This window comes from Emydura macquarii, unplaced genomic scaffold (assembly GCF_026122565.2).
Source record: "Emydura macquarii macquarii isolate MOO-44397 ecotype Brisbane River unplaced genomic scaffold, CSIRO-AGI_Emac_v2 contig_3220, whole genome shotgun sequence".
NCBI classification, from domain to species: Eukaryota; Metazoa; Chordata; order Testudines; family Chelidae; genus Emydura; species Emydura macquarii.
This window is the reverse complement of record NW_027133357.1, coordinates 8,326,589-8,469,556: the sequence shown is the minus strand read 5'-3', so window position 1 is coordinate 8,469,556 and position 142,968 is coordinate 8,326,589. Positions and strand designations below refer to the sequence as shown.

General features: G+C 49.5%; 3 protein-coding genes across 3 annotated transcripts; 1 reads left to right on the top strand and 2 right to left on the bottom strand.

Moving 5' to 3' along the window:
* Positions 1-25,514: 25,514 nt before the first annotated feature.
* On the bottom strand, positions 25,515-38,384 carry OPTC (opticin). The gene is made up of 7 exons (XM_067531745.1): positions 38,325-38,384; positions 35,114-35,351; positions 33,219-33,372; positions 31,255-31,413; positions 29,371-29,573; positions 28,328-28,423; positions 25,515-27,680 (listed from the first exon to the last, which is right to left on the bottom strand). Exons 2-7 carry the CDS (start codon positions 35,342-35,344, stop codon positions 27,510-27,512), a joined length of 1,014 nt encoding a protein of 337 aa, XP_067387846.1. The 5' UTR covers positions 35,345-35,351; positions 38,325-38,384; the 3' UTR covers positions 25,515-27,509.
* Positions 38,385-45,440: 7,056 nt separating this feature from the next.
* On the bottom strand, positions 45,441-66,307 carry PRELP (proline and arginine rich end leucine rich repeat protein). Its single transcript, XM_067531672.1, has 3 exons — positions 66,181-66,307; positions 52,818-53,811; positions 45,441-49,188 (listed from the first exon to the last, which is right to left on the bottom strand). Exons 2-3 carry the CDS (start codon positions 53,794-53,796, stop codon positions 49,013-49,015), a joined length of 1,155 nt encoding a protein of 384 aa, XP_067387773.1. The 5' UTR covers positions 53,797-53,811; positions 66,181-66,307; the 3' UTR covers positions 45,441-49,012.
* Positions 66,308-127,480: 61,173 nt separating this feature from the next.
* On the top strand, positions 127,481-137,828 carry FMOD (fibromodulin). Its single transcript, XM_067531677.1, has 3 exons — positions 127,481-127,564; positions 129,597-130,565; positions 137,677-137,828. Exons 2-3 carry the CDS (start codon positions 129,617-129,619, stop codon positions 137,826-137,828), a joined length of 1,101 nt encoding a protein of 366 aa, XP_067387778.1. The 5' UTR covers positions 127,481-127,564; positions 129,597-129,616.
* Positions 137,829-142,968: the final 5,140 nt, after the last annotated feature.

Below are 142,968 nucleotides of genomic sequence, written 5' to 3'. Positions count from 1 at the left end.
AACCCATGTTTTTCAATAAGGTTCGGGTTGGACAGTGAATATTTGAAAGGTGAGAACTGGCCAAGAAGGTGATGTGCAGGAGGTGGGAATGAACGTTGGTCTGGGGCTCAACAGGTCTGGATTTTGGATCCCAGCTCTGTCCATCGCTTGCGGCTGACCCGTGACTGTTCCCCATCTGTAAAATGAGGGGGGAGGTACATTGGGTGGTCGGGTAACGTCTGTACCGGAATTTGAACACAGGAAGCACTGTATTAAGTGCTAAAAGCATTTGTTAACCTCTCTGGCCATGTGTCGACTCCTGAAACTTGATGGAAAATACTTGGTTTCCTTTGCAAAATACTAAATGGTGCTGAGCAGATACAAAGCTCCTGCTGCTCAGATTCCAGTTCAGCTACAAACCACCTGCGGTGCCCTGTCCAGCCCTGGTCCAGTTTCAGAATTCAGTGAGGCAGGTGCTCCCCAAAACCACTTTACTCCTGAGTGGATCGACCATTGGGCTGGGAGTCCTAAATTCTACCTCCAGCGCTGTCACTTACTAGGTGCTCAGATGGGGATGGGCACCAGTGTAAAACCCTAAGGATGTGTCTACACGGCTCTGTAAACCTGGGACTGTTGGCCCTGGGCTTGTGGATTCTGTGTTTCCAAGCTTGTGCTTAAGCATCCACACTGCACTGTAAACTTGGGTTTGCAGCTGCTGCACCCCTCGGGGTGTCTCAGCCGTGCTACCACGTCCATATGGCGCCACACAGACCACCTGACTCAGAGCTGCAGCTTGACCTGTGTCTGCACTGCCAAATGACCAGGCTTGGACCAGAGTCTCAGTGGGACATGGGCTCTGATCACACCCTAGCTGAGTCCTAGGATCTGGGCCCTGAATGCTTGCTGATGTGAATGAGATTGATTTGTGTGCAAACAGAGGTGGGGCTTGGGCTCAAACCGGAGTCAGCAGTGCCTGGGCTTAGTGTGCAGCATAGACACACCTGAAGATAGCTGTGTCATCACGCCCAATGTGTGACCTTGGGTGAGCCTCTTGACTTCTCTGACACATGGTCCCCATCTGTAAAATGGAGGTAGTACCCCTTAGGATGCTTGCCTGTGTGTGTTAACGCATGCACGGTGCCTCTGCTGAGTAAAGCTCTGTATGTGTGTGAAGGATTTTCATGATTGCTGTGTGACAACCTTGCATTTCGTAAGAGGGGCTGTGGATCGTCTGAGTGCAAGCTACTCCCACACCCTTCAATGGATGCATGGCACCTAGTGGGATGTGAACCCCCTCATCTAATTTATTCTTCAATCAAAATAGTGCCTTCTGTAATAATAATATCGAGCTCTTCTATTGAGCTTTACAAAGGAGGTCAGTATTACTAGGAGGTGCAGCACATTTAAAAAAAAAAGTTTTAGATCTTTTACCAAAACATTTCAGCTTCTAAGTCATCCTCAGGGTCTTCTGCCATAATTCTCATGAGAACAAAGGCTTAAAGATCCTTCCCTGTATGAGCTGATAGGGGCAAGTCTTGTTTGTTTTTGTGCTTCTAGGTGGATTCTTCTTCTTCACTGAGCCTTGGCTATCGCTCCAAGACGCTCTGGGACGGGGCAGTACTGGAGAACGTCACCACCCCCAGGATGGGTCAAAGATAATTGTTCCAGGGTGATAAACATGAAACCGGAAGGAACTCTCTTCTTTCGTGCTCGTCGTCTTGTCTCATTCCTTATCTCTCATACCCAGGATTGTATTTTAACTGGAGACATAGGTGAAATTCACCAGGCTATGCTTTGTATGGGTGCATGAAAACCATTTCCCTTTGCACCTTCTTTGTTTTTGACTTGCGTGGTTGTGAAACCCACTCCTCCCCTCCCCCCCTCCTCCCACACACACACTAGAAACGAAGCTTACTTGAGACCTATCCACTTTCACTTGGTTGGTTTCATATTGACAGGATAAACTGGTTCTGGATTCACCGGTTCACAAGAGTAGGTCTGCACACGAAGGTGACAAACCCGTGCTAATATGTGAGTTTGCATCAAGGTATTTAACCAGGTGGGTTTCAGGCTTTATTGCAAACTTTTTTGCATTGCCCTAAAGTTTAGGGCCTGATGCAAAATCCAATGAAGCAATAGAAGTCTTCCCATTGATTTCAGTGGTCTTGGCATCAATTTACTGAGTAGAACCCCTAAGGTCCTTCTAGTTCTTCTGAGACAAGCCTTGATTGTGAACCTTACAGAGCGGCTCGCAGCTGAAAGCAGCTCTGAATCTTGATCCCATTTCTACTTGTTTCAATGTTTTCATCCCCTCAGGTGGTGACTTGTTGTTGTAGGGTTGCTCTCACAAATGATGGGCTGCTGGCTGTGATTTTTAAAAAAAATTATTTTTAATGGAAAAACCATATCTGAACACCTCCGGAATAGGAAATAGTTTTTGATGCAGAATAAATGGCTCGAGGCCCATATAACTCTTTTTTGATATTACAGGGGCACTGAAGCGTTTGACCAAAGAACTACATGGGATTTGCAAGTGGCTTAAAATAGAGAGAGAAGTGCATCAGATTTTGGCCTCTTTCCTACTCTGCCACCATCCCTGCTGGTTAAGTTGAGCCATTTGTCTATCTATTAAAGGGAATGGGCAAAGTTGGTAGGTTCAAAATTCAATGTACTTCCTCCACCCCCGCCCCCATAGCTTCAAATCCAAATACTACTTGTGTGTGAAAAGGAGCAGGAGGGCTGGGTTTGGAAGAGGGCTAAGTCCCAGCACAGATGTATAAATGTTCTTATTTAAAAAAATAAATAAATCCATGCCCAGTGGCCTTGCTCTTCGGAGCAGCCCTGCAGTAGCTGTACGTGCAAGGTGGGAGAAAAAATGTTGGTAGGGAAATAAAGTTCCGTTTCAGGCTTCAAGTGGCTACTATAAACAACGGGGAAGGTTTTTAATAACGTTGTATGCCATGGCGGAGTTACTCTGCGTGTCAAACCAGATTTCTCCATTTCAGCATCCATGCTCTTACAGAGCATTTGTGTGGGGGTTTTTGTGGTTGTGCCTTTCCACCTCCTTAGGGTCTATTTTAGAGCTGTTACTCATGGCTCACTATCAATTGTGAGAAAAAACAAATTCCATTTTCTTCCACCCATAGGAAGAAAAGGCAACAGAAAACTCTGCTTGGAGAGCTACAGATGAAAAGCACTAGACCTAGATTTGTCTAGATATACGTGTGTATATAAAGAACTAGTTACTTTTATTAAATAAGCCCAATATGATTCTCTCATTGATAGCACCTGTACCCTAGAGCATATAAACACAAGAGACTCAGGCATTGTCATCTACCACTGGAAAGTACAGTAGTTTTCTCTGGCATAGAACATGGTAGCAGTTTGGGGCAGGAAGTGCAGAATAATTCAATATCCTGTGGAAATTGCTGAAGGAATCTACCCAAACCAGAAACTTGACCGAGACCCAGGGGTTAAACCCTCTCCTCATGTGGAAAGGGTTAAAGGATCTTTAAGAACCACGAGTGCACAGGGCCTCAGTTTTGTCTTAGCTGGAAGACAGCACCTCCAGCAGCGCCTTGGTCCGCATCGGAGAAGATTGTGCCTCTGATGTGAATCACTGCTGCTTCTTGAAGAACCTAGGTTTTCCTTGAAGGCTTCCCCAGCTGGTTAGGGTATGTCTGTGCTGCAATAAAACACCTAGGGCTGGCCCATGTCAGCGGACTCACTCAGGCTGCAGCCAGCCCAGGTCCAGATGACTACTCTGCAATTTTATAGCCCCAGCCTGAATCAGCTAAAACAGGCCAGCCGCAGGTGTTGAACAGCAGTGTAGACGTATCTTGAGTGAGCTGGCCAGGCCTGGCTTAGTGTGCGTGGGGACAAGATCACAAGCAAAGGGGGCTAGACTGCAGCAATGATACTCTCCTTCATGACGTGTCTTCTGCCAGTGAAGACTTCCAGCAGTGGGGAAAAAAGAATGGGAGACAGGGCGGTCACTGACTGACTTCTCATTCTGTTCTCCATAATCTTAGTCTGAAAAATCTACATACATATGTAAGCTATATTATAATCAACAAGAGAGAACACTGGAATGATTCACTCTATGCCTGTAATTTACACCAGCTTCCCCAGTGGCCCATGAAATCAATAAGCACCCTACGTAAATTAGTCTGGAATTACTCTTTGCCCATCTATCCTATCCATGCTATATCGCAGAGCTTGTTTGGCTCCAGCACGGGGGAGCAGACATTTTATCACTGGTACCATTAAAACGCAGGATGGACTTATTAAATTTTGTGTGTGCAAAATCCACAGAGAAGTCTGTTAAATAGAATAAAGCTAGTAGTTGTGTTTTTTATTCTGTCGTGTACACTGACTAGCTCTTACAACTTCTGTTGTAACCGAAGGGAGTTAGTCTGTAGAACATTTCTCCTGCCTGCAGTAATGCACTGAAAGAAAATTACGTGGGCATGAATGCTTTCTGGTGCTGAAGTTATAAATGAGGCGGGCTGCCCCACTGGTTAGCGTGCTAGCCTGGGACGTGGGTATGATTCCCTGCCGTACCACAGGCTGTCTCTCTGATACTACACTAGTGGGGGCTGGATAACTACTTTAGAGAGAGGCCCTGTCCTTCAATTCATTTTTCTATTTGTCCATCTTAAGTATTTCATTGGAGGCTGGATACCCAGTTTGGCTGAATCAGCGTGAGCAAAGTTTCCATTAATCTGCCCAGCCAATGTTTCTCAGTTCTGATCTCTAAGAGGAGAATTATCTGACCAGACCAGACCCTTGCTCTGTCTAGCCCAGTATCATGTCTCTGACAGCAGGCAGCACCAAATGCCTCAGAGGAAAGCGTGAGTACGCCACAGAGGCAGATAGGGGATCATCTACCCATCACAGGCAGACCCCCTCATAAGCCCCAAGAGTTAGTGGCAAAAGCTGGGTTGGAACCAGCTTCCCCTTCCTGTGGGAATTTCAGAGATTTTGAAAAATGTTCCCCACCCAAATCAGGGAGAAAAGTCAAAAACCTTTGGAAGCTGGAAATCTGGAGGGGGAGATTTCAAATCAGTTCCATCGAAATGTTTGTTCTGATCATTTCAGAACAGCTTGTTTCAATTGCAACTTTTTTTTACCGTAAATTAACTTAAAATTTCCATTGTTTTGAAATTTTCATTTAAAATGGTCAGAAAGGGATGTTCTGACAATTTCCAAACTTTTTTCTCCCAACTTTTTTTGAAATGGGAAATTGTTCAAAACTGACCCTTTCCTGTGAACAGTTTTGGTTTTGACAAACCGGCATTTTCTGATGAAAAAATCTTTTAAAGGAAAAATTCCCAACTAGCTGCATTAAAGTAATAGTCTTAAGCGCTGACGCGTCAGGTTTTATATCCCTTCTAAGTTTTTAATATTTACTATTATAAACTCTGGATATTCTTGTTATCCATCTAAACATCTATGCCCTCTGTGAATCTTTCTAAATTCTTGGCCTCAACATCCTGTGGCAATGAGTTCCACAGTCTGTGTCCATTGTATGAAAATGTTTCCTTGGATCAATTTTGAATTTTTCCACATTGAATGTTCTTGTGTTATGAAACTTGGGCAATAATTATAACAAGTGACAGACTCTGATATAGCTTATTCCAGTCCCTTTATCCATACAATCAGTGCTTGATTTGTGTCCGGGCTTGCCAGTCCATAGCCCCAGCACCTCTGGTCTTGCTGCTTCCATTATAAAAGTAAAAAGAATTGCTGGAGCCCCAGCACTTCTCTCATTACAAATTAAGCATTGCATACAACCCCCTGGATTTTGTTAGGCAATAAATCTGTTAACATTGAACCATAGAGCTATTTTATTCCATGAGGAAGGAGTCAAAACAGCATACCTGGGTGAGCCTGTACCATCAGCCTTTTGCATGACACACTAGACCAGTAGGAATTTTGCCAAGTCAAACTTTCAGCTGAAGGGGAAGAAAGTGGCAATGATAGGGGAATGAGCTTTACGTGCCTATAGGAAATCCCATTAGATAGGCGCTAACATGCTACCTGCTCATAGTCTGTTCAATCCTGTGGCTGAGCCATTTCCTCCCCCCAGGTCCATTTTCTTTTATTTAAGGAAAAGTCCTGTATTTTTTCACCTTAAATGCATGTGGTGTCATTCGATATCTATCCTCTGCTGCACACAGCCAGAATTCTCCAATCTGTGACCATGGAATCTGATCAGAACAAAGCGAATAGCTGGAGAGTCAGAATCACAAATCAATCTGGCCAGAATTAAATATCGATTTTTTTTTTGTTTGATTTTTTTTTTCCTGGGCAGCTACTTTACTGTAATTGGCATTCTCCTCCTCCCCCCTGCATCCTTGAAACACTCTCTAAGACTAATCGACAGGGCAGGCCTGTCACCTCAGAAATTCCACCTTCACTCCTGCCTCTCCTCTCTGTCTTTAAACTTCCTTTATTAAATGTTAACCTGAGAGAAAGGAAAAGGGGGTTACCCACCCTGCCCGACCCTGAGTCACGGCTGGACGCTGAGATATTGAACAACACATTTCTGGACCCTGCTAAATCATGTTTTAGGTCAAATTTCCAAAGCAGGGGACAAGAAGCCAGTCAATGGCAGTGGAGTCCAGACACCACACCCAGTGCTGGGAGGCAGGAGCATCTGAGCTCTGATGCTGACTTGGCAGGTCACTTCACCTCTGTTATTGTTAGCACAGATTATTTGCATTAGGGCAGCGTGAGGACGGCCCCACTGTGCTAGGCATTGCACACACCTAGAGACAGTCCCTGCCCTAAAGAGTTTACAAGTTAAATAAACAAGACAGACAAAGGATGGGACAGAGGAGTGTTATTCTGCCCATTTTACAGATGTGGGAACAGAGGCCCATGGTCACACATGGACCACACAGCAGAGCTGGGAATTGATGCCAGCTCTCCTGAGTCTCAGTCCTATGCTTTAGCCACCAGGCCAGTCTTCCTCTCTCTCTGCCTCAATTTCCCTATCTATAGGACAGGAATAATGATTCTCTCACCAGAGGGTTGTGGCATGCCCTGAATTGACCTGTGAATAGCCAGTGCTTTGAACATGTAAAGTACGGTGTAGTGCATCTGCTAAGTGCTGTTATTAACGAGAGGGCCCGTGGCCCTAATGTGTTTGCAGTTGTGTGTGCAAACGAGCACCCAGAATGCATTGTTATGGGTATAAAAGGGTCCCACAAATACAGGTTTTTCAGAATGGAATGGGGGCCGGAAAGAGGAAGGTTAAAGCACCAGATGGGGCTCTGGAGACTTGGCTTCGACTCCCAGTTCTGCCACAGGCTTCTGCTGGTGGCAAAGGTTTTAGACCAAACAGCCCTAATGCAGACAGAATTCCCCTGCCTGGCAGTGGGGAGCCTGGCTTGGGTAAACAGTGATTCCAGGGCAGCTTTCCACAGAGCAAACGAGGCAGGGTGAAGGTGGCCGAGACTCACTCTTTATTTGGAGTTATGGAGCAGAATGAAATGGCGGAAAGAAAAGAAAGTTGAAAGGGGGCCTCTGAGTTCGGGGGGGGGGGGGGGTGAGGTTTGAGGGGGAGCTTGCTGGTGTGTGGTGTCTTGTGTAGAGGGGGTAGGTGTATGTGTGTCACGTGCCTGAGGGGGTGCATCAGCTGTCTGCGCACACTCCTAGATGCGTGAGCGACGGTAGGAAATTGTGTAGGAGAGAAACCTGTTTCTTTCAACTCGGGGACCATGCGTCTTCCATTCCTGCAGAGAGAGGAGGGGGCTGACGCTGTGATGCTGAAGCTCCAGCTGATGGAAGCAGATTCATATAATTACAATATTAGCAGCCCCGCTCTCTCTTCCCCCACTCGTTACCCTAATGGCAATTATTATCCTTATTACAGCCTCAGCCGCCAATGCTTATTGATTCTGCCACTGCAATGTTTTTAATAACGGATCTGAAACATGTTATTATTGGTTCCATGGGGGTCACCATTGTTCACACAAGGGCAGAAAGACAAAGGAACAATAAAAAGAACGAAAATAAAAATGCAGGCGGGGGGGAACCCAAATACAAAGGGAACCTGTTTGCAGCACAGCCTGGTGACAAGGAGCAAGGCGCTAACTTCACTGGGAGGATCCAAGCCCCAGACTTAGTTTTCTGAGTCTCAGAAAAGTTCAATCAGCTGGTCTCACCTGATTTGGTTTTATCTGTGAGCCTCTGTGCTGCCTGGTTTCAAACTGAGACAGATCTGAGCTGCAAGTCAGGAGACTTGGGTTCTATTCCCAGTTCTGCCACTGATGAGTGGTGGGACTTTGGGTGAGGCCCCGTGCCTCAGTTTCCCCTCCCTTTGTCTTGTCTATTTCGTTTGCAAGCTATTCGGTACAGCGGGCATATGTACAGCACCTAGCACAAAACGGCCTGATCTCAGGTGGGGCTAGTAGGTACTGCACATAATTAACAACAACAACAGCCTTTGGAGGGGACAAACTTCTGATAGTACAGACCTGCAGTGTTTCATCAGACACAAAGAGTGTTTTCTGTCCTTCTGGGATGAACTGTAGGTGCCTCCACGGCTGGGGAGGAGCAGGAGCCAGCGTTGGGGTGGAAGTTACTTTTCTGTCTTTAGCAAATCCCCTTGTGCACTTGGCCCCTTCTGCCCGAGAGCACGGGGGAAAGGGACAGGGAACAGGGGTGCCAGTGCTGTGGTCTTGCGCAGGAGCCTTGTGACGCTTTCAAGGCTCAGAGCTCTGTGTGCCCCCCTCAGCCTTCGCTAGTGCTACAAGGCAGTAAGGCGGCGGCATCTCGCTGATGCAGGATGAAGGGCCATTTTACCTTCCACTGATGCGCCCGGCTGGATTTGAACGAGCAGTTTAGGAGAGAAAGGGCCTCTAAGGCAATCCCCCTCCACTGCGCAGGGACTTCCCCCTGTGTTTGAGTCCAGTCAGACTCAATTACGCGCCTCTACCCCTGAGATCCCGGTTCTCGTTTTCACTGTAAGTGCAGACGAAGGTTAGATCCAAATCCCACTGAAGTCAGTGGCGTCGGGGAGCTTTGGAAACAGTCCTTAATGGGTCCGACTTCAGCGAAGCTGCTGCAGAGTGACAGTACAGTGGAATCTGGCAGGGAGCAGTTCAAAAACACAAAGCACCTGTTAAGTAGCCTGGGAGATGAATATTGGCACACATCTCCGCCTCCGATACGCAGTAGTTTCCCACTTAGTTGACTTGTCTTTTCTCTTTCTCTTGCTCTCCCAGTTACTGGTGAGTCACCGAGAGGCTATTATGCAATTGTGGGGAAATGTTATAAGTGCGGCGATAGCGCTGAGTGAATGACACATGCTACGCCAAAAGCTGTAGCGTTCGCTTGGAATTAGCCCCAGACATATTTATAGCCTGGGCCTCTGAATGAAAACCCTTCCAGCAGGGATGCGCATGGCACGCAGAGAACAATCGGGGCCTGCTAACGAACACCTTGTTCAAAGAAAAAGCAACCTCACCACTAGCACATGCCCAATTTTGTCTAGTTCATAGAAACCACCTGATCTCCCTAAAGCAGTGCAGATTGCAAAAGAAAAAAAAGAGCCAGAGCTGTATATTGGTTGCAGAAATAAATAGCTGGCCCGCGCTCCCACTGCTCATGTTCATTATAAGTACAGCACGCGCGGGGCTTGGTGGGGATTGAGCCACCGAGCAAGCATTAATTCATATGCACAACAACTGATTTTTGCACAGGTGCTCATGAATGTTTTATCGACGGAGCCGCGTAACTGGCTGGCAGTCCCGGGCTGCGCCTTTCGGTGCTCTTTTACTATCTGCCCTGGGACCCCAACCCAGCTGTCTGCTCATTCAGTGTTCCCCTCGGTGGATCATCTTTGTTCTGCCTCCCCCTCTTCTGCTGTTGCTCGCCAGGGGTCCGCCCATCATCCCGTCTGCTTTTCTCTCTGCACTCACCCCATGGGTTGCTTCCTCCGCTCCCGCGGTCTTTGCGCTGCCTTTCTACACTTGACCACTGCCCCAGCAATTTCTTCCTGGTGGATGTTCTGCCGCACCCCTCAGCTAAACATGGCCAAGGCTGATCTTCACACTGCTCACCTCTACCCCAGCTGTCTCCCCCTTGCCACTCAAGCTCATCATCTTTGGCTCTTCCCTTTCCTTCTCGCCCCTCCCCGTCCTCCACCAATCGCTTCTTCGCCTGCCTCTCTGCCCCCACAGCCAAACCTCTGCTTCATGCCAAGGTGCCCTGTGGCTTGGATCCATGTAACCCCCTCCTCTCCACCCTCCTTGACCGTGAGTTACCCAGCTCAAAGAATCTCACTCTGCCCCCTCTGCGAGCTGCGTTTGAGTCATGGGGAAGTCCTTTGGCCAGCGCTGGCGTGGAACAGCCGAGCCCTGTGCCATACGTGCGGCAAGCTGCAGTATGTGTGTAGTGGGGGAATGGGAGGGTGGAGCAGGAGAGGGATGTAACATCAAGGGCATCCAAGCTCCAGCTGTGTTCTCTCTCCAAGTTCCCCGCAGGGTGCGGGTGCGCTGATGTGTGTGCGAGATGGACAGCAGACTGACACCCAGCGAGACGGACACTTTGGCTGGTGACGGCGGAGCGATGCTGACTCAGGTCAGAAATCTACACCGTGATGCAAAAGGGTTATGAAGCGAGCAGGGGGCCAGATCCTCTTCTGAGTCGCCATCCCCCTGCAGTCCTATTCCCTTCAGTGGGATTTCGCAGGCCGCTGAGGTTTTCCCCGGCTTGCCAGCCTTCACTCTACTGCCATCTTTGCCTTCTGCTTTGGAATCCATCACATTCCTTCTCTCCCACGTGGGCTCACCCCCTCTCTCCTTCCACGGTGACTCAGTGTGAGAGATTTCCCTCCCTATGGGCTGATAACACGTCAGTTCAGCGTCTGTTCCCAGAAGGTTAATGACAGCCAGCGAGCAAGCTGCCAGCCTCTGTCTGTTTCCTGATACCTCAGCGCAGTGACAGTGCAAAGGGTCCAGGGTGCTTGTGGTAACCCCGGTAATGGCCAATGACAGCAAGAGGCAGGGAGCTACGTCTTTATAACTGCTCTAATTACAGGTGCCGTCTCGGAGTCTCTTGCTGCTGGGTGTTAATTATATCTTGGGAGGCTTAGCTGCACTCCCAGGGCACTGGCATGGGAGTTAAGGGGCCAGTGGCTGGCTGTGTTGGTGATTCTGTGAAAACCCTTCCCCTCTCTGTGACTCAGTTTCCCCATCAACAAAAAGGGGATAATGATGCTTGCTCCCTCTGTATTAAGTATTTGTAGAGCTATTGATGAAAAGTGTAAGCAACATTGCTTGGCTGTGTATATGTCCACTCGACAGGCCAAGCACTTTTAGCAAGGGAGTCAGCCACTCATTGATGCTGGTGTAAATTAGGAATAACTCCTCTGATGTCAGTGAAGTTGCATTGGTGTAAAGCTGTTGTAACTGAGAGGAGAATCAGGCCTAGAGATGTTAATCTCACAGTCGTGGACACATTCCATTTTGCCTCACTAAATTTCCCCCTGCAGCTCCAAAGGGGTCCTGTCTTCTTACTTGCTTCCTAGCCCCATATTGCGGTGTGCAGTTAATCATCAGCTGCATCCTACCCCAGAGGTTGCTGCATTTCAGCAATGGGTAAGAGATCCCAGCAGAACCAGCTGCTGCACTCCACCCCAGAGGTGGTTGCATTTCAGTGGTGGGCCAGGGATCCTTGAAGAACCAGCTGCTGTGCTCCACCCCAGAGGCGGCTGCAGGTGGAATGTGATTCCTGTGTATCCAGCCTTGCCATGGCAGGCCCTTCTTGCCTTTGCCAGTGATGTATTTGGAATGCGGCACCCACCCCTTCTCTCACGGGAAGGGGGGGTCATTTCTCTCCCAGCCTGGCTGGCCCATGTAAATGTTTATCAGTTTCTCCATCTGCAGCCCCAGTCTGTCACTCTGCTCCCCAGGTGCCTCAGAGAACGCTGAGCATGTCTCTGGATCCGGAATGAGCCGTTCACCAGGAGCGGACAATTCATCTCTTGGGAGGTGAGGGCGAAAGGGGGGAATGACCTGGCAGGTGAGGGATGGGGCCTGCTGCCATGGCTCCCCCAGGACTCTCTGCTCTAAATGATAAATACAGCCCTCTGGCACGGCCGTGCCTCCAGCGAGGCACTGCCATAAAACACAGAGCCCATCACAGAGCACTGCAGGCTGTTCACTTTGCCCTCTTTCTCTCCCGTGGTGAGGGGTCCGTTTCCTGTGGGGCAGGGCGAGCACACAGAGAGAGAGAGACCCGCAAAACAGGCAGGGCAAGTGTAAAACTGTTTCCCATTCAGCTAGCATCTCAGAGCTTTGCAAGCGAAGAGAAAAACCCTTGGCTGCTGTATTAGCGAGACTAACCTCTGCTCTGTGCACCAGGCACCCCTGTCCTTGCTCTGAAAAGGCAGAGGGGGAGACTAGAAGAGGTGGAGGAGAAGAGGCGAGAGCAAGCCGTTTGCTATGTGCATTGATTACTAATGTGCAGGGCAGACTAGCTAGCTCTTTGGGGAGGCATTAGGAGATGATGTTTAGAAAAGCCGTCCACGGTCCACTGCAGTAAAACCCTCGATTACCTCAGCAGCTGGTGGGGGTGGGGGCGGGGGGCAGGGGAGACAGAGGGAGATGGATTCCTGACCGTCCTCTCTGCTACCTGGGCCATGGAGCAGTGCAAGGAGAGAACGGATGGAGGGCAGGGATGAAATGTGGTAGGAGCAGCTCAGTCCACTCAGTTTTCTGCCTCGCTCACTGCAACCCCTTGTGTTCATTCTCTGGGCATCCCCCCAGCCTATTGAGCAATGAATGCCTCATGGAGGCTAGATCCAGTGCTGGCCTCTCCTGCTCCATCAGCTACTCTTTGTGCCTCTTCCCCTGTGTTGTGGGGTGTTCCGTGAGCCCTGCTCACCCAGTCCAGACTCTAAGCTCAGCCCTTAAAGGCACAGTCCCCAATACCCAAACTGTTCCCCTTGTATTGCAGTAGCACCACGATCAGTGCCGCACTGTATCTTGTGCTCTCCCGACAAAGTGCTTACGGGCTAACTAGACGAGCCGGACAAAGCTTCGGAGAGGAAACCTACGGGAAGAGACTTGCCCAGGGGTACCCAGCAGGTCCGGGGCAGGGCTGAGAATGGAACTAAGTCCCCTGACTCCCAGTTGAGTGCCCTGCCCGCTGGACCAGCACTATCATTCCTCGCAAAGACCACTCTTCTTCCAGACCGACGACCTTGGCTGTGGAACGTTGTACCTGCCTCCCCACCAGTCTGCATGGGCCTGGAAGTTCTTGTGAGCTGTGACGTGACGGCCACAAAATGTGCAGCTGAATGTCCCCGGGTGCTGGGAATGTTTGGATCCAGGGCTTAGGTCTGGGTCCATTTCCACTGGGGTGAACGTGGACACCGTCCTGATACTTTCCCCATGGTTGTGACCGTACACTGCTATGGATACAGAACTGAGGATCAGGAAGCTCCCCGTGTTTCATATGCCTTGGGATGCAATCAGAACGATATTTCACCGTGCTGGCAGCTTGTCATCATGCACCCCACAGCCCTTTTGACAAGCTCTACATAGCTCACCACTGAAATGCAGCCAGCTCTGGGGTGGATTGTGGTAGCTGGTTAAACAGAGCACAACAAAGCTGCACAACAATTGGTTTTTTTGTTGTTTTTTTTTTTTAAAAGGAAGTGAGGAGCACTGCCTCCAACTGAAAGCACCCAGGGAATGTTAGGAAGGCAGAAGGTAATTACTCCAATTGGAATTATGGGTAATTATGTTCTGCTTTCCTACAGTTCTCTCTGAGGGGCAGCCTTTTCACAAAATCCCTATAAAATAGATTTATCTGCACAACACCGAGCCCTTCCCTGTAATCAGCAACCTCAAACATATTTCTCCAATCATAAATTAACTGACATACACTTTCTCTCAAAGCTTTTCTGCCCCCCCACCACCTCCTGGATTTTTCACATCCTACAGAAATGGGAGATCCAGACTCTGGGGGGTTATTTTAAAAGAATAAAATCAGTCAGGACTGCCAAACAGCACTCGTGGTGGAAGGTACTCAGGACTGTCTCTGCTGCCCCAGGTTAAATAAAATCCCACACAAACACACCAGCTGTCATGATGGAAGCTCCGCTGGGGGACCCTTATTCCAAAGTCTATGGATGGCAGCTTCTTTTTAGACTTAATAAATTTTTTAATGAGCTTAGATTTAAGGAGTCTGAGCTGGAGCGTCAATGTCTTTACAAGGGGAAGGCATGCGGGGAAGGTGGGTAGGAGAAATGGTGGATTATTATTTATAATTTGTAGGGCGGTAATGTCTAAAAGCTGTAATCACGGAGTAGGCTCCCAGCGTGCTAGGTGCTGCACAAACAGAAAACAAAGAGATGGTCCCTGACTTAAAGAGCTGACAATCTCGAGAAACACTTGTGTTCGTTCCCAGCTCAGCCACCAGGTATGAGTGTGGTTTGGGCAAGTCGCTGCCTTGCTCTGTGCCTCAGTTTCCCCTTCTGCAGAATGCAGGGGCGTGATCCTCACTGCCTCTCTCTCAAGCAATGGTGGTGGCAGAACTCTGACCCTCTTGCTCCACAAAATATAGGTCCTTGCCCCTTGAACTAAGAGAGAATCTGTATTAGCAGTGCATGGTCTAGGTGGACACACAGGGAAGCACACGCGCACAGGGTGAGCGTGAGCTCATTGACTACCTTGTGTTTGTAGTGGAGGTGTGGGCCCAAGCCAGCTCAATGAATCAAGCTGGGCTCCGGCCCAACTTTCATTCATATAGGGCCCAAAGGATCCCACATATAGCCAGCCTGCTCCAAAATATGACCCACTTCAGCCAGCTTTCAAAGAGGAAAGAAAAGGCCTCAGCTCGCTTCTTGCACAGCTCCCTTCCCACAGAGCCCCCAACTCCCACTGCCAGCTCCAGTCCCCCACTTCCCCCCAGCACATCTCTTTTATACTCTTCTCGGGGGTGCTGGCAATATACTGACTCCCAGTCGTTGCCCCAGCTCTGTGGCCCTGGAAATCTTGTCCTCAGCATAAGCCCCTGGGGCTCTTCCACTGGCCAGAACAATGTTAACCCTTTCCCTGCTAATGTCTGGGAAGGATCCGTGCTCCCTGTCGGAGCCACATGGCATTTTCTCTGCCGTGAATGTGATGCTGTAGGTTTCCGACAGTCCTAATGCGATGCTGCTAAGAATACCGTATCTGTCTATAGCATCTTCCATCCTGAAGCAATTTGTTGTATTGAATCAAAGAGTCATTTCACTTCTGGGGGTTGAAAGAGAGCTGCTGTTTAACAGAGCACAGTAACATTATACCACTGTTTAGGACAGGAAGCAAAGGGGAATAGTGTATCCTGCTGAATGTAATTATCTGAAGTGGAGTTTGCCCAGGAGGATAGTGGAGTGTTGCTCAAAAAATTGTAATTGTTCTTCACCTAATAAAAAATAAAATAAAATAAAATAAAAGATTTTTTAAAAAGCCATGATTTTATTTTATCAAAAATGAAATTCGTTTGTTTTCCCCTTTCTCTCCCTTTTTCTTTTTCTTTTTTTCCCTCCCTTTGAAGAGAAAGGGAAGAAAAGACCAAAAAATGTTTTAAATGTTTGGGTTTTTCATTGAAAAAAACCCAGAAAATGATAATGAAACAAAAAAATTTCTCTGAAAATGTCCTTTTAAATAAAAAAAGCCTATTCTTCGTTTAAAAACAAGCTTTCAAATGAAAAATTTTGGTCAGCTCCATACTAGAAATAATAATAACTAACAAGCATTTTTCATCTTCAAGATCCTTGCAAAGATTAAGTAATGAATGCCAGGCCAAAGCTCAGTATTTTGATTGTGCTTTTACAGATCAGGAAACAAGGCACCAAGAAAGGAAGTGACTTGCTCAAGATTATTAATTATTATTATTATTTATTTGCATTTCCCTAGAGCCCCAGTCATGGTCCAGGATCTCATGGTGATATAAACACAAAACAAAAAGATGCTCCCTGCCCAAACGGTCATAGCTGTCATAGATTCTAAGGCAAGAAAGGACTATTGTGATCATCTGTATAACCCAGGCCAGAGAACTTCTCTGAAATAATTCCTGTTTGAACAAGAGCAGATCATTCAGAAACTCATGCAATCTTGACTTAAAAATTGCCCTTTCTGGAGAATACACCACAACCCCTGGTAATTGTTCCAGTGATGAATGACCCTCACTCTTACAAATGTGCAGCTCCTTACCACTCTGAATTTATCTATTTCTAACTCCAGCCATTAGATCCTGTTATACCTTTGCCCACGAGAATGAAGAGCGCGTTATCAAATTTCTGTTCCCTAGAACAATGTCATGTGGGGATTAGAACCTGTAAATCCTGGCTCCTAGTTCAGGACTGGATGTCTCGCTCAGCCCCGGGCGCCTATGGAAAGAGCTATGGACTGTGAGTGGAAATATTTATAAACAGGGCAAAACCCTGCCCTGGCTGAAATCAATGGAAGTTAGCCAGTGGCTTCCAAGAGGATGGGTTTTGACTTTGTATGTGAAGTGTACTCTGGCTATTGGCAGCACTAGCAACCACTATAGACAATCGCACGCTAAACACAAACTGGTGCCGTGGGCCAGGAACCAGTTAAGTGCTATAAATAAAGCTGTTATCATCAATGGCCCACTCAGCACCCGGGCAGAGTCCTCTGTGGCAGCATTCAGAGGCAATTTCCTAACCCCAGGGGCTTTGCTCAGATGCCATCTAGCCCATCAGCCACAGCAACTCAGTCGTGATTCTCCCATTCAGCCATCGATTTTCATTTGACCAATATTTCCAGCTGATTACATCTGTGCTCAGGAAGGGGTGGGGGACTGCAGGGACAGGGTGCGGGCATCGGTATCTACTGATCAAGGAGCACCCTTTTTTTCTGCAGCATGATCTTAGCTTTGCAGGCTGGCCCTCCAGCTTCTCCAGTACCTGTCCCAGGATGCTTGTCAATCCAAACAGCCTCCGCTCTGCACCAGGCCAGGGCATTCTGTGAGCCCTGATCCAGGCCTGAACAAAGGGAATGCAGTTTGGCAATCCTGCTGCCACTCCTTCCTCTCTGCTGCTCCCCCTTTTCAGCTCCCACCATCCCATCAGTTTCTGGCCCCTTGCAGATGAGAAAAAAGTCGGAAAGGAAAATGATTATACAAACTTGCCAAGGGAGCGGCTGCAGGTTGGGAAGTGCTGGCAGAGCACTGCAAGGGAAGCCACTGCAGAGAAGACACAGGGAAGGACGTTTACAGCTTCCGTCTTGCTGGCTGGGAGATTGGGGGAGATAGAGGACTGATGTAAATGGGCACAGCTCCATTGACAGCAGGGGAAGAGCTGGCCCTGAGAGATACGCTAGCCGCAGCCACTTAGAGGAGGGGCAGATTCGGCTCTCATTTACATTGGGGTGTATCCAGGAGAATGCTGAAGTCACGCCAGATTTCTGCCAGTGTAACTGAGAGCAGAATTGGGCCCTCAGTTTGCACACTTGTTGAATCCCAAATGACCAGTCCTCCCTTCCTGGGCATTGAAGAGTGGGAGCGACTCTTGTCCTGCAAGAGTCCCCCACCTCTGCTGAGGCTGCTGTTCTATTGCATAGTGGCCCCGGGTGGACTCAGAGCAGGTGTCCCGGTCTGTAAGGCATTGCACTCACCCTGGTCTCATAAGGGCAATGATCTGCAGGACCTGCATCGCATACAGCAGTGGCTCGCAGCCTGGGGGTGTGTCACAGGGTAGCTGGTCCCTGGACTGGAGCAGGTGAATCCAATCCAGCCAATCAAAGAGGGCTGGGCTACAGCTGGACCTATAAAGGGCTGCGGGGGAGGGGAAGAAGCTCTGTGTGGAAGGGCTGAGCTTTGCTCAGGGGAAGTTGGGTGGGTGTGGCGCTAGTGCTGGGTCTCTGGTGCTGCTTCAGGATTTGGGAGCTGATCTGACTGGAGCTGGCGTGCCAGGGATCCCTGGGAGGGATGGTCCTGAAGCCAAGGACTGAGTTAAAGCTGTTTTCTGCTTGTTTGATAACCTCTGTTAAATAAATAAACAAACAAACCTGCTTGAGAGAGACTGGATGTGGCAGTGCTTGCTTTGGAGATGGGTGGCCTGGTGACAGGGAGTTATGAGCAGGTATTGTGGGGGGGAGGTTTGTGACTGCCTGGCTCTTGCCGTGTGGTGAGGTTGCTGCTGGGTAGTGGGGTTTGGTCTGGAGTTAAGTTAGAACCACGGCAGTAGGACCAGAGAAGAACACTATACCCTAATACACCTTTCCCCGGCAGCATGTTCCCTGGGCGTGGAGCAATGACCTGTAGTGATTGGCATCTGGGGCAGGGACTCCTGAGGCTGCCACTGACTTCCTGTGTGACCTTGGGTAAATCACTTCCCCTTTTGGTGCCTCAGTTTCCCTGCAATGGGGAGATTCCCCAGTGCTATTCCCCCTTCCTTCTACTACATAAAGTGTTGCAAGGCCTCTGGCTGGAAGGCAGTGTGAGAAAAGGACAAGCTCCAGTTTCCTCCTTGCCTTCTGGAAATCCCTCTAATTGCTTTGATGGCTCTGGAGTTCAGTGATGCATGGTGTGGGGGCAGGGAGGTAGAGAGGGGATGGTCAGGGGCCCATCTGGAGATGCTTCTCCCAGAGAGTAGCAGGATGTCGAGCTGGCATGAGACTGGAAGCTCACGGAGACATTGGCTGTTACAGCCAAGCAATCAATATGTGAAAATGCAGCCCAGGCAAGGAAGGTGACCTTGACAGACAGCGAGAGAGGGAGAGGAGAGCTGTGTGAAATGCAAAAGGAGATGGTTTATGGGGAAGGGGGGGAAGAGGTGGGAAGTGAGGGGGAGGGGACAGGCAGAGCCCCTTTCTTCTGCATGTCTGCCTCTCTGCCTGCTGCATACACATGAGTGAGCAAGGGGTGGGGGCCTGGGAGTCCTGGGGAGAGGGGAGAGCTAACAGGAGGAGAGATCAGAGCAGGGATGGGAGGGGGGAGATGGAATGCTAAGGCTGGGGGGTGCATATGTGGTAAATTTGGATCCATATGTATTTGCGTGTGTGCACAGTAGCTGCAGAGTGTGAATGCCCCATTCGTGTTTCCCTATGTCTGCACATACATCCACAGGCTTGCAGGCCTCTCTCTGCATCATAAAAGTGATGAATGGCCTATGCTTCCAGGTCCCGTCTAGCTTATCCCCTGCCAGTACAGCATTGCTCCCTGGAGTCTACTTTCTAGAGCTCTGTCTAGTTTAATTTCAAATGGCTGACGGGATGGGGCTCGTTTCCCATGGGGGAGGCTATTCTGCAGCCTAATAGCCCTAGCTCTTAGTTAGCAAAGGTTTCCTGAGAGCCAGGCTGCTATTTCTCTTGCTCAGGTCCATCCCTATTACTTCTAATCACGAGCCCCGTAAGCCTTCTCCTTCCTCGAGCCTCACATCCCTGCAGGGCTGGTCAGGTCTCAGCCTGAGCTGTTGGGCCGGCTGGACACCTGCAGTTCTTTCCATCTCATATCTAAGACAGCACTGAGGCCCAAGATGTGAGGTCATTTCGGGAGCAGCATGAGCCCTGGGACGGAGCGGTAGGACTGGGTCCCGTCAAGCCATGTACTCAGGGGGGTGTGGCCTCTCTAGGTAATGTGTTCCAGCGTTTAACTACCTTGACAGTTAGGAAGCTTTTCCTAATATCTAACCTAAATCCCCCTTGCTGCATTTGAACCCTTTACCTCTTTTCCTGTTCTCAGTGGTTAAGGAGAACAATTTATCACCCTCCTCTTTATAACAACCTCTTACGTACTTGAAGACTGTTATCGTGTCTCCCCTCAGTCTTCTTTTCTCCAGACTAAACAAACCCAATTTTTTCAGTCTTTTTTCATACATCGTGTTTTCTAGACCTTTCATTATTTTTGTTGCTTTCTCCAATTTGTCCACATTTTTACCCAAGCGTAGTGCCCAGAACTGGACACCAATACTCCTGTTCTTATCAATGCTAAATAGAGGTGAAGAATTATTTCTCATGTCTTGCTTACAAGGCTACTGCTTTTTTTCCTGCAACTGTATTATATTAGTGATTGATATTTAGTTTTTGATCTACTATAACCTCCAGCTCCTTTTCTACGGTACTCCTTCCTAGGCAGTCATTTCTCATTATGTATGTGTGCAATTGATTGTTCCTAAGAGTACTTTGCATTTGTCCTTATTGAATGTCATCCGATTAACTTCAGACCATTTCTGCAGTTTGTCAAATAATTTTGAATTCTTATCCTGTCCTCCAAAGTGATTGCAACCCCTCCCAGCTTGATATCATCTGCAAACTTTATAAGCATAGCCTCTATCATTATCTAAACAATTTATGAAGAATAGAACTTGACCCAGGACAGATCCCTGTGGGACGCGTCTTCATATGCCTTTCCAGCTTAACTGTGAACCATAGATAACTTTTCTCTATAGTATGTAACTTATTGCTTAAATCAGTCTCTGTATCAGATGACTGGCAGATAGGTAATGCAATGCAGATTTTGAAAAAAGGCTTCTGATCCTGCAATTACAGGCCAGTAAGCCTAACTTCAGTACCAGGCAAATTGTTTGAAATTATAGTGAAAACAAATTTATCAAACACATAAATAAACACAGTAGGTTGGGGAAGAGTCAAAGTGGCTTTTGTAAAGGGAAATCATGCCTCACCAATCTATGAGAATTCTTTGAAGGGGTCAACAAACATGTGCCAAGAGTGATCCAGTGGATATAATGTACTTGGACTTTCAGAAAGTCTTTGAGAAGTTTGACATTAGAGGCTCTTAAGCAAAGCAAGTGGTCATGAGATAAGAAAGGTCCTTTCATGGATCAGTAACTGGTTAAAAGGGTAGGAATAAATGATCATTATTCACAGTAGAAAGAGGTAAAATAATGAGGTCCTCCAAGGATCTGTACTGGGACCAGTGCTGGTCAACAGATTCATAAATGATCTGGGAAAAGGGGTAAACAGTGAGGTGGCAAAGTTTGCAGATGATACAAAATTACTCAGGATAGTTAAGTCCAAAGCAGAATGTGAAGAGTTACAAAGGGATCTCCCAAAATTGGATGACTGGGCAACAAAATGGCAGATGAAATTCAGTGGTGATAAATGCAAAGTTATGCACATTGGAAAATATAATCCCAACTATCCATACAAAATTATGGGGTCTAAATTAGCTATTAAGATTTAAGAAAGAGATCTTGGAGTCATGGTGGATAGTTCTCTGAAAACATCCACACAATGTGCAGCCGCAGTCAAAAAAGCAAAGAGAATTTTTGGGAACCATTAGGAAAGGGATAGATAAGACGACAAAATATCATAATGCTGCTCTAGAAAGCCACATATGCCCACACCTTGAATGCTGTGTACAGTTCTGGCCTTCGGTGTGAGGCAGGGGCCTGCATTGATGGTGTCTATTCTGCATTCCCTAGCCAGATCTCAGTGCTTGTGGCATTCACAAAGCACATCCATTCTCAGCATTCTGGGTCTCAGTGATGTGCCTGTGCTATGAACCCAGCATGCCTACTTTCAGAAATCCCTCTTCTCTAGATTCAGAGTTCATATGTCCAGGGTGTGCCTATTCTCAGCTCCCTGACAGTCACTGCGCTGTTTGCCTGTAATATGGACCAATTAGCCACAAAGGCCCAGATCCACAATTGGATTTGAATCGGCAGTTGCAGTATGCGTCATTGCCACCCCTAATGTTTAGATGCCCAGAAAATCATTTGAACAACAGCAGGATCCCCAAAGCCTGCGTTAGGTGTTTGGGTCCCTCTTGATTTAAAGGGAAGGATTTGAACAGGGATCTCCAGGCCCTCAGATGAGTGACTCATCACTGAGTAAAAGGATATGCTGATGTGGGTTGCTCTTCATCCCTTGTTGAAACTGTTCCACTTTGGACCATTTAATGGTTAATTAAAATGGAACAGCTTCAAGATGAGAGACCATTGCTGGTCAAATCCCACATTAACAGGGCAGGGGGGATTTGAGGTAGCATCACCAAGCTCTACAGGCACAGACTCTAACCTCTGGGCTATGCAGACCTGCTTATAGAGCAATCTTGATTTGGACCATTTCATAGTTAATTAAACTGGGCCAGCTTCAAGAAAAGACAAGTTTGCAATGCAAAGCCCATTTTCCTCAGTCAGCACACTGAACCAGCAGCAGCCCCATGCTAGGCCAGTACCTTAACCACCAGGCTATCTATGGCTTCTTGTAGTTACTTCTTTTTTTGGCTCAATTAATAGTTAGTTAAAGTGGACCATCTTCAAGAGGAAAGATAACTGTCGCTGCTCAAATCTCTTCTCAAGCAGCAGGGGGGATTAAACCAGCATTTCCCACTGTGCGGGACACATACTCTAACCACCAGACTATGCAGGATTGCCTGGAAAAGAGCCTTGCTTTGGCCCATTCCATGGTTACTTAGAGTGGAACAGCTCCAAGAGCAGCTAAGTTCACAGCTCAAATCCCTTCTTCTCCTCAACAAGCAAGAGGCCAATTGACTCAACACTGCAGTACCCCCTGAGAATACCCAACCCCCCTCGCTATAACAGCACTTCTCACAAAGTAACACTGCTTTGGCCTGATTAATAGTTAATTAAAGTGAACAAGCTTCAAAAGGAGAAAAGCTTGCTGTGCAAAGCCTTGCTCAAGAAGTGGACAGAACCAGCACTATTCGGGGAGAGCCTGCTAACCACTAGGCTATGCAGGGCTTCTTGCACATGAGCCTTGTTTTGGCCCAAGTAATAGTTAATTGAAGTGGATCAGCTCCAGGAGGAAAGACACTCCTTCTTCAAACCCATTCTTCACGGGCAGGGGGAGTTGAAGCAGCAGACTTGCCTACTTTTGTGGTTAGCAGCATCACCAGCAGACTACAGTGCAATTCTGAGTAGGGTGACTAGAGAGATAGCAAGTGTGAAAAGCCAGGACAGGGTGGGTGGCAATAAGCACCTATATAAAACAAAACCCCAATATCAGGACTATCCCTATAAAATCAGGACATCTGGTCACCCTAATTCTCAGCCTTTTACTGGCCCAATTCATAGTTAAATGAAGTGGAGCAGCTTGAAGAGAAACCCCTGAGGGAGCCCCACAGCAGAATAATGTATGAACCGGCTGTTAGGACAGTCACTTGGGAGGTAGGAGATCATTGTGCAAACCCCTTTCCATCAAGCAGGAGAAACAGATCAGACTCTCCAACAGCCTGGGGGAGTCCCCAAACCAATGGACTACAGGGTGAGTCTTATAGCCTCTGTGGTCCAATTAATGCTTAATTATTTAATTAAAGTGGAACAGCTTCAAAAAGAGAAACCCACCTCAGACTAGCCTTTAGTTCAGCAAGTAGGACACTCCCAGGAGAGATGCCAGCCCTTGTTTTACATTCCTTCTCCTTACCAACCAGATAGGGAACCCCAACCAGGGTCTGCTACAGTGCTAATCACTGGGATAAGGAGCAGCTAGTAGGGCTCTGCCCCTTTTCCCCTCAGCTGCTTTGTGGAGTATTGGGCTAGTTTCTGACCCACTCACAATATAGTCACCTGTAATAGTCACCTGATTGCAGCAGAGGGGTTCCTGGCTGTGGATCACAAGCAGAGATAGGCACCAAATTCTGTGACAGGCAGGGCTTAGCTTCCACCCCCATCATCTCCCGGCGTCTGGCTTAGGTATCTCCCCGCTGAGCATGCTGGCTTTTGTGAAGCCCCTTCTTAGGTGCCTAGCTCTGCCCGTTCATTGAGGAGGGAGCCTCAGTGCCCGGCTCAGGGGATCCCATTGTTGTTCCAATGACTTTCTAGGCAGCTAAAAGTGAGGGATGGCAAAGCTGAACATCGCCACAGTGCTGAGCCAGAGGGAGCTGGAACTACTTGGCCCATATTACAGCAAGCAGCACTGTTGGGAATGGGCATGCTCAGAAGCCCTAGCACAACAGGTGAAAGCCTCTATGTGTTTGTCTCTACTGTGGCTAGGAGCTGACCTCCCAGGCCAGGAAGAGATACACTCTAGCTCTTGGTGTCATTGTGGATAGTTTGCTGAAAATAGCCACTCAATGTGCAGCAGCACTCACAAAAGCTAACAGACTGTTAGGAACCTTTAGGAATGGGAGAGCTGAGATATATGAAGAGAGAAAATATCCTAATTCCTCTATATAAATCCATAACACCCCCACACCTTGAATTCTCCCTGCAGTTCAGGTCTTGGGCGCCAGGCAGGGGCTTGCACTGACAGTGTCTTTTTTGCATTCCCTACCCGGAGCTCAGTGCTTGTGGCAGTCAGCTCTCTGGGTCTCAGTGATGTGCCTGTGCTATGAACCATCCCTGCCCGCTTTCAGCAAGCCCCCTTCTCTGCTCTCAGGGCAATATGGCCATGGCATGCCCATTCTCAGCTTCCTTATAATTGCTGCACTGTTTGCCTGTAATATGGACCAAGTACACCTGGCCCAGCTCTAAAGGGGCTTTGGTGTGTCAATACTCAGCATTGCCATCCCTAAAAAAAATCATTGGAACAACACTGGGACCCCGAAGCCTGAGTTAGGAGCTTTGGGTCCCTCTTAAATTAATGGGAAGCATTTGGCCAGGGATCTACTGTCTCTCAAGTAAGCATGCTAATTACTGAACTAAGGCATGGTCTGATGTGGGCTGCTCTTCCTGGGAAAGGGCGGGGGCTTGAACAGGGATCTCCCTCTTAGGGGTGGGATGGAGGGAAGGGCTAGGTGGGCCTGGGATTGGGCAGGTGAGGAGTCCCTGGGATGTTGGAGATCCCTGTTCCAGCCCCTTCACAGAAGGGGGATTGGAGCTGGGATCTCCCATAGCCTGGGTGAGTATCTGAACGAGAGGGGACAAAAGAGTGATTCTGATTTTGCTGTGGCCCCAATTTAATTAAAAGTAGAACCTCGGGCCTCTTCAAATCCTTTCTCCTCCTCCAGTCACAGGGGAGAAGTGAACCAGCATCTCTAAGAGCCCAGCAGACTGTTCTCACCAGTAGGCTATAAAGGGCTTCTTGTGCTAAGCTCTTCCTTTGGCCCAGTTAATGTGCAATTGATGTGGTAATAGTTCAACATGAAAAAGCTCAAGAAGCACAGTCCTGAAATCCCCTATTCAGCAGCCAGAGAAGCGATACGAATCAGGGGCTCCACCACCCGACCCCCTAATTGGTGGGCTACAGAGCTTGCCTTTTCTTTTAGTCCAATTAATATTTATTTAAAGTGACACTGCTTCAACAGGAAAAGCTTCATGAGCTCCCTGCAAAAATCACCCCCCACCCCTTCCTCAGCTGGGGGAGGAATTGAACCAAGCATATCACCCTGCCAAAGAAGCAGCCAAACCACGGGACTATAGAGGACTTTTTGGGAAGAGAGCTTCCTTTGACCCAATTAATAATTAATTAAAGTTGAACTACTTTAACAGGCAAAACTGACTGAGCTCCCTGTGCAGAAGACACCAAATGGGGCTGGATGGCACATTGGTCTGACCAGTATGGCCGTTCTTACTCATCTCATCTCACCTAGCTGCAGGGCATTTGGTCTGCAGACTCAAAGGCTGCATAATGGGGAGGGCTTTGCCTGGATGATGGTGGCTGCCTAAATGCGTGAGAGCTGAGCTGGGACTAGTAAACTCCTGGCACTGCAGCTGTAACTGGCAGGATGGTGCTGTGCATGGAGGCATTCTCCTTGCGCTGTGGAGAACCAGCCTGTCACCCCTCTTAAGAAAATACAGGCAGTTTTCAGAGTCTTAGTGCTGTGTCTTCCCCGGTATCCTTTCATCAGACCCCTCCAGTCTTTCATGTGCAGCTTCCTCAGAGACTTAGCTCCACTTGCACTTGCCCAGCCAATGCTTTATTGCCCTCTGCTCGCCGCAAACACACCCCACCCAAAATACAGGTGCCGAACCAGACGTGACGCTCGGGCTAACGGGAGTCCAGAGTGGTGAAGGCAGGGAGCGTCACGCCCAAACGGATCAGTGCCCCTGTCTGCTAACGGGAGCCCTTCGAAAGGGACATGAGCATAGTCCCAATGGGCCAGGATGTAACCAGCCCACAACCAAGAAACCATCCTAGTCATTAGTAAAGTCGTTCAGTCTATTGCCAAGTAACCCCTGGGCCAAGGGGGCTGCTGCTATGGCCCACTGGTGTATGTTTTTGGAGTGGAAGGGTCTGGTTTCTAGACCTGGCTCCACTAATGCATATGAGGTTTATTTAGTGTTTGTATCAATTGCCTGCAGCACATGGATTGGCACCAATCCCAGGCCCCCAGTACCTCCCCCTCCAATCCCACTAGGCCATTCTGGGAAAGGCAGCCAGGCACTGGTTTGTATAAGTTGCACAGCTGTGATTGGGCAACTGAGAACTACTTTACTCCATGCGCCTCTTTGCCTTCAGCTCTCTCTCCTCCCGCACCGTTCCCATCCTCAGCCTCCCAGGACCCACAATCTATCAGAGCTGCCGGGTTTCCCAGCAACTGGCAGATAGGTAGGAATTTGTGGCTCAGTGCTATTAACTAAAGGACAGGCTCGTGGGCAGTAGCTCACCCATCTCATTTATTTAGACAATGTGTTTAAATGATAAGGCAAAGCAGAAGGGAGATAAGGAGCAGCGATTAGGCAAGCAAGGCACAGGGATGGGTGGGTTCTGACACATATTCTTGTGCACCCTCTAGTGGGGTGAAAGAGAAAGCTGGAAAAAAAAAGGGCTAGGAAAAATTGGATAATGCCATCTTTGGTGGATCTGGGCCTATCTAGTCACTGTATTGACCCCTTTGGCTATAAAGGCAAAGACGATATAAGATACTTAAGAACAGTGCTTATATATTATGGTGACAGATGCTACAGAAAACCCATAGATAGATGTTTTCAATGGTTTGCATGACAGCATAATGTGCCCATCTGCCTGGCATTTTAGAGAAAAAGAGAACAGTAGTCATTCCTCCAAGTTCCTCTTGGGGGGTCACAATAGGACTTAGATCTGAGTGGCCCTGATTTGCCTTTTGCATAATAAGAACTCAGCTGAAGAGAATTTGCACAACCAAAGTCAATCCCAGCCTTGCCTGCCTGTCATTTGTAAGTGCAAAATGACATTTCTGTCCAGGCATCGAATGGGCTAACTGGGCATCGAATGGGCAAGCTTTAAAAAGTCACAGCTGGATCGTGCATCAAAAGGGCGTTTTTGTGCATGCCTCAAGGAATGTCGCGTCTCGTGTACCTGTTCTGCACACACAAACGAGGAGGGTTTGAAGGGACAACATGAATGTTTGAATTTTGGAAAACCCGGACCATGCCGTAAGATTTTTACTGAGTAACTTCGCTTTAACACATGACGTGGCATCCTTAGCCCAGCCTAGACTTCTAACCCCATTCGCTCAGACGTGCTAACGTCGCACCTTAAATCCTAGTCTAGACAAGCCCGGTGGGGCTAAGATGAGCAAGGGAGAGGGCAATTACATGACAGTCAGGCACAGAGATCGTAACTTGGGAGGCCAGGGCAGCCTTCTCCCAAGAGCGGTTCCCACCACAGGTGCTCCCTAGGCAGTGGGGGTTCCACGGCTGTCTGGCAGGCTCAGTGGAAGTGGCCAGTGGGTAGCCGAGGCAAGCAGACATAGGCGTTGGGGAAGAGGCTGAGGTTGATGGGGTTGCCGTCCAGGCGGATGTCCTCTAGGGCCCGGCGGATGTGATGGGGGTCCTGGCTATCACAGAACGTGTCTTGGTGCATCGTTTGGATGTTGTTGTTCTAGCCGAGGAGACAAAGCACAAAGCCAAAATTAAACAGTGGGGGAAAGGTGGGACGGTGGGTTTGTGCACTAATTGCCCCCAGCTAGTATGAGCCTTTACCGCTGTTAGACTGGGGCTCAGACTAGACATGGGCCATATGTGCAATGAGCTGGTGAGGTCTCAAGCCAGGTCCTCATGGATCCATCCTTTAACCGCTGGCCAATTTGATACCACTGACAGGTGGCTCCCAACACCAGAAAGACAGTGGGCCCTGCAGGACTGAGATCTATCAGCAGAGGCAGGTATGGGCTGATGACTGGCATAGCAGAGGGGGCACCAGTCGGGACTGAGGGGCACTGGCAGAGCTGTGTGCACAGGGGGTCCAGCGATGGACTAGCGGTGGGGGTACGGGTGGAGAATGAGGCGCACTGCGGGATTTGTGCAGGGAACATGAGGACTGGAGCACTGTGAGAGACAGGCTCTCGCCCAACACCCACCTGCACGATTCCTGTGTCTCGCCAGAGCTCTCCATCCCTCAACTTCAAGGGCAGCAAAATTCAAAAGCAAATGCAAAAAAGTTGACGGGTGCAAATGCAAAAATCAAAGAGCGTCCCTTATCTTTAAGTAGCTGTGACCCAGCCTGGCTTGACTCAATCACTGCCTCACCTGCAGATGCAGGGATCGCAGGCCCTCAGGCAGGGGCACTGGGATATAGTCCAGCTTGTTATCAGACAGGTAGAGGAACTGCAGCTTCTTCAGCTCCTGCAGAAACACGAGCAAACGCATAAGCCCTCACCCTGCCCAGCCCCCTCGGTTGATGAGGCCAAGACTCTGGAATGAACACACCAAGGCTCAGCGCAGCAGGGCAGAACTAGCATCTTTGCTGAACAGAACCTGCTGCTCTCATGCTTGCGTGGGATTGTTCCACCCCGGCAAACACTGGAAAAGCTGGGGGTGGCACTTTGGGCCTTGGCTATTCCCAAGCCCCAGTCAGCTTCCTTTTACAGAACTTATTTCTGTGGTACAGCGGGATAGGAATCAGAGCCAGACAGGCCTAGAAGGGGTTTGGCTTGACCAAGGGTATGTCTACACATTATTAGACATTACTAGAATTCAAGTGAGCGGACCCTGAGTTTGTTAACCTAGGGCTTGAACATGTACATTCATTTGTAACCTCAGATTAGGAATTGCTGAACCCTGGGTCCCAACCTGGGGCTCGAGTGTCTATGCTGTATTTTGTGGGCCCAAATCCAACCATCTTTATCCCAGACTTCCTAGCCCTTTCCCAAAATGTGGCAAGTCTAGGCCCCTTTGTTCATAGTGCAGTATGGGAAAACTTGACTGTCCGTCAAACTTGATGGGTCATAGGATAAAGAAAGTCGGATTGTGGGATACTTCTGATGGACTCCCAGACCAGTGGGGCTGCTTCTACACTGCAAAGCAATAGGGTCTGGACCCTGCGTCCCGGCTTGACTCAGGCTCGGACCTTACTCCCTGTAGAGTCCTGGAACCCTGGGTTAGCGCGATTTGTGTGTAGATGGGAGGGAGGGTTAGGCTTGAGCCAGAGTTCAGCCCCTGCGGTTACCTTGCAATGTAAATGTGCCCCAAGAGACCCCCCAGCCCTCTCAGAGGGTGGAAAAGAAGCTGTGAAATTTGGTGATCCCTTTTACAGCCGTGGGGCAGCCACCAGCTGTTGGGCACAGACTCACCCTGAAGGCTTCAGGTCTGACACGGGAGGTCTGGATGCAGTTGAGCCGGGCGTCGAGCCGCACGATGCTGCTGGGCAAGGCGGGCAGGGCGGTCAGCCTGTTCTCGGCGAGGATGAGCTCTTGCAGGGTACTCAGCAGCCGGAAGGAGTCTTCGTCCACCCGGGAAAGGAAGTTGCTGGTCAGATCTATTCGCTTCAGCTTCTCTGATGGAGGAGAGGGGAGGGGAGAGACTCCACCTTCAGAAATCCTTGCTGTTGTTCACAACGGTGCTGAGCAATAATGAGGGGCTAGGCCTGGCCAGAGGCCAAGGGGAAAAAGCCAGCATTGCACCAAAGAGAACTAGACTGAGGTAGATCCTCAGCTGGTGTAAGTGATCACAGCTCCACTGAACTCAATGAAACGATGCCAGTTTACACCAGCTGAGCCTAATCTAGCACCTAACGCACCAGCCAAGATCCTGACTAGGGTGGCTGGTGCCACTACAATAGAAATGTGAAATACATTTATGGCTTTGTTATTCTTCTTCCAAGGGCCAGATTTTTCAAGATTTCAGCATCCCCTCTCAGGAGCAGGTTTTCAAATGTGCTCAGCACCCAACAGCTCCCATTTTAGCAGAGCCCAGCCCTCAACATGCACCCACTGTGCCGACACCCTCGGCAAACCCCAGCTCACAGTTTTCTAGCTAGTCCTGCAAGCTTAAGGCTCCATCTGCCTTGGCAGGGTGCAGTCCATTACCCCACACTGGGTTCAATTCCTTCCTGCAGGGGAGAGGGGCTACAGGGCTTGTATTCCAGCCAGCCAAGGCAGGATCCAGTGGCAGTGGCATACTGTGGGTCTCCGGCATCCAGGGTATCTGGAGAATCTGGAGAAGTTTTGTGCAACCCCACCATCCTGCTTCTAGAGGGATCTGTTGAGAGATCTCCAGCGCTGTGCAAAACCCAGCGAGTTTGCTTCACGGGTCATGAAGGGATGAATGTTTTCTCTGGGTTTTAACCATGTGTGCAAAACTGCTGCCCCCAAATGTTGAGTTCATCCTAGCATGGAAGGGATTCACACGCTTTACAAGCCGTGCTGTAAAGGGGGGGCACCTAGCTTGACACTCTGCATGGTCCTGCACTCACCCCGCCCCCAGGCAGATCAGCACGACAGGACCTAACTGGGCTTTTCCCATCTCCAACATCTATGAGTGCTGCGCAGTTATTACATGACAATCAGAGCTTGCCCGACCAGGAATTTAATGAAGGGCAACATGGCTTGAATGCAGTGTTACACGCTCACATTCACCCTCCTGGAAACAGGTTGCATTTGGCTCCCTGATTCTGCACCGGGCTGTGTGGGGTGGGATGGGTGGGGCCATGTGTGAGAGACGCAGCCTGGGTGACGCCCTTACCTGCCACTCAGCAGGAAGGCAGAAGCCCTAATCCAAATTGTACAGACAGGTGTGGCTGACCCGCTGACATGACGGGGGTTTGTCTGCCCAGGACTCAGGGATCCCTATGCCTGGCTCCAGTCAGTGCCATGGGGAATGGCGTCTGCTTACACCTGCAATTGGATCTGGTGCCCAAGGAGCAGGGCTGAGGGTTGTGGGGAGTCTGAACCTGCCTCGAGAGGACTCAGGGTCAGACTGGATCTGGACTCAGCCTAAACACGGTACAAATCTGGAACAGGATGCAGTGTGACAGCCAAACGGTGCTCTGGAGAGCACAGCAAGGGGCACCCTCTCCCCTCAGACAGCTCTGCAATGGGTCCACTTTCCACGGGCCCGGAGGCAGCTGGGGCAGGGACTAAGTTTCTCCCCCTCGTGTCCCCCAGAAAGACACACTGATGCACAGACACCATCCACCGTGGGGGTGGGGCAGCGGGCAGAGCCTTGGCTCCACATACTCAGCCTGGCGAAGTCGCCAGCTCGGATGTGGCGGATGCGGTTGAAGCGGGCGTAGAGGTACGTGGTCTCCAGCGGCAGAGGTGGGACCTGCTCCAGGTTGGCATCGTCGCAGTACACGGAGGTGCTGAGGCACACGCAGACCAGGCAGGTGGGCAGACCTGGGGCAGGGAGAGACAGACAGGTCAGCCAGCAGCAACAAGCAGGGATCGGGGCCGGGGGTAACCTCTTACAGGTACGCTCAGGGAGGATGGGGGCCAGATTCTTAGTTGGCCTAAGCTTCACTCGAGTCATTGGGACTCAGGCCAGATCCTCCACTGGGGGTAAGTCAGCTAACACCCCATGCTCTGGGTTAGGAGCCGAGCTCAAGGGAATGTTCTAGACAGAACCTGGAGCCTTTTACACGCCCCCTCCAGAAAAAAGCGTCCCGATTTTTCACACTTGCTATCTGGTCACCCTACGTGCAGCAGAAGATTAGTTTAGGCTCAGGAACCTTTCAGGCTGAGATGGACCCAAAGCCAAGCCATGGAACCAACCTCCCCTCCCCCCAGAATTTCAGGTGCCCCAAAACCAACCAGCATTGCACAGCTAGAGCCGGAGGGGACATGCCTTCCCGACTCCCGACCCCAACTTTGGAACAGTCAGAGAAGAGCCCAGCCCCGCAGGAAACCCAGGCTGGGACTGTGGGAGTTGAGGGGTGCTGTGCTGTTACCCACGCAGTGCTGCTGGCAGGTTGCCTAACGCTCAGCGTCTGGGACACAACCCTCTACTTTCAAGAAAACCGAGATGGCCTTGCATTGCAGGGGGGGTCAGAGCACACTGGAGGCGGGCAGCAGGCAGGGGCACTGCCCATCTCCCCTACCCGCACTGGACCAGCTGTGTAGATACACAGAAGGCTTTGGTCTCCAAGGCTGTCAGCTGCATTCAAAGGAAAACAAAACAAGCAAAATCGAATCAAGAGAAAGGCCAAGAACAACCAGCCAAAAAGCTGCTTAAAAACAAATCAACTGAGGCCAAATTCCTTCCTGGGGGTGCAGTTCCACCAAGCATAGCACGGTACATCAGGGATCCGTTTGGTCCTGCTGCACAGAAAGAAATGAAACAGTTTGCATCAGGCAAACATCCGACTCCCTTCTGTCTAGAGCTAGACCCTGCTCTGCCAGGCACAGTGGCGGTGGCAGTGCGACAAGATTTCTGGCACTAATTAAAACAGCGCTGGGTGGTTTTTTTGTTTTTCCTCTCGTTTCCCTCTTCTCCCCCCCAGAGCGTGCGAGAGACTCTGAATCTATTAGTTCGAAGCAGAAAGGCAACAATTTCCCTTAGCCGACTACGTAATTTGTCCCAGTTCAGAGTGACAGAAAATGAATAAAGATATTTATCCCTCGCTACAGGATTTTAATTGTCACTAATCTAATTGCTACTCTGTCCGACTGTCGCAACATCTCGGCTCATTACAGCGTTGCTGCTTTGCTGGCATGCTTGTTGCTGCAAACCGTTCCTTTCTGAAATCCTCCCACCCGCAGTTCGAATGGGAAACTCCCCCCCCACATGATCCTCAGGCAGGGCAAATACTTGGCTCTGGCTGTCTCCTGGACAGGGGACGGTCGCATCCTTCCTCCAGCTCCTCTCAGATCCCAGGCTCACTCATTGTTTCTTCTCTCTCTCTCCCTATCAGTCCCTCTGTTTCACGCAGGGTCTGTCTCTAAGCTAGAGGCCTCAGAGATTCCTGTTCCACCCCATGCTGGGAAGGGAGTTTCTCTCTCTCTCTCTCATTTCCAAAGCCCCCTCTGCCCCACACAGGGAGGGGCTTTCTCTGTACCCCCTCACCCGCATGCTGAGAGAATACTGCCCTCGTCGTTGTTCGTGGTATTTGGAGACCTATTCAGCTGCCTCCCCTGGGAGCAAAAACCCCATGTCGCACCATTAACCTGTAAAAACACACGATGAGGGCTGGTCTCTCACTCACCTTGCTTGGTTATGGATCCGAGCAGACCTGGGCCGACAGGCTTGGGCGTGGGGGCTTTCGGGGGTGGCCTTGGGGTTGCTTCGTTCGGCACGGTTCTCACGCTCAGGATGTCCGCTAGACTCTTAGTTGGAGGAGCCAATGTACCAACCTCAATCTGCAAACATGAGGGCAAGGGGCATCATGGCACCGAGCACAGGCTGTGTCGCTGTCCTCGTGTTAAAGCACTGAACATTCACTGACTCCTCCCTTCCCCCTCCAGCTCACACCTCCATGGGCAGGGGTGGAAGAAGGCACAGGGCAGGTTGGAGAGCTACAGAAGTGATGTACCAGAAATATCCAACTTCAGCATAAGCAGGCACCCAATCCCACTGAAAAGCACCTAACTCCCTTAGGCTCCTCTGAAGAGCCCCAGCTGCACTAGGTAACAGAGGGTTCTCTGGGATGACATGGAGAGGTCCATACAGCAGCAATATCCATCGTGGCTCACATTCACACGGCGCCTTTCCGCTCCCATGGCTGTCAAAGTGCTTGAAAGGCTGTGAGCCAAATTCAGCGGTGCTGGGTGAGGGCAAGATACAGCAGGTCAGTGGGGGTGTGTTAGGGAGGGTGACAACCTCGCACGGAGGCTCTTTGCTGGGTCCAAGCTGGTGTAACAACTTCCATGCTGCAGGGCCCTGGGTGAAGGTGCACGTTGCCTCAGGTTAGCCCCAGCCCTTATTTTGGCCCCGCTGATCAGATCAGTGACATCAGTGGGAGTTTTGCGGCTGGCTCCAGCGAGAGCAGGCTCAGCCCCTGTACGCGGGAACGACCGCACAGCTGCTGAAACGCAGCCACCGCCACGCCCTGGGCAAGGAGCAGCACGCCGTGGTCATCTGACACACCCCGCAACGCAACACAGCAGCACAGGGCAAGGAGTGAAGGCGAATGCCACGGGCTAGTGGAGGTGCGGGGACCAGGTCAGCCCCTGGCTGGTGTCAATCCGCGTAGCTCTGTTGATGGCAATGGGATGCCGCTGACTGACGCCAGCTGAGACTCTGGCTCAGGGATTTAGGGCAGCAGAGTAGAATTACCCAGCTGCTAGGTCAGCGCCTCTACCCCTGCTCGGCCTACCACGGGCCTGTCACAATACCACAGCCCCACTCTCCCCTGCCTCTCTAGGCCAAGCACATTTGATAATTAAGCCTCACAACCCCTCTGTGAGCATCACGAGTTCCAGGTTACGCGGGGGCAAACTGAAGCACGGAGAGGTTATGTGACATGCCCACGGCCATCACTGGCAGAGCTAGGAATTGGCAATAGGGTTACTCTGCCACGGATCAGGATCTCACTACCAGACAATGCTGTGTCTAATGACCACATGTGGTCAAGACCCCAGTGCTAAGTCTTATGGGAAAGCTGGTTCTCCCTCTTAACTCAAGACTTTAGAACAATCCCCTTCTATTTACCCAGCACGATTAGAGACAGCGTCATACCCCGCTTTCCTCTGGATCCTGCACTACTGCACGCCTCCCTCTACACCAGCTGACTAGGAAATCAGACTAGATGGTCATAATGGTCCCTTCTGACATTATAATCCTGTGAATCGATGAACGCTCTTCTCCATGGCTTGCAAACTCACAGGAACTCCTAAGCGGAGAACAGTGAGGTTGTATCACAGCTAAACTCTTGAATCCCAGATGAAAGCCTTTCCTTCCACCCACAGCAGTTGGTGGAAGAGTAGCCAGAATGCCCCAGCCCTGGTCAGTGCAGGGAGCAGGAGGGGCGCCCTGCTCAGCAAGGGTGGTAGCACAGAAGCTGCCCTGGGATCCTGGAGAAAGGAGATGCCCTAGGACTCCCCACTGGTGCATGGAGAAAATTTGGTCCATGTTTCTGATGCTCTGCTGCCTCCCTCTTACCTTTGGTTCCAGGTCGTCATAGTCATAAAGCTCCTCGTAGATGCTCAGGTCAATGATCTCCCCATAGTTGTCTAGGCTGAGGTCGTCGTAGTTGTGCAGGGCCAGGCTGTCATAGGTTGCAATGTCAGCTCTGGGCTTCTCTTTCCTCCTCACGCCTTCTTCTTGAGGTGGGGCAGCCCAGGCCTGCACCAGAGCCAGGGTGGCTACCCCCAGCAAGGCTATGCTCTGCATCCCGCGCCTGTGCAGACAAAGGGAAGCAACAAAGCATTTTTGTCACCTTTAAGCTGGTCAGCTCAGTTCTGCCGCTGACAGGGCTAAGTTCAGAGCAGGGGGGTCTGCTGGGCGTGTTCTGCATGTACAGCACAGGGGTGTGATCCCCCAGGAATACCTGCCCCAGGTGACTGAGGTGCACTTACCTGATTCAGACGCACTGGCGGGATGGTGCAGGGCACCCACCACCGGCACAGCAAAGGGGTGCTGCATTCAGGGAGTGCAGTGCACCGGCAGAGCCGGGTATAGGGAGCCCAGGCCTGGAACCGGAAGGAGTAGGCAGGCCAGGAGAGAAGGGCATTGGCAGAGCTGCTGAGGGCAGGGTGGCGGGGGCGAGGACTAGCACAGCAGAACTTGGACCAGATCAGAGTTGAGGTGAAGGGAGTTGCCAGGAGATGTCACCTCTCTGGATTGAGGTGCCTGGGGAGTCCAGGAATACCCCAGCACGGTATATTGCAGGCCAGGGTAGTGGAGCTCTGTCGGGGACGTGAGCGGAAGGAGCCCCGTGCCCGAGGCTCCCGTCTGGAAATGATAACATTTACCCCATTCATTGCAATATTTTGCAAACCAGCTTGTCTGGTGTGCCCTGGAGTGCAGCAGAGACAGGGGCAGGACAGCCACTAGCCCTGCTCACTCGTGCTCAGCTTTCCAAGTGCTCCGCTCCCACAGACTCTTTTCCAAGAGGGATCCTCTCCTCTGCAAGTACTTAAATGCGGGCTGGGTTTGCAAAAAGCACTCAGCAGCAATCCGAGTGACACAGAGGGGCCTGATCTTCAGATGGGCTGAGCACCCAAAAGATGAGCTCTCCTGGGCCTGAGCTCTTTGGGAAACTAGGCCCAGGAACCACTAGACGATGTCGCTGCCCCAGGATGTCTCCTCCACTTGCTGGCAGCTGGTTTTACCCCCCCTGCTCCTCAACCCTTCACTTTAGCGCCTCTACTGCACCTTCTGTCACTATCCCCAAGACTCCCCTACCTTGTCCTGCTGCACTTTAAGCCGGTTTCCTCTGCAGCTGCCTAAGCAAGCCTGGGCTTTCCTGCTGGAGAGAACAAATGGAGTCCTCGAGCCCCGGAGGGAATCATTATGCTCCTTTTCTTTCCAGGCTGTTTCATGCTTGAGCGCCCTGCTGCGCTGGGAGAGGCCCAGAGCTGCTGTAGAAGCGTCACCTCTCGCTCACACCCCAGCTTCAGCCGAACAGACGGCCTTCAAAGAACCTACAGGTTGCAGAGACGCTCCCCAATGTGTGGGGTTAAGGCTGTTTGCTCTGGCCTGAACTCCTCCTCGGCTGCAGGATGGCGCGGGTGTCGCTGTAGTGCGAACAACTGGAGGGATGATCATGATAATAACCCTCAGCTCTCACATGCTACTTTAGCCTGAGCTTCCAAAGTGCTTTACAGAGCTGGGTCAGTGATATTCATCCCATTGCACAGAGGGGGAAGCTGAAGCATGGAGGGGAGGAGGGAATTGACCTGCCCCAAGTCACAAAGCAGATCGGTGGCAGAGCTGGGCGCAGGATCCAGGAGTCCTGACTCTCAACCTCCCCTGCTCTAACCACTAGATCCCTGTTCCTTCTAAAGCAAGGATACAAACAGGACCTTTATGACCCTTCTGTAGTGATGCTCTTCTCAGATGGACTAATGAGCACTCATCCCTAGCCCAGTGGGCAGGGACAAAACTTGTCTCGGCTGGAATTCGCTCTTTGCATATCTTACAGCCACCAGCTCGAGTGATTCGGAGGCCTGAGTGTCAGAGTTCTCTCTTCCTCCTAGCAGCGTCCATTAGCCGAGATGCCGGCTCATTATTGGAGTGTACACGTTAGTGCATGTTTATGGGTGTGCACGCACTGCGATGTGTCGCCTCGCCGGCAAATCTGTGTGTAGCTACACCGTGATGTAGATCTGTGTGGACTGCAGGAGAGCGTGTGTCCAGGCATGTAGGGACGGGTAAAACAGCTTGCCCCTGGCTGTGAAGTATAGTCTGCCCTTCTCTCCCTTTCATATACACTCTGTGGGCTGCATTTTCAGTTAGGCGTACAGTTGCCATGGCAGCACACACAAACACCCATCTGCCTGCTCAGTTTGTACATGCAGTTGCAGTACTGAGGCGAGCAGTTAGGCACCTGGACTGAAACCCGTTTTAAGAGCCTGCTCGGGGAAGCGACAAAAATCAGTTGCCTAACGAAGGAAAACCTTCCGAGACCAGAGGAATGGAATTGCACTGTGCACTTTTGGTGACACGCTAGCGACTACATTGCCTACTGCAGGGATTTCCCGCGCAGGGCTCATTCTGCAAACTAAAGGCAGGATGCATGATGGCAGTGATGAAATCCAAACCTGATTAGCTCCCTCTGAAAGGGGACTGATTCCATTCAGAAGCTGCTAATGCTTGGATCGCAGCCATATTCCGACTATGAGTCAAAGCATTTGGCCCATCTGTGTGTACACACAAACATATGAGCACACATGCACAAACAAACACATCCCCATGCACACGCACTCACAAACACATCCATCCACACAAACGCTCATCCTCCCATCCACTCGCAAACAGATACATACCCATGCCATTCATGTCGACACGGCTACTCAGACACGCAGACAATCACCCTGTAAAAACGCACACGCGCACAGGCAGAGCCGCACACACTTATTTGGCACAGCTCTCTCCAGTCTATAAAAGACAGCCTTGAATTTTAAAGATGTCCTGAAGTGAGGATTCTGGTCCTTAATCTCAGCTAGCTTCCCATAGATCAAACCCAGAATTAAGAGAGTAATAAAAAGCCTTTGAAATGCACGCTGCAGGCAGCTCTCATGCATTCTCCATATGCACCAGTCCCCAGGTAGCCCCCACCCACATAATTCCTCTGAACTGAGCATAAAAGCCCCTGAACTCAGCTCTTTGAAGAGAGAAGGAGAAAGAGAGGCCCAAGTCGCAGACCTACCCCTGTTCTGTCCGTCTGCCCTGGAAGTGCACGAACCTCCCAACTCCAGCAAACCTGATGTGCCCTGGGCCCAGCACAGGGCGGGGAGGTTTTAATGAGGGTGAGGGAAGGGCAGCCCTGCCTGGGGGTGGGAGTGTGCAGGGGCTAAGCAGGAAGTCCAGCCAATCAGGGTGATGATTATTCCAGCAGTCACCTGCCCCCCCTCCCCTGCTCCCATGGAGTTCCTTGTTCAGTCCCCTCCCGGGCCAGCCATGCTCAATTATCGCTTTCCTCCAAGAGGCCGGGCTTGCTTTGGGGGCCTGCATGCTGGGATGGGGGAGGTGGGCCTGAGAGCACTTTGTGTGTTCCTGAACTGACTTTACAGCCGGCCAGCCCATAACCTTGCGGGGGAGGCAGAGGTGCCTGCAGGGTGACATGCAGCTGGTGCAGGGGGAGCCTGCTTCACAGCCCTGCTGCAGGCCAAACGCTGGTCCCACCCAAACCCGCCGGCATGTCGCCATAAACTCCAGTGGGAGTCGTGTACGGGTTGCACAGGGCCTCGGGCATCCCCGTTTGCCAGGGTGTGTTTCACCCCGAGCTAGGAAACATGCCTAAGGGCTGGATCTGCCCCTTAGGTCTCCCCTTGGCTTAGGGGGAACTTAATGCAGGGCTTGACGTTCACTGAGGATACCGTGGGAACAAACGGGACCGTGCGGTGCGATATCCACGCAGGCTGTGCTCAGCCTGTAAAAACCCTGGTGCTGAGGACAGACTTCACTGAGAAATACCGGGGTGGGAGCTCTCTTTCCAAAGGGCTGTAGCATCATCTGGCCTGTTTTATGCAGGAGAGGAGGCTAGATGCTCGGTGGCTCCCACACTCTGGCCTGTCGACCCCCAGGGCTGGGTGAAACGTGTGCTGGGGGTCTGCAGCGAGCGGGCACCGACTCCTCCTCCTTGTTCCCAGCTGCTGAATCCCATCAAAGACAGCTGCAGACGCACAGCGCTTGCTTTCTGGAGGCTGCTTTCCCCTGGAAGCCATTGCTGGGAGGTGCTGTGTCGCCCCGCAATGGCCAGCGGGAGGGGAAGCGTCCACAAGCCGCTCTCTCTGTCGGGATAGGGTCCACACGCTGGGAAAGACTGAGCTTTCCGCTGGGCTGGATGCATTTGGGAAGTGTGGCAATCTAGTATTTCATGTGCCTTGAGCACTGGGGCGGGGAAGGGGCAGAAATCTGCCCTAGGAAGATAGGATCTCCGTGGGTTGGGGTCACCGCATGATCTTAGCGGGCTCCTTGCTGGTTGGCGCCGCCCGCCGTCGCTGGCGTTGTTCTGTTTGCCATGACGGCCAGGATGGGCCCACGTCCCAGCAGCCGGATGGCTGTTTGAATTCAACGCCTCATCAAAACTCTGCCTTTGTAGGCAAAGCTGTGGCTGGAAGCAGCCACCCTCGTTCACCACCCACCCCCGCGCCAGAGATTATTGCCGGCTCGCACCTCTGCAGTGCTGTTGCTTTGGAAACCTGGCGGGGGGCAGGGAGGGGGCACGTTGATGGTTGATGCTGGGCATACTGAGCTGACATCACGGCTGCTCCCCTCTGGGTGGGACGGCAGCTCCTCTGCGTCTGGATGATGGGAACGGATAACCTGACTGTGGCCATAATCAACATCCCCCCTCATGTCCCCTCCCCGCCTTCCCCAGGGCGGAGGAGTGGCAGCGTGTCCACCAGGCAGGTGGTCCCCGCTGCATTGGAGCCCCTTGCTGTAGCAGTCACATTCGAGCTGCTGCAGCAGACAAAGGACCTGGGGCGCTCCACCATCGCTCCTGTGTGGGGCGTTGCAGGGCTGGCCAGCCGGTGTCTGCTTGGACCCAGCAGCTAACGCGGGAACTGGCAAACCCAGAATAGCCCCCGAGGGTGGCAGAACCCCCTTGTGCCACGTGCTAAACGGGGAGGCCATCCTGAGCTGCCCCCATGACCCCATGGCAGGAGAGGTGGCAAGGGGCATCCTCTGGAAACCTGGCTTCTTGGGAAGCAGAGGAGGAGCTGATGGCTAGGCTGTAACCCAGGGTCCTAGGGCTGGGTCGAACCCACGGCCAGGGAATTCTGCGTTCCCTTTCCTGTTACAAACATTGCCCTGTGAGGAAGCCGTCCTGCTTCCCCCACCGCCTGTGCAATGAGTGAATACAGGCGGCACAGAACGCTGACACCGTGTGCTGCTGCCAGGCACGTCGGCGTGGTCCATTCCCCCCTCCGTCGCCGCTTCCTCTGGATCCCTGGCAAAACCCCCACCATCCTTCCAGAGGAGGGCCTGCCGGCGAGGACTTCCTGAGCCCATCAGTGCTGTTCAGACTGTCCAGAGGGATCACTATTAAGCAGTGCCGGGATACTAATCCTCACCCCCCTAGGGCTGACTGTGCGGGTTCCTAACCCCTCCCAACCACTGACCCCACGACTAGGACTCAAACCCACCTGGGCGCTGGGCCGACTTGGTACAAAGCTCTTTGCATGGATCACGGCAGCCCATCCTTCGAGCAGATCCGCACGCCCGTACTATCCCTGAATCCCTGTCAGCCTGTGAGCCCCCTGAACCAACTTCCTGGGGCCTGGAGCCAGCGCTGCATGGCCTCCACGCAGGAGGGGTCCTGACCCCCAGGCTCTGGCTGATGGCCTCTCGCTCCCCAACTTGGCAGCGGCCGGAAGCATTGGAGGGACAGCAAGCGGAGCCCGCGGGTAGCGGGCGACCCTGCCAGCTGAGCAGGGAGCGACACTGACAGGTTGTGAAAGGAGTCCCACTGATCCTTCCCTCCCAGCTAGAAGACGCACCTTAGCTGCATCTGACGAGCAGAGTCTGTCGCAGTGCAGAGGAGGGAGAGCTCTGCTGGGAGGCGGGATGCAAGTTGGAAAAGCCCCCTCTCTGATGCCTTGCCATGTTTGTAGTGCAGCCCGTCTGGTAGCTCTGGTGGGTGAGCACCTCAGGGAATGCTTTTATCCCCCTCCAGCATGCAAGTCTGGAAAGTAAGCTAGCATGTCAGAACTCTGGATAACCTCCTGTGTGCTCAGAAACCAGGCTGACTGAAAGGGACCACATAGGATACACACACATGGTTACTGAGTGGCAGTGTGGCCTAGTGGCCACAGTGGACAAAGTATTGAACTGGGACTTGGGAGTCAATTCCCAGCCTAGCTCTGTCACTACTTCGCTGGGTGAGCTTAAGCAAGTCATGTCACTGCTCTGTGCCTCAGTTTCCCCATCTGTAGAATGGGGATAATGTACTGATCAGTGTAGACAGCACCTCCACCAACAGATCTTTACCTTAGTGTTAAGCCGGTGTCTTGTACTTTGTTATGTTATGTCGTATGTTAAGCTGTTGTGTTGTTATGGGGGAGTGGGGGTTAGAAGGAACTTAAGTCCTGCCCGTGGTTCTGGAGTTGTTACTTGCAGTATTCCCATAAATCCCTAGAGCGAGTTTTACAATAATTACATTGGCCTCCTTTGTAAAGCGCTTTGAGATCTTTGGATGAAAAGCACTGGACAAGACTAGGCACCATTATTGCAGGTACAGGGGAGCTCTGTACTGCTATGGAACTGGACAGCCTGGGAGACGTGCGTCCTAACCTCCCTTAGCAGGGCTCTGAGGAGATGGGGAGAAGGGCGAGCTGTGATTTTCAAAGAACTGCTGATTTTTAAATGTAAATATTTGCTGGGGACCATCTGGTTTGACACTTTCTGCTTCCTCTGTCATTGCACCGAGTGCTACATGGCAGGCGCGGGCTAGCAGAGTGTGTGTGAGAGAGCGAGAATGTGTGTGTGTGTGTTAGAGGAGCAGAGCTTTCTGTGCCAGGCTGCACCCACAGCTGGAGGTGGGTGGCTGCAAATTACTCTCCTCTCTCATCCTCTCATTAGTTTAATGAAAACAAGGGGCTGGGAAGCACGGTCTACAACCAGGCACAGCCCAGGAAAGCTTCCCCTCCACCCCCGCCCGCCCCAGCAAATGCTCCTCAGCCCTGAGCTCCAGCCTCCACAGCTTCTCCAGCCCTGAGCGTCCCACAGCTCCGCCAGCGCCCCTCAATCCTGACCTGCAGCAGCACTGCTCCCTGGTCCAGCCCTCTCCATTGCAGATGGCCGGAGAGTGAGTTTTGTGCTGTGTGACACGCACCGTTGCCCTCCAGGGGTTACTTCCTAGTTTGATGCTTTTGGTTCCCTTCAGCCTCCGAGCATCAAGTGCCTGTCGGAGGGACTGAACATCACCAGCTCTTGGAGGACATGTATCCGGATTACGCACATCCCGGCAGTGAATGGGCTACCTGCCCTGGAAACGGGCCTTGGAACCAGAATCTGAGTCAGAGAGAGGGTCCACCCGGCACACCCACGCGCACTTCACATCTGCAAGGCCCGGTGTCCGCTGCCCACGCCTATACAAACCTCACGTGCCCCCCTCTACACACATATGCTCGTTGCACATGTGCACCCCTCTTCAGAGATCCGCCCTTACAACCACACAATCTCATCACACACACGCACACAGAGCTACTCCCTCACACCCCCGGTCTCCTCCCATGCACGCACCCACCTACAGAGATTCTAGCACGCCGGTGCTTGCTGTGCACCACAGGCCACACACACACACACACATACACACACACAATCTCAACAGCTGCGCCTTGGCTGATTATTATGGAAATCAGGGCTGGGGCAGAGTGATGGGGAGCTGCTAAGAATCCTGGGAAAATCCAAGCTGTGCTCTCTCTTGAAGGGCAGCTATGCCCTGCAGCCCCATCCCCGCTAGGCACAGAAAAGCACGAAGGGCCTGCAGCAATCCTTTAAAAGCTTCTCATTAGAAGGCGCGCCAGCCATTGTGCTGGGGGACGTCGTGGCCAGCCTGGAGAGGCATGTGCCAGCCGACGTGGCGTCTGCACCTTTGAAGAGCCCAGCAGCACTCGGCTGCTTTTCAGGGGTCGCCAGGGTGGCTGGGCGAGCTGGGCCGGCCCGCCCGCCCGCTGGATGAAACCGACCCGGTTCACGGCGCAGTCAGGAGCGAGGCGCCGGTCAGCGGAGTCGGGCCGGAGGGCTGGGCATTTTGGAGATCGCTACTGTAGCCAGCCAAAGCTAAGTGGGGCTGGGAGCTACTGTGGGGAGGCTTAAAGGAAGATGGCTGGGCATACTCCCTCTTCTTTCTCTGTCCCCTTCCAGCCCAGGTACAATTCATTTCCTGTAGATTGGAAGATTTTAAACCATTGCCAGACAAAGGGCTAGTGGTGGGCTGAAACCTACAGCCCTCGCCACGGGAGGGGGAAACCGGGCAAGAGCTCCCAGGAGGAATTCTAGCTGAATTCAAATCCATGACAGCTCTGCCATGCCCTGCAGCACTTTCCAAAAGAGCCGAGGTTTGCCCATGCCCATTTCTCTTCCCCTTTCCCCCCGCTGCTGCTTGACTGCCCCCAGCCACCCCAGAGATGGCTGCATCACAGTGGTGGGAGATAATGTAGATAAGGCTCCGATCCTGCAGAATGAATGGGACACTGCAGGGTAAGATCACTTCATGCTTGTGCATCCACTGGTAGGATGGGGGCCGCATTTTGCAATTAGTCTTATTATACACCTTGCACCAGGCCCCATATTTTAGCCCCTCTCTCTCTCCTCCTCTCTGTGTGTTTGATGATTCCCCGCTCGGATGACATCCCTCACCTCTCTTCACTGTCTATCAAACACCCTGGCATCCATGGGAGCTCCTTTGATGTTCCCACCCCTGTCATGCCCACATCCCCAGGAGGATCATCAGCAATCCACGAAGGCTAATTAGCATATTCCCAGCATGCCCTTTGGTGTCCGCTAACACTGCGCCACCCCAAAAGTTGGAGAGCTCACAAGTTACCACCCCAATTTCTGATTCCTGAGTCCTGAAGTCTGCTGCTGTTTTTGCTGTGTTGATATCCTGCAGGAGCCTGGGCTGTCCTGTCTGGAGGGGCGGCAAGGTAATCCTCTCGCGCTCTCTCTCTCCCACACACACAAACACAGAGTTTATGATTCATGTGTTGCTCACAATATAAAACACCATGATTTTATTCTACAGCGATAAGCATGAGGCGAGCTTTCGGCCCGCGCCCACTCTGCACACACATGGACACAACTCCCTGCCAATACCCACGTGGACAGAGAGCCCCACCTAGGCACATGCGTTCACACACACTCACCCACGGTCCCCCCTCCCTCCCGCCCACCCCCTTGTGAGTCATGCATGCAGGAACATCTCTGATGAGATTTGAGTCTATAGCGGTGGGCATAAAGATAAACTGCTGCCCACACCCATTCTGTTCCCATGCACATCCCCCCCCCCCCCCACACACGCACAGCCACTCACAACCACTCCCCCCCCCCCTGCACATATCCATACTCATCCCTGAACACACACACACACTCACCCCAGACTGCACCTTCCCTCCCCGTCCTGTTTGCCCGGCTTCCTTGAGGATGTGACCATGAATTGAGAGCAGCTCAGCCCCTGACTGTCACGACCGCCCGTGCATTTGCACTCTGCCCGGCAAGCGCGGAAAGTGCACGCCTTATCTGCCGCCAGCACATGGTCTTGCGGAGAGGGTAACAGACCTACTGTTCCTGTTCCAGTTCCAGTGGCAGAAGTCTTTGCTTTGGTGCTGAAGGTCTCTGCTGATGACTCCTGCACTGTCTGTGGTAATTGCATGTGCAAATGGGCCAGATAGAGAGAGTATTTCTAAATGGTGAGGCCCAGATTCTCTGCTGTGAGTCAGTGCTGGGCACAGCAGAGAAGAAGGGCCCGTCAGGGAGCTGGCTACAACTCACTGATTCTCTGCCGAGCCATGGCACAGCTGAGAACAGCCTGGGGGGATGCTGTAATTTGCACATCTGGCTGTGGCCCCGAGGACCCATCTGCCAGCTAGGGATCGCTTGAGCAAATCATGCTCTGGCCATGCCCCTGCCTGCCCTGTAGAGATGATTGCTTAGGCTATGCCAACTCCTGTTCCTGCTGGGGATTCCCTTATCCTGGGGCTATCCCCAGCTGGGGGTCAGGGTTAGATTTCTCTTGCTTCCCTCTGGCAGCCTGGCCCAAAAGGAGCAGAGTTGGGCAGGGCAGAGAATCTGACCCTGAACTTCATAGTGGTGCCCAGATACCAGTGTGATGGGCACCATCCCAAAGACCCCTTTGAGTGAATAAATAATCAGTACGTAAGTTGCTAACAGGTCCCCAGGCAGCATTGTCTGACCGCACTTCCAGGTTTCTTTTTGAATCTTTTTATTTTCACTGCCATGGAAGAAGAGAAGAATCAGTTGAGAGCTACTGTATGTGTATAGATATACACGTACAGTGTACCAGTTTATATACACATATAGATATATAAATATATACATAGGGTTTCCGGGTTTAAGGTTGAAACTAGTCAAACCCAATAGATCCCATTGAGAAGAAGAGGGTTTTATCAAAAATAGCAACCTGAAATTTGCCATTTTCACAGTGTTTGCAGAGGGAATAAGTAGATCTTAGCAGTCTCTCTAATGCTTATTGGGAGCTCATCCCCGGAGGACAGCGGGTAGATTTCGAAAAGCACAAAGGGGAGTTAAGGCATCTAGTTCCCACTGATTTTCATTGATTGTGCCCACCGATTTGCAATGGAAGTTGGACATCCAACTCCAGTTTGTACCTTTAAAAATCTCCTCCTCTCCCAGAGGGTATTTTTTTGTTCAGGGGGATTCAAGGGAGACAATTGCTGTTGGGTTTATTTGTTTTCAAACACCACTTTAAAACTGATTTTTTTTTTCTTTAAAAACTGAGCCTCATTTGGCTCACAACATAACCACGGAAAATCAGCAAAGAATAAATACCTGAACGCAGAACCCTATGTGTGCAGTGGGTAGTTATCGAGGCAGGGGGAGCAGTACATATAAAAACTGGGGGGGGTAGAATAAAAAATAAGCTCCTCAATTTTTTTTTTCTTTTCAAAATGAAAAAGTTACAAACAGGCAGCGGTGTTTGGTTCTGTGAAGCGACCGAGAACGAAACATACACAAGGTAGAACAGGAGAGAGACCAGGAGACCACGTTCTACAGGTCACAGGTGTCAATTCAAAGCAATTCAACTGAGATCAATGGGGTTCCTGTGGAACTACCCCAGCATCACTGAGATCTGAATCTGGCCCCACAGATATAAGTAGGAGAGCGAGTTTCACGCCAGCATTGCTGTTAAAATAATTGACTCCAAGCATGCACCTCCAACAGGAGCTCCAGTGGGACAGCCAGTCCCCTTATCTAAAGGATGTGTCTGGATAACGGGGTTGTCTGGTCACTAAGGGCCTGATCAAAGCCCACTGATGTCAATGGGAGTCCATTAGCTTTGCGTCAGGCCTTAAATGAGGGCTGAAGTGGGGTGTTTTGGATGGAAGAGGGGGTTGCAAGTATACCATTGGCTACTGAGTTCAATCTGTGCATCTCCCCAGTGACATAGTGGCTTACAGAGAAAGCAAGAGGACAAGCAGACAGAGAGAGCTGGGCGGGATAGGAAGGGGGAGAGGGCGGGACAGGTAGTGTAATAGGCACGTCTTGCCCTGCGATGCCAAAGCTGGAGACCTGGTAGGAAGTAAAGGAAAGGGGTGTGTGTGTGTGTGTGTGTGTGTGGCAGGCTGGAGGAGTATTGGAGAGAGAGGAGGGGCAGAGACTCTTCTTGGGCACTATATTAAGGTGTTGTGTTGCTAGGTGCAGTACAGAAAGACATGCAGTCACCCCACACCACCACCCCGTCTCAGGAGACTGGTGGCACATGATACCCTAGCTCCTTCCAGCTGCTAAGATGGAGGCAAGGCAGCTGTAAATCAAGGGCAACCCCAGTGTGAAGGGGGAAAGAGAAATGAGTTAGAACTTCAGCTAACCCAGGGGCACTAAAGTCCATGGAGCTGTGCCACTTCACACTCCCCAGACAAGGAGCCAAAATGGATCCATGGGCAGGGATGGCCAGGCTTTCGGGAAGTCTCTTACAGATACCAAGCCCGATTATGTGCTCAGTTAACCCCTACAGAATCCTGCTGAGATCAAAGTGAGCTCCACAGGGGTAAGGGAGAGAAGAACCGGACCTGTTTTGCTGTGCACTGTTAGAAAGATGATCTCAGACCCCGCTAAAACCGGAGGCAGAGCAAATCATGGGCATCCGGAGGGATTTAAGTCTCTGGGGCGAGCAGGCCAAGGAGCTGGCAAACGCGCGTCATTGCTGAGATGTGTCAAGTGATTCGTCTGAGGGAGAAAGGAACCAGGCCATGAGAGCCGAGCTGAGCACGTGTCACCCAGCAGCACGCTGGTGGAGGAAGAGTCCGGGGGGCGGGAGGAGAGGACGAATCATGGAAAAGCTAAGCCCCGTGCAGAGCAGAACAGCAAAATCGCGCAGGACACAGTAATGCCTCATTCTGCCGCATGGATGGCAACATTTGGCACTCGGTTGAGGCAATACTGCTCCTGGGCCCGAAACATGTGAGCCCCCTTTTGAGTTACAGCACGCCCCACGTCGCCTCGGAGAAGATGCTACCAAACCAATACTGAGCGATCAAAGCAGACCCAACCTCACAAACTACCCTACGCGCCTGGGCTGGAGGAGTCAGTCTTCATCTCACAGCCACAGTTTGGAATCAAAGTAGCCCCCTGTGTTAGAAAGGATCCAGTGGCAGGCAACATGGTTGAGGAAGTCGCTTGTTTACATGAATTTTCTCCCCCGTGCATGTGAATATCTTCAACCCATCAAAAGGCTCTGCGTGCCTGCCGCACGCTTATACGGTGTCTGCACCCAAAATCTTCTGCTCACTGGGGAATCTCTGAGGTTTCATCAGCTTTCACTGGCATGAAGTAGGTGGGTGAATGCAGGGCCATCATGGCCCGAAGACACAACGGCTGAGCAAACCCACCGGGTTTCCCTAGCATTTTCCAAAGTGAAGTGCTAGCTGCACCCGTTTTGGTCACGGAGAGGACTTGGAAAGAAGCAGAAGGCTGATTTGGGATTCCTGTGCCCACCCTGAATGAATTCTGCATCCTTGGAAGAGAAGGGCCTCAACTGGATCTCGATGCCCAAGACAACTGGGGTTATGTTGCCAGATATTGCAGCTTTGGGGATGAAATTGCCTTGTCTCATAAAGCAGCTATAATTGCCTCAAATCACTCTCCAGCCCTGGGCCCCCTGCCCTTCCCCTCCCTCACTGGGTGCTCCCAAAACAAAGCTTACGAACCACAACCACAGTCAGCTGGAGTTGGGAGGAGATGCTGATAGACCTACAAAGACCAGGTCAGGACCACCTGGGGATGGTTCCTATGGCTGGAAGATGGGTGTCTCTGTACAGACCTGGGAGGGAAAGGCATGCTCGGTATAACTGGGTGACATTTGACCTAAAGGGTAGAAGTGAAAGGGCAAAATGTACACTAAGGCCTGGGATGCTTATTGTGGCATACTGTCATCATGTGGACGCTACAGGTGTCCAACAGGAAGTGCACCCCTTTAAGATACTTGCAGCATCCACAGTGCGGTCCTGTACTGCACCTAACGGTGGGGTTCGTTGCAGCTAAGGATGGAGGAAAGGGCAGGGGAGGAAGAGGAGACAGAGTGTTGAGGGGTGAATGGGGGAACAAGATATTTTCCAAGTGTCTGACATAGACTGGAGTCAATTCTCTGTGCAAAGCCAAAGTCCCGGGAGAGTAGCGCTGCTGGGAGACTTAAAACACGACTGACTGTAGGAGCCGGAAGCACATCATCAGGTCCAAGGGGATGGGTGGTTTCAGGCGGTTGCCATCCAGGCGCAGGTAGCGGAGCCGTGGCACATTTTCTAGATCTGAGGAGTAGTCTTGGAAGGTGACCAGGGAGGTCGGGCAAATCTGGGTCCCGTTGATTCCTGCAAGGGAAGAGAGAGCATGGAATGGGTTGGAAGAGCCCATCTGGTTCCAGGTGGGCGATGTTGAGAGTTTATTCTACTCTATATCTACCCATCCATCCACCCATCTATGATGTTGTGTGATCACTTAGTGCTTAAGGGGCTTTCAAGAGATCTGCTTTATTGTCTCTGGTTCCGAGTGGCTGTGCATACCACACCATCCAGTAATTAAAGTAGATTGAACAGAAGGGGGAGTCCCCACTGCACCAATGGAAGACGAGGGCTCCACTGCCCCTTACTTTAAATTGGTATCTCTTTGGGTATCTCTGTTCTCCTGGGACGAGCTAGCTATGCATCTGTTTTACTGACAAAGCACATCACTAGGTGCTGATGCTACAGTGCATACATACACAGTGGAAATATGTACAGGTTTAGGTGCAAATGGACACACTTTCTCCGTTTTGTGGGTGCATTTTTGCACCTATAGCATTGCATCCATTGATGGATTTTGGGTGCAACTCTAAGTCCTTGTTCTAGCTAGCTGACTCTGGAGGCAAATCAGGCGGCAGAGGCGCAATGGAATTCAATGCAATGTTATATGCAATGCAATGGTGTACCTGGAATTCATTCTGTGCCCTGGACTAGGAGGCAAGACCTCAGCCTCTGAAAATATACATCTCTGGAGATGGAGAGCAAGAGCATTGAGTTGCACGTCACCCTAACTCGAGCAAAGTGGATATCCCAACTCACTTTTTGTCTGCCAGATCGTAAGGATCCCAGAGCCACCCGTGTTGAATTCAGTGCCTGAGGTGGTGGATCACCTCACCAAGTTCCATGTGTCAAACCATCTAACAGGCTCCCCTAGTCTGTTATCTCCTGCATGTCATGGCTTCCCTTCTACGGTATCTCCTCCCCCTACAGACCTAGCAGGATTCATCGGGCCAGTGTGCTTGGATTTACTAAAGTGAATGAGGCACAGATAAATTTCACCTCTCCTGGCTATCCAGATGCAAACTTCAGTCCTCCTGCCACGTCTGCCCTTCGTCTCCCGCGGCTTTAACGATTCCACCAGAGGAATCTTATATCAGCCTTTGGTATCACCAAATCATCTGAGTGCAGACAGCCCAATGGAACTCCATAGCCCGCTTTCAAAACATGGGCCATGCACTGGTGATTCCACCCCCTCATTAACTCCAGCAAACAATGCGAAGTTCTTGAAACAAGTGAGAAATCCAGCGGGCCACTGAGAAGCTGTGGTCACCACCCCTCATGTTAATTGGCTACTGAGGCTATGGACTCATTCACATCAGCGTAAGAATATTCTCCACAGGGTGATTTTCCAGGGAACAGCAAGCTATAATTCCCCCTGTCCCTGTAGGTAGCTATAAAAATAGCTCAAAGTATTGCTAATCATGGCTGCCATTATGAAGCCACCACAAGAGGCAGGAAACCCCCAGAGCTAGAGAGAGCATTAGCCGTGAGTAGTTATTCTGGGGCTTATTTTCATGTCTCTTTTTCTTATATTGTTTGTCCCGTGCTCCCAGGGCTGTGCTGAGATTGCAGGGTGTCTGGGGTGCTCTCAGATTGCACCTGCACTTCCTAATGTGTTCCGTAGCCTCTCTGTCAGTGGTGTGGGACAGACAGAGGGGCACAGTTGGGGTGGCCTTGGAGGCAGAGGTGAATGAGTCCTGCCAGGAGGCTCACTGAGTAATCTGTGCTTAACAAAGGTAAGGTAAGAAATACCATAGTGCGTTAATCAAGGGAGAAAAGAAATAGTTGAAAATGGGAAATCGTCATTGCCGACTCCCAGCTTTCAAAAATCATGATCCAGTCCCCCCTCAAATCATAAGACTGGCTGAAAAACCATGACACTAAAAATGTGCTGGGTTCTTTCTCTTTCCCTTGTTCTCAAGCCTTGAGGGGAGTCGCCGTGTCAAGCTTTTCTCTGCCACCATGAGCACAAGAAACTTGCTTTTAAACAACATCAAAGCTGAGATGCCCACTTAATAACATGACGCCAGGAGCTGAGGACTTTAAAAAGCCACCAAATGTCACAAGGCTCAGGATAAAATGCCAAGAGCTGGTGGCACAAGGGAATGGAATGTTCGTCTCTCTCTCACCGGCAGCGTACACCTGCTTAACCAATATATCGTAGCTGTGCTACATAGCTACATCACAGAGCAGTCAGCAGCTTGATCCCAAGTTCTCCCCTAGTTAAAACTTGGCCCAGATTGGCCCTTATTTGGCCTTTTTGTGCTTCTGTCTGTTGCTGCTAATTCTTTAGTCCCCTGTGGGCCAGGTCCAGCTACTTAAGATTGGGCCCTTCTGTCTCCTTGTCCTTTTCTCCTGGCACTGCTGACCTTCAGTGATGACAACTTAGTTTCATGAGGATTCTCCACCTTGAAACTGTTTGTGTCTCTCTCCGTTTTTTTGGATCAAAGCCCAGGATCACACACAAGTGTACTCTACTGGATGCCTGTACTCTACTGAAGCCTCCATTGACAGCCACAGTTGCCATGTTCCACCTCAGAGGTGGCTGCTCTTCAGTGGTGGACTATTTTGGCATGAAAAGGCTCAATCTAGAAGTCCTTCCTCAGTAAAATCTCCCCCATAACTTCTATGAGAGTTTTGTCTAAGTAAGGACTTAGGGGTTACACCTTTCATTGCTATTATCAATAGGTTACCCCCCTTTCACTGATGTGGCAGTCTGTGGGAATAGTTGTCATAACCTGCCAGCTATAAGGGTATTTAGATTTTAACTACGGTTTTAGGACTTCTGTTTTACGGGTGTATAATGACCTATACTGCTCTGCTACCAAAGCTCCCTCATCCCACTCTGCAGCCTGAAATACTAGGAGCTGGGCTGGTTTCCTTCTTTGCAGGCAGAGAATTTCTGGAAGGAGCTCTGCATTCTTGCTCCCCTGCAGATGTTTTCAACCAGGGCAGCAGGGGGTGGGAGCTCCGATAGCACAAACATCTGGGGCTCCTGGGAACAGGTCTTTGTTATTCCCACATTTGCTATGTTTATGCATTTCACAGGCTGGCAGCTGTCCCATGAAAGTGCTGTTCTTCGCCTAAATCTGTGTGAAACTGGCCCGGATGGATTTGCAGAGGTGATCACCAGCACAGCCCTGTTCTCCCTTCGTCCCCTCTGCATCCCTTAGCTCTGCTAGCTTCAACACACAGAGAGTTAAGCTGTATTATTTCCATCTATTTTAGGTACATATGTGTGCCCTCCCCCCATCACTGTAGTACCTGAGCACCTCACAGTCTTTAATGCATTTAGCCCTTTGAGGTAGGGAAGTATTATCCCCATTTTACAGATGGCAAGACTAAGTAAATTGTCCAAGGTCACATGGGAAAATCTGTGCCAGAGCAGGAAATTTAATGCAGGTCTTCTGAGTAGTGCTATGGACTACCCTTCTCTTAAGCCCAGGCCCTTCCACCACCAGGCCCAATGCACCCATATAAGGGCCACCAAGCCATTCTAGCATCAAGTCCCATTTTGAAGGGAGCAGAACCCTGTGGGTGGGTTTCACCCCAAAATAAACCATCTCCCAGTGAAAAGAATTCTGTCCCCAGGGGACATCTGCTTCCTCTAGGCCCAGCCACAGCCACTACAGGCTGCCGACCTGCTACCCCCAACTCACGTTCAATGGAATTGTCGTTTAGGTAGAGATGCTCCAGTTTGGGGTTGATGAAAGGTATGTTGGTGAGGTTGTTGTGCGCCAGCTGCAGCACCAGCAGGTTAGTGAGGTTGAAGGAGTCCCTGGGCAGCCCTTTGTCAGAAATCTGGTTATAGTTGAGCCTGAGGAAGGCCAGATTGGAGAATTCTTTGAAGTAGTCATTGGGGATGTCCTCAATCATGTTCCTATCTAGGAAGAGCTGGTGGATAGCACTGGGCAGCCCAGGGGGCAGCTTCCGCAGGCTGTTGTGGGCTAGGTTGAGCTGCAAGAGGTTCTTGAGCCCCCTGAAGGTGTTTTTGTTGAAGATTCTTTCATTCAGCTGGTTGTGGTGCAGGTCCAGGAGAATCAAGTGCTCCAGCTTGTTGAAAGCCCCCGAGGGGATCTTGGAGATCTTATTCCTGCTCAGACGAAGCTGCTCCAGGTTGGGTGGCAGGAAGGATGGCACCTCCGTAAGCTGGTTCTTCTCCATGTACAGAAAGGCCAGGCTGTCCATCTGCTCCAGCACCTGTCTGTCCAACTTCTTGATTCGGTTGTTGTCCAGATTGACCCACCTCAGCTCAGTGGCATTCTTGAAGGACTCCTCCGAGAGGTTGTCAATGAAGTTGTTCTGGAGATAGAGGTAGTGGATCCTGGGAGGGATGAAGGGCACCTTCCTTAGGTTGCGGCTGTCACAATAGAGGGCTGTGGGGAAGTCTGGAGGACAAAAGCATTCTCTGGGGCAATCCGGGAAGACGGAGGGGGGGCCCGGAGGCAAAGGTGGAGGCAGCTCTGTTGGCTCAACTGGCTCGGGCAGCAGCAGCAGCGGCGGCGGCAGGGGGGTGGGCTTCCGCCTGGGCTTCTGGCCAGGCTTCTTCTCAGGCTTCGCAGGCTTCCGCCTCTGCCCGTTCACCTCAGATATCAACACCAGGATGAGGAGCAGAAGGAATCTGAATGCTGCCTTCATGGTCCAGAGATTCACCTGCAGGGGGCACAATGGGGTTTTGTTAAAAAGAGGCTTGTCTAGGTAACACATAGCCCCCCTCTTAGTCGTATCAGCCCCTCACGCACGATAATCATCTTATCCTCACTGCACCTCAGCAGGCAGGGAAGGATAATTATCCCCCATTTCCAGAGCGGGAACTGAGGTGATGACTGAAAAAGGGGCTTGCCCAAGGTCACACAGGAGGTCATAGAGTCACACCACCACCTGCACACTGACCCAGCAACGGAAACGAGATCCCAGCATCAAAGCACCCAGGAGACCAGACCATTATGTGCTGCAGGCAGAGAATAGGCGGGTCCGAGGTGCACCAAGGCCCAAGGACCTGCAATGGCAGGGAAATGAAAAGTTTGCGACAGAACTGAACCTAGATCTCCCGAATCCCAGTCCAGTGCCTAGCGACAAGACTAGCCTCCCTTCCTCCTTATGCACGGGTTAGCCAATTAGTGGGCAGCACTGATTTCATATTTTATTATATAAGGGCTCCCTCCTGTGCCTCAGAGACATGTATGGGGGATGTGTGTGTGGGGGGTGTATTAGCACACAACAATTGTGTGTATGTGGTGGAGGGAGTGAGGTGAGGAGGTGGTGAAAAGGGTGAACTAATGCAGAGATCCACACACACACACATTATATGTATATATATATCATAACATAAGATGAGACGGGGTTGGACAGATTTCCCTGGGCAGTTCAGCTAATCTCTCTGTCTTGCCTGTTCCGGTGAGATGTCCTTGTATTACCCAGACCTGTATTACGGACCCAAAAGGTTCAGCGAAGTCGAATGTGTTAAATTGGGGGTGTTTCCCCAAACTGCTCCCAAGCAGCGTGCCTTCTGCGGCTCCCCTGTCACCATCCATCACACCGCCTGGCCTAAATCTCTGCACGCTGTCCTGAGCTCTGAAAGGCAGCCCGCCGAGCGGCTTTGCATCGCTTTGTGCAGCAGCGGGTTTTCAGGCGGCGGTGGCAGAACAGTTCAACGCTAGCCTCCCCCCCAGGTCCATGGAGGAGCAGGCTCAGTCCCTCCCTGGACCAGGCCCCTCCTGTTTGTGCTCAGAGTGTGTGGGAATCACACTTTGTGCAGTTGGCTCTGTAGCCCATTAATCTGTTCCGCTGCTAGGGGCCCATTTCACACAATGGCTTTTTTGCTTTGATGTTTTTCCCTGGGGTTTACTCCTGGGAAGCAGTAACGTGACAGGAGACACTGAAGGGGGAAGGCATAGTTCACTTCATTCTCTGTGTTCATTTTTATGAACATCCGGGGGGGAAGGTGGGAGGGGAAATGTGGCTTCAGAGAACTATTCTCATTGACGCTAATGGGTCACAAATTCAGTTTCATTTTGGAACAAGAGATCCAGGAGAATGGGACCCAGTTCCACATGGCTCAGACAGGATGCACAAAGATGGACCTGAACTCGGGAGAAGTTTGCATTTGGATCCAATATGATTTTACATGTCAGGTCACCTGGAGATTCAGAAAAGGTGCAGTTGGGTTCTGAGTTGAATTCTTTTGTACCAGAGATGTAGTACCTTTGCATTGGCTGGACTAGCAGATCTGAAGGTAACCCACAGAATATATGGGGCCAGAGTCTCAGCTGTAATTCAAAGTGCAGATTTACTATTTCACACCAGCCGAGAATCCGATGTTTTGTATTCATGGAGCTAGTTTCACCTCTGTCTGTTTACCGATTATTCTTCTTCCCCCACTTCTCCCCGCTCTCTGCCCCTCCCACCAGCAAATCACTTTGCTCCAAACAGTATTTTGATTGAGTTGGGTCAGTGTTAACCATTGTTTCACTCTGCTTTGCCCTTAAAAAGAACCAGCCATCGTAGCTGAGGCTCTGACTCAGGCAAAGCACCTAAACACTGCCATCAGAGTCAATGGGATTGAAAACAAGCAAGTGCTGTTGGCTCAGATTTTTAAAGGTATTCAGGTGATGCTGTGCTCAGTCCAGCCCATGAACAATCAATGGGATTTAGGCACCTCAGTGCCTAAATCCATTTTGCAAACAAAATGTAGGCTCTTAAACCAGTTAGGTGTTGCAATGCTGACACAGCAACACCTAACCACCTTTAAAAATCTGGACCTAAGAGCTTTGCTGAACTGTGGTCTAAGGAGCGAAGTGAAGGCTGGGGTCAATCTGTTGACATGTGTGACAGGGAAAGGAACATATAAAGACAGGAAATGCCATACTGCATGTCCCTTCTAGTTTGGTTTCTGGTCTCCAGTAGTGGCCATTGGAAAATGTGTGACCCTCCTAATGAGTAATTATGGAATAACCTGCCCAAAGTCTTTTTCCAAACCCAGGCAGTTAATGCTTGGCTTTTTCCCTGAAGCACTGGCTAATAGCTCCTAGCAGGGTCATCTGTGGCTTTGATCATGAGATCTCTGTCTGACAAATGACGTTCTATGCCATCAGGCTCATCATAAACCAACTTCTAGTGCATGGGGCTCACTGTGAACTGGGCTTCTAGGGTGTTGAAATGGGTTTACAGTCATTTAATTTATTAAATCCCTAGAGAGGAGGAAGCTATGTAAAGGTCTCAAAGCAACAAACAGCACACTGTAATGGATAATGTAACACACAGAAGAACAGAGAGAGGAAGGGAAAACTATACCCACTGGCTAGCATGTGAATGACAGATAGCAAGGATGAGGGATATTTTCTTGGCTTCCCTGGTACCACGAAAAATCCATGACAGCTTTGAACAGTAATTTCACTTCAGTTTTTAAGGATATTTTAACTGCAGTGCCACCAAGTGACAGGACCAAATCCTGCACCATAGATTATATGAATCATAGAGACACGTGGTCATGTGATAATTAACTTACAAGGCTACACTTCCGTCAAAGAACCCTGCTGCCATTATAAGCGTCACCAAAGAGACTGACTGCATCTTCAGAACAGACGCCGTGGAAATGTGGCTTTGATGCATCATGTTTAGCTTGGCAGCTGAGCCAGAAATCAATGAATCAATAGTAAACAGACTAAATGATGGTAGCAGCAGGACAGCAGCTGTAGGTGGGACAGTAAGGACGGGTGGTCGTGTGTTTATGTACTGGGCTAGAAAGGAAGGGCTCTGAGAGACGGCAGTGTGATTTCATAGAATGAGAGAAATGTCAGGCTGGAAGGGACCTTGAGAAGTCATCGAGTCCAGCCCCCTGCACTGTGGCAGGACCAAACAAACCTGTCATCCCTGACAGGTGCTTGTCCAGCGTGTTTTTAAAACCAAGTTTTTAGAAGTGGCTGGAGCACTAGACTGGGACTCAGGAAACCTGGGCTGTATTCCTGGCTCTGCCACTGGTTTACTGGGTGACCTTGGGCAAGTCATTTCCCCTCTCTGTGCTTTGATTTCCCCATTGGTTGAACAAGGATGATGATGCTGACCTCTTCTGTGAAGTGCTTTGAGGATCTACTGATTAAAAGGGCTGTAGGAGAGCCAGGTATTATTATTAGGAATTCGGTTTCCACCTCTGACACAAACTTCTTGTGTGACCATGGGCAAGTACCTTGATCTCTGTGTATCCCCATTTATACAATGGGGGTTATACACCTTCATATTTTACAAGGAAGCTGGGAGCCTGAATTTGCTAATGTTTGGGAACTGCTCCGATATTATACGATGGGAGCCAGATAAGCATTTAAGGAGGTAAAGAACAGCATCAATAATAATAACATTAGACTTATATGATGTTTTTCTTTTGCATAGCTCTTTATAAACATTAAGCAAGTGATTTTCAAAAGCACTCAGCATTGGCTCAACTATTCTCCACTGACTTCTATGGGAGCTGAGTTAGGCCAATGCCCTTTGAAGAGCCCACCCGTACAATTCTTGCAGACCCATGCCCCACCTCTAAGGAAGCGGGCACTTATCAATATGTCCCCATTTTACTGATGAAGAAACTGAAACATAGCAAGGTTAGGTGACTTGGCCAAAGGTCACACAGTGCGTCAGTGGCAGAGCCCAGAAAAGACCCCCCACGAGTTCCTACTCCCACTCTTGCACTCAGTCTATCAGCCCACATTGTCTTGCTCCACCGTGTCCCATCTCTTACAACTAGCATTAGCTCAGAGTGGTATCGTTAAGGTGATGTACAGAAGTGCTGAAAAGGACCAGTGTCTCTTATGACTTATTGATATATAGTCAACCTATGAATAATGGTTTTGCACAGAGACATAGTTGGTTCCATAGACAACGTGGCTCCATGTGCAAATATGCAAACCAGATTTGAAAATATAAAACAGTCCTTGGGTTTTAAGATAATACTCTCTGCAAAGCTTAAGAACTTCTCAATGAACATATGAATTAATGTGCTGAATTTGCCATACTGGATCCATTAAGTCAACTATCCTAATTCTGGCAGCAGCCAATATGCACACAGATACTTTATGGGGAACTCATTTAATCTAATGTAACTAGGATGTACTTATGGAGTCTGACTCTTTGGCAGTTAATTCCTATCTCAGCAAATAATTTAATACAGTATGCATAATTATTTATATTAGCACCCAGAGGCCCTGATAGAGATCAGAATCACATTGTGTTTGGCACTGTGGAACACGTAGCAAGAGACAACTCAGTCCTCAAAGAGTTTATATAATCTAACTGGGCACAGAGAGGATCCCCATTTTGCAGGTGGAGTCGATGAGCAACTGAGGCACAGAATGTGAAGTAATTTACTCAAAGGCACGGAGATTATAGGGCAGAGCTGGGAATTGATGCTCGATCTCCTGAATACCAGACCATATCACCAGACCACAATAGCTGAAATGCATATAGTTGCCCTTATGTCTCTCATACTTTAAGATCCCTAAAGCACTCTCCCCGCTTCCTTTTTCTGCCCTCCTAAGGTTTAGTTTCCTTTCTCCTCCCTTTTTCATTGTGTTACCTGGGACCAATCTCCTCTGTCAGATTTGTCTTGTATAGCTTGCACATTTCAAAGCAGAAGGGGTGCAGCTTCCCTGGAGGAAGAGAAGAGAGCTGCACAAATGCAGGTCCAGCTGGAGCCATGACAGGAGGTTGTGTGGGTCCTGGGCATCCAGCAGACAACTTAGGTTTGCTCAGACTGGGTCTATCATACAAGCATAAATTCAGCTGAACAGGCAGGTAGGGGAATGTGGTTAGGTGAAAAGAGCATGGAAATGTACAAGGGAGGGAGAGAGACAGCAGAGAAAGGAATCAAGTGAGATGAGATGGAGAAAAGAACAACGTTGGAATTGCCATACTGGATCAGACCAGAGGTCCATCTAGAATCCCAGGATGAAATAGAAAGAGGAACAGGCAGAAACCGATCAAATTCTCTCCCAGGCTACCAATGGCAAATGAAGGAGGCAGCAGCACATAGAGAAGATCACATGCATGAAACCCAACAGAATAGCCTTCCTGAGCCCCAGTCAGCTGGCAGAGCTGGAGGAGAGGGAGCTGGGTGGGAGGTTGAAGGGAGAATGGAAATCAGATCCATTGTGCCATTCCTGATTATCTGCCCCCAAGCAGCCCAGCTGTCCGTAAGCCAGCTGTGGCAGCCACTTGGGCAAGTACCATCAGTCGTCTGGCCCATGACCAGAGGAAGAGGAAGGCTTTAGAGAGGGATGAAGGCAGAACCCCTTGCCTAAAGAATGAGTAAAGCAAGGTGAAGGTCTTGTGTGCCCTCCCCCATCCTGCTCAGCATTTTATACTGTGTGTTCAAATGCGCAGCGCTCCACACTCACTTGGAGTCTGGGTACTGGGCGATGTGCACACAGACTTTATTTGCCTTTCACAGAGACCAGCGTGGCATGGTGCCCACTGTATGCCAGCCACACAGACAGGGGCTGAGACAGGCACGTCACTTTCCCATTCAGTCTGCAGCAGGGAAATGTCAACAGCATTAGGCTAACAAGCAAGCAGAGAGGGCTAACGTGGCTTAGAAGAGGAAAGGTTTTTCAGCGCTTGTCGAGAAATGGAAAATCCCACTGGTAAATAACCCTTTCTGCCCCCTTTCTCTGGAGAGGAAATTGCTTCCCAGGCAGCCCTTTAGCTTCTGCACCTCAGCCTGACACTTCAGGAGACAGCTCCCAAGATTGGCCCTGCATCCTGGAATGACCCTCCCCAGCCCCCTCTCACCAGGGTCTCTGGGCCCAGGCTGTGCCTTCTGACTTAGGGAAGCTGCAGAAAGAGCTGTGGGAAACATCCCCTGTGCAGGCAGCCTCCACCAAGGGTTCCTGGCACATTGCACCTATAGACAACTTGGCTCCCTTTGAAATACCTCTGCCCAGCCGACTGGACACATTCCTGGGCTTCTAAGAAGTTGACTCTCTCCATAAAGAGATTCTGTTCTCCCTCCCCGCCCTCCCTTTTCCTTTTTTTGTTTTTCTTTGCTTCCATCTGGCTATGTTTAACCATAGAACCCTTGTGGCCCAACTGCTTTCAATCAAAATTCTGGCATCTCGGGGGGGTTTCGACTGAATGCTCATCCAGGCCAAGAAGCTGCTGGGTATTAGGTTCAGTGGTACCATAGTCTAGGTGTGTGAATGTAGGGGAAAACATTGAATGCTGCAGAGAACTGACAAAGTCATCACAGGGATATTTTCTACCATCTCTGTTTTCTCCCAATCCTCACAGTACACACACTCCTTTTTCAACCCCATCAGCCTTGTCTGAAGTTGTTTCCCTGGATGCCAACCCAAAATTCAGGTCTGGATTTTAAAAACCACAGAGGCTGAAGGTGGGTGGAGTGGGGTGTGGAGGAGGGTTGGGGTTGGGATTTTGGTTTAGCCCGTTATGGAGGGAGGAGCCAGTGCCAAAACTGGAATGTGTACTTCCTCATTGTTTGGGCTGTGTCTCTTCAGAGGCGGGATATTGGTTCAGGCCCATCTCCGATTGTAATGCTTAGCTGTTGACATCATTCCATGGCAATTGATCGTGATGTTATGTGCAAGAGTTAATACCCAGCAGGGATGAGGTGGGGGACAGGCTTGTTACTCAAGTGAACATACCAGACATGGTTGAATAACCCAGGAAGAAGAAGTTTTCAAATATTTCTGTGAATAAACCCAGTGTATTTGCTCTGCTGTTATCACAGGGTCATGCCATTTGCTGTGCATGACGGAATATTGGTTTATTTCTGAAATTTTTTAGGAATCCACATTTCAGTACAAACCATTATTGGCCCAGAAATTCAACACAGAAAGTAGGAGCTTCTTTATTTGCTACCTGTCACAGCTGCATAAAAATGTCAGAAAGCAGAAACAATACTATCAACCTACTGTAATCCACTCTACTGTTTATTGAGGGTAACTTCTGTGTATTTATCTACTGTATTTATTTCAGATCTCATATGGTTACCATCACCTTGCCATCTGAGCTGCTACCTGGCGTCTCAGGTAACCAATCCCACACCCTGAAGAGCTGAACAGTTAAACAACCTGCAAGATGAAATGTGTTCACATAAACTATTCTGAATGATGAACACACATTTATAGAAAACTGGATCAATTTGCAAACAATTCCCAGGTGCAAGAAGGAGCTAACAGCACAATAAATTTTATGTGGAATGAATAATCCAGCCAGGTCTTAAAAATACTTCCAAAAGGAAGACATGTAACAGAAATTTGAGATGTTTCAACAAATCTGAGGATACCTAGGAGTTTATAGCTTTCTCTAATATGTAGTATCCCTTCTGACCTTATAATCTATGATTCTAATATGTTTGGCAGTTTAAAACAATTGTCTTTGGCCGTGCTTGTGTGTTTGCTTTCCATCCACATTCATGTGATTGACTTTACTGGCATGAATGTTAGCAAGGAACGAATTTCAAGTCACATGCACATATCTTCAGAAAAACCAAACACAACATTTGCACGCCCAGCTATGTGCATGAAAGCTTCTCCAGTTAGGGAGCAGTAACAATAGCATCTGACCAATCACAAGGAGGCAAAACACCTCAATTTCTGAAAATGTATCATCAATCCCTATTAAAAAAGTCTGACAGTGGATTGGTTGAATAACAAGTATATGCAAGAAACTTGTTAACTGCCTGTGGGAAAGAAGCTAAATTCAGGACTAAAGAAGTTCAAGTTGCCACTGAGCTGCATTCCATGGCCCTTTAGACCTTAAGTGCAACAGAGGGGAAAGACAGCCCAAACCACAGCCTCCAATCATCTGAGATAAAGCATTTGTTCCATGCGTAATAGGGTCTATGATACACAAGCGAGCAGTTCTGATTCTGTCTAGTAGAGGGCAGTGGTGTACACAATCAGCTTGTTACAATAAGTGTTAATAATTAACATGTTTGTAGTACAATGGCTTGAAAAATGAGGAGAAAGAAATTTGTGAAACTTTCCACCCCCACACACACACATACATTCCCCTTTTTTCCCCCCCATTTGGTTGGGATTCAAAATTCTGATGGAAAATTTCAAGTTTTTAAAAGTTTAAACCAGCTCTAATCAATAGCCTCTCCAAAGATATGTATTGCACAGTACACAACAGCACAGAGATGGCAAGAGAGAAACCCAGGGTAGCAAAGCTGGATGCTTATGAAAAGTGACCTGGCAGCTTTAACATCCATGCAGACTGGAACTTGATTTTTCAGATTTCCTCAAACAAATACCCCGTGTTACAATAAATTGCATGGTTCTCAGGTCCTCAGTTTATGGGAAGGCTGAGTCAGCCCAGAGAGTCAGGGGGAGCTCGAAATCTGCAGTTTAAACCTCAAAGTCAGTGTTTCTCAACCAGTGGGTTGCGACCTCTGTGGGGCAGGAAGTCCCGAAAGGCAATCGGGGGATCACAAGGTCTTGAAAATTGAATTACGATCTAAAGTAGAGAAAATCCCACTCCCTCATTCTGCACACCCCTGTACCCTTCAAGGTCAGCACTTCGCTGTCATCCTCTCGAAATGCACACACGCCTCAATTGTACAGACTTGGCATTGCTGTCTTTGGGACATTTTTTGCTATTACATAAAAAGAAGGAGGCACAAAAATGTGCGACTCTGAATCAGGGACTGCCAGCTGAAAAGGCTGAGAAACACTGCTGCCAGTGATTCCCTCCCATCCTTCTGTGGCGCCGGGGATCATTTTCAGTTGTTTCAGTGAGAAACTTTCCCTTGACTGCCTCTCCCTCCATTCACTGCTGCTCTGCTGAGACCCCGATTTCCTACTCCTCCTGGTGCGCCTGAAGGTTGATGACTGCCCCCCCGCCCCCGATCTTTCGCAGTTGTGATGAACAGATTAGAACACCTTTAAAACAGAGAGGGTGTCCTAAAAAAAAGAACAGCAAGCTCTCTCATTGGCCATGCCTTTTCTCCATCAGTTATTACAGCTAACCAGAGTCATCAGCTGGGTTGACCAAACAGGCTTCCCAGCCAGCTGGCTTGATAACCATAATATACACAAAACAGGGGTTTCCTTTGTTCAGCTGGGCTAGAGAGCTGACATGGCAGAACAGAATTTATATATTAAACATGCATCCAGCATGCCTTGGACGCACAGTGATGGGGTGAAGGAAACTAAGTGTGGTGAGCACCCTGACTCAGATGTCCCCGAAGTACCTTTAAGAACAGAGACTTGATGCTAAGGACCAGTCCTCCTCCCGGGTTTGGAGGGAGAAGTTACACAGCAGAGTATTTGTGCTGGGCTGGAGCCATCGTACCACTGGCTTATCCAACCCCAGGGAATTCAACAGCCACAGTCTTCTTCTGCAGGGAAGGTTTTATGCTCATGCATACGGACAGGGTGTGTCCTGTGCAAAAACTATCTAGGGTCAGCCGGCTAGATAATTCCTGGGTTATTGTAATGGAAAATATTTCCTTGTGCGCTTCAGCAGCACCGTCTTGCTCTTCTGTCCATCTCTCTCTCTGCCTGTGTCTCCTGCAAACAAACCGGAGTGGCCCGCCCCCCATTTCAAAAGTGGCTGTGTAAACAGCAAGCACAGATCCTGTATTTCTGTGTGTGCAAATGGGTGTTCAGGTGCACAAATCCCCACTGAGAAGCAACAGAAATTTCTCCCTCATCTTTCCCCCATTAGGTGCAGAGTTTACTGTGCATGCCACTGAAATCTCTGTATTCCCCACCCAGCAACCATAGTATCTTCCTATCCTTCCAGCAGGGGCTGCCACCACTGGTCAGGAGCACAGGCTGAGTTCTCTTTGCCAGCTGTGCTCCCTGGGTGTCAGGCTCACCCCGCACCCTTTCCTTACACTCTCTCTTGGTCACCCTTGGCCCGACACCAGAACCTTTCTGTCCACCAGGCTAAATTGCTGCAGCCTCTGTGCTGCACACAGAGTGGATCTGGCAGAGCAGACACGAGGGGATCATGGGATCAGTGTTTCCAAAGCAAATACAGTGCAACTCCTGAGCCTTCCCCTTTGTTCCATACCGGCTGTAATTCAGCTCCTCCGCTTTCTCTCTCTAGGGGATGAGAATTTGCTCTCTGTGGCCTGCTTTATCTGCTCCTCCAGATTCCCCTCTCCCCACCTCTGTCACGGGCTCTTCCCAAGCCTCCCAACTGCACTGTGATCCCTTTCCTGACACTACTGCTCAGCTTAAGCCCCTCCAGCGGGAAGGACAGCGCGGACAACACACTGCATGAGCCGTGCTCCCCTGTCCGGGCTGGGGAAGCAGCTTGACTGCAATTGCATGGCTTGGACATGATGTCCCAGGCTGGCTGGGATATGGAGGTATCTGTGATTGACAGGGAGACGAAAACGCCCCCTTGGGTGGTTTGCTTTGCACTGCAGAGCAGGCAGCAGCAGCCAAAGATCTGATAAGGGAGGGCTGGGACCTCAGGTTTCTTAGGGCACATCTACGGGGTAGCGTAGCGGCTTCCTACATCGACGGGAAGGTTTGTCCCTCAATGTAGCTAATCCACCTCTACAGGAGGGTTAGGTCGACCTAACGACATCGCGCCCATGGTGTGAAATTTTTCACAGCCCTGAGCCACATAGCTAAGTTGATCTAATTTTTAGGTGTAGACCAGGCCAAGAAAAGTCCTGCTTCCCTCTCTCGAGGTCACAACGAGGATGAACCTTCCCCCGTCACCAGCACACAAACACACACACACACACACACCTTTCCCAGGCCACACAGTTCTCAGTCCACACAGGAGGAGGTTTCCATATAAAGCGAATCTCTACTCATCACTATACGCAGAATCTCTTCCCTAGGGTTTCGGTTCGGGTTACTATCTTTATGCTTCTTCAGTCTCCCACCCGCCTCTGCCAGAGCAGGCACAAAGAACCTTGGTCTTCTGGTCTCTAGACTGTCCAGGTGCAGCATCAGATCTGGAGTAGAGCAGTCTCAGTTCTAGACCATTGGGATGATCTGGGTAGGGGAACCTGGGTTCCTTTCCCGTGGAATGATCCAAATATGAATCCAGCCTGGGTTCTGCCCTCTGCATCTTGGATCTACCTTCCGCAAGTCAAGTCAAAACCTAGCTGACTGAAGGCCACTGGAATGCAGTGCAGCGCCCCCCCACCCCTCTCAGAAAATAACTTGATTTGCCCCTTCCCAGAAAAACAAAATAGTGTGTGGTATTTTTCCATCTATCCATTTGGAAAGGGGACGTGAACACCAGTTCCCCCCTACACACACACACACACACACACACATACACTTGAGATTGCAGTAACTCCTGGAGTTCTTCCCCCCCGGGAAACTCCTACCAAGTTTCTCTGAGATCTAATCTGAAACAACAAATGTATGTTTAACACATAGGAAGAGGAATTAACAAATGCTGATGTCTGCTAAGAATAAAACTACTGGTTAACTGCCAGCTAGTAAAACTCAAGACTTTGTAGCAGAGGGAATCTTGCCTGCTCTCAGCCTCCACTCCCCCTTGTGCCCCTTCTATGATTCTTTTCCGACACAGGGCTACTCCTCTTCTGTGCTTGTTCTAAGGGGTGCAGCTTTCATTTAAATATGCACCTTGATTTTGCACTCACAGCTGAGAACTAGACATGCATGTGTGTGTGTCAGAGAGAGCAAGAAAGAGTGGGTGTGTAAAAAGGTGTGGGGAGGAAAGGGGTTCCCGGGCTATGCTTCCATGGAAACGGTCTACAACATTTGCAACAATCTCACACACGGGTTTGTCTCTTGGCTTTGCAGACTTAAAGATACCCTCCTGCCTCCTCTCCCTCCCCCAACAAGTTTTGCTTTTGGAGAAAAGAAAGAAAGAAAGAAAGAAAGAAAGAAAGAAAGAAAGATCCAGCAGCAGAACAAGAAAAGAAAAGAAAACTTGTTTTAACTTTCTCAGAAGTTGGAAAGTGAATGGTAATATCAGTCTATTGATAAAGGAGATGGCTGACTCAGCTGTAACAATCAGTCCAGGTGACAACACTCTCCAATAGAACACCTGCCCAGAGCTTACCTGTGTACACCTGCCCCTCCTCCTGCCTCTCTGTTATTAATTCCCAGGAACGTTTCTCTCTGGCTCTCTCTGCCCCTCCTCCTTCTCTTCCTCACTGCAGTTCGGCTCTGACCCGAGTGAGACTGCTCTGTGTGTGTGTGTGTGTGTTTTCCCTGGTTCTGTTCCCCCAAGATTCTCTCGCAGAGAGTGGGTGGGAGCGAGGGAAAGAGGGAGGGTGGAAAGGAGGGGAAAATGACAACAATAACGTCTTTATCTGGCAGCCAACCTCCTCGGGATTTAATCCGCACACTTGTCCTGCCTACCGAAGGACTCGCGTTTAATAACATTTCCTTCTGCTGCGGAGGCAGTTTATAACTGTGTTTTTAAACAAAGTGAATCTAAAAAAGGATGATGATTTTTTTTTTTTTTAAAGAAAGACCTCTTCTCTCCCCATGGCCCTGAGTCATGCGTTCATTTACAGCAGGGGCATTGCATTCAGTGGGACCTAAGCACACACCCAAGTGTGATGAAGATGCTCTTCTGAATTGGGGCCCAGGAGTGAGAAGTCCTCTTCAGTTTTCTGTGCTCCCTGCCAAAGGCAGCCAAGCAGTTCCTGAGCTCTCAGTGCCGGCTTATACACAGCAGGAAAATGTACTGCTTTCCCCAGACTTTACTGCTTCACAGATGGTTATTATTATTTACCCAAAACCCTTTTGGTATTTCATAAAAAGAACGAAGGGAAGGAAGGAACTTGTAATGCGTTTTACCTTTAAAGGAAAAGGCAGCAGCCAGCGTTTGCACAACGCAACTCAGCCTTCTGTCACCATTACCCACGTGATGCTGGAGTGGGATGGCCCTGGAGGGGACCCGATCCATAGGCAGTGACAGCCCCCCATGGGGTCCCAGCCCATAGCCTTCAATAGTCCCCAGTGGAAGGGACAGTTCTGAAGGGCATGTGATGGATAGACTATAGCAGTCCCATCGGGGAACCAAACATTAATATAGCCCATACAGCCCCCCTGAGGACCCAGCCCCACAGACTGTGACAGCCCTCTTGGGGGAACCAGCCCCTAGATCAGTTCAATCCTAAAGGAGGAAGCAGTGCTGAAAGAAAGGGGCCAGTGGGCTGCAGTGGGAGGCCACTGGACCGGGACTAAGGAGATCATGTCTCTATAACCGTCTCTGCCACTGACCTACTGACAGTCCTGTTGCCTCTATGCACCTCGCCTTCTCCATCTGTACAATGGGGATAGCGATACTGCCCCTCCTTCCTAAAATGCTTGGAGAGCAAGCGATGAAAAGAGCTAAGTGTTCCCAGTCAAGGGGTCCTAATCAACAGACCGTGACAGCCCCACGAGGGAGCTGGCAGACAGACCGTGAGTGGAACCAAACCATTCTCTGCTGGTGTAATCCTGGCAAACCTTTACTCAAAATAATAAATAACTGCATGAATAAACATTATTAGGTGGCTCCGTAAACGATGTGGATGAATCACCCACTTGGCTATAGGGCTTCTCCTGAACCCTAGTGCCACTGCATGGAAATGCAGGTATAGGCAGGCTGTAAAGTGATTGTTGTTACTCTGCAAGGTGAACCTCCACACAAAATCCGGTGCCGGGAGTCTCAATTCAAAGTGAAACGGACACAGTCGAGTCCTTTGGTCCTCAAGCTGGGCCGTATTTATCCAACAGGGAACACCCTTGTGGATCTAAACCTGAAAATCCTTCGCTCCAACCTTGGAAGCATCAGTTTCTTGACTCGTTTCCTCCTTGGCTGTCCCAATGGTTCCCCCCAAGGGACATCAGTGGAAAGTCTCCCAGTCCCTACATGCAATGATTTGGTGGGTCTTGGTCCAGCTGCTGGTGGACAGGTGCCCTAATTATTATTATGAATCGTACCTCTTTGCAGTAGCACCCCTTACATGCTAAGTGCCTCTCAAGCACTCAGGCAGGATGGTCCCTCCCGCAAGGAGCCTGCAATCTGTGGGTGATTTGGAAACGGGCACTAACTGCTCACATTGGTGGCAGCCTCGGCAGAGCAGCCCAAGGACTATATGGGGTGTGGAAACCGAACCCCCCTTCTCAGGATGATTCCTCCCCTCGGTGCTGGGTGAATCCCAGTGCAGGACCGTGCAGGGGAAGCTTGCACTGCTCTTGATTCTGCTGTTCGGTGCATAATTAAAGGACATTCAGCCCCTCAGGAGGTCATGCCTGTGTCTTTCTCCTGCACTAAATGCCCTGCACTTCTCTCAGCTGCAGTAGCACCGGCAATTGGCAATGGCCAAGCCACAAAAATCAGAACTGGATTTCAAACCCCGCCTCTCTCCAAAGTTCTTGTGTGCTGGAACCCAAGGTATTGATTTGGCCTCCCGAGGACTTATATAACAGCGAACATTTCTGGGCAGCCCACAGGGAAGCAGCATGTGAGCTCCTCCTGGAGATGGTGCAGTTAGCTAGAAACTGCTCTTCCCCGAACCGGCTCAGCCCTCTCCCCAGCAGAGCTGGGTGGGGGCTGAGATTTTGGGGTAGGCAGGTTGTCAATTAGGTCAGACCACGGTCAGGGAGCTGTGTTGGTTTTTTCTCACCCTTTTGAAAGAGGGTGGGGGTGGACACCGATTTTTGCTAGACAGAAAAAGGCAAAACCAATAGGGAAAGAAAATATTATTTTCCGGCGTGGAGCTTTATGTGGATTACTTTAAAAAATGCAAAAGCTGCAAAAAAGCAGTCCAGGGTGAATTGCTTGCTAAATTCCTCATTGACGGTCATTTCTGTTTGGACAACCTAATGCAATACTGTTTATTGGCAGTACTATAGGAACCCCATGGACCCCATCCAAGATCAGGGGTCAGGAGACAGTCCGTGCCCTGAAGAGCTTACAGTCTAAACAGACAAGACAGATAAAGAAAGGGGGTGGCGAGGTGAACTGAAGCATAGAAAGGGGAAGCAACTTGCCCAAGGTCAGCCAGGAGGCCAGAGACAGCTGGTGAATGAACCTAGATCTCCTGAATCTTGTGCCCTAACAGTGTCTCATTTAAAATACGGAAAACAGTCGAACTGATTTCTTTGACCATCTTATAGGTATATATTTTTCTCTTGGCCAGAGATTCTCCCCCCATGAAAGAAACGTTTGCAGCCAAGTTTCAAAACCACCCTCACGACTGGGGTTTTAAACAGGAAGCCCCAGGCTGCAGCAATGAGCGTAGCTGTGTATGCGGGCAGCCGGGATATTACGCGTGCGTTTCGTCCACGTATGTGGAGGAAGGAGGTGATTGCTCGTGCCAGGGTTTAAGGCACGAGGGAAATCAGCTGCTGTGAATCTGGGCTTCTGAGTCTTTGGAAGGGAGGGTGGGTCTTTGCAGATCCTCAGCTCAGTGGCTTGCTGCAAAGATTCCTGTCGTTTTGTTTGTTTGTTTTTTTCGTGCGACTCGGCTCTTCCTCAAGTCTCGGATGAAAAAAAGAAATATTTGAGGAAGGACAAAGGGCTGGGGGAGAACAAAAAGATGAAAAATCAGCAGGGCGTGGGGGGAGGGGGGGAACTGACATGGCTCCTTCGTTCAGTAAAGCTTGCAGAGCGAATCGCCGTCTTTACAGTGTAAACAACTCTTCAATAACTGGACCTGGAGAACAGGGGCTGGCTGGCGGTGCTGGGGGGAGAGTCCAGCTCCCTGTTGTAACAGTGGCTGTGTCTTTGTCAGAGCGTTATCTTTCTCTCTCTCTTTCTATTGCACACACGCCTCACGCACAGCTCCAGCGCTGGCCCCCCTCGCCTCTGCACCCCCAGTGAGCTCTCTGGCACATCCTGCTCAGTGCAGATGGCAGGCGTCTCTGGCGGATTTGCAGTGTGCTTCAGCTTGATGTAACTGGGGGCTGTGGACCCTGCCGGTCATCCCAGCGCTACCTCCAACCAACGACATGGCCCCACTTTGAGCCCCTATGTAATGGGTTCCAGGACAGGCCCCTTCCTCATGGGGGGACACTTCCATCAGTTAGTCCTAGCCAGCCCACCCGTTAATTTATCACAGCCCAGTTCAGGTGTTCACCCAGCTCAGCATTCCCAGTTTTATCCGTAGTGCAGCCCGCTCCACTCCACTTCATTCTGGTCTATCAGATCCTTTAGCTTTGCCCAGCCTGCCCCCTTCAATTCATCCCAGCCCAGCTGATCCATCTCTCATTAGCCTAGCCCAGCTCACATCCTAGTCTGGCCCAGTCCTCTTTACCCTAGCTCAGCAGTTCCCGAACTGGGGGGTCACGACCCCAAGCGGGGTCGCTTCATCCGCACGTGGGGTCGTGGCAATCGCGAGCGGGCAGAGGACGCCATTCTACAAAATGGGCTCCTCCTCCCCGTGTGACCTCACACAAGGTCCCCTTGCACGAAGGATGCTATTTTGCGCTACAAAACGGCCTCCTCCTTGCGGCGTGACCTTGCACGCACAGTGCGTGTGAGCTCGCACTGCAGGGAGGACACCGTTTTTAAACCGCAACTTCCATGCTGTCTGGGGCCGGGGGAGACCACACCTCTGAAAATGCGGTCATGCAGAGCAACTCTTTGGGAACGGCTGCCCGAGCTCCTAGTGAAGGCTCCATTTGCCGTCATTCCACCACCTCTGTTTCCCCCCTTTCCTGGAGGTTCCACTTCGTGGATTGTGTCACCTCTAAGCACCTGGAACCGGGGGTCTCAAATCAAGCAGGTCTGAACAGTCCTGTGCCAGTCCACTGGTCTCACCTTGGCAATCACGCTTTGGCCTGGGGAGGAGTCCTGCCTCCAGCAGCAAAACACGATACTCCCCACCGCATGCGCACATCTATTTCCCTACAGATCGGGCCGCTCCAGAGTCACATTGGCCTGGAGTCCTGTCCTGCTCTGACCTGCAAGGCCCAGGGCATGCTGCTTACAGTGAACTCCGAGAGAGCAACGTGCTGTGCGGAGTCCTGCAGGCGGAAAGCGCGACGCTGCTCCGATGGTCCTGGCTCAGTGATGTGATGGGTGATCCCTGAGCCTGAGAGAGCCTCCCAGTCCAGAGAGACAGACATGCGACAGCTGGGCTCCAGCTAGCAGGCCAAAAGCAGCCGGGTGGCTGGTGTGACTCCAGCAGATTTGGGCTAGCCACCCGGCTCAGACCCAGAGCCTGAGCTGCCGCCTGAGTCGCCAGGTCCAAAGTGCTGTTTTGTGGACACCAGCTCAAGCCCCACTTGTGCAAGTCTGTCTACCTGGGCAGGCAGGGTCAGAGCCACCCTGCAGTGTAGCCAGGGCCTGAGAGACCCCTGGGCTATGCAAGAAGCTTCGCTAGTAGTTCAGGAGGTTACCAGCTCCCTTCCCGGTTAGTGAACCCAGAATTAGGGGGCGCTGGGCTGCCGTTCAATCGAGACGTAAAAAGTGAGGCCCTGACCTCCCGTGGCTTTTCAGATTCCCTGTTTCCTCCATCGGTAGTAGTGCTGCTGAACTCCACGTTGGAGAATTCCATTCCGGCTCCCTAAATGCCCCCTACAGTTCCCAGTCGGGAGCATGATTCTTTTTCACCCCCTCACCCCAAACTCTTGCATGTTGTGGCAGCTAAACAGCTGCCTCGTTTGGCCCTGGAGGTGGCTGCATTTCCATGGTGGGTGAAGTGATGCCCATTTATAGCAGGTTCTGGGGGGATCCCATGCACATAAATCTAAGAGCAATGCTCGACAAGCCGCAGCTCTGTTTGGGAGGGAAGATGATTAGTGTCAAAAATACGTTTCTTCACAATACAAGGATTCCACCGTAATAACTCCTGGCGCAGAAATGCAGCATGATTTATTTCCTTCCATCTATTACTCCCTTATGTACCACATACATCATTCTAGAAGCAGGGTGGGGAAAGGAAGGACTTCCCAGCCTGCTTTCCCCAGCTCACATGGAGTTACCTGCCGATGGGGGTTCTCTTGATGTTTGATAGGAATGTCCCATGTCCAAATATCATGGTATGTAGAAGCATCATATCTTCAGACCCACCACACCATGCGACAAACTCCTCCGCTGTCCATCGTTTTTGAGCTGGAGTTCTGGGAGGTGTCAGAAAGCAAAGAAACCCCGAGACTGCAGTTTTTAAAAAATGCAGAGAGGGTTTGGACACCCCAGTTTTAATGGGAATTACATGCTCAGATCCCTTCGGGAGCCTTTGCAACTGTCGGGCCATTCTCTTGCTGCTTAACTCTGTGTCCCTAGGACTGGATAATCTTTAAAGGGGTCTGGTGCATTGGGTGAAGGAATTCCTGCCTACGGTTCTGTGGCTAGGGATAGATAGGAGGTCACACTTGATGATTGTAATAGTCTTTTCCAGCTGTAAAATCTATGCATCTATGATATTATGATACCTAGCCAATCTTCACTAAGTAAAACCTATGACACCTTTATTGGAGACCTTCTAGAGAGCTTAGGTGCCTTGCCCTTTGCTCCCCATTACTCTACCTCCCTATTAGCAGAATCCTAGCCCTCCTTCCAGTCAGACTCTTTCCTAACATCATTCAAAATGCAGGGTGCTTGCCATGGATGCTTTTCAGTTCTGGAGGAGGTGGGCTCTGAAATGTCCAAATGCTCTGGAAAATCCTTGCAGAACAACAAAGCCCAACGAGTCCTGCATTGCCAACAAGGGACACTTTTGTGTTGCTTTAGCTTATTTTATACTGGCAAAGGATTCCGTCATCTTAAAAGGCCCAGCCAAGAAGAGAATGACAGAGGAGGAGAGAGAGAGAGCTCAGTTTGCTATAGCCATTCCCATCCCAAAACTCTCGTCCCACCTTCCCAGACTTGGCTGGTCCATTCGATCCATCATCACCCACCTCACTTTGGACAGTCAGACCTTGGCAAGCTTTTTGTGCATGCTTGGACCAGGATGCTCCATTTCACCAGTGCTTTAAAGGACAGGGGCGGGAGGAGGAACTGGAACCAGCGAGGTCTCCGCCAGAAAATTCCACTCAACCTTCTGGCCACAGCCAGGTACTTAAAGTAATAAAAAAACAAAACAAAAACATGTTTTTAAGCGTCCCTTGGATGGTTTGGTCATTAAATCCATGGACAATCATCCTCTGAAGAACAGCCTATGAGAATAAGGGGAATAAATGCACCATCTCTAGCATCAGAGAGATTAGGCAATGGAAAACTCTGTGTCAGTTATTCAAGGCTTATAAAGTTCACCCTCAGTATGCAGCTCTTGCTCCTTTCCCCCTCCTGTTAGGCTATTACCTGCTGGCATCTGACTAGCGATTTCATATTTGGCAGTCCTAAAACAGGAGAGTAAAACCAGATGGGGTGGAGGAATTTAACAAACAAGTAACACTGCCTGTTTCCCAGAGGAGCTGTAAATTGCCTTCCACTCAGGCTCCAATATTGCCTGATACACAACAAAAAGATGGACAGCCAGCGCCTTGGGCCAGATCCACCACTGGCATAAATCAGCAGAGCTCCGTGAGCCTCTGTGGCGCTACACCAGTTTGCACCAGTGGGGGATCTGGCCCTGCAGACTGGCTGCAATCACTTTGTAATGAGAAGTTTTATAGGAGTCGAGACAAGAAAAATCCATGTGAGAAGATGCACGGTGATTATTACGTGTATTATGTTAGCACCAAGAGACCCTAACCTATCGTGTTAAGTGTTTGCCATAAACACGTAAGAGACAGTCCCTGCCCAAAAGAGCTCACAGTCTACATAGACAAAGAAAGGATTGTTACCCCATTTTGCGGATGGGGAACTGAGGCACAGAGAGTTCAAGGGAATTGCTCACAGTCACACAAGGAGTCTGTGGCAAAGGCCAGATTTGAATCCAGGTCTCCTGAGTCCCAACCCAATACCTTAATCTCAGAACCAACCTGCTTTTTTCATTTAAAAAAGGAAAAAGTTGCAGTGACTTGTTAGTGCTGGATTGACAGCCTTGTCGTGTGGGTGCACCAAGTCACACTCATCAGTCTGAGTGCTGGACTGATAGCATTCATATTCCAGCCCTGAAGTCTTGTATGTGTCCATAGACTAGAATAGCAGCTCCCCACAAGGAAACCTCATCTCTGACTGGGAGGGATCCCGTCTTGGGGGGAGGAAATCATTCAGAATCATAGACAATCCACTCCTTGTATTATCTCCTGGGAATGGGACCAAATCAGCATCAATAATTAGGGCAGTTTTGCAACATGAAAACCACCCCCTAGAAACTGGTCTAGGTCCCATCAAACTCATTCCATAGAAAGCACCAAACGGCCACGAGGCACTTTGATTACTGCAAAAGGAACCAGATAGAAACTGGTGATATGGAAGTCAAAAAAACCAGAGTGAGCAGATATCCATCCAGCCCCCATGGCCCAGGGCATCTGAATTCCCAGCACGTGGTGACCAAAGTTCCCCAAACTTCTCTCTCTTTCGCATGTATTTTATTCTATTAAATACTGAGAAAGAAAGAAAGAAAGAAAGAAAGAAAGAAAGAAAGAAAGAAACGGGCTAGTTGTGAGCTGAGCTTCATAGCATTGCAGAGACTTTCTGGGAGGTTCGAGCGACGAGGGAGAATCCCACTAGTTCTGTGCTGTGGATGCTGCCCCTGACTGGCATTCTTTCCCCAAGCCCTCTCTCTGCAAATCCCTCCTCGCCTCCATTCCCTCTTCCTCTCCCTGCTCCTTTCTTCTGACTATTCTTGTGGTCGCTTTAAGTACAGGGCAGGGACATGAAATTCATTAGACTTCACATTTCTCTGGGATTAAATCATCCACATTGTTTCTCTGGAGCAGAAACCCTTTATAAAAGTCCAAGCCCCTTTTCTGCAGGGCTGCGCAGCCGCTCGTTAGCTCTTGGCAGTCTGGGCACCCTCCGGGGGCCAAGGACTCTGCAGAACAGATCAGCTCGCGGTTATTTATTCGGCACACTGAGTAATACTGCAGAGCCCAGTGAAATGCCAAGCGTTAGCGGTGCACCGGCGGCCTTAATATTTAGGGGATTACCCAGGCACAGAGGGACTCTGTCAACACAGCCCTCCTGCCAGGACCACCCCGCTTTTGCACTGCTCAGCCCTAGCCCCAGCCTCTTTGGCATGGCCGTGTCACTCCTTTGCTCGGAGTGACTGGCTTGTCCCAGAGTGAACGGAGGGGGCGGGAAGCAGGGCTCCTGGTTGCCTTCAGCCCAGGATGGAAGCGGGGGTTCAAGCTCTGCATTTAGACTGCCTGTGCTGTCTGATGGTTTAGGCATGTCAGTGTCAGCTGAATTAGTGTGGGAATCTCCTTCCCTGCCTATGACTGGGGCTTAGGGGGAGGGCGTGCCTCTGTTCAGAGACCCAGACCTCCTGACTCCTCTCCATCCGCTCCTGCCCCTCCCTCTCTCCTATTCCTGGTCCATTCCCACCCATCCTTGTCTTATCTCCCCCACCAGCTCCCCTCCGTCCTGCCCCTCCCTCTTCCATCTGTCCTGCCCCAACCCCCCTGTGCTTTCCTTCCAGGCCTCCCATCCCATCTGGGTACCTCTGAGCAGTGACTCCGCCAGCCAGTCCTATCCTGAGCACACCCACTCCAGGCTCTGACTTTGCAGCTGAGATGTGGAGGCAGTAGAGTGAATGCTAGGGGCGGGCGGTGCCCAGATTCCATGCTGATCGGAGTGGGATCTGTTAGAGAGAGAGAGAGAGCCCTTCCCTAGAGACTTTGCAAACCCTAAGGAATTAACCCCACTCCGTCTCTGAGAAGTGGGTGTTATTGTTCAGTGCAGAATATCACAGCACAAACCCAACCGCCGGTGAGAGACAGGCTGGCTAGCCAGATGCACAGGAGGAGTGAAGGGCCAGGACACAAGTCAGGCCTACGTTCTCAGACTGACACTGCCTGCTGCGGATGCCGGGCATTGCTCCTCACTGTGGACACAGGGCTGCTGGGAAGCAAGTCTCCACCCCTCCACTCCCTGGCAGGGTGACCTCAGAGCTCCCTAGAGGCCTGGTTAATATGCATGCGCCTGCGGTGGTCTGACTGAACAAACGTGCAGGACACACGGCCCTTTATTTACCCCATGACAAGCCGCCAGTCTGTAAAGGCTTTCCCGAGCGCTTGCTTTTTCCCAGGCTATCTTGCCTGTAAACGATCGCCCTGGGGAGCGCAGCGTTGCTTCCACCCACCCCGCAAAAACTATCCTCTATTAGTCCGTGCACCATCTCGCTCCACTGGACTGCACTAGAGTCAAGGCAAAAATAAAATCTCCGTGTTAGGGTTAAAACAACGAGAGTCCTGTAGCACTTTAAAGACTAACACATTTCTGCAGCCATAAGCTTTCGTGGGCTGCAACCCACCTCCATGGATCTCAAAGCTCTTTGGAGAAGGAGGGTATCATTACCCCCGTTTTACTGATAGGGAAACTGAGGCACGGGGCAGGGAAATGACTTGTGACTCCTGGGGCAGCTCAGTGGCATAATTAGAACCCAGGTCTCCTGAATCCCTCTCTACTTGGCCCCTGGCTCAAATTCGGCCTGGGTGAACAACGGCCAGACGAAAAGGTCTCGAGCACTCAAGTACATGTGATATCTTTGCTATACTCCACATGCCCAGCCTTTCAGAAGCAAAGGTCCCCTCTCCCCCACTTTGGTGGCTCCTGTTGTTTGACCTCCCCCTGAACCAGTTGGTATCTTCCCAGGGTTTAGCAACACGGTCTATAAATCAAGCGGAGGGTAAAGCTTATCGGAAGTTATTAAGGGAGGAATTTTCATGCCCTGCCACCAGTTCGGGTCATGCACAAAACGCCAGCCGTTTTCTGCTCTGAAACACACAGGGGAGCAATGACGCCACTGGAGAGATGCGAGCCGCATCCCACCATATGGATGGAAACCAGCCGAAAGGGGCCGCGGTGCCTTTCTAAGCCAGTGACATAACACGGGTCCCTGCCTAGGACTGACCCAATGACTCCAGCTTCCTGGATAGGGATGGGCAGAGCCCAGGTGGGTTTGGTTCTGCAGAACCCACATCGCTCACACTTTCATTTTGCAAAAGCCGAAGCCAGGATACACATCCCATTTTATTCCATCCACCTGCCCCAAAGTCGAGGGAGGTGTAGCTAAATGGTTCCAGTTTTGGCCCATCTCTGCCCATGGAGTCAGGGGGCCCTTTCATACAACAAACCTGCTCCTTTCCTTGGGTGGATTAGGGGTTTTGTGACGCGATGGAGCAGAGCTTGGCTAAGAACCAGGCCTGGCTCCCAGCTCCTCACTCTAACCACTAAACAAACTCCCTCTCTTTCCAGCCAATGGGGCAGCAAGTCCGTGAGCAGCTCAGCGGCTTATGAACGTGGTGACGGGCTCCAAACCTGTAGGCGAGTGCTGGGGAATCCCCTTTGCAGAGTCTAGAGAGAGACCCATACGGTGTGACTCTCCCACCAGGCTGGTCCCAAGCACTCCTTACCCTACAGAGGGCTCTCGGAGGCGTTCCGAGACACCACCCACCCTGAGCTCATTTCCCCTACCATCTCACTGACACCGGCCCGGCATCCTGAGGCACGTGTATCTGTGAGCGTATCGGAGAACGCAGCGCCATACTGCAATCACTCCACCAGTTCTATCTCTTTGCCAGCATGCTGTGCCCCCAGGCTTTGCAAACCGCCCGTCCCCCATGGGGATCAAACCAGGAGCTGGGCAAGGACAGCTGCTGCCGAGTTCTGAGTGCAGACCCAGGGAGCAGAGCCAGCTCGTAGGGGGCATGTGTGTTGGTTTTTTCCCTGGACAGACGCTTTCTCACGTATATTTTCCCACAGGACAAATACTGCCGCTTGGCTGGCCCGCACACACCATCCGTTTGACTTCCACAAGGCGAGCTGTCGCCCATGGGCGGGCAAACATGGAACACAATGAAGCAATAAAATAAAATATAATAATAATAATCAGACAACCTTCAACACAGAGCCTCCTGGGAGGCATCTGGCATCAATCACACGCAGTGCTGAGCCTGCGAGGTCCGTTAAAGCCACCTCGGGAACCCCAGCAATCCCGGAACAAGTCCACAGCCAAGCTGGCTTTCCACGTTCTGGGGGGTTTTGCCTTTGCCATGGGGTCCTGTATCCCACTGGCTTGGCGGAGCATGGCTCCCCACACTGCGTGGCTGGTGCAGTCGTATCTCCCGCTCCTAGTTCAATCGCCTTTCACCTGCTGTTCCCACTCCAGCGCCTTCTTTCGCATGACGTGGGCACTAACTCCCGAGGGAAGGCTCCTTCAAATCATGGCATGGGGTGCTATGGAGAGGGCTGGTGCGCCCTGTAGAGTGAAGGGTGGTGTTTTCCAGGCAAGGAGAGGCCCTTATGCTGCCCTGCCAGAGGCCAGGACCAGCTCCCTCTTGGGCAGGGAAAGCTTATGTGCCAGCATCTCAGAGATGCCCCAGAACTTTGCAAAGACAAGAAAGCGTGGAAGAGGATGCAAAACCTCATGCTGCTGATGTGCGGGGACAGTGCAGAGGCCCTCCATCCAGATGTGGCCACTAGGCTGAGCTGCCTTTTCTCTCTGCTATCCCTCCCCCCAAGGATCTTGTGCCCCACTAAAAATCCCCCAGGGAGCTGTGCGGGATCCCAATGCAGCCAGGGCTTGCCGGGCCTGTATATCTCCAGGGGCTGGCGGGGTTTGCTGCTGCCCCATCCTGCTTCAGTTGTCTGTGTCTGTGTCGCCATGCGTGTGAGGGCCGGGGCCAGTGCCTGACTTTAATTAGCTTTCCATTTCTCAGCGTCAACCTCAACGCTGAATGGACCCCGCTCATGTGATCCCATCTTGCCCTGGAACAATAGCCGGCAGCCTCGCTCCCGGACAGCCCTTATCAAGAGGGGCCGTTTCCTTAACATCAGTGAATGCCTCTGCCCTCTCCGTGCCTCTCACCCTGCACTGAGCCTACACTGGGAAGGAGCCTGGCTGCGTGCCTCCTGCATGGCGTCCATCTCTTGTCCCACATGAGCTGGCTCTGTCTCTGTACCTCGCCCCCCCTCTCTGCCCCACACTGCATGCTTTGTAGATGGATGGGCACTGGCACTCACACAGTTGTGTGCTCCTCTGACACACACGTTCTTCAGACGCTATCTGCTAGTCAGCAAAGGGAGTTAATTTTGTCTTCCATGAGAGGGGTGAGATAGGAGTGGTCCCCCACCCTTCTCCAGCCGCCTCGGTTTTCATTCATAAACAGAGAGCGGTAGTCTGTGTGTCCCTGGCACAAATGCTAACAATAATCCTCCATGGAAGGCTCGGGGTCTTGCCAGACACGTGCATCTCAGATTGTGTTGGTTCCCCGGGACAGCTGGTACCACTCGCTGGAAATTCTTCTTACGGCCACGACAGCAGTTTCTGCAACAGATGGGAAGGAGTGGCGAGTTCTTGGTGTCCCTTCAGCGACACGAAGGGCTGCCAGTGTTGGTTAATGCAAGAACAAGGGGGCATTCAATGAACATTCAGAAGGCAGCAAACTGGAAAGCTAGCGAAAGGAAATGCTTTTTAACCCAATGCACAATTAGCCAGCAGGACTCAGTTCAGATGCCAGCAGGGCCAGGAACCTAGTAGGACTGTTTGTTTAAAAGGATTGGGGATTTGCATGGATAATGAGGTCATTCCAAATTAAAATAGGAAGGATTAACAAATCCTGCCCTCCCCCCCAAAGGAGTAGGAAAAGTCTAGAAAGCCTCACGAGTTCGGGGTTTTGTGATGCAGAATCCTGACCGCTAGGAAGTGGAATGAGACCCACCCAACTCGTTTTGTGCGCGCTAAGGAGTGGCTGCTGAACATGGCAGTGATGCCCAGGGAGCTAGAGACAAAAGGCTCCATATCCCAGAGCTGTTCAGTCTGCCTGGGGCACAGCACTCTGTTTAAGTATGCGCCGACACTACCCGGCAAAATCCTGGCCCCTTTGTGGTGGCTGGGATTTTGCCATTCACAGATTCCAAAGACAAAAGGGATCATTGTGATCATTCTGCAGAACGCAGGGCGTAGAACGTCCCCAAAATAATTCCCCGAGCAGATGGTTTAGAAAAACATCCCATCTTGATTTTTAAATGGCCAGATAAGGACAATCTACCATGACCTTTGGTAATTGTCCCAGTGGTTAATTATCCATACTGTTAATCATTGTACTTCAATGGGACCAGGATTTCACCCATCCATTTTAAGGCCATTCTGATCACCTAGTTGGACCTCCTCCTTGCCACTGGCAAATGATCCACAGGTAGCAGGGGGAACCCTTATCTAATGGGGTAAGCTCCTGTAGCGTCTATTCAGGTCAAGCTATAGACCACCCAACCCATCAGAGGTGATTTAGGAGCATGCAGGTGTCACGCAAGTTCCCCGTACACAAGCTCCTGCTCTGCAGGTTATTTAGAGAGGGGCCAACAGATTGCATCCCCGCCCTTGCCAATTAGTCTGGGCTTCCCTTCCATGCTGCTGATGCCCTTTGCAATGGAAACATCGGAACAGCATCTAGTCCTTCCAGCCTGGCCATGGTTTTGGCCTAGGCCTCTCTCCTCCATCCTCTTGTCTAGTATTTTTCCTCTCTGAGAGAAGGAGCCAGGCAGCTGTTTTTCTTGTTGTGGCGTCAGCTGCTTTTGGAATCCAACAGCCCCCCCCCGTGCTAGACGTTAACGTCCCCTGTGGCCTCACCGCCAAAGCCAGGAGAAGCTGAGAGCACACACATTTGGCACATCACTCAAGTCTGTGCCAGCATCTTTTCCATGGCTCCAAAGAAGTGGTACGTGCTGGGGAGACCGGGGCATGATAACAGGGGATGGAAACTTTTAACTCCAGGTTACCACTTCAAACCCAGCCCAGTTCAGTGGGGTCCAGAATCTCTTATGCTTCAGAAGGCCATTTGGTGGCCATTTAGAAATTAATCAGGATTCTCAGGCCAGGTACGAATAGACCCTGGCACAAAACTACCTTCTTTCCTGGCCACTTCGCTGGCAATCTCAGCAAGAGGCTCAGGACTCAACGGACCCTGATGGCTTTAACATCCCTTGCTGTGGTCCCACTGTGCCCAGGAGTGAGGCAGCTGGGAGAAAACTGCATGATTAGATGGATAGGCAGTGGGCTTAGGCCTCCAGCATAAGCACAGTCTAGTGCCTTCACCGGCGCTGAATCTTCATGATAAAGTTCTTGTCTAGCCCGTTGTCCCTTGAAAAGGATGAACGTAACCAGATATGCCAGGCACCAGCCAAAAGCACTTGACCTGTAGATGTCAAAGGGACATGTGAGTTTTCAGACTGGAGGCCCCTTAACATGATTCATGTTATGCAGATTTTTGGAAGATCGTGTTTTGTTTCACACTAGATATCTGGAGCATACGTTTCCTTAGCAGAGCTACATTGCAGTAGCAAGTGCTGTTTAGCAAGTGGCGTTTTCTCTTGACCCTCTTATTCCATTTCCTTCTTTGGGTGGAGACAGATGGAAAGTAATTTCCATGCAAATCGGAGGAGCTGGCACTCAAATCAATACATCGGGGGATGGAAAAGCACAACAAGAAAATACATGGACAGAAACCGTATCAGTTTGAACTGTGAAGAGTAATGGAGAATAACCCCAGCTGGCACATGATTTTTTATGACACCCTTTTGTAGATTGGCCTATACTGCTTAGCAAATATTTTAGGAAGAACGTGGGCCTGAATCAAAGCCCCAGAAAAATTTCAATTCAGCTCCAAACTTTACAGCGATGGCCAGTCTCTGAATTCAGTTTGTTTTTCTAAATGCTGTGACCTGACACAGACTTTGACTTTGTTCATTGATAACTATTCTTCGTGTCCAGGCTTCTACCTGTGTTCTTTGGGCACCAACCTTCCTTTCGATTCAGTGCCGCCTGAGCCCTGCACCGGCCACGAGTTTAAATAGCTGCCTTGTGGTACTGCAAGCCAAGTGCCTGCCTCCCAGCGTTCTGTGCCTCCTGGGTAAAATAAATCACTGTCCTTCCTTTCGGACCCTGGCTTGTCCATTTCCCTATGAAACCTCATTCATGCCTCGTTTCCCCTTCATGTGCAGCTGCATATTACCTCTGCGTGCTCTATTTGTCCATCAATCCAGTTCCATTTCCCTATCTCCTTTTATTCCCTACGTTTCCCTGCCCCTATCACCATGGCATCTGAGCATGCTTTTTCCTCTGCACGTGGTACCATTCCCACTGCATTTCCCCTTTGCAGTCAGCTTCTCCTGCTCCATTTTGTGCTCTACGTTTCCTGAAGGCTTAGTATCTCTTTGGAACATCTGGCTGGCTGCACTCTAGGGAGAAGTTGTTGGTTTTCCCCCCTCATACATCTCCTTTTCCAAGGAATTGTTTATGTTATTTTGTTCTCATTCTTTGCCATGAATGTTGGTGCTCCCCAGGACTGACAGCAAGACCCTGGGTGTGCACTGGTGGAAATCCAGTCTAATCAAACAACCAACCCATTGTCCTGCAGCAGAGATCCCTGGGCACTTGCAGGAAAGCGTTAACAGTTCTCTTCCTCCCAACAGCTGCATGCTGGCCAGCTGTGGAGAAGGGAAATGTTGCAGGCAGCGTTAGATTTCCAAAACATTCCAGGATTACGTATCAGCCCTCTGAGGATTGTATCTTCCTCCCCTCCCCCTTTTAAAAATCTGGTCTTCCATTCCTGGAGAAGATTAGAATCATAGCTGAAGACCACTGAGGACAGAGACAACAAAGGTCAACTCATGGATGTAGGGATTGAACTGGATAATATAACACACCTCCTTCTGCCTTTGCTGTGAATTGGAACAGAAACTTCATGTGAGAGTCGAAAATGTTTGATCCAGTGTTTCAACGTGTGATGCTGGCAAGCCAGGTGTTAGCTCACACCAAGGTCCCCAGGCCTCAATTGAACACTGAGGAATACATGGCTGGAATCAATTTGTGTGTTCACATTGATGAAACAGGCATTAGAATTATAAGGAAGTGTTCAGACTCTATTGGATATGTGTGTGTAGCTGCCTGCATTAATCTCGCATATAACATCTGTACCCCACATTGTAATGTAATAGCTGATTGGTTGTGTTGGGAGCCTCTGTGACTGTATGAATTGCCCTACAGGAGAGGGACATTAATTAGCATGAAGAGCTGCTTTTCTACAGCAATTGCTACACCCTTCCTGAAAGAGGAGACCCATCGATACCAGTTGGCTAGGGCTGGATCTTACAACTGCAAACTCCTACATTGAGAAACCATCAATAAAAGGACTAAAGATTCTTATTGACCTTCTCCTCTCCTCCACATGAGAACGAGTCATGCAGGTGGACTCCTGTCTCCTGCCGTCAGCTGAGTTTGCAGCTCAGAGCACATGGCAGGAGGGGGATTAAAAACCCCAAACCAAAGGATCTTTATGCTGCTTCGACTTTGGGGGGACAAGATGTTTCTAGACATAAGCAAGAGATCCCCAGCTGCTTAGGCTGTGTTAGCCCTAACAGACTCATAGAGCTCGTGGATTGCAGAAGTCTGAATTACCTTTTAAAATACAAGACTGTAACTCATCCACGTGTCTGTGTTTGCTTGCTTTAACCTTGTAAATAATGCTCTAATTTCCTTTTCCTCTTTAATAAATCTTCATATAGTTTACTATAGGATTGGCTTCAAGCATCGTCTTTGGTGTCTACAATGCAATTGACCTGGGGTAAGTGAGTAGTCCTTTGGAAGTGGGAGTAACCCAAATATTGCTGTGATTGTGGGAAGGCACCGGAGGTCTACCAGCATTCAAGTGGCTCACTGCAGCGTGGATGGGTTACCAGTCTGAGTGAAAGCCTCACTTGGGAAATGACTTAACTCAGATCAGAGGGTCTCATGCATGGACGGTAGGAGGGTTGGGGCAGCACCTGGGGCAGCACTGAGTTAATCCTACATTGAAGAACCCTAAAGATCTTCTTGTTCCTTTACTGTTCCCTGAAGGACAACCTCAGTGATTCATTAGAACGCCTTCCCAGCTACATCTGTCCATCTCCTCCTGCTCTCTCTCCCTTCATTTACACCCCACACCCCATCCAACTGTCCCTTCTCCACTTGCTCACAGTCCAGTTCATTTCCAGTCATTCTGCTGGCACTACCGCACAGTGTTTATCCCAAAGCCTTTCCACATTCCCCAGCAGCAGCTCTCTCTCTTCTGCTAGAGCTGCCATCTCTTCCCTTTTATTTCCTGTCTTTTGGGTGACCTCCGTGATAACAATTAGCCATGAAGCTTCACAGCTTGGCCCTGCCACGGGGTATGCTCTTCTCTCTCTTAAGACAGGCCACATGGCCTGAATGCAATCCCTGTCAGTCAGTTTTTTTCAAGCTATGGTTAATGAGAGGGAAAGCAATTCCCATCTACTCCAGAGAACCAGTAAACATCAACAACCAGCTGCTTTTCATTATTCACTGGTACAGCCCATAAAAGAACAAGACAATCACCAGCTCATAAAAGCATTAAACCCTTCGGAAAGCACCGGACCCAATACCTGCAGGGAGATCACGTGGGGAAAAGGGTCAATTTCCAAACGGTGCCAACATGAGGGTGCCACAGAGCTAGCTAGGGGCTGCTTGAACCCACAATCTTCTGGGAGCAACTCACGGGCTGACCTTATTTCTCACCCCAGCAGAGGAGGGAACATCTCTGCTGGCCCTGGGATTTAGGATAGAGGGGAGGCAGCTTAGCCCAGAGAGCACTTCACTAGGGAAAAGGGAGGATTTCTGGCTATTGGCAGAGGGGTACTTGCGAGGACCGAGGCCTGTCAAGCTCCCTCAGTCTGTTCCCCTGATGTGACCACCTGAAAGGGCTAGAGAAGGGAGTCCGGTGCTGCCTGTGGAGGGAATGAATTGTAGAAGCCACGTCTTGTGCTCCATGGAGAATGCTCATATTTACTACAGTGCACGGGGAACTTTGACAAAACATCTTTTTATTGGAAAATGCCTACCAGAACTTTTTTGCAGACACAGGCTGGTTGCCACCACACTCCGAGACCAGGCCTTCTAGCTCCCGCACTTCTGTTTCGCCCCAGGGGCTTTCCACAGCGAGTCTGACAGAAGGTCACACTCCTATTGAGAGATTTTTACCCCTTCAGGGAGATTTTGAATAAACTTTCTATTCTCCATCAGCGTGTGCATATGGAGCCCATATGTTGATATTACAGTAATTATGACATTAAATAACATTGCACACCCAACCTCTATGATTAATCCAATACAAAATAACCAGTATTAAAAGGTACCATTACTAGTGGTTTTACATAGTTTATATCACTAATTATGAAGGAACATTTTTTTCCATAGGCAAATGCCTAATTACAAAGCTGCACATTACAGGCATAATGATGTGGTATAAATACAAGAAATCTGGTAAAATATTAAACACAAACAGGTTACATGGGAACAAATTGTACAACAACATAAGATAAATCAACAATTACTGTTTAGAAGTAAAGTATCATAAGGAATTGCATGTTGTCTTTGGGGGCAAATATTCCAAAAGCCAGTAAATTCCCAAGGTGGTATTATTAACTTGTACAATTGGTCAATACCTCAAATTATCTTGTGCTATGAAACAGTCCCAACATTAATGTATTTCCACACACTAGAATTTGCAATATATTGAAGGCAGCAAACAAGTGATATTTTACATCATATTTAAATGAAACAATTTACTCTTCTCCATGTCGATGCTACATTAATGGGCCATGAGAGGTAAGCATTAAAATTTGCAAACACAACATTACCTAGATGCGACTTTTTTTCCCCCAGCAACTCTCAGCTGGCCCAAGACAAAATAATCTTTTTAAATCTCTAAGTGGCAACAATGTAAACATGTTTGTATTTTTCAGCTAAACACTGTCCAATACCAAGGATAAGAGCCAAACGTAAGTAGGAACAGTCTTGTGTACAACAAAAGCTGACCTATCGACTTCTGATTAAAATATATGATTTTTTACATAACTAAAAATGGTCATGCTACACTTGTGAAAACTATTCTTGTGCATTTTGACTCTGGACGTAGTTTTAAAAAAAAAGCATGATAGAAGTAAGAATTATTAAACCCACCTAAAATGTAAATAGAGATAGGGAAGAACTTTAACTCAAAGCATCACACATACACTTTTGTGCAGAAATCTAGACAACTATACAAGAGGACTTGTGGCCATCTCTCCTTTGGATCCAACTGTAGTGCTGCTAAGTTTACGTGACATCTGTCCCATTCCTCTTTCTGTTCACTTTCCACGCTATTTGCACTCAAGGGAGTCTTTGCAATGACACCGTGCAGCCTTTTCAGAACACAGCAGCATTTATTAGTCAACTAGAATACAACTTCTAGGTTAGCATGGGAAAGCCAAGCTCAAATCAGAGCCCATGTTTGCAGCAGCAACTACCCCAGTGGGCCATGCTTTCTTGGATCATCTTGGCTCTCGATCCCTCTGTCTCTGTGACCCTACATGTCCCAACAATCAGAAAAACCAGTCTGGGCACACCATATTCCTTTGGCCCCACTTGCAGCCTCCATTTTATTCACGAATTCAGCCCACTCAGGTACTGAAAGGGAATATTCAGTCACTGAGGCTCCCCTGGTCTCCTCTGGGTTTTCCATTCAGTTGTTAAAGCAGCTGGTCTCAACCCAGACAACATACATGACACGCGGCCGTGCCTAGTTCCCCTCTCCAGTTACACCCAGTGCATAGCAATACAAAGTCAGTGGGTAAACTTGTTATTCAAACAACAAATATCACAGGATCTTTTTCAGGGGATAAGGCAACAAGCCGCATTTATTGTGAATACAAACATTTGGTAAATAGGATCAATAATGCAAATACCAGGGAAACAGTATCAACACTAACAATATCAATATTGTGCTTTACTTAGTGAAATAGTCTCAATAATGTAAATACCAGGAAAACACTATCAACATTGTATCAATATCGTGTTTTACCTAGTGATTACAAATACAGAGCTTCTTGCTAATAACGTATACTGCATTGACACGTTTCAATTAGTACTTTCATTCACACGCAGACAGGCATACACAGACAGGGAGACAGACAAACATACATAGGGGTCTCTCAGCTGTTATAGTTACCAGCCTCTAGGTGCTCCTGGTAGTCACTGGCCAGGTGACTGTAGCATGAGGGTGAGGAGCAAGGTTCTGCCGATGCACACTGTTACTCCTGGCTGGTGTGGTGATGGAGACCTGAACCTCCAGCCTTCATCTTTCTGTCCCATTTTATCGGGAAAAGATCCCATGTAAGTCTATGGGTTTTTGCTCTGTCATGCTGTATCTGCATTTGGTGCGATCCTCAATCACCCACATTGTTACAAGCCTGATCAGATTTTGTTCTTTGAAGTGGGCTGACTCCAAAGTTATCAGAGTGGACTCCTCTTCAGCCAGTTGAGTGGTAAAAGTTGTTACCTTCACTCCTTTCTTCCTCCCTCAAATGTTTGAGATGAGGCTGGTATTTTCTTCATCATGTTTTGACATCCCTTACTTAGACCAATTGTTCAATCACTCTCCTGGTCTATACCCACCTCAATTGCTCAGCCATTCACATTCCAATCACTCAATGCAAACTCCTAGCTGAAGAACTTACATGTCTTTTAAAGCAAACATTATTTCATTTTTGACTTAAGCACATATAGAATAGGATTTTTACAAATATTCTGAAAGTGGGTAAAATCAACAGGTAAAATTGTCAGGGAAGTGGTTTCACAAATAATCTTAAAATAAACAGAATTATTCAAAGAAAAGACAGACTTTAATTATTCCTAAATAATAGGATTTGGAACCATGTCAAACTGGAATGTAGGACTTACAGACAATAGCTTAGACAAAAATCTGGGATCTCGTGTTCCAATGATATGCAGTAAATGAATATTTTAAAGACTGAAGTGAACATTTCAAAGGGTAGAACAATCGAGTCAATTGAGGTTCTAGCTTTTGATTAGAGGTACAGTGTATCAGGCTGAAATGCTTCTTGGTAGGAAGAGGGTGGGGCAGGGGATGTTTGTGGCTTTGCTCTTTCATGCATTTCGTAAAAACAGGATTGGGCCAACACACTGAGTCACCCACGTTTGTCATACACCTATTCCAAAAATTCCCTCTTTAGCCCCCAGTGGGTCTTTCCTCTTTCCCGCTTTGCTTTTTCATGATAAATTTTTAAAGGTCTCGGCTTTGCTCTGAGATGGAACAAAAAAACCAAAACATTTTGAAACCTGGACATATGTTGGGGGATTCTCACTTCCCAGCCAGCCCTAATATTTAATGCTCTAGGACCAGGGTCGCAAGTTATTTCATAGTGGGGAACCCCACTGTAGACACAGGCCATTTGTTGTCTTGATCACAAACACAGAACTCCTGTGCTGTCCCTGTGGCTTACATGGAAGAACCCGGTCAGGACAGTGCTGAATGTCAGCTTTTAAGCTCCTTTGGATGTGCATTAGCTGCTGGAAGTAAGGACGAGGAGCCAGTGACTTGTGACTATTGGCTCACCGCAGACCACCGGTGATCCACAGACCACAGACTGGGATTCTCTGCTCCGGGGTCTAAGCCGTTCAAATAGCCAGGCTTGATGAATCAGAAAAAACTTGAGCAAGCCAGAAAAAGCTGAACAATTTGTGTATCGAGAGAGGTCACGTTGACTTCTTCTCTCTCCTCTTTCTATAGCTCCTCCTTGCTCTCATCTCTCTCTCCCTTGCTTTTCCTCACCTCCCTTTTGCCTCATCTGCTCTCTGTTATTTGTATTGAGGTAGCAGTGTGGAGTCCCAGTCATGGACTAGGGCCCCCGTTGTGCTAGGTGCTGTACAAACAGTGAATAAAAAGACAGGCCTTGCCCCAAAGTAATATGTTGTCTCGCATCCATCTGCTCCTCCCTCTATATTCACCTTTCTCCCTCTCTTTTCATGAGGGGAAAGGAGGCCTTGTAGTTGATGTCCAGGACTAAGAAGCAGAAGTGGCCAGCACTGCCAGCGACTCCCTGTACAACATTGGTCAAGGCACTTAAATCAAGATTTTTAAGATTTGGGTTCCTAACTTTAGGGCCCCAAATCAGTGGTTAGATTTTCAAAAGTGCTAAGCATTCAGCAGCCTCCTTAGAGCTTCGCAGGACCTACCGGGGGCACCTATTTAGGTGCTTAACTTCAGGCATCCAGCTTTTAAAGCAAAAATAAGTCTGACCTTTTCTGTGCCACTCTCTCTCCACCTATAATATGGGGATAATAATTCATCTACTGACCTATGTATTTGTATATCCCTTCCCACGATAGCTTCTGAGATTCAAAGCGGGGCTGGAAGCCCTAACTTGTGAAGTGCTTTGAGACCCTTTAAGAAAAGGTGCTGCTTTCATTCCTCTCTAAGGCATGGCCGCCCTCTCCCCTTATGCTCTATTCTGTGCAAATATCTGGGGCTCAGGGTCAGTGCAGCTTCTCGCTGTCACTGTGGCTTTCGGCTCTTTTAACATCCCCTGTTTGGGAACGTATTTGTCCCGCCACTGTATCATTTCCAGACAGAATGGAAGAGGGGGAAGCGGACACCAGGCTGGCAAACGCAACCGTTGCCCACGCACGGCTGCAGCAGTCAGGCCAGACGGCAACAAAACCACCATTTGGTCATTGGTGGGGAAAGCAGAACGCAAACGGGAGTTAAGCCTGTCGCATGTTTACTGCTTTTCCAAGCCTAGGGTTTCTGCCTTCATCGAGACAGGGGAAAAGCTACCCAGCCCTCTCCGGAACGCTAACCAAGCCAAGCGTTCAGCTAAGCTCCATCCTCTGGCTGAGCCCCTCTTGCTGGCAATTCCTGTGTGTTTGGAGAAACTCCACACTGCAGACAATGAGCAATGCCAACAGCTACGCATCCACCCTCCCCCGCTGCAGATGGATGTGCCAAACTCTAGACAAACGTTCCCCTCTTTTATCATCACTGGGCCTATGAATATCTCCTAATAAATCAGAGCCCTTCACCGGGGATGGATCTCACCTCCCTTTGCCCCCTTTCGTCATTGCTGAGCTTTCCAGGGCTTCAATATGAAATAGGGGCGGCTTTGCCTCTGAATGAACAGAAGCGACGACCTTGGAGTGATTTATTGGGGGATTTTCTGTATGGACTGGCGGCTCTTCGAACGCACCTCGGCCCTGATCTGCAGCTTGCCCTGGGCTCTGCCGGGCACAGCTCAGCCAACGCTCCTTGATCCTGACCTGCAGCTCCCCTGCTATTAGTCCTGAGCCCCACGATCTAGTGATGCCACTCAATCGCAACCTCTACCAGCCCTTCTGCCGCCAGTTCTGAGGCCCCACGGCAGAGCTATGCTAACACACTTCAGTCCTGACCCGCAGCGCCCACCTGCCATTCCTGTTCTGGGGCTCCACCAGTAGGCCACATTCCTCAATTGCCACCAGCCTTTGTCGGCTTCTGCGTAGAGATTTTTCAAATCCAGCTATGCTGTGTGGTGCTTTCGCAAAGGCTCGCTGCGCACTGGGTTGAGACCATCACACTCACTGCATCCGTGATGCCATTAGAACGTCTCCAAAAATAAATCATGCCATCATCGAAGGTAGGCTGGAAGGGACCTCAAGAGGTTCTTCTAGTCCAGTCCCCTGCACTCAAGGCAAGACTAAGTGTGACGTAGACCATCCCGGACAACCGTTGGACTAACCTGCTCTTTAAAATTTCCAATGACGGAGATTCCACAGCCTCCCTAAGCAATTCATGCCAGTGCTTCGCTATCCTGACAGTCAGGAAATTTCTCCTAATGTCCAACCTAAACTGCCCTTGCTGCCATTTAAACCCATTGCTTCTTGTCCTAGACTCAGAGGTTAAAGAGAACAACTTTTCTCCCTCTTCCTTGTAACAACTTTCATGTACTTGAAAACTTATGTCCCTCCTCCGTATTCTGTTCTCCGGACTAAACAAATCTCATTTTTTAAATCTTTCCTCATAGGTCATGTTTTCTAGACCTTAACCATTTTTGTTGCTATTCTCTGGATTTCCTCCAGTTTGTCCACATCTTTCCTGAAATGTGGTGCCCAAAACAGGACACACAACTCCAGCTGAGGCCTAATCAGCATGGAGAAGAGCAGAAGAATTACTTCTCATGTCTTGCTTACAACACTCCTGCTAATACATCCCAGAACGATGTTTGCTTTTTTTGCAACAGTGTTACGCTGTTGACTCATATTTAGTTTGTGATCCACTATGACCCACAGATCTTTTTCTACAGTACTCCTTCCTAGGCAATCATTTACCATTTTATATGTGCGCAGTTGATTGTTCCTTCCTAAGTGGAGTACTTTGCATTTGTCCTTATTGAATTTCATCCTATTTACTTCAGACCATTTCTCCAATTTGTCCAGATCATTTTCAATTTTAATCCTATTCTCCAAAGCCCTTGCAAACCTTCCCAGCTTGGTATCGTCTGCAAACTTTATCAGTGTATTCTCTGTGCCATTATCTAAATCATTGATGAAAATATTGAACAGAACCCAACTCAGAACTGATGTCTTTGGGACCCCACTCAATATGCCCTTCCAGCTTGACTGTGAACCACCCACAACTATTTCCTGGGAACCGTTTTCCGACCAGTTACGCACCCACCTTATAGTAGCTCCATCTGGGTTGTATTTCTCTAGAAATTAATACACCTGTTCCAATACTTCTCTCCTGGGTGATTTCCCCATATTCTCCAATAGGTTCAACAGGGAATTTAGCTGCCATAACATCAAAACTGTGCAATCCACAGTATTATTGGTGCACCAAATCTTTGAAATCAAAACACGTATGTGTGATTGTCTGTCTCTATAGAAACACCTACTTTTGCAAGAAAGAATTAACCACAAGACTAGGCCCTGGACGCAAATTCAGGAGAACTGGGTTCGATTCTTGGCTTGGTCACAAATTCCTCGGGTTACCTTAGGCAAGTCACGATCTCTCTGTGCCCCAGTTTCCATCTGTACAATGGTGACTGAGAATAATACTTTATTTTTCACACCATTCATCAGTCTGGTCTATTTAGATTGCAAGCTGTCCAGTACAGGAACTGTTCCTTGCTATGTGGAGGTACAGCACCTGCCATGATGCCCTATCTTAGTTGGGCCAGCAATGATTATGTTAATATAAATAATAAAAGCTCTTAAATTGGCATGTCCCAAAAAAGAACATGAATTTAGACCTTGATTTCAAGTTAATCAAATGATCACACCCTGCATGGCAGACACTCCCTTTTTGTTATGTGTTTGTACAGCACCTGACACACCGGGGCTGGGTCATGACTGGGGCTCTAGGTGCTACCACAGCACAAACAGTGATGAACAACAATAATGACAATTTAACCACTGTGTAATAAACAAACATCTGTTGCAGGGTGGACACAGGAGGAAACAGAGCAAGCTAGAACAGCCCTCTATGGAGGACCTTTGCCCCGTGCTCCTCCGTTCCCACTCCACCTGGAGGAAGGGAATTAATGAGAATCTGGCTCACTGTCTCCAGTGCAGCTGCTCCTGATTCACCCCCGTTTAGACGAGAGACTCAGGCCCAAGTCAGTGGTGTAGTATGGAGCCAAGCCCATGGTCAAGGAGAGCAGTTCTGAACAAGAGCCTAAGCACACAGGGAACCAGGGACCTCAGAAGGGGCCAAAGGGAATGTGATGCACTCTGCATAAGCTAGAGGACTGCAGGAGCCTGGGTGAGTGGACAGCAGAGTGTACTGACCACTGAGCTTGCTGCCCCTCACCCGCCTACCTTCAGATCACGAGGGACCTTTGTAGCAATTTGGGCAGCAATTATTCTCCTGGGAGGTTCCCACGATCACTCCTGAATCTTACACCTGCCCACCCAGCAGCCCTGCCAACTTGTCCTCTAGAGCAGTGGCTCTCACCCTCTCCCGACTACTGGGCCCCTTTCTGGAGTCTGATTTGTCTCGTGTACCTCCAAGTTTCCTCTCACTTAAAAACGACTTGCTTACAAAATCTGACATAAAAACACCAACAGTGTCACAGCACACGGCTGGAAAAATTGCTTATGGTCTTATTTTTACCATACAATTATAAAATCAATTGGAATATAAGTATTACACTCACATTTCAGGGTACAGTCTATAGAACAGCATTAACAAGTCCTTGTCTGGATGAACGTTTAGTGTGTACTGACTTCGCGAGTGATTTTTAGGTAGCCTGTTGTAAAACTAGGCCAATATCTAGATGAGGAGCTGTACCCCCGGAAGACCTCTGTGTACCCCTGGTTGAGAACCACTGGTCTAGAGAACATCTCCTCACTCCCCTGTGCTCCGGCCCTGCTGCCTAGCCCCATGCTGGCCTGCCACTCTGCCGTCACACACACAGCCACATAGGAGAAAGCCATCTTCTCAAAGGCACCCATGCCTTACCCGGTGCCTAGAGATGCATTAAATATATGAAGGGACATGGAGGGGGGGGAGGGCAAGGAGCTCTGTGTGGGACCAGATGTAATGCACTTCATCCCATAAGCATGGTGCAGAGGGCTGCCAGTCCTTCCCATAGCCCCAGGCCCACGCAGCTCCCCATTGTGGGAGCTCCATCCCCATCTAGCACAGCCTCCCCACAGTGTGGGGCCAGTCCTTCTGCTAGCCCCAGTCTGCCATCCCCTGAACAAGCTGCTGTAAGACTCTCCAGGCTCCCAGACTGCCTCCCTGCAGCCCAAACATCCAGCAGAGCCGTGCAACTCCCTCTCATAGCCCCGCTCTCAGCAAGCCGGCCACCTCCCAGGCAAAAAGTCACTGCAAACTGCTTCCAGCTGCTCTACCGGCTGGAGTGCTGTTTCTCACCCCTTTGCAGCCTCAGCCTTGTGTACCAGAGAATTACAAAGCAGCCCCTTGGGTTTCCTTAGCAAAGCTTCAGCTTAGAATAAACACCGCAAGCCAGTGTCCGGGAGCTAGACATCGCTACAGGGGCCTGCCCAGCTTCCAGGCCCCTGACTGCTCTGAGCAGCTCTGCAAGCACACCCAGATATCATTTACCTAGCAGGTGCTCAGCACCACAGATTGCATCAACCTTGATTGGTCTCCGGCCCGAAAGCTTGGGGGTCCTGATGAACTGATGCTTTGTAAACGGGAGTTATTGGTAACCCTTTGGTTGCCAGGGGCTCGCAGCTGCTTTCACATTCCCTGCCTCTGAGCGCCAGCCCTTCGCAGCATGTCCCCAGATCAGCCAGAACTCACTGAAAGGGTAAGATTTTGCAAGACACCCCAAACTCTGCCTCTCTCCTCTACGGCTCCATTAAACCTTCAGCATGAAGGGCCATTTTTAAGAGCCCAATATCTAGCCTGACAAAACGCAAGGCATTCATTTATTCATTCAGCCGTTCTACTAAAACCATTTTAAGTAGCTCAGGCCTCCTGCACGGAGCTCCAGATCTCCCTGTTTGAATTAACATGTCGGTGCCTATTTAGCTATCGCATTTCTAAGGAAATCTGGATAATACCAGTGTCCAGAAGTGCAACTCCTTGTGCCTTTGTGATACAAACTCAAGCGACCCTGTTACCTTTATTCACATCTCTTTGAATTTACTAAGTAGCAGATAGAGAAAAGAGTTCAGACACGGGTTTGTATCCTACTGATCTTGGCTTCCTCCTGGGCTGGCTTCACTTCCTTGGAGAGCAATGAAAAGATCCCTGCAGCTTTACCTGTCTTCTTGGCACCTGCAGACCCACTAAGGAAGGACACAGATTTCTTTAAGCCTTTAATCAGGTGACCGAAGGCCAGGTCCACAGGGAAGACGCCAAGGAACCTGCTGCTGGGACTCAAGCCGGCAGCTTTCACATTTGTCATCTTAGAATGGCTGGCTGCAGCTGCACTGGAACTATCCAGCTTCCTCAGGCACTGCTGGAGTGTGGCAGGTGATCCATTGTTTAAGTACTGGAGGGGCTTTCTCCTGCTATGGTTCTGGAGATCCACCTTGGCCTGGTAATTCCTGAGCAGCATAGTGGCAGCATCTTCACACCCATGCATGGCAGCTCGGTGGAGTGGGGTATAACCTCCGTAGGACTTTGTGTTCACGTCGAGGCGGCCGCCGGCTTTCTTGGCCGTTGCAATGAGCTGGCGCGCCATCTCGCAATCCCCACTCCTGGCTGCCCAGTGCAGAGCAGTGAATCCAGATGAGAAGTCCCTTTTCCCAGCTAGGTTCTTAGCTTGCAGCAGAAGCCCATGAAGCTGGCAGGTCCAGTGTCCAGTGACGACTTTCACTAGCCATTCATGCTCACCAGCTTCCAGGGGGATCTCAGCAGAGCCCCTGGTTTCTTTGTCTTCCTTCCAAGCGTTTGATCCCCTTTTCAGGCTGCAGAACTCAGCACAAGTCTCCTGAAATTGCCTTCTCTCCATATAAAGGGATTTAGGGCACATGACTGCAGAAGGAAGAGTCTCCAGCCACTGTGTCTCCACTTCCAGGCTGTGGGTCTGAGGGTGCTAAAAAGTCACAATCCACCATTCTGAGGTCAGGAGGAGCTAAACAATGAACAGGGAATTTAAAGATGTAATCACTGAGTGCTTGGGGAGGCTTAAAAATGGTCTGTAGTAATGTCTACGCATTATTACCCAAAGACTTTACAATCTTAGCTACACAAGACAGACAAAGGAAGGGGTATTTTTATTCCCATTGTGCAGAACCAAGGCACAGACAGATAAAGTAACTTGACCAAGATCACATAGTCTGTGGCAGAGCTGGGATTTGACCCCAGATTTAGAGCTGGTTGGGAATTTTTGGATAAAACCTTCTTCTTTCCTCAGGAGGAAAATGCCAGTTCGTTGAAACTGAAATTTTTCTCTGGAAAGAGTCCAGTTTGAAATGATCAAAACAAAATGTTCTGATCAACTCAAACCAACGGGGGGAGAGGGGGCGGCAGAGTTTTTAATTGTTGGTTCGCCCACATTTTTTCAATTTTGACTTTTCATCCTGATTTGAGACAGGAATTTTTTTTTTCACATCTCAGAAATGTTCACGATGGGAAACCCTTTTCTGACCCAGGTCTCTTGAGCCCCAGTCCAGTGACGTCACAAAGCATCTTTTCTCCCCGGTAGCCACTGGAGTCAGTAGCTGCTGAGTTTTGCTGCAGCTGGCAATGAGCTGGGCTGTAGCTTCTGCTTCTGCCAATATTTTCACTTCCACCATCCCCAATATTTAATAATAAATATCTATTACCCGGCTGGAAAATAAACATCTCCCTGTGCTTGGGTTTTGCTGCTTTGATTTTGCTGGTTTATTTTGATTTAAACAGAAAGGGACGGAAGGGGGAGATTTAGCTGCCAAGGCTGTAAAATTGACTGTCAAGAGGATTCTCAGAAGGCAGGCCAGCGGCTCCAATCCCCGCTGGCTGGATCCACCACTGTGTTTGTTGTGGAGTGCTTTATTGAGGGATTGGACCGCAGCCAGCAGCTCAGTGCAAGCAGCAGGCAGCTCTGGAGGGCAAGGTTGATACTAGTTGATCTGAGGGCAGAGACTTTAGAGGGAACCTTAAGATAAAATCTCCCTTCACTGTGGTAATAGCTTCTTCAGGGACCACCCTTTCCTAGGAGAAAAGGACAGTTCACCACGCTGCTCTCCTATCAGATGATTGCAAGAGGTGTGTCTTTCCCCCCGGTGATGCAACTGCTTCCTCTTTCTAGGGACAGGTATCAAGGGCCAGGATGATTTCCATAGGTCCTACACTTTGCCAGGAGCCTGCTGGGCTAATAAGAGTCTCTCCTGCAGGTGACATCATCAACCACTCTTTTCCAGAGCTGTCCAGTGGCGTTCGGGAGTTGAGAACCCACTGGCTCATTACACTTGTTGGGCTGGCCAATGTGTTGCAGGCAACACGCACAGACTCACTCTGAGGGAGAAGAGCTTCCAAAGGCCAACTCCACGGGCTGGGATAAACACGAAGCTCCAGTTCTCTTGGCAACGGCCCTCGGGATTGCGCCTCTCCAAGACTCTCTCATGGAACAAACTGTCTGCTTCTTGCAATCAGGTCATGTATTTGTTATTATTCTTACGGCTGAGGTTAATATGAACATGAAGCCCTGGTGACTCCCTCCCCCCCCCTTCCTCCCCACTGAGTGAAACCTCAGCTTTCTAAACCACTGCATGCAAGGGAAGCATTGGAGGGAGAGGGGGCAAGGAAGAAGCACTGTCATTACTAAAAAAACCTATGCCATGGTTTCGGGAAGGGGGTTACGTGCAGCAGACAGACGCTCTGGGAGGCTTCTCAACGTAATGACAGGCAGTGGGTTCCCAATGTCTTTGGTCTGTTCTAGAATTGAAAGGTTCCAGAATCTTCACCCTTTTCCAGAGCCACTGGCTTTCCTAGGACCCATGGCCATGGCCTAGAGTTGTGCTCAGCACCTTTCTCGTGTTCTAGAACCAGTGGGTTCCAATACATTTGTCACAATGTAGAACCAATGGGCTCCCGTACATTTCTCCTGTTCTAAAACCAGTGGGCTCCAGCACCTTTGTAATGTTCTAGGAGCTGTGGGTTGCAGAGCCTTTGTCATGTTCTAGAAGCAAGGGGGCTCAGGGCCGTTGGTGGGGTCGAGAACCAAACTGGAGCCACCCTTTTTGTTTCTGAGTTGCTTGTCTGACCCATTTGTTATCTCTGCTCACCTTGGCCCTGGGTAGGACCAAAAGTACTGAAGCACCATGAGAGAGGGTGTAAGATTACCAGCCTGATATAAGCAAAGAGGGGGAAAGTGATGGAGGCCTGAATTAATGATCCTCACCCCTTTCCTTCTCCCCTCGAATTCCTCAGTCTTGTAGGCCTCAGGCAGCAGCATACTCTGACCCCCCAGATCTTTGAAAGTGCCAGCTATCCGCTCTGAGATCTAGATGTGTTCTCACCCCAGCTGCTGCTAGTTGGTTGGCCAAGGCACCTGGGATTTACTCCAGGTAGTCGCTGGTCATCATCCACTTCCCTAGGGGGGAAAAGGACCAAGAGGCCTTTTAGAGAGCTCATTAGAGACCTGGCTCTCATCCAGGACAACGCACCCCAGTCTCTGAATGCCACCCTAGCTGGGCACTGGTTTCTGGTGGGAGAGCAGGTGGGTTTTTCTTTAGTACCCTGTGAGCACAGGGTAGGGCTCCTGGACAGAAGAACTGTACCCCAGGGTCAGCCCTCTCTGCTGACCTGCCTCTTCCAGCTAGAAGAGCTTCTCCCTGGGAGTGAGTATGTGCCACGCTCCCCTACCACGCAGTGGTGCACAGCAGGGATCCGATGCAGTCATTCCCATGTTTGGGCACCTCAGCCAGGAAGCCCGTGAAGCTGGGGATCACGCGGCCCAGGGCAGACGGACACCCCAAAGGCATGCCTCACAGCTAGAAAACAAACTGGCCACGCGTCCGTTGATTCTGCCCAGCAGAAAATCTAGGGAGGTTGTTCCCTCAGTACCTGAGTGAACGAAAGTGCAGGGTGAACAGTCTGGGCTAGAGCCAGGCACACAGTGAGCAGACACTCTGCAAATTTCCCGTGTACGGCTCTGCCCGTGCACCTGAGTGCAGCCCTGCAGCCCGGCCTGCTATTCCATTGCTGGGATCCTTCATAGCTGAGCTCAGTGCATCTCCATCCTGGCCTGCAGCATCTCCTGCCACGCCAGCCCTGGGCTCCCCAGAGCTTTGCCAATGCCCCTTGACCACAGTCTCCAGCCCCCCCTGCTAGTCCTGCCCTGGGCTCCCCATCACACACAACTCTGCCAAAGGCCTTAATTCTGACCTGCAACCACAGAGAGCAGATCAGGAAAGTGTGTCACGAATCCCAGGATGGGAGGCCAGGCTAGTGGATCACGCACCCGGGATGGGAGGCCAGAAGATGACACACCGTGGATCCATAGGTCGGAGAGTGCAGTGCTGAAAGAAAAGTATTGCTCGCTGATTATTCACAGCTAGTAACCAGCAGTTTAGACTTTAACCAAATACTGAACATGGTGCACGAAACAAAGCCCTGGGAGGAGGGCCATGGGTGCACAGGGCTGCGACCAATGATGGATTGATGTCTGGAGCAGAAATAATATTTTCTATAACCTCAATTACATGATTCAGCATCTCTGCTATCTAAGTGCAGGCTCTGGGAGGAGGAGGGGTTGGACAGAAATGTGGGGCTAAAGAGGTGGGCTTGGGAGAGTGATGCTGCAATCCGCAGGCTGCTTATTTTTCAGTACAGGCCAGGGCTTTTCTGGAGCCGGAGGAATTCACCTTCCTGAAAGAGCCTTGTTTTTCATGGAGGAAATGAGACAGGGAGCTTTTAATAGGAAATAAAAACACATACAATAAAGAGAAACTGAGACATAGGCCTGGAAAAAAACCCAGCCAGCCAGCGCTGTCTCGCCAGCAGCCCAGAAACTGCCAGCAATTCCAGCAGCAACTTTGCCATCACCTGCAGTCTAACTCTATCTGCCCCCCTCTCCTTTCATCTCCCTTTCCTCTTCCTTCTCTGACCCTGAAAAACGTTAATTGCAGCCTCCATAACAGCCTGCTCCCTGTACAGCATGTATGCGTCTGCATCCTTCATTTCCAGATGCAGGACCACTGCCCCATGCCACACCAGAGCTGGCGGGAAGCAATGATGGGTGAGATCATCCCTAGAGATGTGGCCAACTTCTGCCTAGACTTACACTTTGCCCGACTCCATAGCGCTGCATGGAATACAAATCTGGGCAGAGGCTGACTGAGGGGGCCAGATTTTTGTCGGTTGTTATAAGTGGGCGTCTCTCCGCTGACGTCAGAGGAGCTACATTCATTGACATCAGCTGTGGACCTTGTCCAGGGTCTGTACTGCAGCTGGGAGCCCATAGAATGAAAAATGCTATATGCATGGGAGAGGCTTCTCCTCAGGGGCATATGAACACCTCCCATTGGAGCCAGTAGAAGTTGTTCCCATACAACAGGTGAGAAGAATTTAGGTACAGTGTAAACTAGATTTATTCTGGTCTGATAGCTAGCTAGTTAGCTAGATAGATGTGTATGGGGATGGATAGATATAGATAGATAGATCTATCTGTTAAACTCTAAAGAGTTCAGTGAATCCCTGAAGATCAGTCCTTCCTTATTTTAACATCCCTGATGATATTAGGGAGATTGGTACTACGATGACTAGTTTTCCTATCTCTGTCTAGGTACTTACATGCCCCTCTCCCATCACTACAGTACCTAAGATTGCACTGCACCCTGCCTTTAACACGCCAAGTTTCACTGATTTGTTTTCTGAGCTTCCCCAGCAAATCTGACGGGCGAAAAACAACAGCCGCAGCAAAGGATGCCAGGGAGTTTGAAATCAGCTGTGGGTAAGTTCAGAAGGGAAGGGGGAAATTGCCTTAGCTGAAAGGGTGGAATGTGGAAAGGCAGCAGAGCCCCGGGCTAGCTGAAATGAGGCACATCAGGAAGCGAGGTTCCATCTGGCCCTTGGAAGGTACTGCCAGCTGAGCACGGCTATGCCAGAGTCCACGCCATTCACTACTATGCTCCATATAACCGTGGCACAAGCCCCAGTGGTCACAGCCATGGATGGCTGCGCTCCCCTCCACCAGCAAAAGGTGCTGTTTATTCTTCGGCTCTGCTGATGAGGATGGTTGAGTAATTCTGCTCTCGTAGTGTTGAAGGCCAAAGGCCCACAAGCAGTCCTCTGCCTACTCCCTTGGCACTGAGGTTAGAGTTAGCAAACAGCTGATCTGCTTTTCCTGCCTGTCTCGCTAAAGTCTACACAATGGGAGGTGTGCTGCAGAGCCGAAGTGCAGGATGCAGACTGCAGCACCTCTGCCTGTAGCGTGCTCTGCTACATGCAACCCCATGCTTGGGCTGACCCTAAACCTCTGACTGCCAGAAGCTGGAAGTGGAAGACAGGGGTGGATCACTCTGTAGTTGCTCTGTTCTGTAAACTTCCCCTGATATGAGCCACTGTCGAAGACAGGATATTGGGCAAAATGAGCCATGGTCTGACCCAACATGGCCACTCTTATATTCATCAGAGCACATCAGTCCAGATGTTGCCCTGGCGCTTGCTGATGTGCAGCACATGCAATGCTACCAGAGCACGTTTCAAATGCATTATACACACCGTTACACTGATGCACAACTGCACTCATGGGTGCATGCCAAGTACATGTGTGCAGTCCATGCCAGGAGATTGAAGTCTGCTAGACCAGATGGAAAGGCATGGCATGTCTTCCGAATACATGGCACACGCCTTTATATTGGATTATGTCAATGTGTGAGACATACTATTGTGCCTGAGTGTACCAGCGGGGCACCCATTGCTAAAGTCAAGCACTACCACGTGTGCAGGATGCATGGTTCAACAGAAACCTCCTGGTATTTAGTACTAGATTTCAGCAATAGATGGCACGGGGCATTATGCTGTAATGCTTTGATAGGTGGTGCATAGCATCGCACCAGGAAACGTCGGTGCATGATACGTGTCACAGCACAGGAGGGAATCAGTGCATGGCAGGTTCCATTGCACGCGGAAGTACTCTACCAGCTATTAAACCGGAACACCCTGTTGCAAAGTGCAGACTGCTATCGAGAGCAGATGAAGAAGAACGCCTGCTTTGATAAAAGACAAAGAAAGCCAGGCAGAAAGCAGGGTAGAACAGAGCTCCCAGCTGTACGTGTTATTGGAGCTGAGACATTTATTACGTGATCAGACAGTCATTAGTGATTCAAAGCATGGCACTGGTAGCCTTCAGGAGAACTTCCTGGCCCATCTCGCGAATGGTTGCTAATGGCCACATGCTCTGATGGAGTTGGGGCTCTGTCACAGAGTGTCAAAAGAAAGTTCTCAAAAAGGGCATTAGCTAAATAGATATTGAGGATAGCAAGCATGATGATAGGAGATGGCTCATTATGGAAGAGAACAGACCCAGTAGAACAGCTGTGGAAATGTGTTTTGAACAATTTCTTGTTCTATGGACCCACAATAAATGTGTTATTAAATCGGAATGAAATGCACATCTGAAGATTGCACCGGGGAGCTACAAACTACAAACACAAACAACAGACTTTCACACAGCTCAAGTTCCAGCTCTCTCTCTTTTGTTTACCAGGTACCACACCCTGTCTGGAAATCTGTGTAACACACAAAGACATCAAGTGACTGAATGATATAACTGCACAGATCGTTCCATGAACTAGACTTTGTGCACAACTTGAAGCTGGTCCCATACAATAGGGGACGTTTCAAGGACATTAGTTTCCCCAGGGGTTCTCTCTGGTTTTGGGTTTCCATAGGCCTCATCAGAAAGCTGGAGTGAATTTTTTTCCACGATATTACACAACCATCTGCTTTAATAAACCAGCATTCATGCCAATTGATTATATACAGTGTTGATCTATAAGGTGAAGCCAAACATGGGGCTCAGGGGACGATCCCAAGTCCCTAGGTGATCTCAGAGAAATGGAGGAAGGGTTTTCAGGACACCACGCTGCATTTTGGGAGCATAAGCTCTGGAGTGCATCTTAAATTTGGTAGTGGCAGATCAGAGGGGGCCAGAGCAGCAGTAGAAGCTGTAGGGTAGACAAACCTGTGCTGGGCACAGACACTGGAGCCAGTCTTGCCCCTTGTAGTTCAACCTGTGCAGAGTTTGGGATGCTATGTGTGGGGTGCACCCCCCATGCAGTCCGGAACCTTCTCTGCAGAGGGTCTCCATGCAACAGCACTCAAGGAGAGGTCCTGGAAAGGCATTGGCAGGTCCTCCCATGTGGAGCGGTCATGCTAGGACCCTTGCAAGAGCTCCTTCCCCAGCAGGGGAATTCCTCTCCTTTACCTTCCCTCCCGCATATCTCCCCAGTGCCTGCACCCATACGTTGCACGGGGGCCCTACAGGGGGGATTTTCCAAGTAGAGAGAGAGCAAAACAACCAAGCAGAGGCCACGTCTCTGCTCCAGGAGCTATTGCGGCATTGCTACAGCTGTAGTTGCCAACAGCAACCAAAGGGGGTTTTCCGTCAAGGTAGGAACTCCACCTCCCCTAGCAATGGCAGCGACATCCACGGAGGCATTCTTTCATTGACCTAGCTATACCTACACCGGGGGACGGGGTAGGTCGGGGTAGCTAGAGGTCTCAAGAGGGGTGGATTTTTCACACTCCTGTGCTCCGTGGCTATGTCGAGCTATGTTTTAAGTGCACACCACCAGGTGGATGCCAGGGCAGAATGCGCCCGTATGCCTGGAGTGATGGTACCAGGCCGAGTTGCCCCAAACTGTAAATCCGCCCCAGCAGAGTGTGCAATAATAAACCCTCCGTGCATGAATACTGGGGTTTCGTTTTCTGGAAGGAAAGGAGGAGGAGGGTGAGAGAGAGGACGGAATTAAAACCTACAACTATTTTGCAGCACTTTTCCTCAACAAAAGCCCCTTCAGTCCCTGCACTCCCGGCCCCTCGAAGGAAGCCAACGGTAACATTTGGGTCTGTGGAGCTATAAGGAAATGTGTTTGTTTTTCAGTACAGTCACTGAAACCGTGCATGCATGGACGGGGAGGCAGGGAGACAGCAGGGCCAGATCCCCAGCTGCTGTACATCAGCAGAGCTTCATGGATTTTAGTGCAGCACTGGCCATTTACGCCAACTGAGAAACTGGCCCCTGCAGTTTCTATGGCCCCACCATTTCCCCCCCTGACCCTCAGAGAATTTCCAAACAGCAACATGCTGATATGGTCATTGGCAAAGCATTTAACTCTTTCAGTGCCTTGCCCTTTTCACACAACAGATTTCTCTGACGTTTAATAATAGACATGCCGGTGAGGAATAGGGAATCAGGACCCTGGGGCTCTATTCCCAGCTCTGATGCTGACTTACGGCAAAGCCTCCGCCAGGTCACGCGCACCTCTCCGTGCCTTGGATTCCTAGAGGAAAGTGCTGGCTCTTATTCTCCACGCATTCTAGGGTTTTGCTGGGAGCAAGGCTCCAGGGCTGCTTATCTGGGCGGTCGTATCCCTAGATGTGCATGGGAGGGCAGATGGTGCAGGAACTGGGCTCCACGTAGCTGATGGGGCAGGTAAGCACACAGCTCAGGTGCAGAAGCCACTCCACCGTTTCACAGCGCTCCTGCCGCCCCGTCTGCGCCGCAGCCAAGAGTTACAGCCACTAGGGGTCACGCTTTCACAGCTGTTCTCAATTGTCCTCAGTCCCCAGACCAGGCCGGCTGCATTTCTTTTGCTCTCTAGCTGGAGAAAGGCAATCTGGTCCCAAGCCCCAGGCCACGATTTCAACAGCATTGCCAGGAGCCAGCCTCAAGCTCATGCCTATCTGGGGCATGTTCATGGTGGAGAGCTGTATAGACACAGCCACAGCCAGGCAGGTGATGCTGCTCTGAGTAGGTTCTATGGCAGTGACTTGAGATGCAACCAGCCAGGTAAATCCAGGGATCAGGAGGCAAAGGAGTTAGGATCAGGTGCTCCTGGAAGACAGTGGGTGCTGGGTTGCCCATGCACTGTCAACAGGGTGAGTTTGCAGCTGCTGCTCAGGCTGATTGGAGAAGGGCTAAAGTAATCACAGACAGGTCTCGTTTTGCGGCTCGTTCATTCACCTACAGCTGCGGTAGCATCCCCAGCAAGCCTAGTAACAGCAGCATGTCAGGTAGATTGCATCGGACTCAGACAGCGTTCAGTTCCAGGGGAAGCATTTGGTCGTGTTTATTTGTTTAAAACACTCCCCTCAGCGTTGACAAGCCTTGATTGGTGTCCGATGCCATGAAACAAATCCCTGTCAGAGAGGAAGAGTGGGTTTATTGCTTGCTTATGGAGGTAGGACTAGCCTGGAATTCAAGAGAGCGGGCTTCAATTCCTGACTCAGCCACAGAAACCTTGTGTTACCAGAAGTCACTTCTCCTTTCTGTGCATCTGTAGAATGGGGAGAATAATTTGTCTGAGCTCAGGAAGCCTCCTTATGCTAGGTGCTAAAGTTATAGTGAGAGATGGTCCTTGCCCCAAAGAGATTACAGCCTAAGTGGACAAGACAGGCAAAGTGTGGGAGGAAAGAGGCATTATGCCCATTTTACAGATGGGAAGTTCATACAGAGATTAAATGGCTGGTCCAAAGTCACAGAACCAGAAACTGGTCTTGATTCTCCTAAATCCCAGTGCAAGGCCTTAACCGCAAGATCCCTCTCTCCAATCAGGGAGAAGAAACAATACCATGTGACTCGCCTGACCAATCAGAACTAACCAACACAGATCAAACCATGAATACGCCTGAGAAAATAATTTTCAATAACAAGTTAATTGAATAATTTCAAACCATGAAATACAGTAGTCAGTAGACATTATGGTCTGCTTGGGAATATTCCCTGGACAGAAAAAGAGATTAGCTCAATATGTGAAATTATCCATTGTGGATTATTCTTCTAACTCTGCTATTTTATCATGCCACCTTCAGAACAGTAGCCTCATCATTATGAGTCATTGAATCAAAATGAGCATCCCCGATACCCATAGCAAAATCAAAAGACTCCTTCCATTCACTCCAAAAGGGTTTTGGATGAGGGGGGTCCAATACAAATTCTTGGAAAAGCGATTGCTGTGTCACTTTTTCTCGCTTTGGGGGTGGATGGGAGGAAGGGGACAAAAAGACGGAGGGAAGGGGTTGGCCAACAATGTTTGGAATCACAGCTGGGAACCCACAAGTCAACAGGAAATAGTGTTTTCCTAAACACAGCCAAAACCGCTGACTATAGCCAGCACATCAACTAAAGAATCTTTGTGAGCACTTGAGCGAGTGAGAGTGAGAGAAAACTGTCTTTGAGATGAAGGAGTTCAAATGCTCAGGGAAATTCATCATTTTCTAAATATAGAAGGAATGGAATATTACAAAAGCTCAGCTTCTTTCCCCTAGCATCGTGTGCGTTTCTATGCGATGTTTACTTTGGAAAATATCACTGATCTGGGCTGAAGGTCAGAAAAGAAATGTTAAATAATAGTAACGAGACGTCTTGTACTTCTCAAATTCCTCTATGCATGTTAACCAGCTAATCATGATACAGACCACTGGCATGTGAGAAAGTTTTATTATCACTATTTTATAGGTGGGGAAACTGAGGCACAAGAATCACAGCGGTATTTCATATCAGCACAAGACAAGAACTCCATTATTTTTCCAGTTGAGATCAGGTCCCCATTGTTCTAGGTGCTCTACATACACATAACAAGAGACAATCCTTGCCCGGAAGATCTTCTGTCCAAACAGATAAGACATACAAAGGGAGGCTTACTGTCCCCATTTTACTTCAGTGGGGTCTTTCCTGGGAAAATCAATAAACAAATTAGGCAGACCATTTTTCTTGTTTCTTTTCTCCTGTAGCAGTAGGATGCAGCTAAAATGCCAATTAAATATTATTATTCTCCTTGGACTAATTTGTTGTTCTTCATCCATGCAATCTAGTGGCTCACACAGGGTCTGGCTGGGGATGTAGGGTAGTGGTTAGAGCCCATTACATGTGAGGATTTATTTAATTTTTACATTGGGAGTTGTCTACCTGTAGTTTAAAGCAGAATTGGGAGCTGGTTATTTATTATTAATGCATTTCACAGTCATAATCATTTATTGATGAAAAGTTCATATTCCTTAGAAGTGACGCATCCATTTATTATTACTGTCAGCTGGTATTTTCAAAGGAATCTCACAGCCCCAGCTCCAAGCCAATGCAATGTGGATGCCTCACTCCCTTCCACTCTTTGAAAATACCCACCATTATTAAGACAATACCACCTAGACATCCCAATGAAAATCAAGGCCCGGTTGTTGTTGTTATTTGTATTACCGCAGCGCTTAAGAACCCCAGTCATGGACCAGGACCCCACTGTGCTAGGTGCTGTGCGCACACAGAACAAAAAGATGATCCCTGCCCCTGTGCTAGGTGCTGCACATAGATATTGTAAGAGACCTAAAAGCTGATAGTCTAAGGCCTTGTATACACTGGCGACACCCTGTAGGGTACACAGAACGGCACGTGGCAGTAAAAGGCAGTCTGCGTCCTCCCTGCGGTGTGCAGCTCTATGTGGCAATGAAAGGCTCCAGCCGTGCAGAGTCAGTGGGGCACTATACTGCTAAAAATAGCAGTCTAGATGTGGGAAGTATTGCTTGGGTGTGTAGAGAGACGTGGAGGGTACATACCCTAGGGTCCTGGCATGATTCTACTTATCTAAGTCAGGCCTTACCAGCTACACTGCTATTTGTACTCATGCTAGCAGGGTGTGCAGTGTCTGCATGTTGCTGTTAAGTGCAGACCTCCCTTACATAGCTGAGGCAGACAGGCTAGATTAGCATTCCCATTTTACAGATGCGGAACTGAGACTCACCGACGTTCAGTGACGTGGTCCAAGGTCACTTCGGGAGGCTGTGGCAGAGTTGGGAGTTAAACCTACATCTCCTGAATCCCAGCCCCGTGCCTTCATCCCAAGCTCATCCTTCCCTTATTGTTACTATGCCGCTGGCAGACTCAGTTCCAGCTCATGCCAAGATCCCCATGTCTCAACTGAACACTGACAAATACACAGCTAGAGTCAGCCTGGCTGACCTGTGTGTTAGTATAGTTAAAACAGGTATTAGAATTATAGGGATGGGTTTAGTATTTAGACTTTATTGAATGCTTGTAAGTTGCTGGTCTGCATTAATCTCACTTATAACAACTGAATTCCATATTGCAAGGTAATATTTGAGTGGTTGTATTGTTAGTCTCTGTAACTGTCTCTCCAGAAATGTCTCTCCAGAAAGGAAAGAGACATTAATTTAGTGTGAGGGGCTGATCTCTAATAGAAGGTGTTACGCCCTGCCCGAAAGGAAGGGTCCATTCACACCAGAGAAACTATTGTGGGACATTGCAACTGGAATTTCCCCATATATCATCAACAAGAGGACAAAAGACTTTTTTAGTCCTGCTCTCCTCCCCTGTGAAGCTAAGTCATGGGAGTAGCCTCCTCCCATCAGCTGAGTTTGCAGTTCAGAGCACATGGCAGGAGGGAGATAAAAACCCCACAACAAAAGGAACTTGCAAAAACAACGAGAGTCCTGTAGCACTTTAAAGACTAACAAATTTAATTTCTGCAGGCATAAGCTTTTGTGGGCTGCAACCCACTTTGTCAGATGCAAGAAATATAAATCAAATGGGGGTATATATATACATCCAAGGGTAATGAACTTGAAATCTCTGGGCTGCTTAGACTCTGGAGACGCAAAGAGTTTCTAGGCATAAGTGAGAAATCCCCAGCTGCTTTGCCTGAGTGAGCCCTAATGGACATATACAGCTTGCTGGATATAGAAGCTTCTATTACCCTTGGAAATTTACAACTGTAACTCATTTGTGTACTTATGCTTATCTGCTTTAACCTTGTAAATAACTCCCTTATTTCTTTTTCCTAGTTAATAAATCTTTAGGTTGTTTATTATAGGATTGGCCACAAGCAATGTCTTTGGTGGGAGATCTAAGGTGCAATTATCCTGGGATATGTGACTGGTCCTTTGGGACTGGGAATAATCTGGGTACTGCTGTGATTCTCGGTGTAAGCAATCCTCTATCACAGTGGTTTTCAACCTGTGGTCTGTGGACCCTGGGAGTCCGCAGACTATGTCTAGGTGGTCCGCAAAAGGTTGTCCTTACCATAGAACAGTGGTTTTCCACCTGTGGTCCATGGATTTCCAAAGGGATCCTCACCGCCATTCGAAATGGAGTCTGCAAATGTAAAAAGACTGAAAACCAATGATCTATCACAAAGGCACACTCACCTGGGTGGCAAGATAGATTGGAATGCCCCAGGGGACTGTCTGGGACTCCAGGTTAAGGCTCTTATAGCGCCTGAGGAGTTTACACTTGATAATTGGGTGGTGAAATCTAAGCATAGACCTCCATCACCGTCAATTTGGGGTTTGTGGCCTGGTTCCTATCAGCCTCCCTTAAGGTTGGTACTCATGCTCTTGAGTCACTGCAGGCCACTTTACAATTATCCAGTGTGGATTCCCCCTGTACAAACCATGCGCTCCGTGCAGGCCAGCCCCACCGACCAACACCCCAGCTGCCTGGATCCTCTGGCTGAACAAAGTTTCTTCAACAGCTGGGGCCCCTGGGGCAGCCCCAACCAGGATTCTGAGCGGGGAGTTGGCCTCCACCCTACCCCCACCCATTCCATTTTGCCCGTGTGTGTGTGTATCATTATGGCACCATCACGTGATCCTTCCCCAGGCTGCGGAGATCAATTTCCCTGAATAATCTTGGAGACTGCTCAGCTGAGAAAACACTGGGAGGGATGAAGACCCAGCAGCCTCCTTCAATGAACTGAGAACTGCACGTTGATAGAGCAGCGTGTACAATTCTTTACAGCCCATTAATTCCATTTGGGCTTTAGAGACGCTCTCTCTCTCTTTCTCTCTCTCTCTCTCTCTCTCTCTGTAGCACAAGACAGCCAGCGCTGAGCATAAGGGAAATTTAAGTGTGTGAGCCTGGAAGAATATAGCTGAGTTCTATATGAAACAGTTTCCTGGCTGCTATTTCTGTGCAATGTGACTTTTATTACCAGCCATCAAGAACCTAGGGAGCCAAAGAGACCCAGAGCTTACACATCAGCACCACAGCACCTCTCTCATTCTTTCAGGGAAAGAAGAAAAATCGCATGCTTAATATTCCATCAGCCCTGCGCCGCCCCCCTCCGCCCCCCCACTAAAGCAACAGTGCCTGGACCAGAATAGAGCTGCCTTTCATTAGCAGGGGGAAGAGAGAACTAAAGTATTAGCAGGAATAAAAGGAATCCCTTTTCCAGCGAGGGCTCTCCAGGGGCACTGGAAGTGCCGATCTTCCATGGGGTGAGTGCTATGCAGCAAAGGAATTGGTTCACACAGAGGCTGTGCACCTGCTGGAGGAGATGTCACCTGCCACAGAACAGACGTGCCTCTTTCCCAGTCCAGAAGGTTGGCATACATGACCTGTTATATGGGCAGGAGTGTCTGTGCACATCACCCCACGGTTCCCATTGGGGCTGGGGGGGCCGGGAAGGGGGAAGGGTGGAGTTGTGTTTTGAGAGGCAGTGAGAGATCTGGGGTTGGTTAATTCTTTTCCTATAGTGCCCCCTGTGGGATATTTTCCCATGAGCATGGGTAAGGCTGCAGGAGGAAGGTGAGACCAGATCCTTGCTCTCTGGCTGGAAGGGAGAGCGAAGGGGTCTGATTCTTCCTGCCCTGAAGGGAGCAGCGATGAAAGTAGATTAAGGTTTCTTTGTATTCCCCATACTCTAACTGTGCGGGGCCCAGGCCTGCCCCCCCACCCCGGTGTCCTTTAGGGCAGCCTTACAGCTGCTCTAACTTGTGCCTCCCTGCCAAAAAGTGTCCCTGGGAAGCTGTGAACAGACACACTGATCTGCAGCCGCACTCCCAATCCATTCCTCACACCAGGGGCTGGGCATGGGGCAATGAGAGCCCTTATCCAGCTCTCCCACAGCCAGGGAGCCCACCTGCACTTGGGTGTTCTCAGGGGACAATCCCACCCACGTTAAGGCCCCTTTGCACAGGCAGAATGATAATCTAGACTAGAGTAACTGAGGATCAGACTCCAAATGCCTGAGCCTCTGGCTCAAAGGGGTCTGGAACCTGCTTCACACATCAGCAGCTTTGACTCAGCCCTGCAAACTTTTGCAGTACACTGAATTCCCTGCAGGGTGACTATTATAAATCCTTCTGCAATAGTTCTCTCCGTAAGAGCAGGGGGAGAGGCGGTGCCCCTATGTTCTGGGCCAGAACATTTCCTGCCGCATGCTACTGTGGCATGCACCCAGTGGCTGCTGCCCTCTGCTCCAGAAGAAGCTGTGTTTCAGCAGTGGGAGGTGCTTTGGGAGCCCCACAGGGTGAAAGTGTTAGGGCCATGTCAGACAATGTTGGTAGATTCATATCACGAGGCACAGCTCTGTGGCTATAGAAAGGGTATGTTACCCAACAGAGAGAGCTTGGGGGGGGAACTAGAACCCACAACCCCAGAACGCCCAGCTGGGGTCTTTGCCAGGAACCAAGATTGCAAGTCAGATTCCTGCTGCCAGCAGAGCCTTATTTTGCCTAATCCCCACAATTCCTTCTCCTGGTGCCTCTTTCCCAGCTCCACTCCTCTCTCCTCTCTGGCCACAGTTAATGGTTCTGCCAGTAGCCAAGGGATTGACTTGTTAACCCTGCTGGGGTCCCCTGATTTTCACTTTTCCCTGCTGGAGCTGCCCGTATCCCCCACTCAGGCTGGCTGTTCCCTGAGAGGTGTAGTACATCCCTTGGGAGTGCCCACGTGTGGAACTGGAATCCCAGTTTGTCAGTTGAGCTACCTCTCCCTCTGATCAACAGCTAACAAAGCGGTGCTGGTACATACAGCCCAGGGGATTCGCTGCTGATTGAGTGCCCCACTGTGTCATGCCTAGATCTAACTCTTTAACAAATCCCCCCTGGTCTTTGGCAAGGGGGATTCAGAATCCCAGAGAGCAGGGATGAGCCCTGAGCTCTATCACAAACCAAACTGGAACCCTGGGTCCAAACCCCTGAGCTTTGGGGAGCTCGAACGTCCGGTCAGAATTTTCCAACCCTGGACCTCTCTCTGGCTGCGTTATTGCTGCCTTTCACCACACCCTCCCCCAGTGCGTGTCAGCCAGTGCAACAGAGAGGAACACTGGCTGCGGGCATGGTGGATGAGTGATAAGACCAACTCTCTTCCTCTTTATTAAGGAGTTGCCACAGGTATGCAGCACAGCTAGCATCTTCAGAGGGAGTTCAGTGCATAAGGAAATTGCTGGGCTGACAGCTCCTCTTCTCTTTTTATCCATCGATTGGGTACGATATAAGCAGCTACAGAGCAAGCTTCCCTTACCTGCAGGGATCTATGGTTGAACACGGAGTTCCCCCACTCCGGGGCCCATTCAGTCCTTCAGCAACTGCCAGTTATGGTGGCAGCTACGGTGGAGGTTTTCATCTCGTGCCACCTGCCTGGACTGAGACTCACCAACCTCATTTCACACAGGCCATCTCACAGCCTTCAGATGGTGGTAACTCGTGCTCAGCTAGTGATCTGGCCCAGATTTAACCCAGCACCTACACCCTGCTGTGACGTTCCCCTAGTGCAATCTGGACTGGTGAATTGCTGTGTCACCCCAATCCCTCACTCCTGAAGCCTGTCTTACTCGGCTCTGTGTGAGAAGCCCCACTCCTGGGCAGTTTACGCACAGCCTTCAACATGCAAGTGGCTCCTAACCAAGTGAGTGAGTGTTTCTAGCCAGCCACTCTTCGGATTATACCACTGAGCGACCCCAGCCCAAGTCCCAGATGCAATCCTAGGAACTTCCATTTTTCAATGTTCAGATGCCCTATGGACAAGCCCTTATACCAGCCCCCCTAGCAGGCCATATCTGTCTTCGACCAGGCAAGACTGCAGCCCCTGAGCCACAGCCACTCCCCTGCACACACTGCCAACATTTGTTGTGTTGGCAGGTCGGGCTGCATCAGGCACATGCTTCCCTGAGCCTGCCCCACTTGCCATCTGTGCAACAAGAGCCACTTTTTAATCATGAGCACTGCAGGAAAACGAGGCGGGCGGCGATCGGGTCCTCACAAGAGAGCTGCCCGCATACGAAAGAAACGGATCTCCTCTCATCACCACTTGCAGCGGGAAGGCAGAAAAGGAGGAGGAGGTATCCAGCCTGCTGACCCTGTGCATAAACCCACCTGCCCCCCAGGCTGCTGTAGAATTCATCATGCTGGCCTGATCTCAACTGCTCCCAGTGGTCGTGTGCAAATAATGTCTCATGCCTGCAACTCTCCTAGCAGGGCGGCCTTTCGTGGGGAGCTCAATGGGGCAAGAGACCCATTCACCCTACCTCTCCTCCCTCCCTCCCATTCACCTCAGTCTTCACAACCCCCTTCAGTGTCTCCTCTCTCTTCATTCCCCTTTCCTCTCAGACTAGGTGGAAAGCCAACCAGAGTCCCATGGAGGTGTGTCGGATTTGGGATGGAGTCAAAATCTTGGAAGACCTTTGCAATCAAGTATGGGATCATCTCTCGGAGTATAGTTTGCATGGGTCCCAAGTGTTTGCTCTGTATCACATACTGCAATGCCAGAGCAACCGTATCAGTGTTTGATAGTAACATTTTCTGTTGGATGAATGGATGGATAGACGGACAGATGGGGTTGTCCTGTTGGAAATGACTGAACTCTTAATGGGCATTATTTCCTTTAGGGAATGAACTCACCGTACAGAAGAAACTTTCCTTTCCACAGGTCTCCAGTGCGTGTGTTAGTGAAAGGGACCCAGATCCAGGACTCCTGGGTCCTATCCCAGCTCTGTCACTGATTCATCGTGGCCGAGCTTTTCAACAGAAGCCAGTCATTTTGCAACATGAGCCCCATTAAAAGACCCTGATTAATTCAGAGGGTGGGTGCTCAGCACTTCTTGAACTCCAGACCCTTTTAAAGTGTCTCAGGTTGGGTCCCAAAAACTGATGCACCTAAAATAACAAACACCTTTTGAAAAGGCTGGCTGGCATAACAATTTGATTCTCAGCACACCACGGCTGTAAAATGTATCTACTGTCTCCCTCAGAGTGGTGTAGCTAGACTCACTGTCTTACGGGTTCATAAAGCACTTGGAAATCTTCAGATGAAAGGCTCTCTGCTCTCTTATCTAGTCTCTCTCTCAAGGTCTCCAGTTAGAGGAATGCTGCCATTGTTTCTGACTGCATACAGCGTTGGGCTCAGAGCCCAGCCACATCCCCAAACCACAGCTCCCTGAGAATGTTTGGCAAAGAACAGAGTCCCTCAGCTGCTAATGGCATCTTTTCAATCATGCAAACTTGGCTGTACAGAGTCTATTGACTTATTCTCCTTAAAGGCAGAGGAATAACTCATCTCAACAGGGGTAGAGAGCTCCCAGCGACCATCAAAACACGACATATTTAATTGCAGAGGTGCAGGAAGAAGCAATCTGTGCATCATTCAGGTACAAACACAGCTTGATTGAGATCGGCGGGATCAGGGAGGGGTGAGGTTTTGCATGACAGGCAGAGGTTTGTAATGACTTGTGACCCTTCCGTGCCCAGGGTAGCCACCTGAAAATGCCTAGGTCAGGGCAGGCTGCAAAAGGGGATCAGATTCTCCCAACACTGTGCTTCTGATTCCCCCAAACTGGTTTTAGTGGGAGGGTGGATCAGAGTGTGGCTAAAGTTCACTTACTAAGAAGGTCCCTTTCAACTTGAAGCCATGTTGGCAGATGTTGGGGTCAGCAAAAGGCAGCTTACAGCAGTAACAAATATGCTACTCCTGGTCTGTGCAGAGCAGAAGTCACTGGGGCAGCACTCACGGAAGATGGAGTAAACTCAGCAGGCTGCATCTCCAATTCATACCCCTGAGATCAGACCCCCACTTTCTGTCCTTAGCGAACATTTGCCAACCAGAAGGCAAAAGACAATCTAAAGAACGTAACTGAAAAACTTTGTCTAATTGCATGTATCCAACCCTCCCTATAACTTATTCAGACCCCTGTGTGCAAATCCTTGGCAGCATTTAAGATTGCAAAATGTAGGGTTGAGTACCAGAGAGCCCATGACCTGAGTATGTGGGTATTTGAATAGTAACATTGTAATGAACTGGCTCATGTGTCTCTGCACCATTGTCCTCTATTGGAGGAATCAGAATTTTTTCAAGTGTGCATCATCACCTCTATGTCTCTACATAGAGACTGCAATGAAATCCTAAGTGTCTCATCTGCAGTAAATGAAGTGGTAAGCGGCCACAGGTGCATTACAGCATCTTGCAGTCCTCCTATCCAAGGACCTCAAAAAAGCGTACTTAATTAAAAGAAATTAATGTCTGCCTCACTGTACTCATTTATTACAGATGGGCAGACTGAGGCACAATCAGTAGCCGAGCTGGAAGTACAACCTAGGTAGGCCTGTTCCCGAGTCCTGTACGCTGGTCACTCAACCCATCTTCTTCCCAGTCAAGCAGCAGCTTGAGAAGAGACTCCCTACTTTATTGGTACAGCTCCGTAGACACTGCATGACGTGTTCAGCCCTGGGAGAGAGCTCTGCCTACAAACCAACTTTGTGCCTGTGATACACTGAGGAGTCTCTGACATGAGCAAATGTTTGCCGTCTTCACACTGTGGATTTGAAAGAGGGTTGCATCCAACTGAGATTTCCATACATCTATATTCATTGAATGATACGCACAAGCAGCTTTGATCATTATTAATTAGTATTTGTATTCTGACAGCACCCACAACATTCCAGGAATTCAGTCTGTAACTAAATACGGATATGGGCCCTCATCATCGCCCAAACCCTACCCTCTTCCTCCAGCACACAACAGGTAGGGGAGAGGAATACAAAGAAAATATGTACAGTGTTTCTGTACCTGTTATTGTAGCAACCTGCATGGAACTTGGAGGGAGGAGCATAGATTGCAGGAGGGAATAGTTTGGAGGAGGCACCTGGAACATAGTCAGCGGGCACATGGCTAGAGTCAAACAGTAGCTAGGGTTGCAACACCTCCATAAATAGCTTTCTTAATAAAGAACCAGTTTAGCTTTTCAAGCATGGAGTTCTTTCATGCTATTACCCTGCATGCGATGCGTGAAACAGTTATTTCTGTTATTATTTGTGTTACAGTGCCAATAATACCAAGTTGAGGGTCTCACGGTGCTAGGTGCTGCAGAGACACATAGTCAAAGGCAGTCCCTTTTCGGAAGATCTTCAGTCTAAATAGAAGAGGGATGGGAAGGGAAAACAGAGGCACAGAGAGGGAAAGTGATTTGCCCAAGGTCACCCAGCAGGCCAGTGGCAAAACTAGGACTAGAACCCCAGTCTTTTGGCTCCCCATCGAGAGCCCTGGCCATTAGACAACACTGCCTCGGTGTATATACACTTTCTAGTTATTGTTTACACTATAACTAAATAATTATATAGTTTCATTTAATATATTTAAACAAGCTCACATGAAATCTAGCCAGCAGCTCCTAGATAGATCTCTGTGATTAACCAGCCAATCCCCTGTAGGCATCATGCAATCAAAGTGTGTTATTATTTGCACTGCAGAATAGCTCAGAGGTCCCAATCACGGTCCCGTTGTGCTATGCACACAGAATGAAAAAGAGAGTCCCTGCTCCTTACAATCTGTGGGCTTGTCTACAGCAGACCTGGACCAGTGTAACTAAAGGAGTGATTTCAAATGGATGAAGTTAAACTGAGTCCAGAGGCTGTGTGGATCTCCTTTAATCAATATAAACCTGGTTGAATTTGAGTTAGCTCTTGTCCAACAGGGGTACGGTTCTGGAGATAAGCCAAGAACACCCACTCAGCCTTTTGCGCTGGTTGAACCAAATCCATTTAAAAATGACACCTTTAGTTAAACCCATGGAAATTGTGCATACAGAGAAGGCCTGAGTAGTTGAGAAGGAGTTTGAAGGAGGGGAGGGCCGTGGCTCAGTGGCTCATTTCAGAGAGGCATTGGCCGTGTTTACTGAAACTAAGCTACGTGCCCCATGAGAAATAAGGTGGCTGAGTCCAGTGCAAGGAGACTCTCAAAGACAGGGCATTTCATTTATTGATTTGCTATAACAGAAAGCCAGGTGGTGGGGCCAGGCAGCATGGAATTGTAATGGCTTTCCCAGGGAGCTGATGTTTCCCTTCATTTCATATCTTAGACACTTTTAAGGGGGGGGAAAAAAACACCTCGTGCACCATCTGAGAGCCAAGGTCTGTGCTGTGACCTTCTGCACAATGTCTCCCTGATGGCTGGTAGGATTTATTTCAAACTAGGGGAAACTGGGAAAGCTATTACGGATTTGAAGAAGTGCTGAAATGTTCCACAGAGTCCTCAGCTGCCTATCAACATGGCTGAGAGAGAGCAGGCCACCTGCAAAGATAGCAGAGTGAGCATAGGGGAAGGAGGCCTGCTTACCTGCCAGAAAGGAGGAGATCTATCTGCAGTGGAGTCCCAGGTATCAAGTGTGTTGATCTCCAGCCGAGACACACAGAAACACTGGAGTACAGATTGTTCTAATAGGGGAACTGCATTCTGCTCCTAAAACTATGGAATTTTTATACACTTCCTGCCCTAAATTGTTGCTATGCACTATTAAACAACTGATTTATTCCACCCCAGAAGTGGCTGCACTTCAGTAAGAGGTGAAGTGATTCCTGTGTATGGTATTTCACAAAGTGCCTGACAGGGAAAGGGCTGTGTAAAGAGAGAGGCTGTGCTCTGAAGAGCACACAGAAGCTGAGCAGGCAGGCAGCTGTGAACACCTGACAGCAATGCTTTGTGCTCTGCAGTGGTTACCCATGTGCTTGCAGGTTCAGTTCAAGGTATTAGCTACAGTTTATTAAGCTCTGGATTTATTCATGTTTATCTCATAAAGCATCCGCGCCCCAGTTTTTGGAGAGGTTTGGGGATCAAATTTTGCCTTCAGTGGAAAAAATCCAGATTGATGCCCTTGAACTCAAAACCAGTGGGAGTCAAAGGGGCTCATCGGTTTGCAGGAGGTATGAAAAGTGACACGTAGTATTCCTCTGATGGCTTTGCCATGCAGGGATCTCAGCCGGCTGTCAATGGAAATGAACCTGTTTCTGTTTTGCTGTTTGTTTAGGACACTGAGGCTTCTGACAAGTGCGAAGTGTTCAATGGCTCTTTGAAAACAGGAATTCAAAGCGGTGAATAAGGCAATACAACATTTTATCCCTTCACTCCTTTGATAGTTGTTGGCCCTCATAGCATAGCATTGTAGCTCGATGCCACCGTCTGGAATGGTGGGAGAGGGCGAGAGAGCTGGCCTTCTGCTAAGCGGCTGCTGCAACTGTACAACAAAGTCGTGCATGACAGACATTAAGCAGAAGGACACACATGGACCTGGCCTCTGTCATGCGATCTGCTGGAAAGCTAAGTCACCTGGCGTGAAATTTACCATCTGGCACATGGCGTCAGGACTGGGTGCTAGAGGTCAGGGACCGTGTGGAACAGCTGCAGCACCCCTCAAATTATAACTGAGAAAATTGCTGCCCCAATTTTAAGAAGAGGCCAAATTGTGATCTCAGCTACAGCAATTTAAGCCCCCTTGAAGGGTTACTTAGGGCTTATGCCAAACAAGACCTGTCCCAGCATGTGCCTCTGATAGGTCCCCCACAGCACTGCAAAATAGGAGAAGATGTAAGCCGGTTAAAGCTGCCTGGATCTGTCTAACCCACACTCTCTAGAGACCTGTCACTCCTTGAATCCCAATGAAACAGGTTCCATAGCCAGTCCTGGGTCAGAGGGAAACAGCCTCCCTGAGTATCAAGGTGAAAGGGTTTCCTTGGTAAATTCCATGGGGCAGTGATAATTCTGTATGTTCAGAGTCTGGGTAACAGCCCCGGAGACTTGGTCTCCCTCCACACCCTACTTCACATATTGCCAATACACTGTGGCCTGGGGTTTTGACCATACTGAATCCCTTTTGGGATCCTTGTCTGCTTTCTGCCCAGGCATGTGAGCTGTGCTACTTGGCCCATGGCTGGGACACTGCCATGGTTTCTCAGACCACTTCAAAGCCGCAGCTGTGAAGGACAATCCTCCAACATCCCAATTCAACCTGGGCTTTCCAGATCTTTTCACTAGGGCTGTCGATTTGTGTGTGCCTGTGTGTTGTGGGGAAGTCAGCCTTAGGACGCTACCCTCCCAAAGCTGTTTCACACAAAACCCCAAGCAAACCCCTGCCTAGAAAAGTGGATCCAAGCTGTGAAACCAGGAAGTGGGCTGTGATCTTTGGAAGGTTTCCTGCGATCGTTATGAAACCTCTGCAAAGGGTCAGCATGTCAAAAGAGGGGTATTAAAAATAAAACTGTAGTGTTGATCAGTCCACAGGCTGCTGCTATACCCTGAGCCCTGGACATGAGACATCTTGCTGACTGGCCTCTATCTGTAGGATAGGAATGAACTGCAGCAGGAATTTGATAAATCCTGGTACCTGCAAATGCACTGATCCAAGAAGCATTTTGCAGTGCATCTGGGCTATAGCCAGTGTGTGTGTTCAGGTCCCATCTGACTCTGATGACTGCAGTGCCAATAACAATACCAACAGGACACTGGATTCCCATGTGGAATAATACATGGAATAACTGTGTGGTACATCTCAGAGAGGTATTACCTATGCCGAAGGAGAACCTTACTGTGTGGTTGAAGTGAGTAGTTCAGCTTCTTCACAGCTGGAAGTTTATCTATATACCACAGATGTTCATGAGATGTCCGACCTTAAAAAATCCCGTGACTCAGATTATATCGTCTTCACATCCACCCTGTCTTGTGCTTGCAAGGTATCTCCCTGGCCTGGGACCCAGCCTCTCCTCTCCTGCACCCAGTGGTGCTGGTGAGGAAATGGATTTCTAGAACAAATAATGAAGGTCCCGGAAATGGGTCAAACCAGCTGCGTTTGGAGAGACCCTCCTTCCTTGATGAGGCCTTGGAATCCTCATTACTGAGTCCAGGCTTTCAGGGGAGGGAGGAAACAACATCTCCAGCCTGCAACCAACCCCTAGCTCCTGGGAGAAGGGAGTGCTAAGTACACTAGGCTCCAAGGACCAGAAACGGGGCTGTAATTACCGTGGGACAAGTCAGAGGCTGCTCCAGCAAACTATCATTTCCCAGGGTGGGCAGCCAAGCCAAATTTCATTCCCCTCCCGCCCCCACAGTCCCTTCCCACCACACCAAGGAGAGATTAAAAGTAGTTTGCAGCTACTGCAAATTCCGGTCCCCACTCGCTGCCAGCTTCTACTCAGCCGAGAAAGGGGGAGGGAGGTCACAAGCAGGAGGGGCGTCGGCATGACACAATGAGGGACGTCAGAGACGGGGTTGGGGGGGCGGGGGATGTTTGTGGACTCAGCACACAAAGGGGAAAAGGCAGGGAAGGCACAGGTGGTACACAGCAAGGGCAGTGGCAAGGAGGGCTTGGTTGGGATTGTCACCTCTCTGGGCCTCAGTTTCACCACCTGGAGAATGGGGATAATGATATTGACCGCCTTCATAAAGTGCTATGAGATCTACCGATGCCAATGCTCTATTGGAGTGAGGTATTATCCTTGTCTATATCCACTGGGGCAGCAGGCATCCTGACAGTTAACCGACATGACCTGGTTTTAGCACTGAGCACTGTTTCTGAGCAAAGATCCCGATTAGCACTAAGCCCTGTAGAAAGCAGCATCTGCCTGGGATCCAAAGCTGCCAGAAGCACCTCGACGCCACAGTGAACACCCCATGGTGACTACAATGAATTCCCCAGGGGAAGGACGTTTGAGGTACTAGAGCAAAGTACAGGTGTCTGAGCTTCTTAGGGTGAAAGTAGCTTAGCAGCTCCCTAGCGGGCCAACACATGTCTTGAGTGAGGTTCATATGTCAAGCCATAGGTCCCATCTCCATGGCTGTCACATTCCATATAGCCATGAAGCTGCACACTAGGTGAAAGGGGGGCAGCAGATAGGGAATGTGGCATGATTTCCCAGCACCAGTGCTCCCTGCTAGCAAAGGATTCTCCTGTTGCGCCACTCTTGTTCTAGAAAACTCCAGGCTGAGAATTTACAGTCATTTATTTCATTTGAGGGAAAACATTAAAGAAGTTCCCATGGAAACAGTGTGACCCAGAGAGTCTGCGGATCCAAGGTGGCAAAGACTTTCCACTGAAACGTAAGTGTAGTTTATAAACACCAAGCAAATAACTCTCCTCATAGTCAGAGTTTCCGGGAGCGGTGCTGGGACTGCTTTTTGGAGCCACATTGTCTCCCAGTGACCATCTCTCTCTTCCAGCTCTCTCAAATCTCGATTCAAGAATGTTGTTTGGGTTGAAAAATCTATTACCAGGAAAAGTGAGATCATGGGTGAAGAGGAAGCTCCAGGGCGAATTAACGCCCCGCCCTCCCCCTTTAGACCCCATTCTGGATTTTTGGAAAACGAGATTATAATGAGGCTTTGCAGAATTCAATTTTTTTAATTGGTAAGCATTTAAAAAATATTTTTTAATTGATTTACATTTTCACAATTGCACAAAATGATGGGGCGGAAGGGGGTCAGACAATTAGATAATGAGAGCGGACGGAGAGATGGAAAAGGTCAAAGTTTTATAAACTGCTGTCACAAAATGATCACCCTCACACGTCAAAACATACAAAGTCAATATCTGTAAATCGACACGTCGTCCCTGTGTGTCCTGCTCGTTGGCTAGCCCACTCGAAACACGCCTCATTCAAAAATCAAAATCGCTGAAGTTTGGCTCTAGTAAGTTCTCAGGCAGCATTTTTCTTACTTTGTCCGTCTGTCACCCGTCTAATCCAATCTTGGGCTCTGCGGCAGCTCTCCCAATACCCCTGAATTCGGACCTGCAGCACCCCTGGCTACGTCACATTTCGGCTCCAGTTCTGTAGCTCCGTAACCCCATCCTGCCGCATGTCTTGCTATGCTATTACTATTGTTTCCATAGTAGAAGTGCCTAAAATGCACCGGTCAAGATTGGGCCCCCCTTGCATGAGGTGCTGCATAAACATCGAGTTAGGCATGGTTCGGGCTGGGAAGAGTTTTCTATCTAAATGGAGCAGACAGCTGAAATGTAAAAGACACAAGTAAAATGTCAAAGGCAAGTGACTTGTGGTTAGATTTTTTTCCCCCCTAAATAAAGAGCCCCCCGCAGTGGTCCAGCTGCCCCTGCCAGCCTGCTTCTCCACAGATAGGCTTTGATTTAAGCAATCCATACCAAGGAGAAGGGCTCGAGAAGCGCCTGATTTCCCAGAAGACACCCTTACAAGGATCGGTGTGCTCCCAGTGGGCAGACTAAGCTCTGCCTCCGCCGCTTACATTTCTAGGGCGAGAGGCCATTCCCAGATATGGGAAACCCCCAACCCATGTCACAGGCACAGACTCTCTCATAACAAGCTTAAGGAATTCAAAGGTTTCCTGGGCACAAGCCTGTGCTTCACACCCTGGCGGCTCAGACCTGCGTTTCCCCTGGAACCTTTGGTGACACTAGCGGCCCGGCGCCTTGGCATTGCATCTCGCCCTACTGCAGCAGCAGAGAGCACGCAGGGCACTTGTTCCCTATCACCGCCGAAGGAAGGGTGACGCCTGCTGGATCACCAGCTCTACTTCCCACACTATGCTGGCTTTTCACGGCAGCTCAGCCATCCAAGTACTGATCAGGGCCAGTGCTGCTTAGCTCATATTTGACACTCGTGCAGCAGCAGGTGGTATCCCTATGTGGGTCTGACCGATGTGCCACATTCCCTTTGACCCCGCCTTTCCTTGCCTCCTCATCTCTTCCCTGAGAGCACAGCACATCCCTGGGGTCTGAACTCAACCCTCTGGCAGGACTGCAGAGCACGCCAGGCACCCTGAAGTGACCTGTAGCCCAGCTGTCCACCCTTCCGCTGTTAGCTGCCTTTTCCAGGATGCCAGGAGAATGAGCAATAGTGAGAGAGAGAGATTGACTCTGGTTTGTTTGGAGAAAGAGCACCCGCGGTCATTGTCAACACAAGCATAGTTTCTGCATCGCAAAGCGGATGGAGAGAGGCAGAGCTGGCAAGGAAGACTCTGTGGACGCAAACTCTCTGACATGCCAGTCAGGGAACATCAGGCCTGAGATCCATAAGCCCTGCAGAGACCAACTGCAGAGTCTGAAGTCATTTAGGGCTATTTTTTCTGCCTCTTGCCCTGATATTCTGTAGTCACCACTTCCAGGATCGAGCTGATCTCTCTCTGTAGGCGTTTGTACCATTCCCCTCATCAGGCTCTCTCAATGCCATCTGGAAAATATACGAGGCAAATAAGCAGAGAGCCTGGATCCTAGATTCTTGGTTCTCTCCACAGAAAGGTGTTCTAGGCTTTAGGGTTAGATTATTGCAGATGGCTTCCTTCCAGCTGTCACTCACTGCAGCGAGGGTGTGAGGCGGAGATTGCAGATGACGGCGTCTCCAGTTGCACTGCCGTATCTTGAGCCCAGAACCTGAGGCAGAACGCAGCCTGGGGAAGAGGACAAAACAGCAAAGTCCTGTTTGTCCCCGTTGACTCCTGGCAGAGCCATATAGCATGAGGCATCAATTAAGGGATGCAGGATTTAGGGCATTGTTGCTAGGCAAAGAAGGGACACAGGGATTGCCAGACTGGATTAGACCGGGGTCCCTCTGGTCCACTGTCACCTCTCCAGCTGTAGTCAGCACCAGCTCCTTTAGAGAGACGTGCAAGGACCCCAATGGAAAATTATGGGATAGCCTGGCCATAGGGGAAGTTTCTTCCTAACCCCAGGCACTGAAGCATATGGGTTTATAACCCTTATAATATTTATAGGGTATATTCCCTGTCTAATATAAGAATGGGTATTCTCATTATCCAAAGAAATATCTAACCCTTTTAACAGCCTACTATGTTCTTGGTGGTAGGGATAGCTTGAATTCCCAAAGATTTGACTTTGGTTCACCTGTCCAACAACTGGGTAAGGTACGTTACCGTGTACTGTTATCTACCACACCATATTGCCTGGACCTCCTCTTCTCAGCAGCAGGCGAGACCCTTTACTAGTTGTGTTGCTCTGCGCATTGGCCCCAGGACAGCTTGTGAGAAGCAAATAGGCTCTTTTACTCTTAACTTTAGCTCCACCTAACAGCATCCAAATTAGAACTTCCTGGTCGGTCTACTCTAGTCTTGCCTCAGACTTGGGAAGCCTAGGGTCAAGTCCATGCTTTGACACAAATCACATCGAAAGGGCGTATATATTCATGAGGACTCAAGGTGTGGTCTCAGTCTAAGGCTTATCTCGTTCTGCAAACTTGTGTGAAAACAACAAACTGCCTTGTCTCATTAGGATTTCACCTCATGCTAGCTAACTCCAGTTACGAACACACCTTTTTTCCTAAGGAAGCTAAGGCCTCAGTTTCCCATCTGTAAAGTGGACATAATAGCATTTACCCAATTCACAAATGTGTTGAGGATAAATACATTAAAGTTTGTGAGGCACTCAGAGCCTAGCAGAATGAGGGGTCGTGTAGGTACCTGAGGGTATGTTCATGCCTGAAAGTTGATTGGGGTCATGTTTATCTACGTTACGTGGTCCTGAACAACTTAGGTCAACTTCATTTTGTAGTGGAAACTTGCCCCCAGTCCCAGCTTACCCTCTGCTTCCTGGCTTCTGAAGCCGTTTATGGATACTTGGTTAGGAGAAAGGAGCTGTTTAACCGTGCCCTGAGCTGCTGCGGAATGACAGCGGAGTGTGCATTTGGAGACTGAAGGCTGAATGCAGATACCTGCTGCCAAGACTGGAAGCTGCTGAGCGTTGTCTGCCTCATGTGATAGCTGCTCGCTGTGTTTTGCACAGCCTAAGCGAGCGCGGTGGAAGGAAGAGGTGGGCAGACAGACAGGCTGAATGTTATGAACAGCCAGAGAGGTGGCGTCTATGAACTGCTGCAACTGGTCAAGGACACGGGGTCAGGGGTGCGTTATGGTCCTGCTGTGAGGCCAAGGCTGTCTTGTGGACAATGCACGTACCTCAGCGTCAGCCTCGTCTCATGATTGTGTGCATGCTGTCTGCAGGGACCAGCGATGCGTGGAGCAAGGCTTGCAGCAAGCTCCATGTGGGGATTTTATCCTGCTTCGGGAAAGGCGTTCGTGAAATTTTTTAAACAACCTCATGACATTTCCAGTGACATTCAGCGTAATAAGAAATAATCCAGCCGGCTGTGTGTTACGAACAGCAAAAATCTCTTGCCTATGCATTAGGCGGAGCAAACTTACAACCCAGCGCCAAAAAGCACAATGCGGGGGATGTGCCAGTTTGTGCTTTCAAGGTCGCTACTTTGCATACCGGTGGGGTGGGGGGGAATGTTCTCTGCATCTTGTGGGGTAGGATGGGAGGGAGAGAGAAAGGCCTGTCCCTTGTGGGTGTGCTCTCCAAGTTGTCTTGTGGTGTGGAACGCAGAGGAAGAGGCCTGCTCCGTGGGGCTGGGGCGTGAAGCGTGTAGGCTGGTATGCAGAGTTCTCAGAAGCAGAGGGCTTCGGGACACGGCTAGGCTGGGGCGGTGTCCTTGAACTGCCACCGATCTGCGCTATCCGCCTGTGATTCAGAGAGAGCTCGGGGCTCCGGCAAAGCGTCAGCCGTGGGGTTTAGGGGATTGACAAGAACCTGAATTCCAGGGGGTTGTCCGGGGTGGAGTTCGCAACATGCCAATGAGGCAGAGGGGGCATCTCTGCCAAAAATACGCTTCCGCTCTCACAGTAGCTGCAGACCAGGCAAGCTCTCTCACGATAAGCATGCGCTGCGGTTAAACACCCGTCGCTGGCCCGTGTCAGCTGACTGCCAGGGATCGGGCTAGGAGGCTGTTTAATTGCTGTGTAGACGTTCAGCCCAAGCTCTGGGATCCTCCACCTTCCCTGAGCCTGGACTCCAGCCCGAGCCTGGACACTTACCCTGGCCGCAGGTGTTCTACTGCAGTGTAGACGTACTCTGAGAGAGCTGCAGCAGGCAGCAATCTGCTGGGAACAGCCTTCACTCAGCCCGCCTTGCTATCAGGAGGGTGGCCCTTTGATCTCTCCGGCCACACCTTCCCGCAATAAACAGCATCTGCTCCCCTAGGACAATGATTTCACACAACCAGTCCCTTTTCTAATAACTTCCAGGAATCCTCCTCCCGTTCCTTCCGGCTACAAGTGCTTATGGGTACTTCATGGGTTGTTAGGGCCACTGCCAGCATCCCAAAAAGCAGCAGTGGTTTAGGCTGGGATTTTCAAAGGAATGTAAGTTAATACAAACCCCTAAGGAAACTTGGCACCCACCTCCTGTTGAATTGAACTAATTTACTCCAGGCCACTTCAAAACCTCTAGCCATGGTGCCCTGAACACTGCTGCACTTAGGGGGTTATTAGCTGCCGGATGAAGATCTATTGATTTTTCTTTTGCGAGGAACTGTTTGAATAACTAATAATTATGTCTTGACGTTTTAAAAATATCATGTGCATTGAGAGCTGGTGAAAACGGATAGCCCTGGAGTTACAAAGGCCTCTTGTTTCTCCAGAGGCAAGATGGCAAGGAAGGATGTGGAATCTGGAAGCCGCTTGGACTGCCACTGCCTGTGTAGTGGATAAATAATAATATTTAGCTCTTGTATAAGCCCATTTTATCCACAGATATCAAAAGCTGGGTCAATATCGCTATCTTCACAACACAGCTGGAGAAACTGGTACAGAGAAGTGAAGTGACTCGTATAAGTTTACACACAGAGCTACTGTAGAACTGGGAGCCGAGACCTCCAGGCAGGAAGGGTGGTGCAGTAGTTAGCATGCCAGCCTAGGACTCTGAAGACTCGGGTCCAATTCCTTTTGCTGTGTGAAGCTGGACAAGTTCCTTAGCGCTTGCCTACATGGGAGTTATTCCACTTTGCAAATGGATTAAGTTAATTTGGAAGAAGAGCATCCACATGTGGAGTCAATCAAGAACAGTGAATCCATTTTAATGAACAGTTTACCTTATTCCAGATTGATTGTCATGTGGAAACAAGCCCTAAATGTCTCTGGGCCTCAGGGCCCCATCTGTAAAATGGGATAATAGCCCTGCCCTCTTGCACAGGCGTGTTATAAAGATTAAAGATTGTAAGATGCCCAGTTATTACAGTAATGGGGACCATAAAAGGATGGCTGGATGGATAGATAGATAGATAGATAGATACATACATAAATACATATATACCCAGGACTCCCAAGTCCCAGTCTATGCTCTGTGAGTAGTTTCTTGCTTAGATACTGTGGTGAATGGTGCTATAGAAATATCTATGTTGCCTCCTAAGTGGATCAGCAGAGATCTCCAGCTAGCAGGACTGTCAACTTGGCACCTTTCACCAGCAGCTGAAAACAAATTCTTAGTGTTATATTAGGTTTTTGGTATGTGCTTTACATAACTTGGATGCTGCTTCATTAGAATAAATATTTCTATGATACATTCCTATGTAATAGGAGAATTAAAAAAAATATCAAGGTTTTCAGGTGATCCAAAGCCAAGGGATGCATCTTGTGGGTTGTTCTGCCATCTCCTCCCCAGTAGTGAAAACATTAAATATGCTTTATTTCTAAACAGCTCATCTTCAGCGTTTCCACCCCCCACCAAAAGCCTGATTCTTTTAACCCAGCCTTATTGTCTCTTTTTGATGAGAAACGCAGGCGACCTAGCAAAAGTCTGTTAAAAACAACACTCACGATTTCAATAACTTGTTAAACAGAGACAGTCTGAAAACTGCCAAAGCCTCTGCAAGGAAAGACATGCAAGAGAGGCGAGAGAAAAAGCAGGTTATTTATAACGTCAGGCAGTGTTAGGGTATCTTCACTCTAGTCTGCAAACGGTCTGCTGCTGGGAGGTCACTCCGAAAGGAAAATCCTGCAGCGCCCATGACCTGCAAGCACAATATTTAATCGGGACTGTGGGGCGGGCACCAACCCTGGCAAATTGAGACACACACATGCTCTTTAATACACAGGAGATCAGGCAGAAGAACACTGAGGCTTTGGAAAAGGGACTCTGAGCCTGGTAAGTTGATTTCTGTATTTATCATGGGTTGTGTTTGGGTTTTTTTAAATTTGTTTGCACACCCACGCCGCAAAGGGAATGCAACCCCTTCACCGTGGGGATCCATGGGAATCACACGCCAACAACAGGGATGGCACAAGTCTGACCCTCAAGGGCTGCTTTGGTTTCTACTGGGGGAGTTTTTACCCTTTTTAACAATGCCTGTTTTCCTCTGGTGACTTGTTAAATTCCTGGCAGGGAAGGGTGAGACAAGTCAGACAGACAGATTCATGCCAGCCTGTAGTCTCCAGACCACCCCACCCAACATCTACCTGGCTCTGCACTGGGTTCTAGATTAAGTATATAACCTAATTAACAGTGGTGAGAAGGTGGAATGATGGGGATGGAAGAAGCTGTCTAACAACTATGGTTCTTCCAGCAAGGGGCCCAATCCCAGTTAGAGTAGCAGCCAGTGGAACTGGGACCAGCTTATTCATGCTGACAGATGAAGAAGTTACAAATGTTTTGTCCTACACATGAAAGGGGGACAGACACCACCATAGAAATGGGGTTGGACAGTGGAAAGATGCCTATAGGAAGAGTGCTGTAGATTGAGAGACAAATCCCACAGACAAGGCATTGGACAGAGGGAAATTGTGCTGTGTGTGCAAGAGAGACTCCTCAGGAACAGTTTTATTGGGGGAAAGACCACCTAAGAATGGTGTTGTACATACAAGACGGTGCCCCTAGGAACAGTACTGTATGGTGGAGAGGTTCCCCCTTAGGAACAGGGCCACACAAGGAGAGAGACCTAGGAATTGTGCCAAATGGGGGAACAGACCCCCTGGAATGGTGCCATATGTGGAAAAGGTGACCTATAGAGGGGTGGAGGAAGCCCATTTGCCAGGGAGCGCTGCCTCAGGAAGCAGGAGGAGTATTTTACCAGTCAATGTACCCCTGGAGGAAGAAGAGGAGGAGGAGGAAGAGCTGCTCTCTGAAGCAGCCTGCATGCCACGCTCCTGCAGCACACACAGACTCTGTAACGCACCACGTTTCACTTGCCCTGGCAGCTGGAGGAACTCCTGTACGTATGGAAAATGGAAGAAACCCAAAAGCCCGGCCACCGAGGTTTCAATCCCTCTTTTCTTCCCACATGAGCAGCCTGCCAGCCAGCAGTGTGCTTAGGTGGCGATGTAAAGGCAGGGTCAGAGCAGGACTGTACCCTCTTTGTCTGGAGCACGGGGATTCCTCATTAGGGCTGAAGCTATAAATGCCCCCTTCTCCCCCTTCCTGCAGCTCTGTTCTGTATGTATGTCTGAGCCTGGGCTGTGGATGCTGTCAGGACAAAGTAAGGCAGAGGCCTGCTGTGATAATTAGTCTGGGGGAACCCCCTGCTCCAAAGGCCCAGTTTGGACAGGCTGTCTGCACTGCCGGGGCAGCCAATCCAGATCAGAACGTACAGTGGACACCAATTTCACAGCTTTGCGGGAGCCCAGGGCTTGCCAGTAAGGGGGCCTCTGAACAGCCATTAGTCTTTGGATTGCAGTAGCACCAGTCAAGAGCAGAGCCCCATTGTGCAAGGTGCTGTACATTCACGCAGTGACAGTCCTTGTGCCACAAAGCTTACCGCCTGACTAGACAAGACAGACAAAGAATAGGAAGAAGCATGATTGTTAGCCCCATATACAGATCGGGAACTGAGGCACAGAGAGAGATACGGGGATGCAGGAAGACTGTGCAGAGATAAGAGTTGAAGCCAGGCCTCCTACAGCCCCGGCCAGTGCTGTAAGCACAAAGCCAGAGCAGACTTTATCCATACATTGGACTCACATGGTGCTCAGAGTAGCTGGCGCTCTCTGGGAGCACCCTGCTTTCCACCCCACTGGTTACTCCAGGACAATACAGCCAGGCCGTTGAACCCAAGGTCACCCAGAAAAGACAACCTGTCCATTGCTCCGGGCCCCTTGCCTCCCCATGATAAACTCCTGCTTCCTATTCCTAGTCACTTGTGCCTGACCTAAAGTTGCTCATATTTTCTCCCCCTTCCATACAGGTTCCCTGCGGTTGTGCACAATGTACTGGGGTTCCGTCCTGCTGGTAGCTGGGATTTGTGGGGTCTCACTGGGCCAGTATGAATATGACGATATGTACTGGTTGCAACAGTACCTTCGCAGCCAGGTGTCGTCCTATAACTACATGCCGTACTATGAGGATGAGATGCCCTCTTACTCCATAGCAGAGCCAGTCCCCGAGCCCGTTTCCAGGGAGTGCCCCCAGGAGTGTGACTGCCCACCCAACTTCTCCACAGCGTTGTACTGCGACAGCCGCAACCTGCGGTACCTTCCCTTTGTGCCTTCCAGGATGAAGTACATCTACTTCCAGAACAACCAGATCACCACCGTCCAAGAGGGGGCTTTCGACAATGCCACGATGCTGGAATGGATTGCGCTACACGGCAACCAGATAACCAGTGAGAAGATGGGCAAGAGGGTCTTTGCCAAGCTCAAGAACCTGGAGAGGTTGTATCTGGATAACAACAACCTGACCAAGATGCCCAGTCCCTTGCCCAGGTCCCTGAGAGAGCTTCACCTGGCTTACAATCAGATTTCCAGGATCCCATCCAATGCTCTGGAGGGCTTGGAGAACCTCACTGCCCTGTACCTCAGCCACAACCAGATCCAGGATGTAGGAACATCTCTCAAAGGGTTAAAGTCCTTGATCCTTGTTGACCTGAGCTACAATCACCTCAGTAAGGTTCCTGATGGCCTCCCAAACGCTCTTGAACAGCTCTACCTAGAGAACAACTACATCCACACCATCCCTGATGACTATTTCAAGGTGTCTCCCAAGCTGTTCTACATCAGGCTGTCCCACAACAGCCTGACAAATGACGGGCTCTCCTCCAACACCTTCAACACCAGCAGCATCCTGGAGCTGGATCTGTCTTATAACAGGCTCCAGAAGATCCCCCGGGTTAGCACCAATCTCGAGAACCTATACCTCCAAGGGAACCACATCAATGGTGAGCAGCATCCTAACAGCAACCTCTTGACGCGAGGGGGTACCATTGTCAAATGATCAGGGCAAAGGGGTAGGGAGATGGGGAGCCAGGTTCTGGCACTGTCTATTGGAGGAAGCCTGGTCTAATGGTCTGAGCAGGCAGATGGACTCAGAAGACTTAAGTTCCATTCCTGTCTCTGCCACTGATTTTTCTTGTGTGGCCTTAGGTCAGTTACTTCCCTACTCTGTGCCTCAGTTTGCGCCATCTACAATGGTACTTTTGTAAAGTGCTCTGAGATGCTGGGATGCAGGGTGCTATGGTAAGTGCAGGTTGTTATCCTTTTGCTCATTGGAAGGCACTCTCATAGCTGTGAGATTAACTTTTTAAATTCTGCAAGGGGAGGTAGAACTCCACGGAGAATTTAAAGATGAAGAAATAATGAGACTGAGATACATTCATGATGAAAAAAAATACTAGCTGAATTAAACAGTCAGAGGAGCCTTGAGGCCAGTCATCTTGGGCACACATGATGCGGATGCAGTGAGGAGGGGGGATGCCACTGAGAGGAGAGAATAGCAGAAAGCATAGCATAGAAGAATAGGGCAGTATCCCTTTAAATATTTTGAGAGCCCTTTAGGGGTGCTCACTGTGTCCTCTGCCAGTGACAGCAGCAGTGTGTAGGTGGCTAGGCCTGGTGTGCTTGTGTACATGGTTCTCTGGGACCCAGCTGTGCCCATGGGATTTCTTTATATGAACTTTTTTTTGCTGTGTAAAGAGCAAAAGACACAACAGAAAAGGGGTGGAAAGAACAGAAAAAAATCCACCCTTTTTATGGCAGGTGAAAGACAATATTCGGCTCCTCCTCGCACCGGTGCATAGCTGAGTAACCCCGGAGACATTTGTTTGCTTCCCTGTGCAGGGATGTACGCTGTGTTGCAAGCGCTCTCACTTATGTGGGTGTAAATGGGGAGTGACTCCACTGAAGTCAGTGTTGTAGGTGGGAGCAGAGATGGATCCAGATGACACAGGTTTGATCAGAAAGCAGGAGCAAGTGGCAAAGTGGTGTAATTTACACCACGCTTTGGGCGTACAAAGTGCAACTGTGGGGACCAGCTTCAGACCTGAACAGTGAGCACAACTCCTATTAAACCCAATGGGGACTGTATCTGTGAACACCCGGCCTGTCGTTAACTCTGGGAGCAGGGGTAAAGGAGTAGGTGAACCCTCCCATCTGTGTGCTGCTTTCTCAATGCCAGATAAGCGCAAGGTTTGCTACTTTGCCACTTACATGCACCTTGTAACATATGCTGTCATTTATACCACGGCTGATTTTGCCCATGGGAGTTGCACCAGATCACTCCAGCTTGCATTTGGCCCACGGAGTGCCCTTGTATCTATGCGTCTGGGCTGTTCCCTGTCTTTATCCTGCATCCTTTCCTGGGCTGGAGCGCTGGCTGCGTGACATCACTAGAGTCAAAAACAGTGATGCTCTGATCCCTGGGGTACTAGAGCACCACGGTGCAGTTCTCCCACCCTGCTGCTCCCAGCATGCGTCATCCTGACAGACCATTCGTGAGAACTGCTGCCTGGCCTCTCCGGCAGACTCCTCCACGTGCGCTAGTCAAGAAACTCCAGTGTGGATTCAGCTGGGATGTCATGGGTGATAGTGAAACTAACGCCTGAGCAAATGTCCAATGGAGAGGGCTCCAGCAGGGTGGGATAATGGAGTTTGTGCTGGGGTCAGATGGGGGAGAGGGGGCTGGAAGGAACGGGTCTGTGCTGTCAGAGGCAGACTTATATCTGCTCACTTGGGAAAAGTTAGCAAATGCTTTTCACGTGTGAGAGTCCCTGAGCCATCCTAGACTAGAGAGTTATGCACAGGATAAATAGTCTTTCTGGATCAGTGGTTCTCTATCCGTACAGGTGTCTCCAGGCTTTGGTGACTACTGCTCTCAGTTCCCCCTGCCCTATTCAACGATGAGATTCTGTCTGCTTCCTCTTTACTGGTGCACATGGGGCTATGGGGTTTCCCAGACACCGCTGCAATCAATGTTGCATGCACACGGCGGAATGGGAGGCTACAGAGCCAAGGAGTTAGTCTGGTTCACTGGGACAGTAGCATACCATGTCACGAGAGACACCAGGTGTTGTGTGAGGTCTTGTTCAGAAGATTCCCTCGCGCACACACTCTGTGACTTTGATATGGCTATTAAACCCCTTGTCACTAGCAGCGACAGAAGTCCCATCTGTAGGGGCAGCATCTCCTGCTTGGAAAGCCATCATAGTCCACCTCTCCTTCTCCATTCCTAAGGTCATTTATCGGTCCCCAGAAACCACCTGCCATCGATGGAAGCTACAGGCCCACATGGAGAGGGGATGCAACCCTAAACTGTGGCTTGCATGCTGGCTAATTAATTAATAACGTAACCAGCTGTACCAAACACACATGGAACAAACATGGAAAGGAGGAAAGCTTTAGTCCATGACAGCAGCTAACTGAAGCAACCCAGATTGTGGGCTCCAGTAACCAGAAAGCAAAAGTAACTGGGTTCCATAGATTACTCTTCATTCAGAGTGATCCCAAGAAGACACATGGAAACAAGAAAGATGCGTAGTTTTGTCTGGTCCTTTCTGTCAGCCTTTCTGTATATGCTTACTGGGATCCACTCAAGTTCTGCCATCAGCATCTCTTTAAATTTCTCCAATTTGGCACCATCAGGGAACTCAGATTTGGACCAGTTTATTCTAAAACCTCGGCTCATCCAAAGCAGCTTGGATGTAATGGGAAGATTCTTTCACGTCGGAAAGTCTTATGTCAGCATCTAGATTGCTCTCCAAAACATCCAAGTCATGGGAGCAACATTCCTGTTCAAAATTTGAAACCCCGCCCCCCACACCACCTTCAAAGGCAAATGGAAAAATCTGTGAGATCTCAAATGATTTCTTAATGGATTGTATATGCAGGCTTCCAAATGTGCTATTTTTGGTGGTTCAGGAACCTTTCACCTGATAATCACCACTTCGAATCCAGCCTGGGTCCATTGCTGCCTAAAAGTCACGGATGTTATTTTCTGAAGGAGGTCAGCACCCTGAAGGGCTTTCGTGATATTACTTATTATTGTCTTGCTTGTAGGCCCAGCCAAGATCGGGACCCCATTGCGCTAGGGCTGTAAAGACCCATGGTAAGAGACAGCCCTGCCTCAAAGAGCTTGCATGCAGTTCCTCAGAGGTATTTAAGTGGCTAACTCCCATTTATTTCAGTTTACCTCCAAAGCGGATGAAGCGAATTCACACTAAGAGCACCCACACATGGAGTGAATCAGCAGTAGTTAATCTTGCTTTAAATTCACATCCCATCTTATTCAGGATTATTTTTCAGGGGTAGACAAGACTTTGGTCTTGTTTACCTTGATCTGACATCTTTACAATTGGATAAGAGCACTACCCTACCTCACAGAAGTGTTGTGAGGGTAAATACATTATTAAAAAGTGTGAGGTATTCAGTTACTATAGTAATGGAGACCATATAAGCACTTAAAACAGACTCCCCAGAAGAGGCATGTGTGGGAAGCTCACCCTGTCATTTCCTATGCAGCCCCAGTTCTGTGGTTAAACAGAAAACGTTCATCTCCACAGCCATCAGCCTGGCATCTTTCACCAGGGCTAATCCAATAAGAAAACAAATTAAACATTTTCCTAATCCCAACTATACATATAAAATGATGGGGTCTAAATTAGCTGTTCCCACTCAAGAAAGAGATCTTGGAGTCATCGTGGATAGTTCTCTGAACAGTCGAAAAAGCTAACAGAATGTTGGGAATCATTAGGAAAGGGATAGATAATAAGACAGAAAATATTATAATGCCTCTTTATAAATCCGTGGTACGCCCACATCTTGAATACTGCATGCAGTTCTGGTCACCCCATCTCAAAAAAGATATACTGGAATTGGAAAAGGTACAGAAAAGGGCTCCAAAAATGATTAGGTGTATGGAACAGAAATTCTGTATGAGTAGAAATTAATAAGACTGGGACTTTTCAGCTTGGAAAAGAGACGACTAAGGAAGGATATGACGGAGGTCTGTAAAATCATGACAGGTGTGGAGAAAGTAAATAAGGCAGTGTTGCTTACTCCTTCTCATAACCCAAGAACTCGGGGGTCACTAAATGAAATTAATAGGCAGCAGGTTTAAAATGAACAAAAGGAAGTATTTCTTCACACAACGCAGAGTCAACCTGTGGAATTCCTTGCCATAGGATGTTGTGAAGGTCAAGACTATAACTGGGTTAAAAAAAGAACTAGATAAGTTCGTGGAGGTTAGGTCCATCAGTGGCTATCAGCCAGGATGGGCAGAGATGCAAAACCGTGCTTTGAAGTGTCCCTAGCCTCTGTTTGCCAGAAGCTGGGAATGGGCAACAGGGGATGGATCACTTGATGGTGATCATTTCTGTTCATTCCCTCTGAAGCACCTGGCATTGGCCACTTTCAGAAGAAAGGATCCTGGGCTAGATGAACCATTGGTTTGATCCAGTGTGGCCATTCTTATGTTCTTATTTTTTTTAAGCTGAATGACTGGAAAAATTCATTTCTGCTTCACGCGCCTGACAGGCCCTCAGAATATCAGAGAAACCTGAGCAACAAGGGGAAACACAGAGCTCTGGGGAACTGACAGACATGCACAACGAGAACGGATTCCCAAATGTTTGCTTTCAAAATCTGCAGTGAAGTCTGCTCATAGATGGCGTTAAATCATGCTGGCGCTCAAGCCCTTCTATTTATTTAGTCATGCATTTTTACAGTTGTTTTTGCAGCTGAACTTGAAAGTTTTCAGCACGGTTCTCTGAAGACCTTTATTTCCCTGTAGCGAATGAGGAATGCTGCAGACTGAAACAGTAGCAGAAGCAGGAATAGAACTCATGTTCCCCATCTCCCTGCCCTTACCATTAGTCAGTACTACTCCCCCTATGAAAGAGCGCCTGCAAACTCTGAATGTACCAGAGCAAGACTCAATGCCTATTCCCTGACCCGCAGACCCCGCGTGGTGTTTGAGAGATGGAATCGCACTGTTCCCCAGAGTCTGCATCTGAGCCGCGCGGTCACCTCTCCACATCTCCAGCTTTAAACAAGGAACATCTGTGCTAACAAATTCTCTCTCTCTGGGTAGATATTTGTTGTCTCCGCCAAGTCCTGGAGCTTTGCTGCCCCCTGGTTGCTCTCCTCTTTCCCAAAGGCTGCAGGAAAAGATGGAGCATGCCCTTCTCCAAAACATACCCTCTCCCACAACACAACAGGGGTTTTTCAAGGTTTGCTGTGGCTCATAAGTGGCCCAGGTGCGATCCCAGCAGCTTCCTTCACTTCTAGAAGAGAGATCTTGCTAGAAATAAGGATAATAACCCCAGCCCTGCTCTGCAATCTACTTCCCTTCCCCACATTATCAGGAAGGCAGGGTCTGACTCATCCCTAGTGTAACTCCATTGACATCAGTGGGGATACTCCTGATTTACACAGGAATAAGTGCAAGGAGAATCAGGGCCAGAGCATTTCTCACTCTTGGGTGGCAAGTAGCATTGATGGAAGCTAACTGAAGGATGCGTTTCTGCACCTCTCCCTGGACGTTACCATTGTAGTTGCATTCACCGGGGATTAGTGCTGGGTGAATAATTGATTTCTCAGTTCAGAGGCTGTTCTGAAAAAAAATGGGAAAATAATCCATTTCAGTTCGGGTCAAACCCGAAAGAAAAGGTCTGCTTTGGCACTGTTTCCGAGCCTGGGTCTCCCACATCCTAGGTGAGCAATGACCTATGCACTGGGCTAAAGGCTATAAAAGCAGGGCAGAGGACATCAAGGGACAGCACCACTACCTCCTCTGGCTGTTTTGTGAACAGCCAGAACTTTTTGTGTTAAGTTTGTGAATGGTTTTGGGGTGACCGAAACTCCCTTTTTTATGTCAAACTATTAGTCTGGAAAACATCACTCAGCTCTACCAAGGACCCAGTTCAGGAAAGCACTTCCACTCACGCTTTTCTTTAAGCTGGATGTGATGCCAGTGGGACTTGAGCAGGTGCTTAAATGTTTTCCTGAATCAGATTCTGAGGCCAGAGCCGCCTAGACAGAAGAGAATGCTGCTGGCAGAGCATTTTCTCTGAAGGACCGAGCACTCATTTCGCTCTGGGGATCATCCTTCCAGGAATGCTCTGAGGTCCCCCTTGTTTCTTGGTAGCTTGGGGAGAATCTGGGCAGGAGGATGGACACCAAGTCTCCATTCTAGTGATGGTCGACACAAGATAACTCTTCTACAGAGGAGCAGCAGAAGCAGTTGATGATACAGCATGATGTTTTTATTTGATAGCATGTGGCTCTGATTGGTCTTAAAGTACTCTGAGCAACGGAAGGCAAGAGAAAGGGCAGGAAATCATAGGCTCTCATTGGGAAAGGGAGTCAGGAACTATTCCACTCTCACATTAAACTTTTGGAAATGCACAAATCATGACTGGGTAACTCATGCTAGGCCAACAATGTCTTTGTCCCCCCATGGTGGCTGGTACACATAAAGCGGATAAGAGCCTACAAGCGGTACCAGCTGGAGGAGCTACTCCTTTAGTTCAACGGGTAAAGGCCTTGGGTCAAAACTTTCAGACATGGCTAGTGATTTTGGTTGCCCAACTCAACGGGTCCCGATGTGCAGAGAGGGTACTCAGCACTGCCTGAAAATCAGGCCCCTGGAAGGTGTCTCAAAATTAATTAATTTTACTTACTTAATTCTGAAAGTCTTGGCCCTCGGTCAAAGCAGCACATGTGCAAAACCCCACTCAGATAGCCCAAGTGTGGTTTTTAGTTTTGGGTTTTCCCTGGGGGCAAAAGGGGCAGAGTGGTTCTCAGCTGAATTTCTCAGGCCCTGTGTCTGCACCGTGGAGCAAGACATTGCACTAGAATGCACTGTATAAATAAGCGTATTAGCACAGAGCTTTGGCATTCGAGTCATGTCCACTGTTATGATTACTACTACCCACAGTTCTGTTGGTATTGATCTATCCTAGGCATGACCTTTTCCATCAGGGCTGTATGAACACTAGCTAGAGAGTTCTCAGCTCCACCTGTCTCTGAGCTCTCTGTCTCCTTTTCTCCCTGCAGAATTCTCCATCAGCAGCTTCTGCACGGTCGTCGACATTATGAACTTTTCCAAACTCCAGGTCCTGCGGCTGGATGGGAATGAGATCCAACGGAACGCCATGCCCCCAGACGCCCCCCTCTGCCTGAGGCGTGCCGATGTCATTGAGATCTAACCGCAACCCCCTCCTCCCTGTGTCTCCCCCAGTCCTCAAGGCAGCACCACACCCATTCCAGTAATCCAGGCCTTCGCTCTCATTTTATTGCAGCTTAACGGTTTGATTTGGCTTCTGCAATAGTGTAATATGGGTGGCACAATAGTAGTATGTGCAATGTTCCCTGCCAGAGTAGGAGGGAAGTTTCATTAACGCCACCCACTAGATGCTACCCCTTTTAGCCTATCAGGTCACACCAGTATGGGGGCAGGTCTCTGCTTTGTCCTATACAAACCCTATGGTTCTCTCTCTACCCAGCCAATCAGTTCTCTTGATTCCCTCCCCTCCACACACATTATCTTGCTCCATGTATGTCCATGTGGCTCCCACCAGCCTGGGTGGGTTGGCTGGAGGGGAATCAAGTTGTCTCCGTTCAAATGCATGGGATATGAAAGTTTGACACCAGCTGGGATGGTTTCAGGGTTCGTGTTCTGTGTAGGAGGGACTGTGGTAAAGGGATCCGAGACAGGGGGAAGGAAAGAATTCAAGTTTTTAAAAGGTAGTGTGGAAAAACAGAACAAGCCATGGGACAGGATGGGGATCATTTGCAGAGAGACTGTGAAAGATAGGAGCAGAGAGGAAGGGCGAGAGGGAAATTCTAATGGAAAAAGAGCTATAATGGATGAGTCAGAACTTCCCCCAGTGTAAATGGGTGTAGCCACATTGACTTCAACAGAGTGATGCTGCTTTAGACCAGCTGAGGATCTGCACCTTTACATCCGGTCTTTAGGTCTCCCCTCACTTGAGATGGCTAAACGTGCAGGGCACTAAGAAATACTCCAGGCTTCTCTGTAGCTAGCGAGATATAGGAGCTGATTTATAAAGGGAACTGCCTTGGGGCAGGAAGCTGGAGGGGATTTGTGCGGTTCAAAAGTTTGCAGGCTAGTTTTTTGAGCCCCACACTTGCCATCCTCCCCTAGCATGTTGGCAAACCAACAGAGCCTGTCAGCCGGCCAGGTGTCATCAGCCAGGTGCAATCTGCCAGTAGGCTATGTCAAGCTCAACAGGTTAAAAAAAAAATGCCAGTTGATAGATAAAGCCTGGTTCTCATTTATCCGATGGCCCCTTTGAACTGTAAGCATGTGGCAGAGCGGCTTTAATGCGAGTGCAATTACCTTTAGTGCAAGTGAGACTTGATACCAGGGGTTTTAAAATGAACGGATCAGGGCCAAGATTCTGGTCTCGGTTACATTGGTGTCAAATCCTGAACAACTCCGTAGGATAAACTATAAGGATTATAAATAGGGTGACCATATTTCCCTATGCTAAATACAGGGGGCGCTCAGAACTGGCTGGGGGACACACAAACGGGGAGACACACTCCCCTATCCACACACACACACAGTGAGGGGGTGACACACACACCTGTACCCCTCTCTCACACACGGGGGGTGACCTGTCCTGGTACCTGGCACCGTGTCTTCCCGGCCTCCCCACCCAGCCTGAGGCCATACCTGGCTGAGCTGGGATCGACCCCGGAACCAGCACGCAGCGGGTGGGTAGGGGCTGCGCTGACGGACCAGGAGGTGGAGCGGCCCAGCCCATGCACTGCAGCCTCGCCCCTCTACCAGCCTTGCACACCCACCCCCATTAGGCACTGAACCCCCCTCTCTTCCCCACTCACCGCTGGTGGGTGGGTGGCTGGCGAGCAGATATCTGGCCAGCAGGACTCGCCACAGCGTCACGGCCATGGCCATCCCCTCATGGGCCCCTTCTGAGCGTGGGCCCTGGGCTTTGGCACCATTGTAAACCCGGTACTGATCGGGAGGCAGAAAACACAGGACGATTTGCCAATTTTTAAGAAAAAGTCAGGACACCCACGAGAGGGCTTAAATACGGGCCTGTCCCACTAAAAAAGGGACATATGGTCACTCTTGTTATAAACCCTGCTGCTTCTAGGTACCAGCCAACCAGTAACTGCTGGAGTCAGGATGAAATGAATGCTGAGGAAAGCTCAGTCAAGAATTGTCCATGAAGGAATTTCTTGGCATTGCTCTGAAAGCAGCTGGTACGGCTCCTGTCAGAGACAGGATACCAGACCAATGGGCTCCTGCTCTGATCTAGTATGGACATTCCTATTGTACCCTATCTTTCATCTTTTTCTATAACATTCAGAGCATGCCCGCCACTAAAGTGGCTACCAATGGAAGTCAGTGAAGCATTACTCGCGGAACTTTGTCCTCTTTGGGTGGGACAAGTGGCTTTTCAAAGCTGCAGGACCATTAAGTTTCCAGATGCACTGAGTTGAAAGTTATGAGCTTCTGGCACAATGTAGCAATCTCTTACAGTCCAGGAAGCAGAAGGGCAGCTCTTGGGTGGCAGCTTCCTTGGCGTATCATTCTCTGAGTGTCCTCGCCTGCGTCAACTCCACCAAATGAATTTGCAGGTGACCAGCTGGTAACAGGAAGAGACAATGCAGCAGCCATTGCCAGAAAAGAAAAGCATTCTTGTTACTTTCAGCTCCTGTGGAATCCAGCTTTATTAATCGCTGCTCATAACATATGGATCAGACCTGGCTTTCCATGTGCTGCTCCGCTGCAGGTGAAGAATGCTACAGTTTAACAAAGTGGCATTCAGAGCCAGTTGTAATTATCATGCGACCTGCCTTGTCATTAAAAGGCTAGGCAGGACTCGCTCTGGTTCAGTGAGCTTTTGATCTAAGGCAGACAGTCTGATTCTGGGAGCTAATGGTTTGATGATTGCGCATGTGCCCAGTCTGATGTAGCAATCAAATGAAAGGGGCTGCCCAAAATCGTCTTTATTGCAGATTCCCACCATACCTTCCCATTGTGATTAATTGCATTTGGTAAGTGTGGCACTGTCTGGCCAGAAAATTGTTTTCTCTAAATTCCTCTTGAGAAACTCACAGGATAGTGGTGCCCAGTCTGTCTGCTTAAGCACCAACACCCTTGGATTGTTTTGGTTTGAGACACACCTTTCCCCAGTCCAGAGAATTCAGGTACCATTTAAAAAAAAAATCTTGGCAGTGAATTTGAATTCCACAAAAGCCAAAATACCAGCTTGGTTCATTGGGTGGTTCATTGGGCAAGACAGAGAACAAGGGGTAGGTGAGCTTCTGGGGGACTTGTGAAGCTCAAGAGGCCATCTAAACCCTCCACATTTAAACTGCATGCTAACAATATAAAGAAATCTGTACTATCATCAAAGCATGAACTGTAGATATCATTTTGATCAATAAAACTCTTTTTATAATTGCATGGAACGTGTTTCAGGAATGAAAATATAGAGGCCAAATTCTGAATGGCAATTAGAGATGGGCCTGGAGCAAATACTCCAGAACATTATAAGTGTCTAAGCCTACATTTTCAGAAGTGACTAGTGACTTTGGATACTGAACATGAGATGTTAACATTAAAGGGGTGTGATTTTTCAGAGGACAGGGCCCTCAACACTTTCTGAAAATCAGGACGTCTCCATCTAAGAGTCTGAAACTGGGCATCTAACAATGGAGGTGATCAAGATCACTAGTCATTATTGAAAAGGTAAACCTTAGAGTCCACACCCAGGTCTTAATTTTACAATCAGCACCATACTCCAACCACGCCTGAGCTTTGAGAGTTTTGAAAATCCAGACCGGGATCATAATTTTGCTTCTCAGATCCATCTTCAGTGGTGACCATGGGGATTATAATTCATCCCAGGGGTGCTTAATTAAAGAGACATGCCCTTTTACCTCTTGAGAATTTACTCTTCCTCTTTCCTCTCTCAGGAGCACACAGCCTAGACAGGTGCACATACATATTCACCTTCTACACCAATAATAATAATATCAATAACTATATTTTCCTCCAGGTCAGACTGGCAATGACCTTGAGAGTGTTTCACCTTCCTCCACAGCATATGAGTGTGGGTCACTTGCCTGGATTATCTGGCTATATCTCACTTAATAAATCCCCTGTCTTGGGCAGTGGTGCACTTTGGACCCTCTCGCAGCTCATCACAGCCTAGTGTCCTGTGCGCTGGAACACATGGTCTGATTTCAGTCACTTGGCTACTGTGCAGGTGTTGGGCAGCGCTGGTGGCCTGGGATACAGAGGAGATCAGACTAGATGATCTAGTGATCCCGTCTGACCTTAAACTCCATGACACTCCTTCAGCCTGCTTTGCAGAGATGCTGCATGCCTGCAGCTCGTGCTGACTTTAATTAGAGCTGCAGCAGCTCAACCCCTCTGAAAATCAAGCCCTAAAGGGTCCCCACTGAGCACCTAAAACTGAGGCACCACAAGCCCACAGGCCACTTTTGAAACCTTTGGCTTTAACCTTAACTTCTGTGTCTGTACAGCCCCTAGCACAATGGGGTCAATGCCCAATGACTGGAACCCTAGGTGCTATGGTTATACAACTATTCATAAAAACAAATAACCTCTCTCAGCCAAATCCAGCCACCTACTAAGCAAGTACATATCCCCACTAGTCCTGGGCCCAAAACCAACCTTTCCATAATGTTGGGAATCAGTGCATAGGAAGCAGCCCCTGGCACAGATAGGTTCAAGCTAAGAACTTGGACCAGCCCAGATCTGGGGCTGTAGCCAGGACCCACCTCTGTTTTAGATTCATGTTTACTGTGATGAGTAAAATCTTTTTAGGCACCTCGGTACATCTGACGCTAGGTGTCAGCGTTGCATGTCAGTTGCATTAGCTTGCTCTGTCTTTAAAGCCTGAGCTGGGATAAGAATGTTTTTCCCCAAGTTTTTCAAGCCACAGATACCCTGTGCCCAAACACAGCTGCCACCTCTGCTGAGCGCTGATAAAATACACCATCCACGCCCCTCAGGCCGGGGCAGGTTAAAGCCGGATCCTTGGGAGCTGAGCCCTGCCTGCAGTGTGACGTTTCTCCACCTCAACACAAAGTCAATGGCAGAGCAGTGGGCACAAAACCCAGCTGATTGCTCCATGCTCAGGAAGGCTGGACTAGGCTAAAACGTGAGGGACCTCCAGCACTTAGAAGGAGGAGAAAGGAAGAAAGATGTGTCTAGGAGAGTCTAGTCTGGGGACGAGGAACCTGTCGCCAGGGATTCCCCAAAATAGTCATGAATCTGGCCCGACAGCCTTCATGATCTGCCCCCGTCCCATGGGAAGG

Bases quoted from the DNA above. Each gene is read 5' to 3' on its own strand.
- OPTC (XM_067531745.1), bottom strand. From the start codon at position 35,344: ATGCAGAGCATAGCCTTGCTGGGGGTAGCCACCCTGGCTCTGGTGCAG. The intron at 33,373-35,113 runs GTAAGAGGGAGG...TCATGTTTGCAG, and splicing joins ATGACGACCTGGAACCAAAG to ATTGAGGTTGGTACATTGGC. The intron at 28,424-29,370 runs GTGAGTCTGTGC...GTGTTTCTGCAG, and splicing joins TCAGACCTGAAGCCTTCAGG to GAGCTGAAGAAGCTGCAGTT.
- PRELP (XM_067531672.1), bottom strand. From the start codon at position 53,796: ATGAAGGCAGCATTCAGATTCCTTCTGCTCCTCATCCTGGTGTTGATA. The intron at 49,189-52,817 runs GTGAGTTGGGGG...CTTCCCTTGCAG, and splicing joins AAACGACAATTCCATTGAAC to GAATCAACGGGACCCAGATT.
- FMOD (XM_067531677.1), top strand. From the start codon at position 129,617: ATGTACTGGGGTTCCGTCCTGCTGGTAGCTGGGATTTGTGGGGTCTCA. The intron at 130,566-137,676 runs GTGAGCAGCATC...TTCTCCCTGCAG, and splicing joins CCAAGGGAACCACATCAATG to AATTCTCCATCAGCAGCTTC.